The sequence below is a fragment of the Marmota monax genome, unplaced genomic scaffold (genome assembly GCF_021218885.2).
Source record: "Marmota monax isolate L192 unplaced genomic scaffold, Marmota_monax_Labrador192_F-V1.1 WCK01_AAM20220418_F8-fsc00044, whole genome shotgun sequence".
Classification (NCBI taxonomy): Eukaryota; Metazoa; Chordata; class Mammalia; order Rodentia; family Sciuridae; genus Marmota; species Marmota monax.
In genome coordinates, this window is record NW_026695198.1 from 8,404,878 (window position 1) to 8,526,773 (window position 121,896).

Genomic DNA, 121,896 nt, shown 5'->3' on the forward strand with positions numbered 1-121,896 from the left:
GCACCCAGCAAGATCAAACTTTTAAAGAAAGAGAGAAATATGTATACATTTTATAGATATGGAAGCGTAGATTTCTGCCAGTCCACGAATATTCAGATTTCTTCTATCTGTTGAGCCTGTGCTAGCAAATACAGGAAGAGGCATTTCCACCAGCTATCCAATCCATTCTTGCAGGGGAACTTCCCTCACATTAATTTATTGAAATCCAGAACATTGCACAAGGAGTGAATTTTTACAGTTTCCCTGCAATGCAGACCTTTTATTTTTCTTTTTGCAAAGATCTGAAGCAAATCTTCAGTTTGAAATTTAATTTCTTCTGCACATTCATTTCCCCAAAACTTTCGTAAGTAACCGTGTAGTGTATCCATCTGCTGGGTGCACACATTCACACAGCACCCAGGGGGAATGTTCTGAGCTGTGTGCTGCACATATGACCAGCCTTTTCCTTCCCCACCCCCTGACACAGGACACGCAGACAGGAAGAGCAATATAGAAAAATATAAACGCGTTGGAATAGCAGATTGATTTCATATGCTCATCAATTCCTATTTCTTCTACTCTGAACCAGCTACAGAAAGACAAACACTACTTTTTTGTGGAATCTAAAAAAATTGTTCTCATAGAAGTAGAAAATAGAACAGGTTCCCAGAGGAGCAACAATGACCTGCACAAATAAAAGTTCTGATTTGGCCTAAAAATACTTCAAACCTGCAAAGACTAGGAAGGACAGGCCCTGAAGGCCCAGGAAGAATCCAGATGATGTGGTCAAGGGGAGCCACCAAGTTCTGAGTGGAGCATGAGTTCAAAGGACCCCACCATCTATCAACTAGTGATACAAACAAAACCAACCTTGATACTGGTGTATATAGTATTTAATGGAGACCAATTATATTTCATGAATAGGAAAAATATGTGGTTTGAAGTCTGAACCCAACCCTTACCCTACCTGTAGCTGATTGGGTGCCCTCAATTCTGAAGACCTGTTTGATTCCTGCCTCTCACTCTATGCTTACTTACCTTTGGGAGGATTCTTAACCTTGTATATATCATTTCTCTTCCCGGCTTCCCAAGAGGTTGTGGTTTTCTTGTGAAGAATGACGGTGCTTTCTGAATTTCTTTATGGACTACTTGGTCTTTGACAGAGAGGAGGGAAGATTTCTGATGCTGGGGCCCCATTCCTGGGAGCCACTGATGATGCTAGACCCAGACTCAACCATCACAGTACTGGATGGAGAAGGGTCCCTGGTGGTGACAAGCAGTCCACCAACCCCATAGCCCCTTTATTCACAGGTCCATGGTGCAGGGTAGCCCCTCTGTTTGCTACAGGAGCCAGCTTTAACACTTCTCTGAACTTAAGTGAGGAAATTCTGGCAGGAAACCATCTGAATGCCAACTGGTACCCATGAAGTCATCCTTTATGGCCCTCTTCCTACATCATATCAGTGGGAAAATGAGAAAGTGGGAAGGAGTTATAAATCTTGTATTATCTTTTCATTGCTGTGACCAAAACTCCTAACTAGAACAACATAGAGGAGGAAGAGTTTACCTTGGGCTCACTGTTTCAGTAATTCGTTCCAAGATTAGTCAATTCCATAGCTCTGGGACAGAGGGGACACAGAACATGATGGCAGAAGAGCACAGCAAAAGGAAGATGCTTCGTTCATGCAGAGAGCTCTACTCTCTAGGGACAAAACATAAACCCAAAAGGCACGCCCCCCAGTGACCTACCTCCTCCAGTCACACCCTACCTGTCTATAGTTAAGGTCAGTTAATCCAAATCAGTGGATTAATCCACTGATTAGGTCACAGCTCTCATAATCTGATCACATCACCTCTGATCATTCTTGCGTTGTCTCACACATGAGCTTTGCAGGGAATGCCTCAAATCTAAACCACAACAGAAGTGTCTAGTATTGTGTGATGCTGAAGGTCATGGTCTAAGTTCAGGGGTGTTGAGAAGTAAGTTCCAGCTTTCTTTGTTTTTTACTGTCCTGGCTGAGCATGGTGCTTAGCAGGTCATAAATATTAATTCTTTGAAAATTGTCTACATTTAGCAGCAACTTGGTAGGAAAAAAAACAAGATAAGCAGGAACCAGGAGTTTTACTTCTAAATTTCAAAATGTAAATACACCAATGAAAATTGCATAATAACTGAATGATTTAATATGTACTCACTCAGAAGTCTTTCTCTCAGAAGAATAACTTTTATTAAAATGGCATTTTAATGCCATTTAATGGGATTTTATCTAAAAACATGGATACAACATTTATAAGCATATAACTACCAAAGGTTTATGTTTCATTCATCTAATCAGGTGCGAGAGGCCACAGCCCTTGAAAGAAGGGGACAGACCTCCTCCCCATTCCCCCTGCTTGTCTTGCTGGTGTTCAGAGTGGCAAAAGACATTTCGGAACAGAATTCTGGGCAGAGAGAAGAATCATTTTGGAGGAAACCTACCCAAATCATAATTGCCAAGGATATTATGTGTCCTTTTGGCATTGAAAGATGTTAAGAGCCCAAATCCGGTGAGAGGACTTAATGTTTATAGATTACATTTCCACACCTTGAAATGGGCCACTAAGATCCTTCCCAAAAGTTCAGGAATCGATTTTCCTCAGTACAAGTGTACTGTGTAAAAGACTGGCAGTCCAGACAGGTATTCACAATACAGGGCTTCCAGCCTTGGGAGCTCACTGCCACCCTGCCGTACCTGCAGCAGGATTTAGGGAAGACCCTCTCTGGTGTGCCTTTTGTGGGGAGACAAATAGGAAAAGAAGGGCAGGATTCAGGGTATTTTCTCATAGGGTGGATTGCATAATAACTTCAGATACTGACTGTGCAAGAGGACTAAGTATCACAGAGGCCAGTCTTGGGACATTGCAATTGTCATCAGGAGGAACTCTGTACTGCTGGGTCCAAGTCCATGTTAGAGTCCTCTTTCCCAGAGCCTCCTCTGGCAAGCTCACCGTCTCACTTTCTTGTTTACTGGTTTCCCTGACAAGCCGTCCCCATAGAGAAACTGATGAGCAAGTACCTAAGGAAAATCCCCAGGCCACCAGGTTCTGGACCCACATGAACAGATTCACTCTGGAAATCCTTCCAAACAACCCACTCATGATAGGTACAGCCCATGCTGAATAAATTTTAATGCAAATAAGGATTATTCAGTATTGTCATGAAATGAAAACTTCACTTGGTTTACAACATAGCCTTGTCGGGAAAGGACTGCAGAAAACACTTGCATTCTAAGTAGTGGTGGTTTGGGCAACTTGTTCTTACACAGGCAACCAAATAAACTAAGATCCAGGTCTGTAAGCAGAACTCTGACAAGTTCCCCACTCCCTCCCCATCCTCCAAAGTCTCTGGAAAGTCACCCTCTCCATCAACACACAGAGTCCACTTCAAGTGATCCTGGTGTGCATGGTGGGTACTGGCACTTGTGAGATTAACATGCGTGTCCTCACTTTTTTGACGGAGGGAGCCCTGTTAGGTTCAGGCATCTCCCTTCCTCCACCTGCTTTCAGGTAGATGGAGCTGTTTTAAAGTAAGCAAGGTCATCCCATTGAATCCCTCTGTCCTGCCATTGACTGTGCATTGCTTTTGGCCAGAGAGAAGTAAATAATGTCTGTAGGGCTTTCTATAGGGACACAGAAAGAAACATGGGGACAGAGGCTGGTAGCAGTTAGCCCACAGGTGGCAGATGCATGAAGGAGATTGTGCTGAGTCCCAAGAACAGGATGGATGCCCCCTCTTTTTTTATTTTTTTTTCTTTGTACCTAAGATTGAACCCAGAGGCCCTTAACCACTGGGCCACATCCCCAGCTCTTTTTTTATATTTTATTTAGAGGCAGGGTCTTGCTGAGTCGCTCAGGGCCTCCCTAAGTTGCTGAGGCCTCCCTAATTTGCAATCCTCTTGCCTCAGCCTCCCAAGCCTCTGGGATTACAGGTATGCATCCCTAGACTTCTTACAGAGGACAAGGCAAATTGTTTTTAAGCTAGTTTAAGTCAAGTTTTCTACTGCTTAGACAAAAACATCTTAAAAGACACATCTGTGTAAAAGATTAGGCCTCATAACCTCAACACTAAATACTTAACAAGCCAAAGTTATTAAAACAAATCCAAAATTCCATTTCCTCTGGTCTTATAATTAAATGGTACAATAAAAGTGTCATGAATCATAGAACTGGGTTTTAATTGGAATTTGGGGGTTTATTTAATCAATTCCAGGTTCTAAATCTGGCCAAAGTCTGTCTGGTCAAAATTTTCAGTAATCACTTGGATGAAAACACAAAAATTATAGTTAATAAATATGCAAGTGGCTAAAGTTGATGGCCATTGCTAATAACAACTAATAACAGATGGAGGATATAAAAATTTGAACAGAATTTATTTGCATAAGAAACAATTTCCCATAACTAGATATGGTATATTCCAGAACTGTTAATATTTCTTAGCATTAGGAACCCATAGATTAATTTAAGGGTCACCTTAGGAGATCACATCAATAGGTCAAATAAACTTCCATGGGATTATTCCAGTAGATATCACCAGGGCACTGACAAAACTCAATATCTGTCACTGAATGGGATAAACTAGGGTAGAGTAAACTAGGGGCAGGCATATCCCTTGACATGATAAATGTCTCAGGCCAACAGCTCTATCTTGCACATGAATGAAACACTAGGGGCTTTAAAATTGAGACCCACAAAGGAAGTGCTATTAAGTAGCAATATCCTGTGAATTAAGACCAATATAGTAACTGATAAGGAGCATTTCAAGTTATTATTATTTCTTCTTTTTATATATATATATCTTTATTTTACGGTTATGTGGTGCTGAGGATTGAACCCAGTGCCTCATGCATGCCAGGCGAGCACTCTACCACTGAGCCACAACCCCAGCCCCTTATTATTTCTTCTTAACCTTTGCAGCTCTGTGAAGTAGGTGCCATCATTTTCAGTTTTACAAACAATAAACTTGAAGTCTAAGGAAAATTGATAATATCTAATTAATAGTATGAAGCAAAGCTATATTTAACCTAGATCTCTCTGAGGAAAGAATGGGCATACCTATTGAAAAGTAAGAAATAAAATTGTCATTACATGCACAATATGTGATTATATGTCCAGGAAAAATGGGTGGATGAATGGACAAGTGCACAGTCACAGACTAAAAGATGGGTTGGGCGAGGAAATAAACCCACCTTGATAGCCCTGAGGATTGTGCACTCCTTCTACTCTGGCCCTGCAAATCTCCCTCTCCCTCAACAGCAGCCCGACCCTTCCACTTGCAATTGACCAAATGCAACGTCTGCTTTTACCCAGACAAGCTTGTTCCATCTTCCATCGAGCAAACTCAACCACAGCACCTTCCTGTCTGCCTGGTACGGATTACATCCACACACAGACACTCCATGAGTGTCCTTCAATATGTTTCAGGCTCCCTCAGGTGGAATAATCAGCTTCACCCAGTCAGTGGGAACATGTAAGGCCACCTAAAGAACACGGGAAGGGGGAAGACAGCCTCTGAAGAAGCAGCCACCCCTCAGAAGGTGCCACAGAGCCGCGCTGTGGTTCTCAGGACTCGCCACCAGTGTTCCACCAGGCGGATGAGGCAGAGCCTCTCTGCCTCGATCCTCCTCCACCCTCCGGTGGTCCAGCTCACATCCCCACTCTCCTCTTGACCTCATGGGTTTTTGCTTATGGCTTTTATTGCCTTTTTCTCTTGGCGGGTGGCTCGTTTGCATCAATCTCACTGTCTGCTGCTTTCATCTAAGTCTCTTAGGCTGATGCCTCAAAAGAGAGGGTTTCGCCAGGCTGTGACTGTCTTTTGGAGCAGGCCACCTAAGACTGTCAGCCACCTCCTGTCTGCTGCCAATGGACCAGTCTCTGGCCTGGATCCAACCAGAGCATCACAGAGCAACCCAGGTAAAGTCCCTGCACAAAGGCCAGCCAGGGCCACTCCTAGACAATGAGGGGCAGGCCCTCAGAGGGTCGTGTTCGACACATGGAGATGTCTTGTAGACTTGTGACAACTGCTCAAAACCTCACTTGTGCAATGGTTTCTCCAACAATTTCTCATTTGCACAATCAGAGGAGAGTCACAACCACATGGTCTGATTGATATTGTGTGACATAGGTTTGCCTAACCTTTATACGTCAAAATGTTCCCTAAAATTTTTAGCATTGAAGTAGAAACATTTTAAATGACAAAAATATTGTTTTAGAATGAACATTTTAAAAGAAAGTAGAAGATTAAGAAGGAGACTTGTTCAGTGTTATTCCAAAGGTAGAATTTGGTCCCAATGTTGAAAAATACAAAAACAAAAACAACAAAACAAAACAAAACAAAAAAACTGGATACTGGCTCAAAACAAGAAACACTCTAGCACAGTTTCCAATCAAACAGGGTTCCTGACACTGGTATAGATACAAGTCAAGGTAGGATATGCACCTGTTCTTCTCACCACATGAAATACATTTCATATTAACTACACATTACAGTCTAGTTTCAATCCTCATTTTAACTCTCCCAACTCTAGATGCTACACACTGTTAGAATACACAACCTCTATCAATCCTCAGCACCACATAAAAATAAAATAAAGGCATGCTGTCCATCTACATCTACAAAAAAAATTTTTAAAAAACCCCACAACCTCTAAAATCTTTTCCACTCTGAAACCATATGCTCTGGTACATCTGCTCCCCTTTCCTTACTCCAAAATTGAATAAAGGCCTATCCTCACATGACATACACAGACTAACAGGTTGGACAAAGAAATAAACCCACCTGGATAGCCCTGAAGGATTGTGAACTCCTCCTGCCCTGGCCCTGCAAAGTTCTCTCTCTTACAAGTCAACATTGATCAAAAATACCACCTTCAGGATTTCAGTGTAAGCATGATCAATTGAACACACACATTTATTTCTGTTTCTTCTGAAACCCCACTTGAAAGGCTAAAAGGAATTTTTAAAAAAAAAAATAAACAAAAAACAATAATCAGAAGGACAAATGAGATAATACAAATGCTAGCAGGACATTTTTGGAAGCTGGGAGAGTTGAATGAGTAGTGATTGACTTGGGACTCTTGTTTTTTTCCACTCTATTACAGTCTGCAAAGGTATAGGTGACAGAGAGTGACAGAGTGAGGCCACTTGGTATTCCAGACTAGCTCGTCTCCCTGAATCTTGGGAACTGGTAGCAGTGGGCTTCCTGGAGTGGGCCCGCTCACAGAGTCAAATTTCTATATGCGTGAAGCTCCCTGCCTGCTGCTGTAGTTATGGTATTGATGGGCTTAGGTTTATATTTTTGCTATCTATTTCCTATGTGTCCCCTCTCTTATATGTTCCTTCCATGTCTCTTCTTTTGGGTTAAGCAAGTATTTTGAGTACTCCACTCTATGGCCCCTTAGCCTTACCACTTACTTTCAGTTTATTGTGGTGGTGGTTGCTCCAGGAGTTAGGTATGTATCCTGGAATCGTCAGTCTACTTTGTATTATGTTATACTACTTGATGTCTAATGTGATCACCTTACAAGGGAATAGCCCCATTTCCTCCTCCCTGCAACCTTTGTGCCGTTGCTCCACATATTTTAATACTGTATGTTACAAACACTGTTATTTGGTGCCTTATGTACATTGGCTCCTTCAACCTAGTTCCTGATATTTTCTTTGTTCAAGAAGGGAAAAGGGCAAAGCTGGGAAGGTCCAGCATCTTGGACCAGTATGACTTCAAACATAGAAGTGTTCCTTCAGCAATTTTATCCTAATTTTGCAATAGTACTTAACCCTCTCTCTTTTAAGAACTGAAAGAAAACATGAATTTGGTGTCAGGTTTTGCATACACTATTGAGGGACCTTAACATTACTCAAAGCCCTTTCTTCTCTCCAGCTGACTCTCCCATTGGCAACTTGTTAAGAAAGCCACATCTCTTAAAAACAGAACATCTTGTACAGCACAACAAAAAAGAAATCTCTTCTTGAAATCTGAATGATTTCATTACCAGGTGTAGATTTGGAAAGTAACTTTGCCACCTACAAACTTTCAGTGATCTCAAAATTTAGTCTGAAATATTCTCTATTAGCAAAGGTAAAAAAAAAAAAAAAAAAAAAAACGGGAAAAGGGAAACTTTTAAGTAATTTTCAAATAGATCAAAAGCATTAAAGCCTGGCTCTCTCTTTCCAGGATTTGACAGCTAGAGGTGATGAAAGTATTTAAATTTCAATTACCTGAAATCAGCACCAATTACTCTTATATGGCTAGAAGTGAAAGAAGTTTTTTGGACTGGAGACATTCTGTTACCTGATATTTGTAGTTATTCAAGTGTAAAGTGTGGAAATAAACTTCAACTACCAATGGGAAAGCCCATTTCCATGCATCTTTTAAAATATTAGTGTGAACAAGACCCAAAAGGAGTTTTTGAAGAAAGAAAGATATGATTTTATTCCCGTTTTATAGGACTGTGTGCCTCTCAAAATCTTAAGTCAGAAGTTTTTTTCACATAAAGTTAATGTTCATACCTGCTCAGGTTGATTTTATTATAAATGATTAATAAAAAATATTTTAGAAACTGGTTTAGTTGGGTTTCCTATTGAACTTTGTAGAACCTATTAAGCCCTCATCAAGAAATTCAATAAAATACCCAAATTGTAAACTGTTTTTTTCTAATACATTTCAACTTCAAATAGTGAAATTATTTCTGACAAATTGAGAAAGGACCGATGGTTATGGGATTTTAAGAGAGAAAGGGGACAGAAACGAAGGAGGGCATACAACACTTAACTAAGGGGCTGAATATCATGGAGCTGAGTGATGTCCAAGAACCTAGAAAGCCCTTTTCTGCATGGGATTGTAAAACAAGGAAACTTTTTGGGTTTGGGTTGCAAAAGAGGGGAATTTTAAGTGATTGATTAGGATTCAGCTATAGAGCATGGATTTTAAAAACTCAACTGAAAGTCTGATCACAAAAAGCAGCACAGATTGTCAGTGGCTGGATCACCACATGGAGTCCTGGAGCCTCCTGGTTTTCAAGACGTATTACTTAACTTACATATCCACCTACAAAGCATTCCCCACAGCTCTGTGACAGGAACTCGAGAGCTGTAAGCTAGTCAAATGTATAAAGTTGGATACATATGATGGGATATTTTTCAGCCTTGAAAAGGAAGGCAACTCTTCAACATGCTACAAAAAGAATGAACCTTGAAGATTTTATTCTAGCTACAATTAATCCAGTCACAAAAAGACAAATACTGAATGGTTTCACTTACGTAAGATACTTAAAGTAGCCCAAAATTATACAGATAGAAAGTAGAACAGTGTTTTCTATGAACTGGGTAGGTGGGATGTGGGGAGAAGGAATTAATGTTTAATGGATACAGTTTCCATTTTATAAGATGAAAAGTGATGGCGATGGATGGCAATGATGTTTTCACAACATTATGAATGTGTTTAAAAAACTGAATTATACACGTTAAAAAAAAAAAAAAAAAAAAACTAGTCACCTCAGCAAGCCTGGAATGCTAGGATCTGGCCCTCCTGGTTGGGTACTTATAACACTAGGGAAAGTGTAAAGTGTTAGCTCCCAAACAAGAACTTATAGTTAAGCACCTGTCCTTGTGTCTCAGATGATACACATCCCTTCAAGTTCCTCTTTCTTATTTTTTTCCCCCTGGGGCAGGTACCAGGGATTGAATTCAGGGGCACTCAACCACTGAGCCACATCCCCAGCCCTATTCTGTATTTTCTTTAGAGACAAAGTCTGAGTTGCTTAGCACCTGGCCTTTTTTTTGGCTGAGCTGGCTTTGAACTCTGAACTATTCTCCTACCTCAGCCTCCCGAGACACTGGGATTACAGGCATGCACCATTGCACTCCAGCTCGAGTTGATTTTTGTTCATTTCTGATAAGGCCCTCCAGAGAAGAAAACAAAGTCACCCAACCCTAGCTCTAGGTGACCTAAATTTTGCTCATCATCATCCTAATGCCAGATTCTTCAGGGGAGAATTTAGGCATTGGACCCTCTACTATTTTTAAACATAAAAATGTACAAAGCATGATCTAGAACTGTGCATTTGCAGGAATGTGCCCACCTCTACATGCAAGGGTGAGTCTCCCCACTATGAATATGCATTATCTTCCTAACAAAATTCCCTTGTTCCTTTGTTCACAGAGACACTGCTTTGGAAGTCATCCCCATGCTCTTCTTGCTTGCTATAACTTATCAACCTTCCTTCACTTTTCTCTCTTGGTTGTGCTTATTGGCTTTGCACTTACCAATGGGAAAACCCACTGTGTTTGGTTACATAAACATGGGGTAATGAAGAAATAATTCAATCCTATAATATTAATGGTTTTATGTAAATTTTGTTGATACAGATGTAATAACACACTTTGTAACTATTGGGCTTTGTTTACGCTGACTTTTAAATGCTTATTAATAGCATTTGTCCTACCACGTATACACCTGAGTAGGTTTACATGCATTTACTACTTAGATTTGCCTGGTCACATTTATTATTCTGCTGTTATGTATCTGCCATTCAATTGAATATGTAAACTTCGAGGGTTTAGTCACTGAATATTAATCAAAAGCATTAAGAAAAAAATGGGGGCTGGGGATGTGGCTCAAGCGGTAGCGCACTCGCCTGACATGCATGCGGCCCAGGTTCGATCCTCAGTACCACATACAAAGATGTTGTGTCCGCCGATAACTAAAAAATAAAATAAAAAAATATTAAAATTCTCAAAAAAATGAAAGTGAACAGGTTGAACAGAAAAAAGGTGCCTAGAGATAGTTAATTTTAATATATAGGATAATAATTAAAATATGATGACATGGGAGTAGGGCTTCCCATGTACAAAAGCACTTCTTGGAAATTATAGCACTAACAATTCCCACCAGAATGACTGTCACTGATTTCTACTTTAGAAGTACAGGTTTTTGCATAATGAAACCAAAATCAGAACCTATGATCAGAACTTTCCAACGTTGAGTGTTTAAAAAATTTAATAATTCACAGACCATTAACGGGAAAACTGATCTGCTGAATGTAGAACCTGTAATTACCACAGAGAAAAGCTCTATTTAGTATTTTCCAGGTTTCTGAAAGTAAAAATATCTAGGACTGAGCAATTTTAAAAATTTTAAACTTGTTGTCAAAAAAAATATAAATATATATTGGTCTGACCAAATCACTGACATTCTGGCAAATATGTACCTTTTAAGGAAAATCCCTAAGTCACAAGAACCCACTAACAAAAACATCTTTTTAACTTTTCTACAAGATCTCTATGTTGAAAGTGAAACAATCTTTGAATATTAAACAGGAGATGGAACCTATGAGTATCTTTCTATAGGAGAAACAACAAATGGATTATTAGCCTTAGCAAATTAACTTAACAACTCAACATTCAGAAAACTGCTAGGAATAAGAAGGGGGAAAAATGAAAATGAGAGTCAGAGAGACCAGCTGATGTTTTTTGTTGCTGTTGTTGTTGTTGATAGGGGAAAATGCCTGTCACATATATACTACTAAAGGGCTGTAGTTCCCAAAATTTAGGAGAGGGGGAGAAGTAAGATTTCTTTTGGCAATATTTAAACCAAAATTACTAAAACAAAACAAATGAGGATGTCATGTATTAAAAAAAAGAATCATTTTTTAAATGAGGTACTTTAAATCTGAAGTATAAGAAATCAAAGGAATAAACTAACCTATAGATAAATTTTTTCATGGAACTCCATGAACAAATCTTTTAGACCACAGGATGTTAAAAATTTAAGATTTCAAAGTTCTCTAAATATAATCATTCCCCATGTAACAATGTTTTGACTAATGGTGGACTGCATATTCAATGTAGCCCCATAAGATTAAATGAAACTAGAAAATTCCTATCACACAGTGGCATTATAGCCATTGTGACATCTGAGCCTAACATGTTACACATTTGTGTGGTGAGGCTGCTGTAAATATGCACACAGTCATATAAAAGTAGACCAAGTACAGTTACATGCAGCACATAACATTTGATAGTGATAATAAATAACTAACTATGAGTTGGGCACAGTGGCCTATGCCTGTAATCCCAATGGTTTGGGAGGCTGAGGCAGGAGGATTGCAAGTTCAAGGCCAACTTCAGCAACTCAGCAAGACCCTAAGCAGTTTAGCAAGACCCAGTCTCAAAAATAAAACAGGCTGGGGATATATAGCTCAGTGGTTAAAGTACCATTGGGTTTAATCAACGGTCCCCTACCCGCCAAAAAGACTATGTTACTGGTTTATGCACTGATTATGCTATACTTTCTATCACTATTTTAAAGAATATTCTTTTTACTTGTTTATTAAAGCTTATTGTATAACAGCAAAGGTTTACTGTAAAACAGCATGCAGTTACACCAGCAGCAGGCTCATTCACCTGGTGTTTACCCCATCTCTTTGATTGCATTAAGTGTACAAGTGATTGACCTAAACCATCTAGGTATGTATAGGTGCACTCTGTGATGTTTGCACAACCAAAATGCCTAATGTTCTTCAGAACACGCCCATCATTAAGCAACACAGTATGTATTGCTCACTCTAACAGCTACAGTGTTTGTGTCTGTGTAGATACCCACTAATAAGAGATGATTCAAAGACAATTTCAAAACATTTACTTGCCATTCATTACTTTGCAACAATTCTCCCAATCTGGTTTGAAAGAAACAAGTGACTTTTGTTTAAAGTCCAAGTAAGGAATAAGAAAGAAAAATGAGACGTTTGGAGTGAGAATTCTTTAATAGCTATATTAATTTTCATAGAACAATAAATACAGAAATTGCAAGCAGTATGTGTAACAGAAATATTTTCCTTAGATACAGAAAACACTGTTATACAATTGAACAAGCAAACACATTTTTCAGAAATCAGTACTGGGAGAAGCTACACAACAGAAGAAAATCACAAGTAAAATTAAAAACTATATTCTTGACCCTAAATACTGAGGCTCCCACTCCAGGTAGTCTTCACGGGTAAGGGGAAGTGGAAGAGGCCAGTTCAGCTTCGAGCAGCAGCAGTCTGAGGCTGCTCAGATTGAAGCTGCTTACCAAGGTATTCCCTAGAAAATAAAGAGTAAAACAACATGGCATATTAGAACTAATCTTAGATAAAATCACTTCATGATCTAAAAATTGCTAATAAAACAGCCCTGGAAAATTAAACTTCTCCATATTTCAAAAGTATTTATACTAAATTCTACCCTATTCCTGAAAAAACAACTCATGACACGTACAAACTAGTAACTATACATACAAACGAGGTATTATAAGCTGATGTAATCACTCCTAAGGGAAAGTCTACTTCTCTTGTTCACATAAATGTCTATTTATTACTGCCGCCATTTTTGCAATCTATGTTCAAAAATCTACTTAATTATGATTCCAATGAGGATCTTATTTCCAAAGAAGAGTAAGTAGTAATGTCTAATTTATGTGAAGGCCAAAAGGGAAGCCATCTTAAAAAATTTTATCAAACAGGAAAAATAATATTTGGGGGGCACTATTACTGCTGCTACTTTGGGAAGGCCTGCAATTAGGGAATATTTGTGGCTGCATAGGTTTGTTTTATTTTCTTGTGGGAAAGGGGATAATCTTAAAAAATTCCCAGATCTTGTAATATATATATATATATTTCTATACATCCCTAAGAACTTAAGCCTGAAATTAGATATGCTTCATTTTAAGGAGAGCTTCAAATATTCTAATTTGAACATTAGACTATTTTAGTATGGTTCCTTAGAAAACATTGTAAGAGTGAATTCAAAAACATCATATCATCCTTCAATCATAATAAGCTATGGTTGTTTCACAAAAGGACCCATGTCAAGGACCAGATTTTAAATGTAAGTTTCTAAGACAGCAGGCAAAAGCATGTGGCAAACCCCCAAGAACTCAGAATATGAAATGCTAGGTGATTACAAAGGGTCCTTGTGGATTTTACCCACAGAGGCTTCCAATTACTCCATCCGCTCCAGAGACCGAAAGGGTGGCTCATTCCCCTCCAGACTGAACTAATGTCTAGGGGACAACAGGGTCCTTCACGTGAGAGGTTCTGTTGAAGAACAGTCAAAATAGGAGGACACTAAAACACAGCAAAGGTGAGATGTCCTGGCAGAGAATTTAAAGACATGCCCAACCATGGCTTCCTTCCCAACCCTCTTTTGCTCCTGTTTGTATTCCCACTCAAAAGCATGTATTATGGATAATGGCGTCTCCTACACTCCCATTTTTTCATACATACAACACAGCCCAGAGGCATCTACTTCTTTATGGCCTAATGTGTAGTAAAATCAGCACCTCCTTTTCCATCTGCTAACAAGAATCTATGTAATTTCGGATTCATGGATATAAAGCCGGTACAACTGAGAACTTGTACTCCACAGGTCACATACAGAACTTTGTGAGCCTAACTTGAAGTACAATAGGTCACAAAATGCCAAAAGCCCATCAAGGAAAAGCAGACAGGCTTGTGCAAAGAAGAATCATCAAATTCCTTCCTAAGGGTAACTGCTGAGTTTGTTATAGCAGGTGGCTTGTTAAAATAACAGAGGGAGTTGAATCATGCTCCAATGAAAGGATGTTCTTCTACAGAAAAGACCTAATCTGCACAATATATTGGAGAGAATCTGCTCCTTTAGCTCAGCTTAACAAAACATTGTGTCTGCTGCCCTGATCCCAAGAGAGAACATGCAGTCAACTGGAACATTCCCAAGACTCAGGGAGTCAAGCCTGCTCTGAAACCGATGTGCCCCAAGCACAGAGAATTTGGCACCAAGTGGCTGCAGGCTGGGAACACAGGCTGGCTAGTACCATTGCACCCTTTATCACAAAGTCTTCACGGAAACTTCCTTACAGGGGTGGCCACAGGCCATCCTCCACCATCCTTACATGAAACATCCCTGTGAGATGGGGGTTACCTGCCCCATTTTATAAGGGAGGGACCAGAACCTTAGAAAAATGTCAACAATTGAACAAAGTGACCTCAAGGCTGACCAGAACTCTCATCCCATCCTCCCCAGACTGTGGCGCTGCCTAGCATCTAAGAAGAGCTGGGAAGTTGCAGAGTGCAGACACTGTTCCTATATTTATCAACCAGAAAACAATTAGGGGATAATTAATTACTTCCCGTTAAAGTTATTGTCAGATAAAGGAAAAACAAGTATGGATCTTACTTCAGAGAATTATAATTTATCTGTAAAAAGGACTCCAAAGAGAAATGAATGACAGTAGAGGGGGTAGAGAGAGAAAAGGAGAGGGGAGGGGAGGGGAGGGGGGATAGTAGAGGATAGGAAAGGCAGCAGAACACAACAGACACTAGTATGGCAATATGTAAATCAATGGATGTGTAACTGATGTGATTCTGCAATCTGTATATGGGGTAAAAATGGGAGTTCATAACCCACTTGAATCAAAGTGTGAAATATGATATGTCAAGAACTATGTAATGTTTTGAACAACCAACAATAAAAAATTTAAAAAAAAAACTTCCATTATTTTTCTAAAATAAAGCAAAATATAAGATTAGTAGAAAATATGGTGCTCAACATATATTTACATACTACATGTCAAGTAGTACATGTAAATATGCATTTTCAGGTATGTAACCTTGGGATGAAATAATTTGAACACCTTCCAGAAATTGGATTTAGAATACCTTCAAAATGAAGAGTAAGTTTGCAGTCTCACTTCCCCTAAATGTATCATTCTTTTTTACCAGTGAATTAAACACTCTGATCAAACTGAACAGTTGGCTACTCCCAAGATCCATCAACATCTGAATTTAGAATGACATAGGCAGCTCTTAGAAGGATAATTATTCTTTAGGCAAAGATATTAAAGCGGCTATACTGCCTTTCCAGGAACATATTTATAGGCTTTGTTAAAGTTTCCTGTTTATATTAAATTTCAAAACAAATCTCACTTCAGAAATATGAATTTCCCAAATCTTTGTCAAATAAAATATATTCTTTTTGTAAAAAAAAAAGGACTCCAAAGAGATGTTTAAATGAATTAGCCTGTCTTTCTATGTATGAAGATCAATATAACAATAAAATTTCAACTTTTAATTCACTTAAGAAGTGCCCAATTTGTATCAGCAATCAACAGCTTGACATTAAATCTTTAGTTCTCCTACTCAAGAAGCAAATTTGAAAAGTGTAATATTTTTCTTCTCTTTAACTTCATCCATAACTGAAATCTCTTGGGATCCCAACATCTCTAAAGTTGAAATAAGTGGAAGTCTTGAAGACCTGTTCCACTTGGAAAAATCTAAGGACAAAAGAGATCACACTGTATATGCCAAGAGAGCTTACATCTAGCAAAGAAATACTGAAAACCGCTCTCTGCTTCCCATAAGACACCAAGAGACAGCCGAGATTTGGCAGAGGCAGTCTGAAGGTGACATGTTCTACTGAGGTTCTATTCTGCAATGAGCCAGTATATCTGGAAGCCAGCAGCTAGACTACATTAACCCTCAGAATAACCTTCACTGTATTATAATGAAGCACCATACCATCACAATATATTACTTGTTTAAAGAGGGAAACATTTTTATTCTTTTTTTAAATCTAACTGAAGACACTATGATAGTATTCAACATGCTAACTTCTTCTATATAACTGAAACACATGGTAACTTCAGCAATATAATTTTGTGCCAGGAGAAAAGTGAATTTTCTATTGGCAAACATATTAATCAATGGAAACCACTAAGTCATTCTTATTTTCTCTTACCTCAGTAGAATATCTATCACCTTTGAATTATGTAATTATGAAACAAGTCACTTTTAGTCTTATTTTCTTTAATGCTAATTCACTATCATTTAATCATAAATTTAGTGATCCTTACAGCTTTTCTGATTTTGAATATTAAACACAAAGAAAATGTTGTTTTTATAAGCTAAAAAAAACAAAATTTGTGTTCCTCCTATGAAAACAACAGACCCGTATAAAAATCACAGTGCTCTGTCTCATCTGCATCAAATTTGTAGAAACACGTAAATTCTAAAAGTATTATATAGTCAGACTGTTTCCACAACATTTCAAAATCAGCATAGGAAACATCACAACAAAAACCTACTGTTTTAGAATCTGGAACTACTAAAAACTACATTAATTACTTTGACATACATTTTCTTACTCTTCACAATAACATCTGTAAAAAGTAACGATGAACTTTTTATAGAAAATAGACAATTTATAGAAACTAGAAGCTAGCAATGATAAATGACAAGCTATAAGGTTAGGATAACTAATTAATGGTGATAATTGTATTTATAATCGAATCTGTCAGATTTTAAAACTCAGTTTTAATGGACTGTGAAATGAAAAGGAAAATAAGAGAGACAGTAGTTTTCACTGATCAATATGTTTGCCAATAGAAAATTCACCTTTATTCAGGCACTAAATTATATAGCTGAAATCACCATGTGTTTCAATTATATAGGTAAAGTTAGCATCACCATCATAGTGTCTTCAGCCTCAGTTTCAACGAGCAAAGAACTGCCTCATAGCACCTTATTCTATCTCCCACTGCTTGGAGACATGTTATTGGATAAAAGTTAGAATGAAGAACATAAGACCTTCACAGTATGAATCCTCAATTTATTTTCTCAAATATATTTTCATGGGGCTGGGGTTGTGGCTCAGTGGTAGAATGCTCATCTAGCATGCACGAGGCACTGGGTTCGATTCTCAGCACCATATAAATGTAAAATAAAGATATTGTGTCCACTTAAAACTTAAGAATAAATATTTTAAAATATACATATTCATAGTCATTTAGCCACTTCATTTTATAGCAGTATCTAAATCCAAAGATAAACAGATTAGCAAGTCTGTTTGATGATTGTCCAGTGAAAAGCAATTGGAGTGAGCTGGGGATACAGCTCAGTGATGAAGTACTTGCCCTGCATGAAAGAGGGCCTGGGTTGGATGAATGGAAGGAAGGGAAGAGGCAGGAGGGGAGGAAAGGAAAAAAGTAGTTGGAGAATCTAGCGAGGAAGTTAGATCCTGAAAGAAGATGTATATCCTTCTAAAGGAAATGTGCTGAGACACTAATAGACAAAAACATTAATAGTTTATACCTAACAGTTACTCTCTAATCTAAACCAGTACATTACAACAGAATTGTCCAGTGAATTATGAACTACTTTTTTTTAGAGTCTGCTTATAACACAGGACAATTCTACTAAACCTACCATAAAGTCAACATTTTAGAAGGGTAGTTCACTGTTTTAATGATATGTTGTGAAAAATGATTAATGTTTTATAATTAAACCTAAAAGATTTCCTAGCCTACACAATTGGCCTTTAGAGAATCATTTTCCCATGAGATACACAAAAACTAAAATATATCAAAACATGTAGGCCAATTGTTTCTTCAATATGAATTACAATCACCTGCAATGAGTTTCAGAGCTATATAAAGAACAAAGAGGGCAACTTTGATACACTACATAAAAGGCAACAAGAGTTTTAAAAGCTTGTCTGATTTTGCAACATAATGAGAATATCAACTGTAAATTTGAGGAGTGGCTGACTTCCTCCCTCTTGTTTTTCCCCATATCCACTGGCCTCCAGGTCTTGCCCATCCGTCTCCTCAGCACACAGAACCCGCCCTATCCTCTTCACCCAGACCCTGCCTTACTGAGTCATATGCTCCCCATCATGGCTTGGATGCACCTGCAGCCTCCTCACTGGCATTCTTCCTCCTGTGTTACCGTCTCTGATACAGCAGCCCCCACTCTCTCTAAAATGGTCTTGCTAAAATGACACTGTTATTATTTTTATTATCACTTGGTAGTTATCCCCTGCCTTCTGAAAAGAATTCAAACTTCTCCGCAGAGCAAAGATGGCTTGTCATGAGGTCATTAGATACATCTCCAATTTTACTTTTAGCTTCATAACCAGACTCTAGTTATACAAAGCCACTGGTAACTCCCCAAATGGACTGGGTGCTCTCTACTTCGGGGTGTCTGCATACACAGCTCTCTTTCCCAGCACCTGCCTCTTCCTCCTGATTCCACCTCCCCCCTTACTACCTATCTCTTCAGCTGCTAACAGCTGCCACCTACTCTCTGCCCAGAACCTGCCAGGGCCTGGACAAGGCCCACTCTTTATAAGTCTTGTGTCTTCCTACAATATCACAATTAAGCCTATGCTTGTTGCCCCCACCACAGGATGAACAATCTAGCTTTCACCCCAAAAGAGATTCAGAAAAGTTAGATATGTTCAAATTTGAAAACAAACATAAGATTAAATAGTATGTGATTAACAGACCTACCTCTTTCTCTCATCAAGTTTCTATCAAAAAAAGTTTCAAATCGAATTCAAATTAATTTCATTTAAGTAGATTTTATTATTAACTATTTTTTCAGTTAATAAATCATCAATAAAAATGGCACAACTACTTCCAAAGGTTTTAATTTCTTAAACATTTAAAAACAAAAAATTAGCCAGGCGCAGCAGCATGTGCCTGTAATCTCAGCTGCTCAAGAGGCTGAGGCAAAAGGAACGAAAGTTCAAAGCCAGCCTCAGCAACTTAGCGAAGCCCTGACTCAAAAAAAAATAAAATAAAAAGGGAAGGGAAGATGGTGGAATAAAGAGGCTGCTTCCCTGGTGGCTTTGAGGCATGAAACCAAGAAAAGCAGACAGGCAGCTTTTCAGCAAGGTGGGAGAATGAACAAGAATTAGGGAGGACTCTACTGGAAGTTAATACTGGACACTTAAAACAGATTGGGGACTCAGGAGATCGAATATAATAAAACAAGGGAAAAGTCCCCAGCCTCACAGTTGCTGCAGTGGCTGTAGATTCAGCCAGAATGGTCCCTCCATGAATGCAGTAAAGCAATAAGAGAATTAAAGGAACCCCCATTCTCCGGAGGATTGAAGCATGTTGGGGTATGGAGAGTTTAGAGGTCAGAGTCACTGCCTGAATAAATAGTAAGCTGCACTGCTCAATATCCTTATACCGAAAAGAAGCCATCATCTCTCTCCCTGAGGCATGCAGGAGACATCGGAAGGAACCATTGTGCAGCCACAGAGCAGAGGCCAGCAGCCAGGAGAGCTGATTTCTAGCAGACCTGAGGCTGGCTCAAAAAACAAGTTAGGCAAACTCGCATGGAGTGACAGGTAGTGTACCCAAGTGACCAGAAGAAAATCAAGAATGGAGAGAGGTTTACACAGGGGAATACTGGTCACGGAAACCCACTTGGCTTCCTTCTCACCTTCCAATCCAACTGCTTGCAGGACCAGCTGGGAAAGAAGCACCTGACCAGAATTTGAAAGGGAGGGGGTGGGAGAGATGGAGTTTGTAGACTGAATCAGAGACTAGGAATCATGGAGTCTGCAGGAGACGCAGTGGACTAAGAACAGGCTCCTTACACCAAAGAAGGGAACCCAAAGGAGATTCCTGGGTATGGTCTTCCAGTATGGACTAGCAACTGCTGGGCCCTGTAGTGCACTGACTTAAAATCTCCAGACCAAGTAGCATTCAACAGAGAGACTGGAGTATACCTGAGCCTATACCCTGCCTCACAGAGTTCCACCCCCAGGATTATTAATCCTCTCACCCTAGCAACCCCACCCACCCTGAGAAGGGAAGCTGAGAAACTTTTGAAATTCAACAGAAACAACTTATAATTTTTCATCGAGATTTATTTTTTCTTCTTTTTCTCTCATATTTCTACCATTTTTGAATCAAATAGTTGTCATGTATCAGTTTATTGAGGACTGGATATCTGAATAATATCTTTCAGTTTTGGTTTGTATTCGTTAATTTTTACTTTTTTCTATTTTTCAATTTTTTAAATGTTTACTTTATATATATATATATTTTTTTTCTCCCATTTATCTGTTTCCCTGATTCTCTTTCTCTTCTCTCCTGCTACAGCCCACCTCTATTATTCCCTCATTTACTCTTCCTTTATTTTTTTACTTCTATCTTCTCTCCTCCTTCCTCATAAACATCACATCTACAACTTCTGTTCTCTTTGTATCCACCACTGGAAATTGTAAAATATTTTGCAAACTTACTGTTTTTACTGTAGGCAATAACTGAACACATCATTTCTGTTTATTGTGATAAAACAACAGACGTCTTGGTAAGGGCTATTTGGTTTAATGCTGTATTTTGTTTGCATTGGTGGCTGTTATTATTTGTCTCCCCCTTAAAGATGAGGTACTGGGAATGTTCAGGGACACTCTAAGTCTGCAGGATAGAAACTATACTGCCTCAGATCCACAATGTTAGATGGGTAGGCACACAAACAACATGAAAAAGCAAGAGAACAAATCACACCAAACAAACCAAGATGCTCCAATAACAGAATCCATTGATACCACAGTGGAAGAAATGTCAGAGAAGGAGTTTAGAATATACATACTTAAATTGATCCACAAGGTAAAGGATGGTATAAGGAGTGAAATCAGAGATAAAATTCAGGAGGTAAAAGATCACGTCAATAAAGAGAGATTATGAGAAGAAATCAAGCAGAAATCCTCAAAATGAAGGAATCAATAAACCAAATTAAAAATTCAATGGAAAGCATTACCAACAGACTAGAGCACTTGGAAGACAGAGTGTAAGGCAATGAAGACAAAATATATAATCTTAAAAATAAAGTTGACAATGGAGAGAAGATAGTAGAAGACCATGAAGAGAACTTTCAAGAAATATGGGATAACATGAAAAGACCAAATTTAAGATTTATCAGGACAGAGGAAGGCACAGAGATAAAAACCAATGGAATGCAAAATCTTTTCAATGAAGTAATACCAGAAAATTTCCCAAACCTAAAGAATGAAATGGAAAATCAAAAACAAGAGGCTTACAAGACCCCCAAATGTACAACATTACAACAGACCCATATCAAGGCACATTATAATGAAAATGCCTAGCATAAAAAATAAGGATGAATTTTAAAGGCTGCCACAAAAAAATGTGAGATTATGTTTAGGAGAAAAACAATTCAGATCTCAACTGATTTCTCAACTCAGACCCTCAAAGCTAGGACGCTTTGGAATAATATATACCAATCACTGAAAGAAAAGGGATGCCAACCAAGAATTCTAAACCCAGGAAAATTAAGCTTCAGTTTTCAAAATGAAATAAAAAACTTCCAGGATAAAAAAAAAGGTTAAAAGAATTCAAAACTAGAAAGACCACACTACAGAACATTCCTAGGAGAATATTTCATGAAAATAAAATTTAAAAAAAATGAAAACCAGCAAAGAGAAGGACTATACTAAAGGAATAGTCAAACAAAGGAGAAACTCATCCAAATTAAAAACTGGATAAAAACCAAAATGACTGAGAATAAAAATCATATCTCAATAACAACATTGAACATAAATGGCCTTACTAATCAATCAAAAGGCACAGACTAGCAGATTGGATTAAAAAATAAGACCCAACAATATGCTGTCTCCAAGAGACTCACCTTGTAGACAAAGACATCCACAGAATGAAGGTGAAGGGGTGGGGGGAAAAAACCTATCACTCACATGGATCATGCAAACAAGGGGGGGTTTCTATCCTCACATCAGGTAAAATTGACTTCGGCCCAAGTTAATCAGAAGGGCAAAAAGGAGGAATTATACATCAATGAGACATAACAACTGTTAATATTTATGCCCCAAGCAATAGAGCATCAAACAAATGTACATCAAACAAACCTTTCTCAATTTCAAGAATCAAATAGACTCAACAACAATAATACTGGGTAATTTTAAAACATCTTTCTCACCCCTGGATAGATCCTCCAAACAAAAACTAAACAAAGAAGTTATAAAGCTAAGTAATACAATCAATAATACAGAATTAACAAACATATAGACTATTTCATCCATCAACGATTGAATATACTTTCTTCTCAGCAGCACATGGAACCTTCTCTAAAACAGACCATATCTTATGCCACAAAGCAATCACATTAAGATCAGAAAAAGAAGAACAGATCAACACCAAAAGTAGTAGAAGGCAGGGAATAAAATCAGAGCTAAGATCAATGAAATTGAAACAAAAGAAACAATTCAAAAATTGACAAAAAATGGTTGGTTCTTTGAAAACATAAATAAATTGATAACCTTTAGCCAGGCTAATGAACAGAAAGAGAAAACATGAATTATTAAAACTCATGATGAAAAAGAAAATATCACAACAGACACTACTGAAATACAGACGATAATCAGAAACTATTATGAAAATTTATACTCCAATAAAATAGAAAATATTGAAGACACTGACAAATTTCTAAAGACATATGACCTACCCAAACTTAATCAGGAGGACATACACAATTTAAACAGATCAAATTCAAGCAATGAAATAAAAGATGCCATCAAAAGCCTACCAATTAAAAAAAGCCCCAAACCAGACAAATTCTCAGCCAAGTTCTACAAACCTTCAAAGAAGAATACCAGTACTCTTCAAATTATTCCATGAAATAGAAAAGGAGGAACCCTTCCAAACTCATTCCATGAAGCTAATATCATCCTGATACCAAAACCAGAGAAAGACACACCAAGGAAAGAAAACTTCAGACCAATATCCCTGAGGAACATAGATGCAAAAATTCTCAATAAAATTCTGGCAAATTGCATACAAAAACACATGAAAAACATAGTGTACCACACGATTAAGTGGAGTTCATTCCAGGGATGCAAGAATAGTTCAACATACGGAAATCAATAAATGTTAATTTATCACATAGATAGACTTATAGACAAGAATCATATCATCTTAATAGACACAGAAAAAGCATATGACAAAATATAGCACCCCTGCATGTTCAAAAATACTAGAAAGACTAGGGATAGTAGGTACATACCTCAACATTGTAAAAGCTATCTATACTAAAGCCAAAGCCAACATCATTCTAAATGGAAAAAAAATTGAAAGCATTCCCTCTAAAAACTGGAACAAGACAGGGATGCCTTCTTTCACCACTTTTATTCAACATCATCCTTGAAACTCCAGCCAGAGCAATTAGACAAAAGAAAGAAATTAAAGGGAAACACATAGAAAAAGAAGAACTCAAACTATATGTATTTGTCAACAACATGATTCTAGATTTATAAGACCCAAAAAATTCCACCAGAAAACTTTTTGAACTCATTAATGAATTCAGCAAAATAGCAGGATATAAAATCAATACCCATAAATCAAAAGTGTTAAGAGGAATTAGGAAAACTACCCCATTCATAATAGCATTAAAAAAAAACTGGGAATCAATCTAACAAAAGAGGTGAAAGACCTCTACAATGAAAACTACAGAACACTAAAGAAAGAAATTGAAAAAGATCTTAGAAGATGGAAAGATCTCCATGCTCTTGGATTGGCAGAATCAATATTGTCAAGTGGCCATACCACCAAAAGCACTATGGAGATTTAATGCAATTTCTAACAAAATCCCAATGACATTCTTCATAGAACTAGAAAAAGCAGCCATAAAATTCATTTGGAAAAATGAATAGCCAATGCAACCCTTAGCAAGAAAAGTAAGGCAGGAGGCATCAGACCTTAAACTATACTACAGAGCTATAGTAAAAAAAAATTAAAAAATAAAAATAAAAAAAGAAGGCATAGTATTGGCACAAAACAGACAGGTAGACCAATGATACAGAATAGAAGACACAGAGACAAACCCACATAAATACAGTTATCCCATACTAGACAAAGGTGCCAAAACTATACATAGGAGAAAAATAGGAGAAAAGATAGCCTCTTCAACAAATGATGCTGGGAAAACTGGAAATTCACAGGTAGTAAAATGAAACTGAACCCCTATCTCTCACCCTGTACAAAATTCAACTCAAAGTGGATCAAGGACTTAGGCATTACAACAGAGATCCTGCACCTACAAGAAGAAAAAGTAGGCCCAAATTTATATCATGTCGGCTTAGGAACTGAATTCCTTGACAAGACTATTAAAGCGCAAGAAGTAAAATCAACAATCGATAAATGGGATGGAATCAAACTCAAAAACTTCTTCACAGCAAAGAAAACCATCAAGAATGTGAAGAGAGAGCCTACAGAATGTGAGAAAGTCTTTGCCACCTGCACCTCAGATACAGCATTAATCTCCAGGATATATAAAGACCTCAAAAAACTTAACACATACATACACACACACACACACACACACACACACACAGACAAATAATCCAATCAATAAATGGACTAAGGAATTGAACTGACACTTCACAAAAGAAGAAATACAGTCAAACAAATATATGAGAAAATGTTCAACATCTCTAGTAATTAGAGAAATGCAAATTAAAACTACTCGGATATTTTGTCTCACTCCAATCAGAATGGCAATTATCAAGAATACAAGCATAAGCATTGGTGAGGATGCAGAGAAAAAGGTACACTCATAAACTGCTGGTGCAACCACTCTGGAAAGCAGTATAGAGATTCCTTAGAAAACTTGGAATGAAACCACCATCTGACCCACATTCTACTATCACATGTATAACTAATTAGAATGAATATATATATATATATAATAAAAAAGAAAAGGAAATTGAAAAGATGCTATTTCACTAACTAGATTGGCAAAGATTTAAGTAATTTGATAATATCCAATGTTATGTAAGGCATAAGAGAAATGAACCCTCTTATAACATGTTGGCAGAAATGTAAATTGATATAACCTCTGCCAAATTATTTTGGTAAAACTAGACAGATTACTTAAATCCTGTATGGTGGAAATATAATGACATGATTTATTCAGGACAAAGTCATTGCCTTAACCTGTCTAAACATTACCACAAAACATTTTATCATAATTTCATTATCTGGATGTCAACTATATTTATATTGGTATGTATGCACAGAAGAGTTAAACTTAATGATTTATAGAATCATTTCCTTTAAACTGTATTTCTAATCCAATGAGTAAAGAATCTAATAGATTCCAGCATTGGTAATTATTTTTCAGGTTTGGCAGTCATTTAGATGACTCTGGTTTTAAGAATGAATGTTATAGACCCTTTTGATGCCTGTGTCTACTTGTTCTGTTAATTGTTATGCAGCTATACTATTCATTGAAATATTAAAACTCATTCAAGAGGAATTAATTAAAAAATAAAAAGGACTGGGGATGTAGCTCAGGGGTTAGGCACCCTTGGGTTCAATCCCACATAACCAAAACAAACAAACAAACAAAAACACAAAAAGTTCTGGACAATGCCAATGCCATGAGAATTGCCAAATATGAATTTTCAAGGTATTACAAATGATTTTTCTAAAATTCTTATAGGAGGAAGGGGCTTTTAGGGGCATAAACCCACCAATAACTACAGTTTCCTCAATCGTCTAGTGAATGCAAGTTATTTGGCCTAGAAAAACTAAAAATCAAAATGCACATAATTTTAACACATAGGAGTATAAATCAGGTTTAATTTCTAGGACAAGATTGCCAGCTGCTATGCCAATATCCTTTATCTCTCTTTCCTAATGAACAGAACACCTGAATTTTACTAGAGACGTGGCCTATCAGAGCAAAAACTTCATTTTCCAGTTTCTTTGAAGCTATGTGCAGCCACCTGACTCAGTACTAGACCAATAAGGTTTAGCAGAAGTAGCAGGGGTGACTCTTGGGAGCCTTCCTACTGCCTGGAACACCCACCACCACCACCACTCATACCTATGAGGATGAAAGCCACACACTAGAGGCGGCAATATGCAGGGCTGGAAGAATCCTGGACCCTTGAGCACTTTCAGTTCTAGTCTGCCCAAATTCCCACATTTTGATGTAAGAGAAACAAACATCCATCTTGTTTAAGATATGGTTATTTGGGGTTTCTGTTATATCACTAGCTGAAACTATCCTTCCCATTATTTCTTCTCTTGAATAAAAATATTAGTATCTGTACTAGATACACACTGGCAAGTGTATACGACTAGATCAGTCAACTGGGGATCTAAAAGATATTGCATCAACAGCGTACCACACACAAATAAATCCAAACACAAGGCAGTAGAACTCAAGATTTTTTTTTCCAAATACTGAACTTCAGAACCTTTCCTCAGAGTCTTATCTCAATATGCAGCAGTCTTGACCCAACTTTCACCTGACTGCTCACCTATTATTTGTGACCCCCTTCTCCTAATTCTCATCTACATAGATGAGCAGAAAGACAACTGAGATAGCTACAGGGCCAAAACAAACAAAAGTTTAGTAACAAACAATGCTGGAGACCTTGAGTATCCTAGAAAATGGTCAGCAAAGTTAACATAAAACTATGACTATACAATAATGTTCCATAACATACACAAAAAGAGAATGAGAAACAAACAAAACAACTGGAAAAAAATGCCAGAGTGTGATGACTTGTTTTTATATTACCCTTTAGAAAAAACTTTAAGTTTCAAATAAAATATGAAAGATGTTTCTAAACGAATAATATATGAGCAAGCTGCTCTGCAGAGTACTGATCATTGACAAATTATTTAATGAGTGAAAATTTTAATTAGTAAAATTATTTATTTTAAATAAGTAAGACAATTTATACTCAAAACTATCCAAAGAAAACCTGATTAAAAAATTAAGATATCTATTCTTTGAAAATGTTACTTTTTCTAATATTATTCCACAAATGGGAACACTTTCCACAACAGTACAGAGTCTATGTGTACCACAATTCTATACATTTTCTTGTGTTTTTAATAACCCACATGTATGCCCTTATTATGATATTTGCTCTCGTTTAACATAATATGAAGGCAAAATAATTTCTAATAATCATTTTCTCCAAATGTGAAGCTTTTATTTTCCCTCAAGCTTTCAGGAAATTATTGGTCCCTACATGGCACAATATAAAAAGCCCATTCTTATACAGTCTCTAACTTTTGATATTTTAAATTTAAGGTACTTAAAATATTTGATTTCATCAAGGTAAGAAGTCAACAAGACTGAAGTAAATTAGTACTATCAAATTCTGAAGTGATACCAGAAGGAACTTAAAGATATTAAAGAACAAAAGCACAAACTACTAAAATATTTTATCACCAGCAAAAACTTCTATATACATGAAACTCTAAAGTACAAAAAGACAAACTATGAAAGTAGTATTAAAAATCTCCAGCACCACAAAATGAAATGTGACTAAGAGTCACATTACTTCAAAGAGACTGCAAGTGGTAAAAAATGTTTTGTTTTGTTTTGTTTTTTTAATATATCATGGTAAATAATACAGCTAATTCCAAATCCAGTTACTTGGGAGAGGAAAAAAAAACAGGTCAAATTGCCAAATTAAAATCACTACTTATAAAAAAAATCTGAAATGGACATTTAAAGTAAATTTAATATAGGTCTTTAAACATATCTTAAACTTCTAACAATAAAGTTATACAATTAATTTTCTTAATTATTAAATGGGCATAACAAGAAAAGTGATCAGATGAGACAGACATTGCCCCTGTAATTTAAAAAGCCAAGATACCCCCAAAAAGCAGCAAGTCATATTCATTTAATCTGCAAAATCTGAAGACTTACTATAAGACCTATCTTTGCTTGATTAAATTACTCATTATGCATTCTGTCTACTCCTAAAAAGATCTGGAAAAATACTTAGTGGATGGGAGTCTGGTGGAGGTCCAGTTTCCCTAGAAATCGTTTGTTTATCCCCAAGGTGGCCAGTCACCTTTCCTTTCAGTGGCAACAGAAACATCACCCTAAATATAAAAGTTACATTGGGAAATGGACAGAAAGGCATCTCTTTCCATCAACAAAGAGCCAGGAGCAGCAGGCAGTGATTAAAGGAAGTAAAGAGAAGTGAAGGCAAGACAATCAACCTACTGGGGCCTATCCATTAGTTCCTAATTGATCTTCAGGCCTTGGGAAAGCAATGACTGATTGCTGGGTAAGACCTGAACACAGCAGGCCTCTCTGCACAAAAGTCAGGGTATGAGAGGAAGGAAAGAAGGGAAGAGATTAAAAAAAAAAAAAAAAGTCAAATCATTCAGCAAATAGCAGCAACTGAGACAAAAATAGCAAGGACTTAGGGGCAAGAAAGAAAAAGAACAATATGGACAGTAAGCAACAGACATGGACAAGGAAACCAGGAGAGAAGAGACAGAGTGGACAAGCTTCACAACAGTACCACTTCTGTGGCAAAGCAGAGCCATGAAAGGTACTTTGGATGGGGAGGGGATACAAGCAACCACATGCCTGAAAGGCCCCCAAGGATGCATTACTGAAAAGCTCAATAAGTGACACCAAGATTGGAATTGGGGTCACACAGATTGAGGTCTAAATCCAACTCCCATAAGTGGGAGAATATGAGCAATTAACCAGGCTTCGTATCTATGAACACCAGGCTTTGTATCTATGAACATAAGGACAGTAACATCTACCGTGAAGAGACATGAAAATAAACAAAGTATGTCCCAGGCTGGTGCCACCTGGTGCCTCACTAACGTTGATCTCTTTCCTTCCATGGTTTGAATAGGAATCATCACACTGCGTCCCCATCTGTTATCTTTACACACAATAATTGAAAAAGACTGGCAACACTCTGAACATTCTTAACTAGTCATATCATGTGCTTACCTAGCAGAACTAGGCCCTGGGTTCAATCCCCAGCACCACAAAAATAAAATTAAATTTAAAAGTCACAATACTTTCTACCTACTACCTAATCTCATTCCCCATGACCAAATTACAAGTTTAGAACACAAAAAGTTAAAAATTTAGCTATGAGGAAAATAACTTATTTAGCATAAATTGGACACCTTGCCCAATCTACCAATATTTACCAGTTCATTTCAATAAATATTTATTTGCTGAAATTAGTCCAGACAACAGTTGTCTAACCTCACTATTAGAAATATCAGGAAAGGAAGTTTGTCTGCTCATTTACTGCTACAAAATCCCCACCTGATTACTCTTTCCTGAGTAATAATCCCACCCTGCCTCTTCAGGGCCTCTCTCCATCAATTTCCCAGCACTTCGATCTTCATTTCTACCATTTTAACTCCCTGCTGGCAGCATTTAGACATCTTCTACTTAAAAAAAATTATAATAATACAAACCCAATCTCCACCTCAGGCTCCCACTAAATGCTGTCCTCTTTCTCCCTCTCTCACTGAAGTGTCTTGAAGAAGATGCCCACATGGCTTCATTTGTTCTCTATCACAACCCTTGACCTGCTGCAATCTGCCTTCTGTGGCCCCCCAAGGGCCCTGGTCCAGACAACCGCTGGCATTCTTGCTACCACATATGAAGTATGCTTCTCAGCCTTCCCACTGTGTGTCCTCTTGGCTTATTTTACACTGAGGACTACTTATCCAATCCTTTTTTATCTTCCATTTCCCTAATGGCATATATGCCTGGTTTCCCTCTAAGTTCCCATCATTTCTCTTTACAGTATGGAAGTCTTTCTCCTCACCTCTCCCATTATATAAAATCCACTCTTCTTCTCTGGGTGCCTTGAATGTTTTTTGTCACAATGCTTTTTAACCTTTTGTGGGTCACATACCTCCTTGAGAATCTGATGGAAAGCATGGACCCTTCCCCCACTGGAGACTAGTTCAGGGAAACTGTCCAAATGCCTCCTGGGGGAAGAGCCCCTGTTCTACATAAACTTTTGGGGGGTAAGCTTGCCCCCTTCCATGAATTCAGTTCTTACTCCACTCATTAAATCTATTATTTTTGCTCACATCTTGCTTCAGAACACCAACCCTATATTTCTTTGGCTATAACACAAACACATAAAATTCAATTTGTCCAAAAACTGAACTCACTGCCATTTAAATCCCGTTTCTCCATCTAAATTATTGTATTCATAAATGAAACATCCAGTTCTAAGTCAGGAGCCTATCCGCCATGCTGGATCTGACTCATTCACCACTAGCTCCATTCAATAATCAAGTTGACACTTTTTTTGGGGGTGGGGGGGATACTTTGAACATAGAGTTGCTCCAGCTCTGAGCTAAATCCATACCTCTTTTCATTTTTTTAGACAGGATCTCACTAAATTGTCAAGGCTGACCTCAAACTTGCAATTCTCCTGCCCCAGTTTCCCAAGATGCTAGGATTACAGGTATGCACTACTAGATCCAGCTACTTCTATACCTTAGTATCTCAAAAAAATGGTCTTTCATCCCCCACTTTTGCCATCACCATTATCATTTAGAGCACAATTACCTCATCTCTAGATTAACTGAACAGTCCCAACTTGTTTCCTCCCTTCTAAATTTGCCATATGTCAGGAAGGGAGATATTAGGAAGCACAATTCTTTTGATGGTACTCTCTGCTTTAAAATCCTCCAACACTTTCTATATTCCCAGGAAAATGTCTGAACCCCTCAAAATGACAAGAAAGGCTCCCTATATCACCAGCTTCATCTCCCCTTCATGAGTCCATTCTGAGCCTCAATGAGACTGATAGCAACTTGGCCTGTGTGACTAATGCCCTTTAAAATGGATCAAAGCAAGACTGAGTTGCAGCAAGTGAAAGCTCAGACAAGAACTTGAAGAACTGGTGTGAAAAAATACCTTGTTAAAAATCCTCACACTGTGTTATGATTTGGATCTTAAATGTCCCTCAAAGGCTCATATGTTGAAGGCTTGGTCCCCTGTCTATGGTGCCTACTGGGAGGTAGTGGAAGCTTTAAGAGGTGGGGTTTAGGAGGAAGTCTGGTCCTTGAGGGCATGCCCTGAAGGAGATATTGGGACTCTGACCTCTTCCTGTCCCCTTTTGCTTCCTGTTCACTGTGAGGTGAGCACTCTCCTCCACCATGTTTGCCCACCATGATGGTCTGCCTTGCCACAGGCCCCAAAACATCAAAACCAACTGACAAGAGACTGAAACCTGAAACCGTGAGCCAAAATAAACCTTTCCTCCCTTAAGTTGTTTATCTCAGGTATTTTGTCACATTGATGGAAAACAGATATAACACACAAAGATCTCACTGAAATGATAATGTAAATACATTAAGTTAAATAAAATGTATTATTGAAATTAACCTCAATGTTCTTTTTATTTTTTTTTAAATGTGCCTACAAAGTTTTGACTTTCTTGTGTGGTTTGTGTTTGTGGCTCATATTACATTTCCTCCAGGCAGTGCTGCTCTTAATCAGATGACTTTGTGCAGTTCCTTCAGCTTTGTCCTCTCCTGCTCAACAATACTAGTTAGGTGTTATTTTGGGTCAGGCACTGAGTAAGATCTGACATGAAAGAAAGCAAAGCATAAGGACCCACCCTCAGGGAACCCTGGAACACCTTCTATGTGCTTTTTCCCTCTTTATATGAGTAGCTCCTGCTTAAGGCCTCAGAATAACCATTCTTCTTCCAGGAAGACTGTCCTGATTTCACCAAGTAAAATACCTCATTCATCTTTCCCCTAAGGAATACAAAGCACAATCCTATCTTAGCATGTGCTATAATATTCTGTGCTTACAGTTTCCCCACTTAGTCTCTAAATTCCCTGAAATGCTCATTACCAGAGCCCACAACAAAGCCCAGCACAAAATGGCTGCTCAATTAATGATTAATGAACAAACTCATAACTCATATAATTAGTACTTGTGATTTCAGTTCTGATGATGACTGGAGATTTGATAACAGGGACTTAAAAATCTCTGGGCCAGAGCAGCTACTCTCTTCAAATCCCTACCTTGCACAAGCACCAGAAACCAGCATATTTTGTTCAGCCAGGGCAATTTTTTTTTTAAGTTATAGTTTGCATCTTTAAAACAGTACAACCAGAGAATAACGTATTCAGCATTTTAAGAAACCAGAAGTAGAAAGTGTGAAGCAGGTTCAAAGTGGACTGGTCACCAACATGGCTGAGCCTATGACACCAAGCATATGATAAATTATATAAAGCAGGTTTATTACTTACAGATAGACAGGAAGAAATGACAGAAGTCAAGAATTTATGACAAGCAAATCCCCTACGTCTTAGGAAAGTTGCCTGGAGCAGGTGACGTTTCAACTGCAAGTGGCCCACTTGCACCACAATTGAGGGTTCCCAGAAAGCAGTCACCTTGGATTTTATTTTACATGGCATGCTGGGCTAACGCATTAAGAGACATCCTGTTGGTGTTAGAGTGGGGCAACTGAAATAGCCTCGGCTGTTCTAGTCAACTCTGCCAATCTGCAGGATGTTGCTCCCCAACACACTCTACAGTTATTCATAAGAACTATCAGTGAGAAAGGGGAGAGAACTGGGTCAATTCCTGGCCATCTGGAAAACTGTCCCACAGAATGAGGGGCCAGTTCTTCATTGCTCTTGTAAGGGACAAGCCTCAGCCACTCTACTTGTCTACGCCATCCCACCACATGGGTTTAGCTTAACAGGTAAAGGAGAGAAACTGGCCAATGAATAGTCCAGGCTAGAAGTAAGGGAATATCCCACATCTAGAAATTTGGAAAGGTATGCCCAATGAGCCAGCTTGGAAAGGTGAACCAGAGAATCAGAAAGACACTGGGGTTTATTACCCTGCTGCAACCAAGACAGGCAGAAAAGCCAGTCTATAGAAAAGAACAACACAGATGAGCTAGAAATGTGAGAAATCATGTGGCCCAAAGGGGAAGACAGATGGAAGAAGTTACTGCTTTACTTCTTGCCAATTTTCAGTTTCCGTGGATGGTATGACTTCACCTAATGGTTTCTGTAAGCTACCTGATGTCCTTACAATCTATCTTATTATATTTAAGCTAACTAGAGCAGGTTTTTGTTCCTTACAAATAAACCATTCCTTAGAACAAAGGAAAAATGTTTAGATTTTAGTTTACTAATATACTCTTTCACTGGCAGAATCAATTACATTCCTGTTTCACTCTGATAGAACCTCTAGTGGCAAATTCATTTCTTTAACATTTACTTTATTTCTCAGCTGAATGTATAGAATCCTCTGACAAGCTAAAAAAAAATACTGGAAAGACTTTAAGATTATCCATTAAGAATCATTTGTTACCATCCCACATTTTTACCAAAGATGTAAGTTAATAAAATCAGAACTTATATCCTTACTGAAAATAACATGCTCCTTAGAACAAAAATAGCAAAATTGTTATATGTTGTCAAAGACAGTAAACTGCATATATCTGATTTTAAACACACAGAATACATAAAAGATATCTAGAAAATAGGTGCATGTGAATGCCTACACACGTATACACACAAATATAACCACAAAAATTTCTTACATAAGCAGAACAAAATTAGACAAATGAAAAAAGTAGTCTCAAAATTATGCTAAATGTTCTAACATTAACATACTATGAACATACAAACCCTACCAAATACATTTTGTCCATTTACGTCTAAAAAAATAAAGAAAATGAACGCTTGCAGTAATCTATCTTACAATTTGCTTTCTTAAAATTGTATTCATGTGGGAGAACACTCACTCTGGTATCCCAAACAAAATCTCTAGTATGATCCTATTAAAAAGCTTGGTTATTAAAGACAAAGAAAATAAAAGCTTGGTTAGGAGAATTTTTCTTATTAGAAAGAAAAAGCTATTGCTTTATTATGTCCATCATATTTATTATATCTCTAGAAGAGATCAAAGACATGTCATTTTCAGAAAATGATAACTGAGATGGGAAGCTGACGTGGAGTCATACTTTTCTAAGTATAACTACCTGAAGTGAATAAAATAAGAATTTTATCTTATTTCCATTTCTCTTTTCCCTCTAGCATCTTGTAAATGGTACTTGGGTGCCAGAAGGAAAGAAAAAAAAATGGAAATAAGATAAAATTCTCACTGGCTCCCAGGAAGTAGGCTATGGAATGTCAAGAGCCTAGCATGGCCTCTAGCATCTTCCTCATTCTCCCAATGGCCACTAGCATCTTCCTCATTCTCCCAGTGCAATCCAGACAAAGGTTTTACTGAATCATGGCATTATCTCTACTTAAGATTTTATTTCCTATGTGCTAATGAATATAGACTACTGACTTAAAGGCACTACGAATATAAAAAAATAAAATCCCAAAAAGCATTTTGCAATCTTCACAATAGCCTCAAAAAAAAAAAAAAAAAATACTTGGGAATCAACTTAACGAAAGAGGTGAAAGACCTCTATAATGAAAACTAAAGAACACTAAAGAAAGAAATTGAGGGGCTGGGGATGTGGCTCAAGCAGTAGCTCGCCTGGTATGCTTGCGGCCCGGGTTCGATCCTCAGCACCACATACAAACAAAGATGTTGTGTCCGCCGAAAACTAAAAAATAAATATTAAAATAAATATTAAAAATTCTCTCTCTCTCTCTGTCTCTAAAAAAAAAGAAAGAAAGAAAGAAAGAAAGAAATTGAAGAAGACCTTAGAAGATGGAAAGATCTCCCATGCTCTTGGATAGGCAAAATTAATATTGTCAAACCCAAAGCACTATACAGATTCAATGCGATTCCTATTAAAATCCCATCGTCATTTCTTATATAAATACAAACGGCAACCATAAAATTCATCTGGAAAAATAAGAGACCCAGAATAGCCAAAGCAATTCTTAGCAAGAAAAGTGAAGCAGGAGGCATCAAAATACCAGAGCTTAAACTAAACTACAAAGCTACAGCAACAAAAATGGCATGGTATTGGCACCAAAATAGACTTGTAGACCAATGGTACAGAATAGAGGACACAGAGACAAACCCACATAAATACAGTTATCTTATAACTAGACAAAGGTGTCAAAAACATACATTGAAGAAAAGATAGCCTCTTCAACAAATGGTGCTAGAAGAACTGGAAAATCATACGCAGCAAAATGAAAATAAACTCCTATCTCTCATCATGCTGAAAACTCAACTCAAAGTGGATCAAGGACCTAGAAATTAGTCCAGAGATCCTGCGCTTAAAAGAGGAAAAAGTAGGCCCAAATCTTCATCACATCAGATTAGGCCCCGACTTCCTTAACACAACTCTTAAAGTTCAAGAAATAAAATCAAGAATTAATAAATGGGATAGACTCAAACTAGAAAGCTTCTTCTCAGCAAAAGAAAAAAATCAATAAGGTGAACAGAGAGCCAACATTTGGGGAGTTAATTTTTGCCATATGCACTTCAGATGGAGCACTAATCTCCAGGATATATAAAGAACTCAATAAAACTTAACACCAAAAAAACAAATAACCCAATCAATAAATGGGCTAAGGAGACACTTCTCAGAAGAAGGTATACAATCAATCAACAAACATATGAAAAAAAATGTTCAACACCTCTAGTAACTGAGAAATGCAAATCAAAACTACTCTAAGGATTTCATCCAGTCAGAATGGCAGCTATCAAGAATAGAAACAACAATAGGTGTTGGTGAGGATGTAGGGGAAAAGGCACACTCATACATTGCTGGTGATACTGCAAATTAGTGCAACCATTCTGGAAAGCAGTATGGAGATTCCTCAGAAAACTTGCAACCTTTATAGTAATAATTAACTCAGGTAAGAAAACAACAATGGATGCCAAATAACTGAGAGAGAATCTGTTGGGAAACACAAGTATTTACAGTCTTAAAGTACCTCCTCACAGCTTGCTTATTTATTACAAAGGGCAAATAAGTTCATGTTTTATCATGGACAAATCTAACAGATTTATGTAACCAGTGATCAAAATTACCACCACCAAAAATAGGGCAAATGAACATGACAACAAAATCCAAGTTATGATCTTGGACTAGACAAAAAATAGTTGCTATTAGACAACAGTATAAACAATACATAAGAAAATATTAATATGAGGAGATCCATGGTCAAGTATTTAGGGTTAAAGGGTCATACTGTCTACCATTTTTATATAGTCCAGAAAAAGAGAGAGAACACAACACAAATGTACCAAAATGTCAACAACTAGTAAATCTAGGTGGCAGGTATACTAGATAAGTTCACTGCACTAGTCTTATAATTTTTCAGCAATTGAAATCACTTTCAGTTTTTAAAAAATAAAATAGAACACAAGGTCTCGTAAGAAAAAAAAATTTCTTTCCTACTTCCATTTTCCATCATAACCAGAAGGATGAAAGCTACAGCTTATGGCCAGAGAAGCAGGAAGGTTGAAGGATCCTGACCTTTTTGAGTAACTGTACCAACTAAGGATTTGTCAGTGCTATAAAGATAAATTCCTTACTTATATTTTAATTATTCAGAAAGAAATAAAATTGGCATTCAGATTACCGTGATTAAGTTGTCCTGAAATGCTAGGATAACACATGACTTCAAAGTTGACCTACGGCCTTAATCCAGCCACTCTGAGACTGGCAATTTCCTTTGTGGCAGCACTGCTGTGGCTCCTACATACAGCATGCTCATCCAGTGTCTCTGTCTGCCAAGTCCTCCCTATTCTCCAACTACATCTTCACTAACTCATTCTTTGATTCTTTTTTTTTTTTTTTTGGCATATTTTTTAAATTGCATTAATACTTGATCTAAGCACATCCACCTGAGATATGGGTCCCAAGCTCCTGTAACACCTGTGTATACTGTTACTGTGTGCTAGGCCTTTATTTTCTACTTTGTATTTCTCTACCTAGCATACACTGAATCGTTCAACAAACATTCCTGCTCATGTTTCAATCAGAGACTGATTACAGAAATAAATGTAAATACCCCTTTAATTTCCTTAACTGAGAAAAAAATTGAATACAAAGAGGACAGGATAGTGTTCTAACCAAACACTAAATTGTTCTGCTGTTTCTGGGATCATCCAAGAGATCCTTTGTGTTTCAGGCCTCCACAGGGACCTGGCCCTTACTTAAGCCCTTAAGGAAAATAGACAAGCACAGCTTGTAACAGCGACCCAGGGAGGGGTTGTGGAGCTTTTTTGTTTCTGTTTTTGTTTCAAGGCTGGGGAAAGAACCCAGCTCACATTCAGCAAGTGCCCTACCACTGAGCTACACCCCAGCCCTGCTGTGGAGCTTTGATAAGGCCTGGGTGTCAAAAATCTGGCCCCCTTCAAATACTGGGCATTATTTTCCTGAATTCATTCTGTTAAATGTAAGGACAGATGACAAATTCTATTTAACTCACCTAAGGGAGGTTAAGTTTAGGCCATTAAAAAAGTAACTACTGTATAATTTCCTTAAAATGTAAATTTGATAAAAATTTAAAGAATATTTACATTGAAAACTAGCTTTCATAAGATGAGAGTCTTTAACATTGCACCCCACCCCACCCCCGCCGCCATTTTTGGTTAATTCCTCAGGTTTTATATAGTGATTAAAAAAAAAAATCTTGTCAGTTCATTTCTGTTATCTGTGAAGGTTTTTTCCCCATCAAGATGTAACATCTTGGTGGTATACATAAAGGAAACTAAGAAAATAATTCAAAAACCTAATTAAATCTCTTAGTAAATATAAATTTTGCTTGCTTCTTAGTGAATACTAAACTCCTTTTAGCATACTCTATTGTTAGATGATTCATTTAAAACATACACACACACACACACACACACAGCCCATGAAATGAAATAAGCCAAGTGAACACAAATGTTAACTGCTGCACTCAGAGGAAGACAAAAGACAGCACTTAGAAGCCGAGCATGTTAATCATAAGCGAATCCATTTTTCTCTACTCTCACTGGACAAGGTTTTTCCTGGTTTTGGTTTTGGTTTTAGTTTTGGGTGGTCTCTGCTTTTACTGATTTTCACAAACCCAGTTCAAAGATCTATCTGACCAAGATCTGGACCCCAGATCTTTACACCTTGGCTACACATATCTATCTGTGAATCTGTTTTTGATTTTATATTTAATTATAAAATGCACAGATTCTATTATCCTTCAGTTTTATTTTCTTTTATTTTTTTATTTTCAAAAATGATCTTTGCCCATCTCTTCCAAACGTTTATTTTGACTGGTTCTTTGCAACAATCTAAGATTTATATTTTGGTGGCACTTCCAAGTCAATTATGATTCAGTGATACACAGTGTCCAAAAAATTAAAAGTTAGTACAGCCCTAAGTATCAAATACAAAATAGGGCTGGGGATGTGGCTCAGTGGTCCAGTGCCCCTGAATTTAATCCCAAGTACCAAAAAAGGGGGCGCTGGACCCCTGAGTCACATCCTCAGCCCTATTTTATTTCATTTAAAGACAGGGTCTCACTGAGTTGCTAGCGCCTCACCATTGCTTGAGGCTGGGTTGGAATTTTGATCCTCCTGCCTCAGCCTCCGGAGCTGCTGAGATTATAGGCATGTGCCACAGCACCTGGCCTCAAAAAACACTTCTGACAAGCAAAACAGGCAATTTGACACTGGGAGACAGAACTTTTCAACTGACAATGAAACAACTAAACAATTCCTCCACTTTTACTAAGAATTGGTTTTAATTTTACTTTCTTTTCTTTCTTTTTTCTGGGGTGTGTGTGTGTGTGTGTGTTTCTGGGGATCAAACCCAGGGCCTCAAGAATCATAGTTAAGTGTTGTACCACTGAGCTAGACCCTCAGCCCTGATTTTTTTTTTTAAATCTAGTTAATATCTGTGCTTTTCTTTTTTGTTTAAATGCACAAAACATATGACACTAAACACATGTTCAAAGGCTCCTACACTAAAATCATTCTAAGAATGAGGTGGAAAATTCTAGGCATCCCAGAAAGAGACCATAATTTTGTAAATTAATCCTGGAAAAGTATTAAATCTGGAAATGTTATGATACATTTACTAAAAATTATATAGAATCCTTTAGTAACGTTAATGATAAAAAGTTAAAGCACATGAGGGGTTTTGTTTTTCAATTCAGTTCATAAGTAATACTTTTATTTCATAAGTAAAACTTTTAATTACTGTATTTATAAGTAAATACTTACAAAATAACTAAAATATCCTAAGTGGTATAAACATCAAGAGAACAAAGCAGTATTATCCATACTCTTGGCTTGCTAAATTTCTGTTATATTAATTTTCCTATATATAAAAGATCTAGAGAGGGTAACATTCTTATAACTTATTCTGCTGGTTAAAAAAGAATGTAGAAACACAAATAGAAATTTCTGCATGAGATTGATTCTCTACCTACAAAATTCTGTGTTTCTTTCCTGAAGTCCTGAGCTGTCCATATGCACATACTGTTGCTTCTGAATTAGAGGCTGATTACATTTTAAATCATTCTGTAGGAAAAAAATGATGACATTTTATGATGTTGAATTATAAAATATGAACTAGGAGTATGTATATACAGAAGTTCTCTAGAGTAAATGGTCATTATTTGTTTTTGTCAAATCTATGAATATAAAAAATCTAGCCCTACTAAAAAACAATAAGGGATGCACCAGGAAAGCCACAGTGAAAAAAGAGCTGCATTTTATCATCTGGAGGGAGATCAGCGAGGACTGCCTTGCTAAAGGCCTCCTAAATGGAGGGAGACTCACTATGTGCCTACTGTCCCATTTTTCCCACCCAATGGCAACTCTATTCTACCCCCCAGCACTCCAGAGTAGACTCAGGAATATCTGTAATCCATGAGCCCACATCAATAGAGATGTCAAGGAGCAGGGGAGAAACAATGGCCATTCTAAGACCTGCAAAATCATAGAAATGATTTTGAAAACAATCATAAAATTGTGAAAAAGAATTATTTTCATGCTATATAACTCTATATTACATGTTACATAAATTCAGACTTATCTCTATATTAAAACAAAACTGAATATTTAACCCCTTATAATAGAATCAAATCAAGATCCATAGCCAGTCCAGTTCATGATTTTATAAGTATCCAATTTACACTGACAATGTAATTTTTAAATTATACTTAAAAATTTTAATTTCCTCAGAGAAAAATAAATGCTAACATTGCTATATCCACCAAAATTATGATTTAGTCTAATAAACAGAAACTTTAGGAAAAAAACAGTATCGAAAACCTAAAAATCACCTAGGGTAGAAAAGTAAAAGCAGTCAGGTTGAAAGCCTGGTTCAGAGCACAGGGACTCTGGAAAGCACCCAGGAATGTGGGGAAAAGCCGCTGCCGCCTGGCAGACACACTCTGCTTTTCATCTACAACTGTATTTTAATTATTTACAAGTAATTTACTTCACTATGGGGTACTAAAATAAATCATTAAAAAACTAATTTTAACTAAGTTAAAAACAAAATGCTAAGTGAAGATCAACTCTGTTTTCAAGCTCTTAGTGTGAAAGTGAACAATTTCAAGACATCTTTATAAAATTCTCCAATAAACAAACACCAGCAGCATTTTTAAAAAATACAACAACAACAAAAACCCTATTTTAGGTAAGTAGAAAGGTTGTCTTTAACAAAGATTTTAATAAAGACAACTAGGTTTCATAGAGACATGGATCCAAGTTCATTTTACATTGGGGATTTTTACTTTGCAAATTTAGCCTCAATTAATCCAATATAGAAATAAATCACTATTAGTTGAGTAAAAGTCAAAACAAAATGTTGAAGTCATACGTAAATTCTACTTTTCTTTCATATGAAATCTTCCTTTACCTCTTATTAAAGTATAGGAAGATGCTAAAATTAAGCTTTTCCATTAAATGCAAAAGAAATTTATAACTGAAATGCTGAAGTTAAAATAGCTTGGCACATAATTAGGGAAGATAAAGGGTGCTCTCTCTTCAGCTAGTCAATGACAGAAAGCAAATAAACTAGTTTCTGTTTATAAAGACACATAAATAATCATACATGGAAAAAATGTACTATGAGACTAAATTCCTAAACTCAATAAAAAAAATTCAAATTTTAATTCCTCTTCAATGCATTATCATTTGAACAAAAATTCTCAATGAAAAAAAAAATTTCTCTACTGGCCAAGAGAAAAGATCAACATCCTATTTCATACTCATCTTTTCTTTCACATCTGGGCTATACAGTTGTTAGAAGAAAAAGAAAACAATAAACCCAAAATCCAATTCAAGAGAAAGAAATAATAAAGTTAAATTTCTTCATTAATGCAACAAGAATTATGTTTTAGCATTGCCTAGTATCAACAAAAAGAGAAAATAAAACTGACTTGCAAAAGAAACTTCAGAAAAACATCAAACAAATATAAACTCACTTGGTTCCCACAGCCTTAAACTCTATTAAATGTTAACATTTGGAAAAAATAATTCCACAGATGAGATATAAACAAGTCAAAAGATATCAAATTGCTAAATAATTCATTTATGTTGAAAAATCTAGCTCTAGGTAAAGTGAAACAAGGAGAGAAAATCCAGTGATACTTGAAGTTTTGTCCTCATGCTGTTTAGATAAAAAGTCATTTTCAAGTGCCCTCTACTTTGATCCCATTCTTCTTGCACTTAAGTTAATGAAAAAATACAAACATTTTCAGTCCATTAAGTAATTGTGGTACTGGCTCTAGGAGCCACCTGAAGTCCACCTACCTCTTATCTCAACTTTTATTGTCTGGTCTAGGCCTCCAACTACCTCTACCAACGACCACCATAAGAACCAACTATAACAGTCTTCTTAATTTCAGACTTACCCCTATATGATCCATTCTCCAGTCAAAATGATCTTTTTAAAATATAAATCAAATATTGTCATTCTCCTATTTATAACCCTTTTCTATAGCTTTCATTTTACCTTATAAAAGTAAGCATCAAACAACAGCCGACAAGACACTCCATGATCCTATTCCTGCCTACCTCTCAATATACTTTCCCATGTTGGCCTTTATACTGTCCCTTTAAATTAGAGTTTCTCCTCCTCAGTACTGACATAGAACATTCTTTAAAGTGGAGGCTGTCTGTGCACTGTAGGATCTTCACCAGCATCCCTGGTCTCTATCCATTAGGTGCCAAAAGCAGCATCACCCTCAAGTGTCACAACCAAATATGTTTCTATGCATTGCTTTAACAAGCCAAGCTCATTCCTGCTTCCTGGGTCTTTTTCCCTCTCCTTCCTTCTACCTGAAATAGGAATTAGCCCAAATAAATTAGCTATATGGATGGTTCCTCATCATCATCATCTCAGCCCACTCATAAGAGATCTTCTCTAGTCGTTCTCCATAAATTTGCACTGACTTTTATTCTATTATTAGCCAAGCAGAAAGCAAGTGCTCAAAAAGCAGATGTGAGAATGCATAAATGTCAGTATTTATGAGAAAAGTCTTAAGTGGCAGGACCATAACATTCAATATAGGAGGCCACAGCAACACTCCTGGGTATTCTCCTGTACTACATTCACCTGCATCTTTAAATACACCCATTCAAGTGCACCATAACTTTGTCCTTTAGAAGTGCTAGGAACAGTATCATCAGTTATAGGTACTGCATATTTATTACTTGTGCCTTAACAAAAACAGTTCAAAACCAGAGCACCCTTCAGTAAGGTTGAGAATAGAGAGGCATTTGAACTGTTCAGAAGAGTGCTGAACAACCAACCTACAGCTAAAAACAGCCAGGCAAAATAGGATCCTCATTTATTCTATCTTGTACACAAAGGGCTTACCATTATGTCTAAGCAGTTGCTCTCTATTTTAAGTGGATACAAAAGGTCAATAATCTTCATTTTAAAAATAAAAAGAGATGAGAGAAAAGCATGATCTGGCTACTTCCAAAGTAAAAGGATGTAATGAATGAAGTTTAAGAGTTGAATTTGAGTTAATCAATCAGCTTTTAGTGTTTTTATGTGAACTGATAAAATTCATTCAGGTTAACCATATGCTGAATAGTTAAGACCTTACCAAACTGTAGAATCAGTGGCCCAACTAGATTCCATTCAACTCCAAAAAAGACTGATTCACTTACATCACAAGGTTCCTTTCAAAAAACTTGTGAAGTTGTTTTAGATATTAGTACTTTGAGTATATTTTTCTTAAAAGTATTAGTGTAGTTCATTTTCAAATTATCATGTCATTGCTCTAAATAGTAAAATACATTTCTATTTTTTTATCAAAATCACTAACTTTAAGAACAAGCAGTCATCAGAGCATTTACAGAACTTGCAGGTCAATATACAAGTGTGAGTGAAGAGCTGAGGCATACCAGTTGTGCACCATGAGCTTCTGCACAGCCAGCAGAGCATTGTAGCGGACCTGCTGGTCTTCATGATGCATGTGGTTCATTACCAGCTGCTTCCCACCGAGCTGCTCAATAACCCTGCAGAATAGAAGAGAAAACTTGGTGAAGATGCTACAATTACTTTCAAACTCATGCTGTTCATAAGAAGAAAGTTCAAATATGAAAGGATTTTCAAAAATGACAATGGATGGAAGTAAACCCAACACACATGCCTTCTTACATGGTTTGTCTCTGAATTACAGATTTAAAATATTCAAATATATTCTCTTCTGAATTCTTAATGATAAATCCAACTGTTATTTGAGTTTCTAAGTCAGAGAAGAGAAGAGATCATCTACCTGGATACCTCATAGATCACAAAGTACTCTAGTTGATCATTTCTGGATAGTTGAGTATTAACTTCTTTATTACCAGTATTTCTGGCTTGCTTAAAATCAATATTGAGCACCGTCTATTATTTATAACTTACATAAGATCAATATTAAGGCCAGCAGTTAGCATGCCGTGTAACAGATACAAGCTTAGATGCAGATAGTAAGGGACAGAGGGTTAAAGAGCATCCATGTTAATTTCCTGGAAAAGACCCGATTTTAAGATAGCTGCCTGTTTCTCATAACCATGGGATATGCCATGTAACCTCCTGGGCAATGAAGCAGAGGAGAAAATTCATGTCTTCAAAAGAACCAAGATGACTGACAACCAACATTGTTTTCTATCACTGTACCCCCCTAACACACTGAAAATTCACTTACTACAGACAAAAGTAAAGTGAAAATGATTATTTTCTTCATAAATAAAAAGAGATTCTCTGTTCTTAAAGTGTAGTTTTTAAACAGAGCTATGGAGTCTCTTTTAAACTCCAACACAACAATGTGAATTTCTATGTCCATTCTGTATCCACCAGTATGATCTGATGGGTGATATCTATCATTTGTCAGGTACAAGAGACACCTTAATGAAATAAGGCATGTAGTGGTTGTTTCAACTTCACAGATCAGTAAGGCTTCTAATATTAGTAAGAAATGAGTGGATGGGGGTCAGGGGTGAGAGGGAAGCTCTCAACTGCATACTTTTTCATATTTTATTTTAGGAATCTTTTCAAAAATGTGTTGAATTAGTGGGGGAAGAGAACAATATAAGAATAACGAAACATGTGAGTGCTTACTGTGTGCCAGGTACTATGCTTTGAAATGCTATCTGATATACCAGTTCAATTATTAATGTGTTATATTAGACAACTCCTTTGCTGTCTAATAAAGTAAATTCCTCCCTGCAAACAAGGAGAACAAGGGCATCTCTATTATATCATTGCTGTAAAGATTAAAGGACATAAAGCCCATGTCCCTGCAGTGTGGTAAACCCAGGTCTGCTTCTAGGATGACACTAGTTCTGACACCAGGCTAAGATAACACTAGCTCTGACCCCAAGTCTACCTCCCCTCAACACATTCTCCTATTATACTCCAAGAGATCTCTGCAAAATACTGAATATCATTTTCCATACCTAAAATAATTCAGTCACTACCGCTGCTCTTAACAAAAGGACCTAAATCCTTCAAATAGTCAACAAAGCCCTTCACAGGCTCATTTGGAGCCCCTGCCTAGCTTCAGAGAATAGGATCACATACTTCTTGTGCCCAGGGCTTGCTCTGCATATTTAGCTTATGGCCAACAGCACTATTAGCCCTGCCTGAAAGAAACTTAACTGCCACATACATTTTCTCCACAGGCACTTCACAACCTCTTAGGCTTAGAAATCTACTGAGTACTTCAGCAGTACGCTGCTACACTGGGGAACTTTTTTAAACAGCAAAATAAATAGCAAAAAGACCCAGAAATGTAAACAATGTGGTACTAAACAGACTATGTAAAGGATTCTTGTTGATTGTGGGAGAGTAAACACAAGAAGGCGGATCATAGCCTTGTTCTACTTCAGTTGAAAATGTGTCAATTGATGACTCAGCTTTTCATCACTTTATACAGATCCGTGATTGACCATAAGAGTGCCATAAGCATTAACATGGGGATTACAAATTAATTTTAGTAGGTAGTGAAATTTACCAGTCTAGAATCTGCCAACAATGAGAATCAACATACAATCTCAGGAAGCTGCCATATTATGTATAAAATATGACCGAATGAAAAAACAAAGGGATCATATATCATTTAATAAAAATATGAGCACTTTTCTACATGTTGGGCACAGTGCTCAATGCATCATTTTTTTTAATCTCCTGTACCCTCACAACAAATGTATTACCAAGGAAATTACAGAGGATTGACATTTTAAATCCTTGCCCTTTATACTATCTTCTCATACTAGCACCAGCCAAGAAAATTCTGTAGAACTTTGCTTTTAATAATTGATACTGGATATGTGTGTACACAATTTACTGAAAGCATTCATTTTCAATCTACATTTTACTGCTCTCCACCCCACAGAATCTAGCAGGTCCTAGAGTGGGGATAATCTTACCCCACTGGAAATCACTGCTATAAAATAGTCATTTCTTTTCTTCTCAACTAGATATGCAAGTCAAGTATCAATTACTTTCGGATTATAAATATATCAGAGATGCTTGAAAAAAATGAAAAAAGAATTCTCCAGCTGGCAGATTATAATGAGAGATCATTTTTTAAAAAGGATATTTTGATGATTTAATTTAGAATTAAGATTCAAGTACTTCATTTTTTAGCTATTGTCTAATATGGATAACCTTGTTAACTATATTTCAAAATACATTGAGTCAATAGCACATTAAACTTTAAAGACTTCAAATATTATAATACATGATTAGCAAGTTTAACCCTAGTAAGAACATTTAAGGAATGCACCAGCTGGTGAAATAGAGAAATATAATTTTAGAATAAACTTAAGATATTCTAAAAAGTGCAGAACTATTTTTGTTTATTCTAAAGGTCTTTTTCCCTCTTAATATAGTTTAAATAATTCAGATGAGTTTATATTTTCTAATAAGAATTGTGTTGTTTAGAATTGTACAGAGGCTAATGAAATTATATCACTCTATATTATTATCCCATGCACATTATTAAAAACTAGTTATTAAACTTCAGGCATGACATAATTTACATGAAAGTGGATACTTCTATATATATGCATCAATTTGCCCTCTAGAGTTCATAAGCTCAATGAGCACAGAAACCACACCTATCTTATTCCCCTTATAATTAGGAAGGTTATTAGTTCTTTCAACAACAAAAAGGTAATTTAGAAGATCTTTTTGCCAGGGAAAAATACAGAAGCACTTTCTAAGCATAAAAGTATTGGAAAAAACCACAAATGTTTCACTGGAACATAAGCTCCAAGGAGCAATACTCAGAATGGTAACCAGTACATTAATAAAACATCAATGATTTCATGAATGATTTTCACTACATAATAACTGAAATTTCTGTTTGATAAAAAATTACAAACAGAAGTTGTTAATGTAATAATGTAATTTAACATAATAATGCTGCAGCTTAACATAATAATGTGAATAGCAAATTTTAAAAATGTTTATCATAAATGCTAATGTTCCTATTAAATCATATAAGTAGTCAAAGTATCAAAACCACCAATGCCATTTTCTCCTATAAGAGGTTAAACAGAAACAATAGCACTTAGCACTGCAGCAAGAATCATGAAAATAATGTTCTCATATATTGTTAATGAGAGTCTGAATTGGCCTACATTTAATGATATTTTTTAAGTGTTCACATGGGGCTGGGATATAGCTCAGTAGAGTGCTTGCCTCCCATGCACAAGGCCCTGGGTTCAATACACACACACACACACACACACACAAAGGTGCTCACATGTTTCATTCTCATTAAATCTATTTCAGGGAGCCAGCAAAAGGAAAGTAATAAGAATTTAAAGATATTAATTCCATTTTAATAATAATAAAAAATTGTAAACAAACCAAATTTGCTATAGTAAAAACAAGAAGCTGAAATACAGGTAACTAAAAGTAGCATTACATTATATTTTTAAACGTTAGATGGAAAATATTGAAATAAACAACTAAAAGCAAGAGATAAGAGAGAAAATATTACAAGACCACAGTTTTAGAACAAAAAAAAATGTATGCATAGCGGAAGAACAAGATCATTAAAATTATCTCATGGTTTGCAGCATCAGGATGCTATTTTTTCTTTATTATTCTTTTCTATAGTTTTCAAGTTTCCTGTATTGAGCACTTGTTACTTTTCATGATAACTTTAATTTTCAACACAGAAACTGATTGGGTTTGGTTGGCAAACAGTTTGTGCCACTATTAAAAACAATCTATTTGCATGTGCTATGCTAGGTTTTGAACAAAGGAAATAAGAGATACTTACCTGATATAAGTCTGTATTTTAAGAGAACAAGTATGACTTCTTTTGGCAATTCTTTCCGCACTTATTATACCCTACTGTATGGTGAGTACTATGCCTAGTCATATATGTTGCTATTTTTGAGAAGTTCACAATATAGTTGGGGAAAGAAATATAATCAGGTTATCATCGTACTAAACTACTCACAAATGTTACATAATGGAGATATTATACAGGATACTGTGCTTCTATGCTTGAAGATATGCATCTCCCTCAAGTTACTTACATGCTATTTTATAATGTTTAAATATTTATAGACAATAAGGACAAAGAAGTAGTCATGAGTAATTATGGAATGCTAAAATCTTCAAATATAACCACAGCTTCACCAATTTTTTCCTCACATTCTAACAGTTCCTGAGTTTATTAACTTCTGTTGCTTGATAAATGTGTGTGTATGTATATATATATATATATATATATAGAGAGAGAGAGAGAGAGAGAGAGAGAGATCTTCATATATAGCTTTGATGAATATAAAATATTAACATTACTAATAATGAAAGCAGTCAATAATTATTGAGTATTGACTGTACACTGTTCTAAACACTGTATCTGGAAGAACTCCATTGACCTCATTAGAAAGAAATATTATTATCCCAATTTTATGAAATAAGGAACCATTTAGAAAGGGAAATAGCAACAATTAGAACATAGCTATTCACACAAAATAAAACAGCCCTTTTGCCCCATTTAATGTTTTTCCCTTTGATATAATAATGGCACCCTGATTTTCTATTTTTTTCCTAGAAAACCTGTATATCTTTTTGTTGTTAATGCATCTAAGTTAATTGTGTGACCAATATCACCTCCTCTCTAACTTGTCTCCTCAATACTTTGGAATATATAATTCCAATACTATCTTTCTACTATAACTTTTCTTAAAGATGTTGTATTTTCTATTATACTTTGAACCTACTGAGGTCAATCATAACTTATAAGTCATCTCTGTAACTACAAATAGTAATAGAAAAATAACTAGTGCTCACAAAAAGTCTAATGAATTAAATTATACAAACCAGAGAAAATCCTTAACATGAAATTTCTAATGTAATCTCTGATAGCTACTACATAACACTATTATTGCAAGTGTTCTTATATTTTTATACTACTCATTTTTAATTGGGTTTATCATAATTCACACTATTATGGTAATCTTGATTCCATTTACTCAATTAGTTCCTCTATTAAACCACTCTATTTTACTTATATAGGCACATTACTTAGGATTCTATATTGAAGATTTCAAAAAACCCAAATGAAATTATTGGTTTTCTCTTACCGTTTGCCTCGTGGATAATGCCGCACATATTCTCCAACATCATGTGCAGCAACAGCTAAGACTTGTGGATCATCTGATACCTCCAAAAGTTTTGTCAAGATTCTGTAATAAATTTAATCCAGAGAGAGCAAGTTCTATTTTTTCTTATAGATCACAGATATAATCCTAACATTTTCTTCAAAGTAGATGTTTATAAACATAATCATATTCTTTTAAGAATTTCACTATTATATATAAATTAGCAGTTCTTAAGCCTTTGTACATATATAACAGGTTAACTTGAAGATTCACAAAATACACCAAGCTGAGTCCCAAAATATCATAGGCTCCCTCTCCCTCTAAAGAAAGACAGCTAGAATGTGAGTAAGAGTTATTTTAATATGAGACTACCAGTGGATCTTTGTCAATTATATTTGTTAAATAAATCACTTGTAAATCACAGCACCAATTGTTAGTATTGGGACAGAGTCTTCTCAGCACCCTACAATCAAAATGATAGATTAAGCACTAAGCCACTCTCTCTTGCCTTATTTCTAATAAAATACTGGGACTAAGTCCAATCACTAAAGCAACTGAATGTTTTCTAGAAGATGGCAGCCTAAATCCACCATTCTGACTCTCTTGCTTATCTAATAAGCAAGAGAGTCCCTCATGCAACCATACAGAGTGAAACTTCTTTCAGAGCCTCACAGGTATCATGAGACTATGAACTAGGGATTGAAGCAGAGAAAGCTGCTGCTGGTCTACTACATTTTCTACCTCTCTTCACAAAGACCACCAGCGAGAGGATGTGGATCCACCCAGGTGATGTAAAAGTCCCTGGGTGAAGGAGGAGGAAGACAGTGCTGCTCAGAATCCAAGGAGCTGGGGAAAGACTGCCTTCCTCTTATTCAAGAAGCACATAATTTCTGTTATTTAAACTGTTCAAAGGTCCAGAAATGGAGGGGAAACTTCTCAACTCCTTTCATAAACAGAGAATATTATAATAACCAATCAGAATAGCAATGTTTAAATGGCTAGGTAGAAGACTAACATAAAACAATTGTTTTCTAATATGCCAGCAACAGACACCCAGAAATAGAAACATAAAAACATTAACAAAGTATCAAACTGAACTCAGGAGTGAACTCAAAAAGATAATTTATTCAGCTATCAGCTCAAATGTACCCTCTGGCTTAAGAGCCATATCACTAAGGCAGGACTCTCTGTGATACTCTTCTCATACTTCATTTTTCTTCATAGTACTAATTGCCACCCATCATTATGTTCTCTGTCTCCTTGATTGCTTATTTGGTCTTTCTACCCCAAATTACAATGTAAGCTTAACGACAATAAAGACTTATACTTGCCAATATATCTGCAACAACTAGAACCAGAGTGACCATTCAATAGATGCTCCAACAAACACAAGAAAAATATAAATCAATAATTTAAGTGTTAGATTGGTGATGCCAAGTGGGAAAAACAATTTTGACAGCTCCTGATGGAATTTAACATACACAGATCCTTAAACCTAGCAATTCTATTTTTAGAGCACTTCCTTACAGAAATGTTTTCACATTTTCACAAATATATATATATGTACACCATCTTTTAAAATGTCTACAACAGGGCTGGGGGTATACCTCAGTGGCAGAGTACTTGCCTAACATGAGCAAGGTCCTGATTAAATACCCAGTACAAAAAAAAAAAAAAAGACTAAGTCATTCTTAGTGACTTCAAGTTATCATTTGTAAAAAAGATAAGTATCAGATTAAGACTCAGTGGTAGAGTGCTCACCTAGCATGCATGAGACACTGGGTTCGATCCTCAGCACCACATAAAAATATTGTGTCCACCTCATCATTACCCTAAGTACATGTATTAATACACAAATGGTATGAATATACTGTGTGTACAAGCTGTGATATGAAAAATTGTGCTCTATATGTGTAATATGAGTTGTAATACATTCTGCTGTCATATATAACAAATTAGAATAAAAAATTTTTTAAAAATATTATGTCTACCTAAAACTAAAAAATAAAATCGAAAAAGAAGAAAAAAGAAAAAAAACATCCTCAGTATGATGGTGATAGTAGAAAAATTCATCATTATTTTCATCACCATCATTCATTACAATTACCCAGGTGATATATGTCTAGGCCCCAAAAGAACACTGGAGAGTCTACCTTTGGTTCCAGTTCCCCCAGAGAGGAATCTGAGATGGAATAGCAGTGAAGAAGATTCACTTTAGTTCTGTATGCCTTCACGAGTGCTGGAATGACCTGAACCAGGTCTGTTTGATATAACTTGGATTTCATAGATTTAGCAATACACACATTTAAAAAGGTTACCTAATTTTACCAAGATGTCCAAGATGTTATTATGCCTTGCAATTGCTAATTATTTAAGATATTTAATAAAAAAATTGAAACCACTGAGTGGTTCATTTTCATACAAGCCATTCATTTACAAAATATGTCCTATTTCTTAAAATCTTAGTAGGAAATAAAACACAACTATCTTTACTTTTATTATTTACATTACAACAAATATATAAGAGCAATAAAACCCTCTCTTTGTTCAAAATTTTTACCAATCTATGAAATTTGCTTACTTTGATTTCTAGATAACATTTACTTGGCAATGTCTTCTAAGACTGAAGCCTAAGGTCTCTGAGTATCTTTTCCTGTCACCATCTCAGCCTATCAGCTAGCTAAAATCTATTAACAACAGGAAGCACTGATAAAGACCCCTGTTGTCAATTAAGGAATCATTTCATTTCATCATGAAGTAATTGCACACCTTCTACTTTCTGGAGTAACTGGAAAATTTGGATTTCCAAGTTATAGAGAAGAAAGGAATAACCACTTGTTATACATACTATGCATGTTTCAAACTGTGTAAAATATTCTCCATAACAACACATAAATGATAAAATGAGACTTATAGAAGTTAGGTAATATGCCTTTCAACATTTCAAATGTTAAAATGATGTTAAAAATGTTGCAATTGAAATCTTAATTATTATCTGCTAACTGTCCAGCCACACACATAACACAACTGCGCCCTGACAGAAATTCTTTCAACTCCAGCATATGTAATCTAAAAGATGAAACAAGATATATATTCAATTTTCCATATACTTATATTTTGAACACTTCAAATTATGCATGTTTCCTTTATAAAAGGCCAATTTACAAGTTATTCTAAAGTTAAATTCAACTGAATTTAACTTTAATTTTAAAAGATTAAACTGATATTATCTTGACATTTTAATAAGATATAGCTTTAGGAAGTTGTAAGTAAATTGTGTTAAAATTTATTAAACATAATATTTATTCTGATTACCTCAAACTGGACGGAAGTCAGAAAATTAGAGCTCAAGCCAAACCTGGTTGCCAACTGCCTTTGTAAATAAAGTTTTTCAGAAACATAGCCATGTTCATAGTTTACTTCTTGTTCATAGCTGCTTTACCACTACAACAGTAGTGTTAAATAGTTGAGACAGGGAGTAAATGATTCAACAAGTATAAAATACATAACATCTGAGCCTCTATAGAAACAAAGTGTGTCAATCCCTGTCTTAAACCATATTCAGTGGCTTAAACCATTCTCCATGTGGCTGAAATCCTGATACCCAAAATACGATGTACAAACCAACAACAACAGTACCACCTGGACACCTGGAATCACAGGCCCTACTCTAAACCTACTAAGTTAGAATTTGCATTTGAACATGATCCCATAAATATTTGAAAAGCACAGTCAGACTCAAAGAATGCTAGAATCAGAAAGAATCACAGAGACTTTCTATTAAAAATCTACCAAACACAGAAATTATTTTAATGGTTCTCTTTGAGGGACATTTAGTCCACTGATATCTTCCTATTGTCTGTAAGTCTGTTAAAGTAATATTTAAATTATTAATATAAATGTTCAAAATACGTTACAAAAAATACTTTTGTTAAGAAAAAAGAGCTCCCTCCCAAGCCATCTCTGAGTACAGTTAGTAAGTCAACAATAGATTCATCAATCATAATCTAAATTTCTATCACATTAACCACAAGCTGTGATTCTGTCAAATACTCTAATGGTGCCCAAACAGGAACATGCCACACAGCTTTGTAGTTAGAACAAACATGACTTACAACTCTGATGTTTGTTAGAAATGCTGTCTTGAAAAGTGTCTATATAAATTCAAAACAGAATTTAAGCTATTATTCTCATTGATCAATCAACAAATTTGCTCTGATCCTTCTTCACAATGTTTCCCTGCCTGTTTCATAAACTTGTTGCTCTCTTGGCTTTGCTTTTAACTACCATCAATGATTTTTTTACATTTTTTACATTTCTTATTCAAAACACATACTTATTTCAAAACTATAACATAAAAGCTCCAAGATATTTTTGAATACCATTGCACTCAAAGGTAATAGAGGAAAAATCAAACTTATATCACATACTTGCTGAGTCTGAAATTACCCCAAAATATGTCACAGCCTGAAATAAGTGTGGTTCTCCACAGATGAAAAGGTCAGCACTCACAGTGCTTTTAAAATAGCAGAATTAAAGACTGCAACTGCATCTATCTCTTCAAATAGTTTTAAGAACAGCACTAATGTACCCTTCCTGTCTATCATCCTATGCAACTAATTTTCAGGAATAAGATGAACAATGATTTCAAACTTGTCATCATCATGTAAACATAAAAGAAAAACAAAATACCAAATGCCATTTTTTCTGGTTATTTAGAAAAATCACAAAGGATCATACAAAGATAAAAAGGAATAATATGATGGAGTAATAAAACCTAATGCCAGGAAATAGAATATGCACTTCAAATGCTCGTATTATGTGTATCATACATAGAAATAAGATCTAAATAAGAAATATATGCATGCCTAAATATATTTCATCAAATACATGTATCTACTTTTGCTCCTTCTGTCTCAGACTACGCTGTTCAATATGACATCCACTAGTCACATGTGGCTATATAGGCAAGTGCTCTACACTGAGCTACATCCCCAGTCCTACCTGTGGCTATTTAAAGTTAAATTTATTAAAATTAAATTCTAATATTAAGGTTTTTTGGTGATACCATCAACATATCAAGTACTCTTTGGCCATAAACTACCATACTAAGTAACACAAATACAAACTATTTCTACTTGCACAGAAAAGTTTCATGGAAAAGTAGGAAATGAAAAATTATAAAAGGCATCTGTAAAAACATCAAAAAACCAAATGCACTGGTATAAACTTAATGAAATATAATCAATATCATAACATTATTTGAAAGTAATCCAACATAAACTAAGGAATATGCCATGTTCATAGACCGGAGGACTACCTCTCCCAGCAAGTTTTTTAAAATATCAATTCCTTCTAGAATGAACTATTGATTCAATCTGAGTCAAAATCCCAAATAAAACCATTTACATGACAAGCTTATTCTAATATTCATATAGAAACATAAAAGGCAAAATCCAAGACACCTTGGAAAAACAACAAATTTGGAACACTCATATTATCAGAGACCTTGACTCACTATAAAGCATGACAAATTAACACAATGTAGCACTGGAATAAGAATAGAGAGATAATGGAATAAAATAAAAAAATTCAGAAAGACATTTGCATAGTAGTGATTCTAGCCAAAGCAATTAGGCAAGAAACAGAAATACACTCAGATTAGAAAATAAAAAGTAAAACCACCTCTATTTGCAAATATCATAATCTTGTACTAGATAATGCAAAAATTCAATTAAAAAGCTGTTTAAACTAACAAAAAGAGTTCCAAAAGACTGAAGAATATGAGATTGACCTATAAAAATCAAATATATTTCCTTAAGCTTACAGTGAATGATTGAAAATTAAATTAAGAAAAAAAATCCATTTGTACTAGCGTCAAAAGCAAAAATATTTAGAAATAAATTTGACAAAACAAATGTAAAACTTGTACTCTAAAAATTTAAAGCATGGTCAAAAAAATATGATCTAAAAAACAGAAAAAACTTATTTAAAGTCTATATATTAAATAGTTAAAAATTATTTATAGCTTCAACACAATCTCTGTTAGAGTTACAACTGGTTTCTTTTTTAAAAAAATATTTATTTTTTAGTTGTAGTTGGACACAATGTCTTTATTTTATTTAGTTATTTTTATATGGTGCTGAGGATCGAACCCAGGGCCTCACACATGCTGGGTGAGTGCTCTACTGCTGAGCCACAATCTCAGCCCTCCAACTGGCTGCTTTATAGAATTTAATAAAGGGATTCTAAAATTCATAAGAAATGGCAAGGAACCGAGAACAGCCAAAACTATCTAGAAAATTAATAGGCTTCTAGTTTCCCATTCAACATATAAACAACTTGGAAGTTATTACTCCCTTCCCCCCAACAACTAAAAAGCTTGAAAATGAACTCTTCTTAAATTCATCAGACAACTGAGTTCTAAATGTACACTATTACCATGTGAACTAGAGAGACAGGTAAATACAGAGAATCAAAGCTTATTGAGAGCAGAAGCTACTGCTGGCTCCATCAACTTGCAGGAATATTTCAAGTATAACCGAATAACTGCAGAAGATTTAAGCAGTGGCTGGCTTGAGAGAAAAAAAAAAAAGTCCTCCTAGGGGCTAATCTAAAATTGCCTGTATCTATTATACAAATTCAATGGAGACTGAATAACCTTATAAAACAGCAAACAATAGGCCCAGACAGTTTCAGGAGTTAATTCTGGCAAACATTTAAAGAGAAAATGACATCACTTTTCTATAAAATATTACAGAAAATAGAAGGAGAAGGAATACTTTTTAAATCATTCTATGAGACCAACATTACCATAATCCCAAAATCAGATAAAGAATCACAAGAAAGGAAAATTACAGAGTACTATCTATCTCTCATTAGCATAGATGCAAAAACCCTCAACAAATACTAACAAAATCAAATCCAACAGTATAAACAGAATTATGCACCATGACCAAGCAGGACTGATTACAAGAATGCAAATCTGATTCAATATTTGAGAATAAATTAAAGTCATCCATCATATTCAACAGGCTAAAAAAGAAAAATCACATGATATCATCAGTAGGTATAAAAACATCATTTGACAAAATTCAACACCTATTCATGATTAAAAAAAATTATTCTCAGTAAATTAGGAATAAAAAGAAACTTTCTTGATAAAGAAGTACAAAAAATCTACAACTAAATCATACTGAATGGTGAGACACTAGATGTTTCCCCGTAAGATCAGGAGGGATATCCTGTCTTGCCACTCATATTTGCTGTCATAATGGAAGTGCAGCTAGTGTTTAATAAAAAGCCAAAAAGGAAATTATAGCAAAGATACAGAATATAAGGTTAATACATAACAGTTTTCCTATACACCATCAATGAACAATTGGAATTTGAAATTAACAGCACCCAAAAATAAAATACTTAGCTATAAATCCAACAAAATGTGTAAAAGAGCCACATGAGATAGACAAATCAAATAAATTAAAGAAAATCTAAATAAACAAAGAGATTTTATGTACGTAAGTAACAAGACTCAATAATGTGAAAATGTAAATTCTTCTCAACTTGATCTATAGACAGAATGCAATTCCAGTAAAAATTCAGCTGAGTTATTTTGTGGATATCAAGAAATTAAATCTTGTTTCCATATATTTAGTTAGGGAGAGGCAAAAGACTCAGAATGCCAGTGCAATAATGAAGAACAACAAAATCATAGGACTGACACTACTAATTTCAAGACTTACACTAAAGTTATAATAGTCAAGTACAGTATGGTATTTACAAATGAATATACAACTAGATCAATGGAACAGAACAGAAAATTCAGAAGTGGACCCACACAAATATAGTCAACTGAATATTACTCAGCTTTAAAAAAGAATGAAATCATAGCATTTTCAGGTAAATGGATAGAGCTGGAGAATACCATGCTAAGCAAAATAAGCCAAACACAAAAAAACAAAAGTCAAAAGTTTTCTCTGATAAGTAAATGTTAATCCATAGTGGGGTGGAGGGGTTGGGAAGAATGAAGAAACTATGGATTATGCAGAGGGGAGTGAAGGGAGGGAAGGAGTTGTGGGAATGGGAAGGACAGTGGAATAAGACAAACACTTTTACCCTATGTACATGTATGATTATACTATGGGTGTTACTCTGCACCATGTTCAGCCAGAGAAATGAAAAGCTGTGTTCTATTTGTTTACAATGTGTCAAAACATATTCTACTGTCATGTATAACTAATTAGAATAAATTTTTTAAAAAAACTTATAGAAATGTACAATGCAAAAAGTGAACCCCAAGGTAACAAATGTATTTCAGTTAATAACGAACTCTAGATAGGGCAGAGGGGTTGGAGGGGTGGGGAGGAGGCATGGGGTTATTAATGAGTGTGGAATGTGATGATCATTATTATCCAAGTACATGTATAAAGACACGAATTTGTGTGAATATACTGTGTGTACAACCAGAGATATGAAAAATTGTGGCTCTATATGTTAATAGGAATTGTAATGCATTCCACTGTCATATAAATTTAAAAATAAATAAATAAATAAATAATGCATCAAATGCTAGCTTATCAACTATAATAAATGTGCCACACTAATGCAAGATGTTAAAATCAAAAGAAACTCTGTGCTGGTGGGGATTAAGATAGGATGTAAGAATGCTCTGTACTTTCTGCTCAATTTTCATGTACACCTAAAATTTTTCTAAAAATTAAAGTCTACTATCTTAAAAAGTTATAGTAAGGTAATTTGTGCATTGTTTGTAACAGACAAATCTGGCAATAAATCTAAATGCCTATTACTTAGAGATTGATTAAATAAGATGAACTCATTTTTAAAAAAGAATTAAAAAAGATCAAAGTCATGTCTCATTTCAAAACTTACTATAAAGCTGCAGTGACCCAGACAGTGTGGTACTGGCATCAGGAAAACCATATAGACCAGTATAGTGTCCAGAAATAAACCCATGTGTGTATAGTCAGATAAATTTTCCAAAAGGGCCAAGAATTCAATGGGGAAAGAACAGTCTTTTCAACACACTGAAAAATCAGACAGCTACATGCAAAAGAATTGGACCTTCGTCTTACACAAATATAAAAATAACTTAAAAGTGAATCACAGACCGACATGTAAGAGCTAAAACCACAAAAATATTAGAGAAAGCATGGGATAAATCTTTGTAAGCTGAATTTTGTTAATGGATTCTTTGACACAAAACCAAAAACACAAGGAACCAAAACAAACAAACAAACAAACAAATTGGACTTGATCAAAATCCTAAGTAGACTCTTACACTTCAAAGGATACCACCAAGAAAGCTAGGAATCACACAAAAGGGAGAAAATGCCTTGTAAATCATATGTCTGATCAAGGACTTATATTCAGAATATTCAGATGATACCCTGTGGTTCAACTTACAATTTTTTGACTTAATGAAGGTATGAAGAAATATGCACTCAATAGAAACCATACTTTTAGTTTTGATTTGTAATCTTTTCCAGAATATCAATATGCAGCACAATAGTCTCTCATGATACTGAGCAGTGGCAGGGATCCATCATTCCGCCAAATCACAAGGGCAATCAACTGATAAAGTACAATGGACTATGTTGCTATGATGTTTTAAGTTAGGTATATTAAGTGCATTTTAAACTTATACTACATTTACCAAGATGTAGGTATCAGAAATTGAGGGGGCATCTGCATAAAGAACCTTATAACTTAAATAACAACAAGGCAACCCAAAAGAATATGAGTCAAGGACTTGCTGGTAAGTGGATGGAATGGGAGACTATCATTCTAAGTAAAATAAGCCAGACCCAAAAAGTCAAAAGGTCAATTGTTTTCTCTGATATACAGAAACTAATACAAAATAAGGGAGTAAAAAAAGAGAAAGAAAGGGAAAAAAGTGGGGGAATAGAAGATCAATGAACCAGATGTAGGGGCTTGAAGGGGGTATGGAGGAGGGACAGGATAAGGGAAGAACAGTGGAATGAATATAACCTAACTTTCCTATGGGTTAGGACTTCCTACTTTTTTTTTTTTTAGTTGTTGATAGACCTCTTATTTATTTATATGTGGTGCTGAGAATTGAACCCAGTGCCTCACACATGCCAGGCAAGTGCTCTATCACTGAGCCACAGCTCCAGACCCCTAACTCCTATGCACATATATGAATAAGCCACAGTGAATCTCACCATCATGTACATCCACAAGACACTAACTGGAAAAAAAAATAGCAGAAAGACTAGTAGAGCAGAGGGAAGGGATATTATGTATAACTAAAAACAATCAATAAAAATATGTATAGAAAGCAAAATATTTACCTATTTGTGTGTGTGTGTGTGTATGCACGTACATACATACACATCAAGGATTCAATAGCTACTCCTCCAAAGAAGATATAAAGAGGCCAATGAGCATAAGAGAAGACCTTTGAGATCATTAGCCATCAGGAAATACAAATAGAAACCTCAATAAGCTACCACTATATATCCATTAAAATGACTGGAATCAAAAAGTCAAATAATAAACCTTAGTAAAGAGGCAGAAAAATCAGAAACCTCATACATTGTTGGTGGAAATCTATAATTTTATAGCTATTATAATTTTAATAATAAAATTATTTTAATAAATTGTTATTATCTTACATCATAGTTTTAATTACAATTTTAACTTTGGAAAAATAGTCTAGGAGTTCCACAAAGGTTAAATGAAAAATTACCACATGACTAAACAATTACACTCCTAGTTATCTACCCAAGCAAGAGAAATAAAAACTTTACATCCACACACCAACTTCTACAGCAAGTATCACTAGTCTTATTATTCATAATAAACAAAAAGTAGAAACAATCCAAACATCCATAAACTGATGAGTTCAAAATAAAATGTAGTCTTATTCATACAATGGAATATTACTCAACCATAAAAAGGAATGAAGTACTGATAAATGCTGCAACATGAACCTTGAACATATGGTGAGTGAAAGAAGCAAGATACAAAAAGTACAAATATATGACCCCATTTATGTGAGATTATGTGAGAGAGACATGAAGTGGTTGTTTCAAGCTGGGTAAATGGGTGGATAGAGAGGTGATAGCTAAAGGACATGGGAATTATTTCAGAAAATGTTCTAATATTGACTGTGTTGATAATCATGCACAGCTGTGAATGAATCAGACATTTTGAATAGATGAATTGTATAATATGTAAATTGTACAGTAAGATACCTGCACATATGTGGTCACCTTATCATGACAAATAAGCCTGCAAAACACTGAGAAAATGTTATTTTCAATAAAGGGTGCTAGTTCAATTAAATAGCCATATAAGGAAAAGAGTAGATTTTTTACTTCTACTTTATACCTTACCCAAAAATCAATTCCAGATAGACGGACTTCTAAATGTTAAGAGGTAAAATAATAAAGCCTCTATAAATTAATATAAAAAGGAAGCTTCATGAACTTAAGTAGGCAAAACCTTCTTAACCAAGACATAGGACATATGTCTTAGGGAAACATTAATAAATTGAGCCACATTAAAATTTAGAGCTTTTGGGCTGGGGATGTAGCTCAGTGGTAGAGCACTTTGCTAGCACATGTGAGGCACTGAGTTAGATCCTCAGCACCACGTAAAAATAAATAAAGGGACTGTATTCATCTACAACTAAAAAAAAATATTTTAAAAATTTTAGAGTTTCTTTTCATCCAAACACCATTAGAGAGTGACATAGCTGTTGCAGAATGAGACAATATAGTTGTAAGGAATATATGAAAAAATAAGTCATACTCTGAATACAGAATTCCCATTAACATGCAAAAATAAATAAATAAAGACTTGAATGGGTACTTCTCCAAGAAAAGATGATGTCCCAATAAAAAGGCATTCAACTAAACTATTCAGCATGAAAACATAAACTAAAATCATAGAATACGTAAGATTTAAAGAATGACAAAAACAAAAGTTGATGAGGATTTGAAATAACAGGCGTTAAGAGTGTAAAGTGGAATAAAAACTTACTTCAAGAGTTCATAATTCTTCTCATTTAGCCTCACAGCATTCTCTCTCCAAAATTTCTCAGATTTGTGCACAGGACTCCATTCCAACCTTCCAGATTTAAGTTCTGAACTATATTCATCAAATGAGCTATAAAATTTTTAAATGAATATTGTGTATAATAAGAATTTGAGTTATTCCAAAATTAAGCATAATCAAATTTCTTCACTGGTGATTTAAAATTATGAAGACTGACAATATATAGTAACAAACTATCACTAAATAAAGTTTAAATAGATTTAATAATCTTTAATGAATTCTATGAAATTTTATTCAAAATACTAAGATCAAAATTTTATCAAAGTACTCACTCCTGAAAATTTGAATACTGCATGAAATATTTAAATGAGCACTTGTTTTCAAAATCCTTATCCCAATAAGTACATGAATATGTATTAGGAAAAAAAAACTGTTTAATCTATCAGAATTTCTACTGTGACACTTGAAATACTGATGTTTGCCAGACTACTAGGCATAATAATGTGAACATATGTAAAAGCAAAGTACTTTAACATAAAATAGCATACCCTAATACCTTTAGACTATATCATAAACTATGATAATTTATACATCATAAAAATAAAATCACAAATATCTGTACAATATTTTACAATGTGACTACCAATAATGTAGAGGTAATTTATTAATTGAAATAATCCATTATAGATTAATTAAAAACATCTGTATGTATAACAAACTGCAGTGCACTTTAATTCAGAAACCACTCACTCTGTGTACAGTAACTTGGTTATTCAAAACATCATAATCTGATATTTTTCAACATGGTCAGCTAGTAGACAATGTCAGGACATGCTGAGATTTTCTTTCAAGTAAAAAATTAAAAGAGATGTAGCCATTAAATATTGACTGGTAATTCAGTGAAAGCATGATAAGTAAGATGATTGGGGTATCCTGTTCAAATAAAGTAGTTACTTAGTTTTATGTAGGGCCAGTTGGTATAAAAAGTGATAGTATTTTTAACATTCATATCCTACACCTTATAACAACAAAAATAGAGATAAGCCAACTGTACACATCACTCTCATTCACTGTTTATAAATAAAAATGGTAATCTCAACGGAGAAGAGGTAACCCACAGCTCTAACCAACTGTTGCCATGTAAAAATGATATTTCAAGAGAAGACAGCATATCTCAGGGAATGCTCTTGATTTTCATACTTGGCAATCAATTCAGATTCTGAAAAAATTATGCAACTCAGCATATGTACCTGTAGCCCCAACCCCCCAGGAGACTGAGGCAGGAGGGATCTCTGGAGCCCAGGAGTTCACAGCCAGCCTGGGCAACACAGTAAGAACCCCCACTCCCTGCCAAAAACAAAATAAAACAAAAAGCTATGCAAATCAAACAAAGCCCAACAGATCCAGTATATGAGAATTTTTTAAAGTAATAATACGAACACACCTAAGGTCCTGGACACTTTCACCAAGTTTTTCTAAAAGAAATTTGATGTCTTCACTGATATCTTCATCATCATACTTCTGCTGTTCCAGGTTCTCCAACTGTTTCAGAACTTTGCACTGAATCATAGCCAAAGCATATTCCTGACGAGTTTCTCTTTCAGTTGACTTTTCTAAAAAGTTCTGGGTTAGAAAAAGAAATAATAAAAAACTTTATAATTTTGTCACATGATGTTCCCAGATTTCTTCATTTCCTTTTATATCCTCTAACTTTCCTTCTGTTCTCAGATATAACCATCACTTTAAGTCAATGACTTCATCGTGATATCCTCCTTCATGAGTGCCTCTCCCTTATTAGAACTCTACCTTTGATTACTTACATACTGTTATAGTTTGAATCTGAAATGTCTCTCAAACTCCCAGGTGTTAAAAGCTTAGTCCCCAGCCCATCATATTACTGGGAGGTAGTAAGAACTTTACAGATGAAGCCCCTAATGGAGGAAGGAGGAAGTTATGTCACTGGAAGCATACGTTTAAAGGGGATATTGAGACCTTGGCTCCTCCATCTCTCTCCCTTTGCTTTCTGGCCACATATGAGGTGTGTAGCTTCCTTCACCACATGCTCCCCACTATGATGTGCCCTTCTGCTGCAGGCCCAAAGGCAATGGGGCCAAGAAACCACAAAACTGAAACCATGAGCCACAGTAAGCCTTTCCTTCTTATGGGCTGATTATCTGAGGTATTATGTCACTGTGATGAACGTTGACTAACACACATACTTCTGGCTTACTAAACATATTTATTGGCCCAGACAAGCTTCACAACACTAAATACACTGAAAACAAAATCCACCACAATCATTTCTCACAGCCCTGCTTCTGAGTACAATACAGTGAACTTCATTTGTTGCCCAGTTAGAACACTAAGGATGCTAAGAAAAAGAGTGCTCCTGTGATTATCTCTCTAGTTTCCAGTCAGTTACATATTTCCCCCCTTAGAAATCTATGCACAAAGAACAGTAATTTTAAAATTCTCTTGCTTGAACAATTATCAGAAATTTTTTATGGTATTCAAACAGTTCCCTAACTTTCTTCTGCACTTGTCTATTTTTAAGAGAACTTACAAAGGGCTAGAGTTGTGGCTCAGTGGTAGGATCACTTGTCTGGCATGTATGAGGCCTGGGTTCAATTCTCAGCACCATATATAAATAAATAAAGTAAAAAGATCGACTGACAACTAAAAATACATTTTTTAAAAAAAGAGTATTTCTGAAAATAGCAAAGGAATCAACAAATTTATAAAGACAAACCGTTCATTGAATTAATATGTATACGATGGCCATCATCACCTTAGGTACATGTGTGGCTGCTCATACGGTACAACGCTACATTATGTACAACCAGAGAATGAAAAGTTGTGCTGCAATTATGTACAATGAATCAAAACGCATTCTGCTGTCATATGTACCTAATTATATAAATAGATAAATTTATTTTAAAAAGAATTCAATTAACCCAAGAGAAGACAAAAATTGAAAAGAGAAATCAAAAAACAAAGGAGCAAACAGAAAAGAGTAAAATGGCAGATCTAACCCAACCACACCAACAATCACTTTAAATGCTAGTGAAGTAAACACTCAGGTTAGCAGGCAGAGATTATTAGAACATATTCAAGACTCAACTATATATTGTCTAAAAGAGACAAACTTTAAATATGAAATCAAAGATAGGGTAAAACTAAAAAGATGGAAAAAGATATACCATTCAAACTATAAGCATAAGAACTGGCTTATCACATAATTTCAAATAAAGTATATATTGAGAAAAGAGCTTTATCAGTGATAAAAGAGAACATTTCACAATGACACAAGGGGACCATTTATTAGGGAAACACAACGTGCATAATGTAATAATAGAGCTTGAAAATTCATGAAGCACAAACTAACAAAATTGAAGGGAGAATAAACAAATCTAAAATAAAAGCTAGAGATGTGAACAGCTCTCTAAGCAACAGATAGAACAACTAAACAAAAAAATCAGTACACCAGAAGATCTGAATAATAACTATCAACTACCCTGACCTAATTGACATTTACAGAACACTATTCCCACCTGCAAAATACGCATTCTTTTAAAATGAGCATAGTACATTCACCATGATACATTATGAGTCAGAAAACAATTCTCAACTTTCCAAGGGTTAAAAATTTACAGAATAGTTCTTTATCCATAATGGAATTCAATTAAAGACCTGTAAATGTCTACTTTCTATTTGGAAAGATAACAATGTGCTTCTACAAAATCCACAGGTCAAAGAAGAAATTATCAATGACATTAACATTTGAACAAGCCTGTGTCCTTTACTAAACTGTGAAATCCTAGTCCATATCACCCGACTAGATAACATAGATCATGTTTAATTCTTCCCTTAACCCCAGCTCCTACTATGACTACTCCTATGAACTACTCTCTCCCAAGACATCTATTATTTCCTTCCACAAATTCTTTTGAGATCTTAAACTGTATAGAACCCTAAATCTAATAACCTCTTCTTTTAAGAAACTCTTCCTTTCCTTATTTCCTTTTCTGAGATTTTACTTGTTCTTCTATTAAGTTTTCTGTTACCTTTTCCAGTTACTTTTCCTACTACCATCTCTTCTAACTTTAGAAGCATGAAAGTTTTTTGGTTCACATGGTCCCTTATTGATCTCCTACATGTCTGTTTAAACTCTATATGATATTATGGTAATAATATCATTAGTGGTTTCAACTATAACTTTAACACATTCAATATCTCAATAGGACAGTCTGTGTTATGGTATTCTCAATTCTCAAGATAATGGCACCTCAAAGATCAGTCATCTTTTATTCTCCCCTTTTCTTCAATCCTGTCAAATCAATCAGTAAGCCTAATTTTTCCTTGAAAACAAGTTTTAATTTCATCTCTTCATCTGATAAAGAATATAAAGGAGGAAATAATGTGTTATGAAAAGTACTTGAAATAAAATCTTCCAGAAACAACCTATAAAATCTGGGAGCAACATAGTTTTATAAGATCCTAAAACTGAGTAGTACCTTCACCCAACAAAACAAAAAAGTGACCAGGCCTACTGGCACACACTTGTAATCCCAGTGGCTGGTAAACATGAGTCAGGAGGATCATGAGTTCAAAACTAGCCTCAGCAACATAGGCTGTGAGCAACTCAGTGAAATCCTGTATCTAAATAAAATATAAACAAGGGTAAAGCACCCCAGGGTTCAATCTCTGGTACCAAAAACAAAACGAAAAAGTGGCCAATCCAGCCTCATTTAGCCTTTGGAAAATTTGTGGTGCAGCAAGATCTTGACTTCACTAAGTACAAGATGGAATCACATGACAATTCAGATCTTTCCATTACCAAAATTAAACTTCTAGCCATGAAATTACACATTTATCAACTGTAGTGATGACCAGTCTCAAGGTGAATGCTTTCATTAAAAAATTAAGAATGAATTTTAAAATATCTGAAAAATCCAAACTCAAATTCTATATTACAAAAATTAATAGACACGCAATTATTCTATCAAATTCCTATAAGTTTCTAAATGCTCACTCTCACTTTCTGTACCATCCACTGTGGGTTGTAAAGGATGCACTACACTGCTTACACAGGTGATAAAGATCACACTTCATGCTCACTCTCACTTTCTGTACTATCCACTGCGGGTTGTGAATGGTTCATTGCACCGCACTGCAGTGGTAATGCAGGCCACATTTTAAGATTTAAAATGTTTCAGTCTTGCCAGGCATGGTAGCACATGCCTGTAAACCCAGTGGCTCAGGAGGATGAGGCAGGAGGATTGTGAGTCCAAAGCCATAGTGAGGCCTTAAGCAACTCAGCGAGATCCTGTCTCCTATAAAAAAAAAAAAAAAAAAGGGCTGGGGATGTTGCTCAGTAGTTAAGTGCCCCTGGGTTCAATCCCCAGTGCCAAAACAAGTCTCAGTCTTGCTTCATTCACACCTGTATCTAATAAGCAAGATGGAGATTTAATTGGCAAAGTCTATGCAGAATTTCTGAAATAGGGAATAAGGGATAGATTTGAGAATACAATTTTTTCATGGCAATATAATTTCTATGCCAAAGTGAGAAAAATAGTCCCTATACACTCAAGCTAGAGCTAGCCTCTTTGAAAGTATTAACTACTTGCACAGGAAAATGCATACATCTATGAATAAGTACATGTAGATATGAGTTAAAAGTTGTGATAAATACAGTTAATGAAAAGAAGATAGTAATTTGATGGTAATTCTTAAGACTTTCTGATAAAAATCAGAATTTTAAAACAAATATAATGTCCCATATCATTATACATATAATTCAGACTCTTGACTAAACAGAACTAAAAGGGGAAATAAAACTCAGAGCAGATGTAGAACTCTAGACAACAAAGATAATCTCCAATGCCTGTCTCAGTCATAGCTCCAAAACCTTCTAACTTATTTTAGAAACTAAAGATTGACAAATCCATTTAACCAACAGCAATAACATTTGCAAAGACCTGGGGTTCCACACCTACCATGCATAAGTGAGATTGACATTTTCAAAAATAAAATTCATCCCTCAAATGGAAAAATAATAATAATTAGCAGCTGCTAGATTTGCTCAATTCATAAGGGCTCAACAAGCTTCCTAAAGTCTCCAGCATAAAAATTTCCTTCTCAGTTTCAGGATATGGGGGGGAAAAATACATGACTAGACCATATTGAGAGAACCTCATCAGAAAAATCTTTTTTTTTTTTTTTTTTTTTGGTATCAGGGATTGAACTCAGGGGCATTCGACCACTGAGACAGTCCTATTTTGTATTTTATTTAGAGAGAGAGGGTCTCACTGAGTTGCTTAGTGCTTCGGCATTGCTGATGCTGGCTTTGAACTCGAAATCCTCCTGACTCAGCCTCCCAAGCTGCTATGATTACAGGCATGCACCACTGCGCCTGGCTAGAGAAATCACTTTTAAAGGACACAGGGATTTGAAAATGATTTTTCAAAACATTTTCCCCAGTTTTTTTGATGGTCTAAATCATGCCCTTACAAATGGCTTAATTTTAGCTCAGTTGTATATATCAAAGTTGTGGATATCTAAAGACATTCTTTTGAGTTTTGGTCCTCAGCATACTCACATAAATAACTGCATTAACCCAAATTTAGCATTATTCAGCCCAAAAAAAAACAAATATTTCTGCTAATGGACTGATCTATTTAAATAATCCAAAATATTAAAAATTACAGACGATGGAAGCCCAGAAATTGTCATAAAAAATTTCATGCATTATGGGTAAAAATTGAAACTACAAATATAGTTTACATAGAATTTTAAATCTTGCTTAGTATTTGTAAAATATCAATTCTGCCTCTTATAAATCAAACAAAAATAAAGCACTACATCTTCATCTGGGCTTAACATTAATAAGAATTCACCTTACATATAAGATTTAAAGAGGCAAACTTCTGGTGTTCTATGATTTTATAAAGAGAAGAGATAGAGGAAAGAGTATGTATCATGTACTCACTATTGCCAGGCATCTCACTATTACTTCACTGAATCCTTATCTTACCCAGACATGAAGTGGGTTAAGTATTACTACCCACCCTTCACCAATGAGGAAACCATTTCAGAATTCAAGCCATTCTCCCAACACTAAACAAGCAAGTGCGGAATTCAAATCTAGGTCTATCCACTCCAGGCAGACTCCAGTCTCACACTGTACTGTCACTTAGAAAGAAAATTAAGAAGGAGCTATACTACTCCTCATATTTCAATACAAAAGAGACAATTAATCCAAAGAGTTTCCATATCAGGTCAAAAAAAAAACTAAGAATCTCAGTCTGGCTCTACACTTCTTGTGGCTTTTTGAGCTTTGCATACCATAAACATGGTGAATTCATCAAGTCACCCCATCAAGACAAAGATTTAAACAAAATACAAAGGCATTTTCAAACAAAAATATGACTAACATACAGAAAAGGATAAGTAAATACAAACTGAAAAATAATACAGTTTACTTCCATATTAATAATTACTAAGGAAACTGTTGATTTTTCTATCAAAAGAAGTGAAAAGTCATACAAAAAATAAGAACAATAATTCAAGATTATCTTTCTAGAATAATCTAATTGGAAGAACATTGAGTCAAAGGTAAGTATTTTTCCTAATGGTTTAACAATTACAAAATATATCTTATTTTTTGAAAAGAGCTTTTCAATAACAAGTTTATGAACAACTTTCAAATTAGAGAAAAACATTTATGGACTAACAGAAAAAAAGGGATTTTCTTCCTCTAGTCTTGCTTTCTGTGATATGTTTTTATGTGGATTATTGTAGTGAATGTATTCTTTTTTCCTTCTTTATTTAATTTATTGTGTGTGTGTGTGTGTGGTGGTGGTGGTGTATGTGTATATGTTACTAAGGATTGAACCCAGGACCTCACATGTACTAGGCAAGGGCTTTGCCACTGATCTACATTCTCAGCCCTACACATATAAACTTAACATATAAACTGAAAAATAATACAATTCACTTCTAGAATAATCCAACTGCACTGAAAACTAGCTGCCAGAGGCTCTGAGGTACACTGATTTTCAATACAGCAGCAGCTTCAAGCAACAGACAGTATGTTATAGAATTTTATCATCATAGTTTTAAATATGAGAACAAAACAACCAAATGTTTTTTAAAAAGAAACTGAAATCAGTCAATAAAGAAATCAACATAAACATTAATAAATTCAATGCCATTACCCTATTCCTATAGAAAGTTTTTCTTTCAGCACTTTTGTTCAATCTCTTGTATAATCACACACATTTTTGGGGGGGTCTATTATATGCCCAAGATTGATTTAGTACACATTTATTTTTTGAAGGACATTACCCTATTGGCATCATCAGTAAGGTCTAGTGACAAATTTAGGAGAGAGAATAGTACTCACACCAGAAACATGAAAAAAAGGTGAAGTATGGAGATGGAAAGCAAATGCCAAAGGCTCAGAGGACAACCCAGGAGCCCAACAACCTCACCTCCACTGACCATGGCAGATGCGCTCACTACCAACTTGAGTGCACACACCATCTGTAGTCGCTAATGTAAACCATGATCCACCTAAATTATGACGGGGGCCGAGAATTCAAAGACTCCCCCTAGTCCTTCCTTCTGTTTTTCAGTGCCTACTACAATTCATCTTGAATTGATGCCTTGTGTATTTAGGGAATAGAAATTATAAATAGCACATAAAATGTCAACAAGGCTCCACTGGAAAATTGAGGATAATTTATACTTTTTTCTTAATATTTCTCTATCGTACAATTTTTGTAAACAAATGAAAGATCTAAACTAGCTCCATTTTTTTCCAAATGGTAGATGCTTCATTTAAACTAGAGGATTTTAGTAAAATATGGGCTCCTATGAATTTACTAGATTAATAAGGAGGAAAGACAAGAGAGAAACTCACAACATAAACTAACAGAATTGGAAGGAGCTTTAAATCTTCAGAGAATAAATATGTCGAGTTGAAAAGATGCAATACATGAATAAATTTATTTCAAATGAATAAATTCTAAAAAATCAGTCTTGTTTCATGTAGAAAAGTATGCAATAAAATAGTAAAAGCAGAGCTGACAAAGAAGCTTATTTGGAGAGACTGGGCTTTGGTGAGTTCTTCCTCGTAAGAACTAGGCAGCACATTTTCCCCCTCTCAAGAGGAAACTTCATGTTTACTTTTTTAAATTCTGAGACAGGCTCTTTTTAATTGTCCAGGTGACCTCAAACATGCAATCCTCCTGCCTCAATCTTCCCAGGTATATAACACCTTTAATTCACAAAATTTTCTGAGTCACTTTTATGTGTCATACACATAAACACAGATAATAGAGACAACCAAGGTCTTATGTTTGATGAAGACGACTGAGTAAATTAAATAATGTCTGTACAAAGCAGTGATTAAAAAACATACAAGAAAAAAAAATATATATATATGTGTGTGTGTATGTGTGTGTGTATATATATATATATATATATATATATATATATATATATATGTATGTAAAATCATTTGAAAAGTTGCAGAGTGAAATAAGGGGTTTTAGGAAATACTCTAGGCAAGGGCTCTGCCCTGATCTACATTCCCAGCCCTAGTAACCTTAACATATAAACTGAAAAATAATACAATTCACTTCTAGTATATCTAATTGCACTGTTACCTCACTGAAAACTAGCTGCCAGAGACTCTGAGGTTACACTGATTCAAATTCTCCTCTCACATTACCTATGGTTTTCCTTTTCATAATCTCCCTCCACCCTTTTAATGGCACTCTTAAGGTTCCTGAGAAAATGTACCAAAAGTAGATGAAAAAAAAATGAGTGCAGGGGAGATGGCAGAGTGGTTAAGAAAAAGATTTTGAAGCTGATAAATTACACTGAAGTTTCAATCTTATACTAACTGAGGAATCAACTTCTTAAGTCTTGGTTTCCTCATCTATAAAATAAAAATAATAATAGAACCTATTGGTTAATCATGAAGATTACATAAAGCAATGCATGAAAATGACTCATTAAATGTAACAATTATGATTCTCAGCATCAAACACAAGGTTAGCATGATGGTTAACAGCATGAGTCACACTGCCTGAGTTTGAATCCCTGCTCTTAATTTCTTAGCTATTTTGGCAAATTATTTAACCTCTCATTGCCTAATGAGAGGCCATGCATGGAGTTCTTGGAATAATTAAATGCGTAATACATTTAAATAATTATGACAGTGCCTGACACAGATAAGCTCTCAATAAACATTAGTTGTTGTTAATAACTACAGACATCCAGAAAAGAGTTCCTATACATCAAATTTTAAAATTTACAAGGTGACAACAAGCTATTAATATGCAATTTATAGAAAGAAAATAAATAGTCAATAAAATACTTAAAGATGTTTAGCTTCATTCAGTATTAACAGAATGCAATTTCAAAACAATGATTTCATTTTTGGTAAAAATCAAAAGAAAGACTATTAAATGCTAGTAAGAGAGTAGAAAATTCCCAATACATACTTGATATAAATATAAATTGGCACAGTTTTGAAAGACAGGTGATTTGGCATTATCTATAGTAAGTATAAAACAGTATGTATCTTTGACTCCCCTTCTAGAACTTCATTCAGAAGAATTATTCATCAAAGTAAGCATGCATACACGAAAGAAACTGAAAATACCCACAAGCCCATCAATAGAATACTTAACACTTATATACCAACACAATGGAATATAGCCATTAAAAGGAAGAGTGAAGATCTATGTTTAGAGAAATAAAAACATATTCTTTAAGAATTGGTAAGAATAAAGCTAAAAAAATAGGAAAGACAGTGGAATGAATCTGACATAACTTTCCTATGCTCATACATGAATACATGACCAGTGTAACTCCACATCATGTACAACCACAAGAAAGGGAAGTTATACTCCATGTATGTATGTATGTCAAAATACTCTCTACTGTCATGTATATCTAAAAAAAACAAATTTAAAAAAAGATAAAGAACAATATTTATTATATGGTATCATTTTATTTTTAAATATGAAGGAAAACCACACACTTATTTATATATTTATCTCTGCATGCTCAGAAACATCTAAAAGGTGACTGCATTTGACAAATATGATATCTATACTATTTATATTTTTGTAACACGTGTATATTACTTTTTATTTTTGACTTGTTCTTTACATATGAATAAATAATGATCAAAAGTACAGTTTCTGAAGCAAACAAATAACAATACCAATAATAACACATACCAATAATAAAAATAATAATTTTTATGTTCTAGGGCTCTAATAAACATTAAATGAGTTAACAAGGGAAAGCCCTGGGAACAATGCATGACACAGTAAGCGCTACCTGAGCTATGTCCACTATTATCACTCTCAGGTAGCATTCTTTTTTTTTAATATTTATTTTTTAATTTTAGTTTGACACAATATCTTTATTTTATTTACTTTTATTTGGTGCTGAGGATCAAATCCAAGGCCTTGTACATGCTAGGCAAGTGCTCTACCACTGAGCCACAACCCCAGCCCTCTCAGGTAGCATTCTTAAGAGACCAAACAAGCCATCTGCCAAAATCCCATCTGAATCCTAAGGCAATCAACAAAATTATCAAGAGACAGTTGTTACAGTGAAGACACTGGCTCTGGGGACCCAATTAACAATACTTTATTTCTGTTTTACAAATGACTAGCTACCTAGAATAAAGATTCAAACTCAGCTCCTCTCTTGTTCTCAACTTCCTCATCTTTAAGGGAGGAAGTTGACTTACGTAACTCAAAAATTCTTACATATTAATAAATACCTACAGTTTAAAATAATTATACACCTTTTATTCTAATTTGTTATGTATGACAGCAAAATGCATTACAATTCATATTACATATATAGAGCACAATTTTTCATATCTCTGGTTGTACACAAAGTAGAGTCACACCATCGTGTTGTCATACATGACTTAAGAGTAATGATGCCCATCTCATTACACCTTCTTTCCTACCCCCATACTCTCTCGCTTTCCCTCCCTCCCCTTTGCTTTATATCTAGAGTTCGTCTAATCCACCCATGCTCCACACCCCCCACAACCCCTTTATGAATCAGCCTCCTTATATCAGAAAAAGCATTCGGCTTTGGTTTTGGGGGATTGGCTAACTTCACTTAGCATTATATTCTCCAACTCCATCCATTTACCTGCAAATGCCATGATTTTATTCTCTTTCATACTGAATAGTATTCCATTGTGCATAAATACCACATTTTTGTTATCCATTCATCTACTGAAGGGCATCTAGGTTAGTTCCACAGTTTAGCTATTGTGAATTGTACTGCTATAAACATTGATGTGGCTGTGTCCTTGTTGTATGCTGTTTTTAAGTCCTTTGGGTAAAGACCGAGGAGTAGGATAGCTGGGTCAAATGGTAGTTCCATTCCCAGTTTTCCAAGGAATCTCTATAATGCTTTCCATATTGGCTGTACCAATTTGCAGTCCCACTAGCAATGTATGAATGTGCCTTTTTTCTCACATCCTTGCAAACACTTACTGTTTTTTTGTATTCCTCATAGCTGCCATTCTGACTGGAGTGAGATGAAATCTTAGAGTAGTTTTGATTTGCATTTCTCTAATTGCTAGAGATGTTGAACATTTTTTCATATATTTGTTGATTGACTGTATATCATCTACTGGGAAGTGCCTCTTCAGTTCCTTGGTCCTTGTATTGATTGGATTATTTGTTTTTTGGTGTTAAGATTTTTGAGTTCTTTATATATCCTGGAGATTAGTGCTCTATCTGATGTGCATGTGGTAAAAATTTGCTCCCATTCTGTAAGCTCTCTATTCTCTTCACTTAATTGTTTCTTTTGTGAGAAGCAGCTTTTGAGTTTTACATCCATCCCATTTTTTGATTCTTGATTTTAATTCCTGCTCTATAGGAGTCTTATTAAAGGAAGTCAGATCCTAATCCGACGTGATGGAGATTAGGGCCTACTTTTTCTTCTATTTCACGCAGGGTCTCTGATTTAATTCCTAGGTCCTTGATGTGTCCATCTTTATCTCTTTTGATTAACTTTAGCTTGAAGTCTACTTTATTTGATATGAGGATAGAAACCCCTGCTTGCTTCCGCAGTCCATGTGAGTGGTATGATTTTTCCCATCCTTTCACGGTCAGTCTGTGGATGTCTTTTCCTATGAGATGAGTCTCTTGGAGGAAGCATATTGTTGGGTCTTTTTTTTTTTTAATCCAATCTGCTAATCTATGTCTTTTGATTGGTGAGTTTAGGCCATTAACATTCAGAGTTACTATTGAGACATGATTTGTATTCCCAGCCATTTTTGTTTATTTTTGGTATTTAATTTGACTTGGTTTCTCCTCTGATTAGATTTTCCTTTAGTGTAATACCTCCCTCTGCTGATTTTCATCATTGTTTTTCACTTCCTCTTCTTGGAATATTTTGCCAAAGATGTTCTATAGTGCAGGCTTTCGAGATGTAAATTCTTTTAACTTTTGTTTATCATGGAAGATTTTCATTTCATCATCAAATCTAAAGCTTAATTTTGCTGGATATGATTCTTGGTTTTCATCCATTTTCTTTTTTTTTTTTTTTTTTTTTTTTATTGTTGGTTGTTCAAAACATTACATAGTTCTTGATATATCATCTTTCACACTTTGCTTCAAGTGAGTTATGAACTCCCATTTTTAGCCCATATACAGATTGCAGAATCACATCAATTACACATCCATTGATTTACATATTGCCATACTAGTGTCTGTTGTGTTCTGCTGCCTTTCCTATCCTCTACTATCCCCCCTCCTCCCTCCCCTCCCCTCCCCACCCTTCTTCTCTCTCTACCCCCCCTATTGACCTTCATTTCTCCCCCTTGTATTATTTTTCCCTTTCCCCTCATTCCCTCTTGTATGTTCTTTTGTATAACCCTGAGGGTCTCCTTCCATTTCCATGCAATTTCCCTTTTCTCTCCCTTTCCCTCCCACCTCTCATCTCTGTTTAATGTTAATCTTCTTCTCATGCTCTTCGTCCCTACTCTGTTCTTAGTTACTCTCCTTATATCAAAGGAGACATTTGGCATTTGCTTTTTAGGGATTGGCTAGCTTCACTTAGCATAATCTGCTCTAGTGCCATCCATTTCCCTGCAAATTCTATGATTTTGTCATTTTTTAATGCAGAGTAATACTCCATTGTGTATAAATGCCACAATTTTTTAATCCATTCGTCTATTGAAGGGCATCTGGGTTGGTTCCAAAGTCTTGCTATTGTGAATTGAGCTGCTATGAACATCGATGTAGCAGTGTCCCTGTAGCATGCTCTTTTTAGGTCTTTAGGGAATAGACCAAGAAGGGGAATAGCTGGGTCAAATGGTGGCTCCATTCCCAGCTTTCCAAGAAATCTCCATACTGCTTTCCAAATTGGCTGCACCAATTTGCAGTCCCACCAGCAATGTACAAGTGTACCCTTTTCCCCACATCCTCGCCAGCACTTGTTGTTGTTTGACTTCATGATGGCTGCCAATCTTACTGGAGTGAGATGGTATCTTAGGGTGGTTTTGATTTGCATTTCTCTGACTGCTAGAGATGGTGAGCATTTTTTCATGTACTTGTTGATTGATTGTATGTCCTCCTCTGAGAAGTGTCTGTTCAGGTCCTTGGCCCATTTGTTGATTGGGTTGTTTGTTCTCTTATTGTCTAATTTTTGGAGTTCTTTGTATACTCTGGATATTAGGGCTCTGTCTGAAGTGTGAGGAGTAAAGATTTGTTCCCAGGATGTAGGCTCTCTATTTACCTCTCTTATTGTTTCTTTAGCTGAGAAAAAACTTTTTAGTTTGAGTAAGTCCCATTTGTTGATTCTAGTTATTAACTTTTGTGCTATGGGTGTCCTATTGAGGAATTTGGAGCCAGACCCCACAGTATGTAGATCGTAGCCAACTTTTTCTTCTATCAGACGGCGTGTCTCTGATTTGATATCAAGCTCCTTGATCCATTTTGAATTCACTTTTGTGCATGGCGAGAGAAAGGGATTCAGTTTCATTTTGTTGCATATGGATTTCCAGTTTTCCCAGCACCATTTGTTGAAGATGCTATCCTTCCTCCATTGCATGCTTTTAGCCCCTTTATCAAATATAAGATAGTTGTAGTTTTGTGGATTGGTTTCTGTGTCCTCTATTCTGTACCATTGGTCCACCCGCCTGTTTTGGTACCAGTACCATGCTGTTTTTGTTACTATTGCTCTGTAGTATAGTTTGAAGTCTGGTATCGCTATACCGCCTGATTCACACTTCCTGCTTAGCATTGTTTTTGCTATTCTAGGTCTTTTATTTTTCCATATGAATTTCATGATTGCTTTCTCTATTTCTACAAGAAATGCCTTTGGGATTTTGATTGGCATTGCATTAAACCTATAGAGAACTTTTGGTAATATCGCCATTTTGATGATGTTAGTTCTGCCTATCCATGAACAGGGTATATTTTTCCATCTTCTAAGATCTTCTTCTATTTCTCTCTTTAGGGTTCTGTAGTTTTCATTGTATAAGTCTTTCACCTCTTTTGTTAGGTTGATTCCCAAGTATTTTATTTTTTTTGAAGATATTTTGAATGGAGTGGTTGTCCTCACTTCCATTTCAGAGGATTTGTCGCTGATATACAGGAATGCCTTTGATTTATGCGTGTTGATTTTATATCCTGCCACTTTGCTGAATTCATTTATTAGCTCTAATAGTTTCTTTGTAGAGCCTTTTGGGTCTGCTAGGTATAGAATCATATCATCTGCAAATAGTGATAATTTAAGTTCTTCTTTTCCTATTTTTATGCCTTTAATTTCTTTCGTCTGTCTAATTGCTGTGGCCAGTGTTTCGAGAACTATGTTGAACAGAAGTGGTGAGAGAGGGCATCCCTGTCTTGTTCCAGATTTTAGAGGGAATGCCTTCAATTTTTCTCCATTCAGAGTGATGCTAGCCTGAGGCTTAGCATAGATTGCTTTTACAATATTGAGGTATGTTCCTGTTATCCCTAGTTTTTCTAGAGTTTTGAACATAAAGGGATGCTGTACTTTGTCGAATGCTTTTTCCGCATCTATCGAGATGATCATATGGTTCTTATTTTTAAGTCTATTGATGTGGTGAATAACATTTATTGATTTCCGTATATTGAACCAGCCTTGCATCCCAGGGATGAATCCTACTTGATCATGGTGCACAATTTTTTTGATATGTTTTTGTATCCGATTCGCCAGAATTTTATTGAGGATTTTTGCATCTAGGTTCATTAGAGATATTGGTCTGAAGTTTTCTTTCTTTGAAGTGTCTTTGTCTGGTTTAGGTATCAGGGTGATGTTGGCCTCGTAGAATGAATTTGGAAGTTCTCCCTCTTTTTCTATTTCCTGAAGTAGCTTGAAAAGTATTGGTATTAGTTCCTCTTTAAAGGTTTTGTAAAATTCTGCTGTATACCCATCCGGTCCTGGGCTTTTCTTAGTTGGTAGTCTTTTGATGGTTTCTTCTATTTCCTTGATTGATATTGGTCTGTTTAGGTTGTCTATATCCTCCTGACTCAATCTGGGCAGATCATATGACTTCAGAAATTTATCGATGCCTTCACTATCTTCTAATTTATTGGAGTATAAGGATTCAAAATAATTTTTGATTATCTTCTGTATTTCTGAAGTGTCTGTTGTGATATTGCCTTTTTCATCCCGTATGCTAGTAATTTGAGTTCTCTCTCTTCTTCTCTTCGCTAGCATCGCTAAGGGTCTGTCGATTTTGTTTATTTTTTCAAAGAACCAACTTTTAGTTTTGTCAATTTTTTCAATTGTTTCTTTTGTTTCGATTTCATTAATTTCAGCTCTGATTTTAATTATTTCTTGCCTTCTACTTCTTTTGCTGTTGTTTTGCTCTTCTTTTTCTAGGATTTTGAGATGAAGCATGAGATCATTTATTTGTTGGTTTTTTCTTTTTTTAAGGAATGAACTCCAAGCAATGAATTTTCCTCTTAGAACTGCTTTCAATGTGTCCCACAGATTCCGATATGTTGTGTCTGTGTTTTCATTAATCTCTAAGAATTTTTTAATTTCCTCCTTGATGTCTTCTATAACCCATTGATCATTCAGTAACCTATTGTTCATTCTCCAAGTGATGTATGCTTTTTCCTTCCTTCTTTTATCGTTGATTTTCAGTTTCATTCCATTATGGTCAGATAGGATGCATGGTATTATCTCTACTCCTTTATATTGTCTAAGCGTTGCCCTGTGACATAATATATGATCTATTTTTGAGAAGGATCCATGTGCTGCTGAGAAAAAAGTGTAACTGCTTGATGTTGGGTGGTATATTCTATATATGTCAATTAAGTCTAGGTTATTAATTGTGTTATTGAGTTCTATAGTTTCCTTATTCAACTTTTGTTTGGAAGATCTGTCCAGTGGCGAGAGAGGTGTGTTGAAGTCTCCCATGATTATTGTATGGTGGTCTATTAGACTCTTGAACTTGAGAAGAGTTTGTTTGATGAACATAGCTGCGCCATTGTTTGGGGCATATATATTTATGATTGTTATGTCTTGTTGGTGTATGGTTCCCTTAAGCAGTATGTAGTGTCCCTCTTTATCCCTTTTGATTAACTTTGGCTTGAAATCTATTTTATTTGATATGAGTATGGACACTCCTGCTTTTTTCCGAAGTCCATATGAGTGATATGATTTTTCCCAACCTTTCACCTTCAGCCTATGTATGTCTTTTCCTATCAAATGCGTCTCCTGTAGGCAGCATATTGTTGGGTCTTGTTTTGAGATCCATTCTACTAGCCTGTGTCTCTTAATTGGTGAGTTTAAGCCATTAACATTTAGGGTTATTATTGAGATATGGGTTGTTGTTCCAGCCATATTTGTTTATTTATGTTACTAAACATGGTTTGTTTTCCTCTTTGATTATTCCCCCCCTTTACTGTCCTACCTCCCACTGTTGGTTTTCATTGTTATTTTCCATTTCCTCTTCCTGTAATGTTTTGCTGAGGATGTTTTGAAGAGATGGTTTTCTAGCTGCATATTCTTTTAACTTTTGTTTGTCGTGGAAGGTTTTAATTTCATCTTCCATCCTGAAGCTTAATTTCGCTGGATACACAATTCTTGGTTGGAACCCATTTTCTTTCAGTGTTTGAAATATGTTATTCCAGGATCTTCTAGCTTTCAGAGTCTGTGTTGAAAGATCAGCTGTTATCCTGATTGGCTTGCCCCTAAATGTAATCTGCTTCCTTTCTCTTGTAGCTTTTAAAATTCTCTCCTTATTCTGTATGTTGGGCATCTTCATTATAATGTGTCTAGGTGTGGATCTCTTATAATTTTGCACATTCGGCGTCCTGTAGGCTTCTAGAATTTGGGATTCTGTCTCATTCTTCAAGTCTGGGAAGTTTTCTCGTATTATTTCATTAAATAAATTGCTCATTCCTTTGGTATGGAGTTCTATACCTTCCTGTATCCCAATGACTCTTAAGTTTGGTCTCTTAATGTTATCCCATATTTCTTGGATGTTCTGCTCATGGTTTCTTAACAGTCTTGCTGAGCTGTCTATGTTCTTTTCAAGTTGAAATACTTTGTCTTCATTGTCTGATGTTCTATCTTCTAAGTGTTCTACTCTGCTGGTAGTACTCTCAATTGAGTTTTTAAGTTGGTTTATTGCTTCCTGCATTTCTAGGATTTCTGTTTGTTTGTTTTTTATAACCTCTATCTCCCTGTATAGTTGATCCTTTGCTTCCTGGATTTGTTTGTGTAATTCCTTGTCGAAGTGATCTTTCATTGTCTGATTTTGCTGTCTAATTTCTTCCTTGATACTCCAGATCATCTGAAGCATATATATCCTGAATTCTTTATCTGACATTCCATCTGCTGCAGCTGTTACCTCTTCTAAAGTTGAGCTGACCTGCATTGCTTGTAATCCTTTCTTTCCTTGTCTTTTCATACTGCTTGCGTTTCTTTCTTCTTGGTGAAACTGTTGTGTTTTTGAAATTTTTCCCCCCCCTATATATTTATGTTGCTCTTGTATAGTTGAAAATTCTCCCTTGCAGGTGCGGGCAGGGGCTCTGCTCTGCCCCTCCTCCAATTGGTGTGAGGTGTCTACCACGCCCGCGGACCCCTGGGCCTGATCCGCTGTTCTGTCGCAGGTCTGCCTACCTTGCAGGTGGGGGCGAAGGCTCTGCCCTGCCCCTCCTACCACGCCCGGGGACCGCTAGGCCTGATCTGCAGGTTGGTCGCAGGTCTGCCCACCTTGTGGGCAAGGGTGTCAGTTCCGCTCCGCCCCCACTCCAATTGGGGTCACTTGACCACCACACAGGCGAGCCGCTGGGCCTGATCTGGGCGCGGGCTAAGGCTCTGCTCTGCCCCTACTCCAGTTGGGGTGGAGTGTGTACCACGCTGGCAGGCCGCTGGGCCTGATCCACAGGTCTGTCGCAGGTCTGCTTACCTTGCCAGCGCGGGCGGTGGCTCTGCCCTGCCCCTCTTACCACGCCTGCAGACCGCTGGGCCTGATCTGCAGGTTGGTCGCAGGTCTTCCTACCTTGCGGGAGTGGGCGGCGGCCCCTCTCCTCGCCTCTGGCTCAACGACAAAGCGAGAGAGACTCGGGTATCTGTGACTCACCCTCCCTACCAGGGGACCAACTGTTTCCGTCGCCGCTGGCACCGATGAAGTTTTCTCCTCGGCCGCTCTCCGATGACATCAGATCTCTGCCATGCTGGCATCCCCTGCTCTATGGCTGAATCCCATTTTCTTCTCTTCCAATAGGCGGAGCTGTGCCCTCTGAGCTGAGCTTCTGCCCTCTATGTGCTGACAGAAATCCCTGTACGGTGGCTCCTGGGAGTCTCTCAATCCTGTTAGTCCAGAGCCCTTTCACTTATCCGGCCCCTCCCCCTGTTCCTCCTCCCAGCCAGCCAGCCAGGTCCTGTTCACCAGAGGCGGTTCCCCAAGGATCTGATTACACTTGCAGCCCCACCGCGTGTCCTATATCCCGAACGATGAACACCCTCTCTGTCATTCAATTAAGCCCCAGTGCTGTGGTGGGGTGATCTGGGAACCAACAGTTAAATTTTTCAGGACCCCTTTGGTGGGCACGCCCCCAGAAACTGGCGGCTAAGATCTTGGGTGTCGCCGCTGGTGTTAAGGGGAGGTGGGGATCTGGAGTCCCCTCTGCTTCCCTACAGACACGCCCCCGGTGGTTTCCTGGCTGCTTGTATCTGGAGGGGGTGATCCATTTTCTTTCAGAGCTTGGTATATGTTGTTCCATGATGTCCCGGCTTTGAGGGTCTGGGTTGAAAAATCTGCTGAGATACGAATTGCTCTCCCCCTATATGTGAACTGATTCTTCTTCTCTTATGGCCTTTAAGATTCTCTCCTTATTCTCTATACTAGGCATTTTCATTGTAATGTGCGTTGGTGTAGATCTGTTGTAATTGTGTACAATTGGTGTCCTATAAGCCTCCTGTATTTGATTTTCCAATTCATTCTTCATGCTTGGGAAATTTTCTGATATATCTCATTGAAGAGATTATGCATTCCTTTGGTTTGTAACTATGAGCCTTCCTTTATCCCAATAACTCTTAGATTTGGTCTTTTGATGCTGTCCCATAATTCATGGATGGCTTGTTCATGGTTTCTTACTATCTTTACTGTGTGGTCAACTTTATTTTCCAGATTGTATACTTTGTCTTCATTATCTGACACTGTATCTTCCAAGTGATCTATCTAGTCTGTTGGTGATGCTTTCTATTGAGTTTTTTATTTGGTTTATTGTTTCCTTCATTTCAAGGATTTCTGATTTTTTTTTCAGAGTCTCTATCTCTTTCTTGAAGAAATCTTTTGTTACCTATATTTGCTCTCTCATCTCTTTGTTAGAATGATCAATTTTGCCTGTATTTGCTCATTTCGGTCATCCTTTAATTCACAGATCATTTTAATTATGAACTTCCTGAACTCCTCCTCTGACATTTCATCAACTTTGCTGTCCGTGGATTCTATTATTGCAGTATCCTGGTTTGTTTGGGGCACTTTCCTCCCTTGTTTTTTCATGTTGTCATGTGTTTCTATGTGTCTTCCATTCTTGCAGTGTGGATCTGAGATATTACAGTTTCTACCATATAATCTTTTAGTATCTGTGCAGATCATCTGTACCTCACCTTAATGTTGGGCTTCCAGACTCTTGATGTATGCTGCTGCAACTAAAGGTGGTGGCAGCAATAGCGGAGGTAACTCCAAGATAGCAGTGGCGGTGCCCAAAATGGATGCAACATATTTCAGAGATGGGGCTGAAAGGGTGAGCCTTACACTGTCTTTGGGATGCCTGCTCCGAGATGCAGCTGCTTCTAGGCCCTGTCTGTTGTTGAAAGGTAGAGGCTACTGCATGGAGAAGGCTATGGAGATGTCTGCAGTGTCCCAAGATGGAAGTGGGTTAGGCCTGGGCTCCCAGCTGGGAGGTGAAGGTAGCGGTGGACTCGAACCTACCCTGGGCCTGGGTCCTGTGCAGGTTGGTGTAGGTGGTCCTGTGCCAGAGCCTGAATTGTGTCCTCAGGTGTCTGCCGGTGGCAGGATGGACCTGGGCCTATCCTGGGCCTGTGTCCCGTGCAGGTGAGCAGAGGCAGATCTAGGTGGAGCCTGAGCTCTGGTGGGTGTCTGCCAGTGGCAGGACGGACCCAGGCCTACCCTGGGCCTGGGTCCCGCATAGGTCAGTGTAGGTGGATCTCTAATTATACATCTTTATAGTTGCCTTAGAAATATACTGCTAGTCAGTAGATCCAGAATCTAAAAAAAAAAAGAAAAAAAAAAAAACCTCCATACTAAAATACGGGCCCCATGAGAGAAAACTCCTAATAGCAGTCTCATGGCAAGCAATAAAGAAAAGGGAGACTTTCTTCAACTGAATATAACCAAATTACCTTTCCTTACAAGTATTCTATGACTCACACATTTCATTGATTTAGATGGTTTCCTCCGACCTGCTCCACAGCCCCATGCCATAAAGACAAACCAATGATATCTTATTGTATGTTTATAAAACTACATGTAAAACATAGAGGGCAAGTAATTTTCCCATCTGCTAAAATTCACATATACTGCACAATAGAAAGTGCCTCTGTCTCTCTCACACACACACCACTACCACCAACAACAACAATAACAACAAGCACCAAAACTTACACGGAATGCTGCAAGAATGATCCTTGTGACTTTCTCCTTGACAGATTCTTGGAGGATGTCGGAGAGGACAGGAATGATATTGTAGCGCCGCAGGTGTTCACACATTTGAGGACTGAATGCCAGGAGCCATATTGAAAAAATCATTTGATATTGGAGTTGAAAGCCACACTTGTTACTCAAAACTCCCATTATGCTGAAAGGGAACAGGCATTTAGAAAACATTTAATATGATGAAACATCAAAAAAGAAATGAGTGATTATTCTTTTTGAACACTAATGGAAAAAGCCTCTCTGAATTGTGTCCTCAGTTTCTTTTCCACCAGCAACAGCACACAGCCAGATTGCTACTCAAAGTGGGCCATTTCCAGCGCAGTTCCACTTAACCCTCTCTCCAAAAGTCATAGGACCTCAGGCAGCAGGAGCATTTGCTGCATAGAAGCAACAAGAAAGGGAACCAAGACTTGTAATAGGGCAAAGAGAATGGTAAGAAGAATAAGACAAGCAACAGAGAGCTAACATCAACAGAAAGTCATGACAAAACAAATGTACATCTTCAAGTCAAATTTCATATGAAGATTTTGCATCTGTGCAACCAAGAGAATAGATTTAATATACACAGAAAACTCAGAGAAAGGAGGGAATGACTCTGGAGGAAACCTGTGAGGAGTCTGAATTTTACACAGGCTATCACAGAATTTGGGGGTCAGAGAAAATCCTAGATGGATTATAGATAAATCTTCTACTTCACTGGAAAACTCAATGGAAATGAAAGAGATTTCCCCAAGGGAAAAAGTATACAACAGAAGATAAATAAGCAAATTTCCCTGCGAAATGCCTACATTCAGACAATGGAAGACAGAAATTATCAAATAAGACCATTAAAACTGACCACCAGGTTAAGGGGAGCTCAGACACACAGAATGTCCAGCAGAGTGACTCCTAATATAAACTGTGGACCTCAGTTAACAGTAGCGTATCAATATTGATGCCTCAATAAGAACAAATATATCGTGCTAATTTAAGACATCAATAAAAGGAAACTTCAGTGTTGAAATGAAGGGAGCACACATATGGAAACTTTCTACACGTGAATTTTTTTTTCTGTAAACCTAAAATTGCTCTATAAGTAAAAGCTGAACAATTTTCAAAATCTAATTTTACAATCTAAACCAATTAAATTATTAGAAGCTTATATTTGTGCCAATTCTCCATTTTTGTGATTTACATACAGTTCTAAACTTACCAAATTATTAATTTTCTCATATATGATTTACTGATGTCAGTATCTCAACTCCTGAGAAACCATGTAACTTTATACTACAACACCTTAGAGACTTGTTCTCCTTGTTCTCTGTTCCATTACTCAACTAAGCCTTCTACACTTGGCTTTGTGCTGCTGCAGGGTGAGAACCTGGGAACCACATTTCTGCCATACCAGCTGGCTCCCTCTTAGGCTTGACCAAAATGGAGTACTTGAGGCTGACTGCAAGGATGGAAGAAGGAGGAACTTTGCTGTGTTGGTTTTGTTTCTCTGGCAGCAGCTGAACTCAGTTTGCAGTTCTTCCAGTTCAGTAGAAAACACTTCATCAGACCAAACCAGACAGTGCAGGGTCCTCTCCCCAGAGGCCTGAGTCTGTGAATGAGGCACTTTGTCAGAATTTAGATATGTCAGTATCAGAGGGGTGGCACCTCCTCCTCAAAGGTCCAAATTTTGGATGCATTTGCCCCTCCTTCAAGCATGTAAATTTTAGTGATCCTAACCTGTGACCATTGCTTCCCTCAGCTTTAGGGAAGTACTTGCTACCTCTCTAACACTTGAGTCATTTCTTCATTTAGTTTTTAGAACAAAGTAGATAGTAAATGTAGACTTACTTAATAATTCTTCATATCAAATTTTCTGACAGAATCAGTTTTGTTTTGGTTTTTTAGTAATAAGAGGGGTTGACCCAGGGAGCTCACAAACAGTACACTATTACAGAAACCAAAGTAAAGCAGAAAGATTTCAAAAGAGGTAGTCGTCAACAATGATAATCTCGGAGAAACATTTAGAGGAGTTCAAAATTTACACACAATACATATGATTATGTAAAAAAGAAGTCTTCTACATCTAAATATTAGACACAAGAAATATCCTAATAAAGCAAAATAAAACTCCTGTTTCCCAGAATAAAGAAGGAACTGACTTCAGGATAACAACCCTGAATATAGTGAAGTAGCAAGAAGAACATGCCAAGAAACACCAAGAATATTAAGACCCAGGATATAACCAAATATACTGATTTAACAAGTATTTGCTAAGGAGCTATGTGGAGGTATAGAGCAAGGCACAAGGGATATAACAGGAAGCAAAAATGATTCTGTCTATGCTCTCAAATAGCTTACAGGTTACCATGGGTGAAAGGAGGATTCACTGAGGAAGGAACCAGAGAAGTGAATGTGGCATCCAACCCTGTGCCATCCCTCTAATTAAGAAGGCAAGTTAAATGTGACTGCTGAGTTTTAAAAAATGTGAATCTGCAAGGTTGATGTGACTTTTAAAATCACTGAGAAAGTCACTAAATGAAGTTGTAGAATACTAAAGGCTGCCTTTGATGGGTTCTAATATTTTCTGACTAGATTATAAACTTCATAAAGAGAAGAGCCATATATCTTTGTAGTCCCCATTATATGTAGCACAATATATAGAAAGCTCAGGAAGTATAACTAGCAAATCCAAGATTAGAAGACGACTAAGGTCTGTGAGGCCAAAATCACTATTAGTATTGTTTTACTTTTTAATAAGTTATTTTAAATCAAATGAATAAAAGGAATAGTGAGACAAAATAGATGGGTACTGGCTAAGACACACTTTGAACGAGACGCTGCCCTCCAAATCCATAAGCACCTCATACCTCATCACACAACGTCACCCAAGAGTGTAAGATTTCAACTATTTTTTCTTAAAACTCACCTTTAAATTTTGCATTACTTTATACTTTCGAAACACTTCAAATTTGAGGATATAATAGTTCATAAATGCTAGTTGAATTGTAAAGACAATTAACTCCAGGAAATGCCCACTTTTAGCTGCAATACTTAAAAAGTCAATGCCAGTCTTCAGACTGTGAAGTCAACAATTTCAACACAATGAAAAGTATTTTATCTTACATAAGTACATAAATATTCAAAAATAGTGTTGTGTCATGTATACAATGGCTTTTTCGCCAAAAAAAAAAAGCAGACTATGTTGATTAAACTGTACTTTTTTTAAATCAGTTATCTTCCTCTCATTAAACAGCCTATTCTTGCATTTTTTTTCTCTTCACATTATTCCTGCTTGTGATTTTAGAAGCAACAGAAACTAAAACTTCAATGCTAAGCAAGACAAATGGGAAAGTAGAAAGTGTGTTTTACCTCTGAAAAAATAAAAGGATTAAATGACTTTTCTAAATTGCTACACTATTAGCAAGTTTAGATATACCTTATTAATGTCTGTTCACAACCTAAAGATTTATTTGATTACTGCTCATTTCATTAGTGATGATTAGCATACCAAAATACAAAGGCTAAGTCAGTACTGTTGACTGTTCTCCAAAATACGAAATATAGTAATTGAGACAGCAGCATTTAGTTGAAAGTCCCTATACCAAGAGAATCCACTGGACAAAATTTTCATGGGATCTTGGTGATCTTAGACTATTTCATAATCCTAAATATTATTTCATCATTATTAACCATAATTAATTATGCTATTAAATAAAAAACTAAAATAAAAAATTGAGACCTATATAATGATGATATAATGAAATATACTGAAATAATCATTATCTCTTCTTATTGCTCTGCCCAAAATATGGCATCATCTTTTAGGAAAGTAAAAAGACTTGAAACATCATTTTTGTAGTCCACATTTAGGTTTCTATGCAGAGGAGCTGACATCACAATCTTAAGATTGCTAGTCTTAAAAAGACCTGCTTGTAAGGTTGGCCATTGGCTAGCTTTTAGGAACTTGGCTAGTAACGAGTTCCCTACATCAACACAAAATTTTCCCTAAATCCTAAGGGTAGCTCATTGTACCTACACAGTTTGTACAAATAATATGGTGTATGCTATGAACATCCATTGCTATGGTTTAAGTATCTGTGTCCCTCCAAAATTCATGTTAAAATCCTAACTTCCAAGGTAATAGTGTGATGAAGTGAGGTCTTTGGGATTAGGCCATACAGGCAAAGCCCTCATGAATGTAATTAGTGCCCTTAAAAGGGCCTAAGAGACCCTTTGACCCTTCAGTCATAAGAGGTTAGAGTGAAAAGACAGCCAACCTGAACCAGGAAGCAGGCCCTCACCAGACACCAAAACCACTAATACCTTGATCTTGGACTTCCCAGCCTCCAGAACTATCATAAGCCACTCAAATCTATAGTATTTTGATTTAGATAACCACTTTCTTTTTGGAGTCTGAAATTTTGATGTATTACAGTCAGTGGGTATCTACACTACTAGCCTCCAGTAAAATGCTTGGAAGATGAGACAATAATTCGTTTCTTGGACAGAAATCTCACACAAATGTTGCTGCAGTTTTGTTGATGGAGGAGGGTACACTCAGTGGGACCTCATGAAAGGGAGGGAGCACGAGGAAGCCTGCAGGTAAATTCTTCCAGATTCAGCCTTTGTCTTTTTCACTTACAGACTAGCTGTGTGCATCCTGACCACATCTCTGCAATAAAGTTTAGCTATGAGTCCCAGCTGCTGACTCCATGAGTCTTCCTAATGAATCTCCCAACAGCAGAAACACACAGCTGAGAATTCAGAACTTTTTACTTTCCACCCATAACAATGATTAATAGAAGAATACATTTCACAATCATTAATCAGAAGACAAAAGCAAAGTGAGAAATAGCATTCTATTCTAACAATGATGGTGAAATTATGTGTGTTTAGATGATTATACCATAAAAAAATTTTCTCAGATGCAATAATTAATGAGTAAGCAATATATGTCTTCTATGGACAAAAAGGAAGTACAATTTTCTCACTTGTTGGTATTGAACACAAAAGTCTTCAAGACAATATTCCACAACAAAAACCTGGTCAATTTTGCTCAAGAATATGTGATGATTTTTTTCATTGTTTTATGGTATTTATGCATCAAAATTTACTTACTACAAAAAGAGCTGCTACATTTAAATTCCTATTAAAATTTCTAATAGTCGGTTTTTACTTTCTCTCTATTTTTGATTAATTAATTTTTCATAAGAAAACTAAAACTATATTTTTTTAGAAGAACTACTGGACCAGATGGCAAACTGAAATAACTACTTTTCCTGGTAGATTCAGGGGTAAGTAGTCATAAATATATTGAACATACATACTAACTCACTGAGTCAGTGGAGATTGAGTGGTACATGATGATTTAAATTCAATTCATAAGAAAAGCTTTTTGCAGAAGTCCAAGAAAGTTTAAAAAACTGCACATATTTGTAGAGGGAATCCAGAATATTCAGATCCCTTTCACAGTATTCATCTACACTGAAGATGTAACATAAAATTCTGAAAGAGTTTGATGCCACACACATATTGTCAATCAACTATTGCTCTAAATCCTTGCTCACCAAAGAATCTACTGATAGCCTGATAACCTAATTCCGTATGTTTATTTTCCAACAAAGAAACAATGCCCTCACTAACTAAAAAGAGTACAGTATAAATTGGGTTTCCAGTGATAAAACAGAAATTCCAGTATTTTGGGGGAGATTTTTCTTAGGTTGTTTATTAACAGCTTCTTAACGTTTTCGTACCTGCAAATTAGGACCCCACAAGAAAGGACTAAATTATATGGCTTATAAAAACAGTTGACACTCACTTTTTTCTGATGGGACATTTCCTAACTGATTTTTATCTTATTCATCACATAATACTTTTATAATTATTTTGTTTTCTGAGTTGTTCCATCCAGGCTTCAACCTCTTTTAAATGCACAAACCAGTAAGGGAAGGGAAATGTTCAGTTTGATAGTTATTGACTTATAAGAAAGTTAGCATAATCCATTGTTAAACAGACATGAAAATATAAAATACTTCTGTTGGATGATTAAATGTATTAATTTCTTTGAAAATGTCAGGGAGAAATGCTTTTAAATGTTATTCTACATCAAAAGTAAAGGACACTCACCAGTTTACCCCATCTGCTTCCACCCAGGCAAAACGGTACTCGTTGACCCGGAGCATCAGCTGCAGACACCCAGCAACACACTGCACATACTGAGAACTCTACACCAAAAAAAAAAAGTACATAGTTTTAAAATGTGAAAGCATTTAAAGTCATAAAATCATGCACACCCATTTCTACAGGAAAAGTTTAGTTTTTTACTGAAATTGGTTAGCATCATTTCATCAGAAATTCCCTGATATCTTTTCAAAAGTTGATCCTCATGTTTGCCTTTATCTCTGCTTCTTACAAATGAAGATGATTTTGTCTCCCAAATTACACCTACACAATGCAAGACAATTTAACATACATAATTAGGGAAATAAAGACATAAAGTAAAAGTATATTTGATACAGTTTGATAAATAAGCATAATGAGTTGTAACATTTCAAATACTCCCAAATAGAGGCACTATAGAGAAAAATAGTAATTATTCATGATTATACAAATATCAAAGAACAATAATAAAAATGAAAAAAAGAGTGGATGCATCAAGACAAGCCTATAATTAAATGACTTTAGACAAGTTATTGAATCAGTAATACAGTATTTAGTTTCTTGGCCCTTAAACTGAAGGGGTACTGTTTGTTTAAGGAAAATAATTCACTGAGCACACAACTAGACACAGCTTCAAAAAAGATCTGTATGGCACATCTAAAAAGTCAAATAAACACCTGTAAAAGGCAGTTCATGATTCTTAAAACAGTCAGTTAAATAGTAACTACCTTATAAAAATTGAGTTTAAATCTGAAATTTCCAATAAATATGAATCATTCTCCTCAAAGTTACAAACCCCTCCTTTTTACCAAAGCTAGTAGAAATACCTGGTCTGGGCTCTTCTTTAAATAGTTACAATGAGTCTTATATTTTTTAAGAAGTGGAAAGACTTAAAAGAAATTTCAGACTCTAGCCTTCATAAAGAGCATACTATTAAAAACAAATTTTTCAAAGGAAAGAACCATGGATGTTATAAAAATTCACAAAACCTAATATATATGACACTACTAAAATCTATAGTATCATTTAAACAACATTTGTAAAAGCCTAACACTTCAAAGAAAGTCTGGGCACTCAAATACAAAACTGCAATGATATTATGTACATTTGGTAGAAATAGACACATGTTATCAAGGAAAAGGTTATATGTTATGCTCCACCTAGAAAGTAGTAACACTGTTCATACAACATATCCAGGAATATACTTGCCTGAAAACTCAAAACATTAGCATAATGACAAAAAATAGTGCATTTTCAGCTCCTAAAACAATCTCGATAATAGAACAAAATATGTATTTTTCCAATTAAGCCAGAAGGTACAAACCCTTACTAAAGAAGAGGAATTCCACCTTTCACGTTTAGAGAGATATCTTGTGGAAGATTCTAGACATAAAATGGGGGAAAAAAATGGCAAAAAAGGGGCACTCTCTCCTCTCCATTTATCATTTTCCTCTCAACACAAAAATTCTTGATTTATTTTAAGTCTTTTCTATGTTCCTTCACCATGGCTATTGAAATCTGTAATATAGTACAAGTATGGATTCTTCACTACTGGTGGCAGCTTCATTATAAATGAACTGGTCCTACAGCTGACTTGTACACTGTCAAAGGACCCTGTGCTTCTCCTTAATAGGCAGTGGCATACATTTATTGTAATAATCAGCTGTGTAATTATTAACTTAATGCTGTGCTCCCAGACACAATGTGGCCCTCCGAAGGCAGGACTCATACCCATCTTGTTCAGCACTTCACTCTCAGCATCATGCTGTACCTATAAGGCACTCAACAAATATTTCTCGAATTAACAAACAATGGAATGTGCAAATAAACCCATCTTATACTAATTCCAGATGAGTAGTGCCCAAGTAGACATGATTTGATGGTTTAAAAGTCTAAGACTGTGATCAAAATTGCTATACTGATAATAATCAAAACTGTAGAGATAGACACAATTTATCATTATTACCCTATCTCTTCTGGAAGCCAAGATAATTTGATTGATTATTCAAAGTATTTCCTAGAGAAATTATGGACCTAATATAACTGCCTATTTTTTAAATTTAAATCATCTCAATTTGAGAACTCATGTAAATTTCTAATTTTCAGTTATGTCATCCTACTTTACTAGGAAATTTAGAGTATTAATAGCTCAGTTAGCTCAATAGTTTCCATGTAAGTTGCTAAAGTAATTCATTTCTCCACTGAAGAAGTATTATTGTATTTGGACTGACTTCTCCAATAGTCAAACAAGAAAGGCGTTGTAGATACTCACTGTATTATTTCCTGAATACTCTTTCTTATTATTTTTTAATATCATTCACATTTAGTTCTTTATTTTAAAGTCTTCCATGTAAAATAAATTTTTTAACCCTTGTAACTATCAAAATATGTCAAAAATGAGCCAGGCACAGTGTGTGCTCCTGTTAATTCCAGTGACTTGAAAGTCAGAGGAGGATCACAATTTTGAGGCCAGCCTGGGCAACTTAAGAGAGACCCCCATCTTGAAAAAAAATAAATCTTAAAGGCTAGGGATGTAGCTCAATGGTAAAATGCCCCTGGGTTCAATCCCCAGTACCGAAAGAAAAACAAAAACAAAAACAAAACAACTTTTTACAAAGACAATTTATGAACGTGTATATTTTTCAACATACTTTCAAAACAAAATAAAAGGAGAAATTGAAATTTCCCATTTTAATAACATGAACAATTCATCATTATGACAACCACTTCTTCAAATGGGGAATATAAGGCTTACACATTTGATATAATTGTTGAAATTAAAGTAATGAGTTCAAGCTGGATGCAGTGGTGCATGTCTATAATCCTAGAGAGCTAAAAGGCTGAAGCAAGAAAATCACAAATTGGCAGACAGCTGGTTGACCACCACTAATCATCTGTCATTTGTCCATTTGCCCACCATTTGCCAGCAGACCACCCACGGATCGCAAGCTGCCCACTGCCGCCTGGAAGTCCATATCAAGAGTACCCAGAGGTTTGGTTACATGAGGCCACTGCCGTCTTGGGACACTGGCCAGGCCTGGACTCAGGGCCTACAGGTTTGCCACAACCACTGCCACCATCTTGGGGAATGGCTGCCTCAGTCTAGGGATACCAGCCAGGGCCTAGAGATATATTGTCAGGGTACCTGCAGGTCTGGTTGTGCCTGAGGTCTTCCTGCTGGATAAGCCAGTGGCTGCCCTCTGGCCGCCTCTTTGCAGGGTTGCTCCTTTGTGTGAGCGCATCCCTGGTGGTCTCTCTGCAAGCTGAAATGGCATTGAGATCTTGGGACTCCAGCAAGGCAGCACCTGGGAAATCTGAAGCCCAGGTCCATCAGATTGCAGCCGAGTCTGTGTGGGGCCAGTGTGGGCCTGGCAAGCCTGTGGAAAGCTGGAAACTGAGGGCAGCTCCCCAGGTAAAGCACAGGTTGGAGAAACTGGGCTCTCTCCCGCTCAGTGAGTCCCGAAGTGCACAAGGGCAGAAGGGGCCAGCACAACGGGTAGGAAGACTAGAAGAGGGTGTGAGGGCATCTTGCTATAGGCTCACCCAGCCAACGGGTCTGGCACCCACAGGACTGGAGCTACCATCAAAATTCAGATAACCCCACCTACCAGCAGAGAAGGGGAGCTGAGAAAATTTTTAAAAGCCAACGGAAGCAATCGTTCAATTTTCCATTGAGACTTTCCTTTTTTTTTTCTTCTCCTTCTCTCTCACATCTCTACCATCTTTGGATCCAAATATTTCCCATGTATCAATTTATTGAGGAATGGGATATCTGAATAGTATATTATAGTTTTATTGTATATTCTTATCTTTATATTTTTATTTTTTGATCCCCCTATATATTTTTTCTCCTTTATCTGTCTCCCTGGTTTCTCTTTCTTGCCTCTCTCATGCTAACAGTCAACTGCTACTAATTCCGCCCCCTCACTCTTCCTATAAATTTTTACCTCTATCTTCTCTTCTTTTCCCTCATGAACATCACATCTCATATCACTTCTGTTCTCTCACTATCCATCGTTTAAAAAGGTAAACCCTTTTAGCAAACTTACTGTTTATATTTTAGACAATAATTGAATGCATCATTCTATGTATAGTGACAAAACTGTAGACATCTTAATAGGAGATATTTGTTTGAAGGTTGTATATTGTTTGCATTGGGTGCTGTTAATATTGGTCTCCCTCTTAAAGGTGAGGTACTGGAAGCCTTCAGGGATACTGTAAGTCTACAGGATAGAAACTGTACTGCCTCAGATCCACACTGCTAGATGGGAAGACACACAAACAACATGAAAAAACAAGAAAACAAAGCACCTCAAACAAACCAAAACGTTCTAACAATAGAATCCATAGATAACAGAGTAGAAGAAATGTCAGAGAATGGGTTTAAAAGGTTAATAGTTAGACTGATCTTCAAACTAAAGGATGGTATCAGAAAGAAAATGCAGGCATTGAAAGACCACTTCTATAAAGAGGCAGAGATTATAAAAAGGAAGCAAGCAGAAATCCTCGAAATGAAGGAAACAATAAATCAAATTAAAAATTCAGTGGAAAGTATCACCAACAGACTAGACCACCTAGAAGACAGACCCTCAGGTAATGAAGACAAAATATATACTTCTGAAAATAAAGTCAACCATACAGAGAACATGGTAAGAAATCATGAACAGAACTTCCAAGAAATATGAAATAACATGAAAAGATCAAATTTAAGATTTATTATATACAAAGACGTGGAGATATAAGCCAAAGGAATACACAATGTTTTCAATTACGTAATATCAGAAAACTTCCCAAACCTAAAGAATGAAATGGAAAATCAAATACAAAATTTTTATTGGACCCCAAATGTACAAAATTACAGCAGAACCACACCAAAGCACATTATAATGAGAATGACTAATGTACGAAATAAGAATTTTAAAGGCTATTAGAGAAAAAAATCAAATTACATATATGGGGAAACCAAATTGTATCTGAGGGCTGAGAATATGACTAGTGACAGAGCAACCCTGGGAATGACGAGAAGGATAAAAGCATCACCTGAAGGATCCAATAAAGCAAAGTTCTCTAGTAGGAATCATTTTCCTTGCTCTGAATCAGAAAATTAAACAAACAAAAGAGTAATCAAGAAGTGAAACACCTCAGGCTTAGAGGAAAAACTAAAGCAAATACTTTGATAATGTCAAGATTCTTGAGTACAGTATATGTTGACATCAGGGACTGTAAAAAAACAAAATAATGAAATGTTGCCATTTCCACTGTTAGTTATTATTACAAAAGATAGATTCTGATGGAAGGAAAGAAATGGTGGAGAAGGGGTAAAAGAAAAACTGAGCACCTACTATGTGGAAATTCTTCATATAAGGAAACAACATATTTTTGTTTCATCTAAGTCTTCCAGCAACACTTTTAAGTATGTATATTATTCAGCTTGCTTTGTAATTGAAGAATCAGAATTTTAATGAGATGATACAACTTTTCTAAGTCCATACAACTAAATGGTAAAGAATGTCTAACCCAAGATGGCCTAACATAATTCCTTCCATCAAACTGTGTTTCTTCCCAAAGGGCAAGAAATTCTCATTGTTGAACAATTTTCATTTCTTCTGGAAATGTGCTGCATACAGCATCATTTTACTATGAAGTCAAGTGTTGCTTATGGCAAAATTTTTCACATTTCCTACATGTATAAAAAATGAATAAACAAATGAGGAATATAATGATAATAGTGATTTTTTTATGAAACTATTTCTATCCCTGTTTTTTATTTTTTTTTTCCTGGTACTGAGAGTTGTACTTTACCACTAAGCTACATCGCCAGTCTTTTTTTTTTTTTCAAATCAGGGTCTTGATAAGTTGCTGAAGATCTCACTAAGTTATTGAGGCTGGTCTCAAACTTGCAATTCTCCTGCTTCTGCCTTCCAAGTTGCTAGTAGTTGAGATATTCTTGCCTTTTCATTTTTGAAACACTGGTTTAAAAAAAAAGCAGCAGTACGGATCATGTATGTTTATTGTTTTAAAGTAAAATTGAAAAGTTAGCAATTAAAATATTCATTATTCTTAACTTTTAAAAAAGTGAGACAGACTTGGATTGGCACAAGAAGTGAACTCTCTACATACCCAAGCTAGTGTTCTTCTCACTGTGCTATGTATTCTACCTGAGAACCTACCACAACCTGCACTCTATGCAACAAACCTCAGTGATAAAGAAAACACCATCTTTACTTCTCAACACATTTAAGAGAATATTATTTAGATAAACTCCCTGATGTTGCTGAAAATACAAATTCATACCATATTACAGTACAATAATCACATCGAATGGAAGAAAACTAATAACTGACAGAATTCACCGTCCTAGAGAATATGGTCTCAGAGATTCACAGTCTACAGAATTACAAAGTAATTCAAGAATTAAGAAATTATAATATAAATGCACAATAAAAGAAATACAAAAGCATCAGTGATATTGTACCAAAGTAAAACCTAATATTTTAAAATTGTCTATGGACAATTTTCATTACTCATTTTGATGATAATATGACTAAAGTACAAACTAAAATAAAGAAATAACACATTATTCACCTATATTTTGGAATTGTGAGCTCTTGAAAAAAAAAGTCAGCATTGAAGCACAGAGCAGTTGTTTCATAGATACTGAGTGAAAATATTCAGGATACTGGTATCAGTGACAGATGAACTTTGGAAATATAACTGACTAAAATAAACTGCAGCAACCACTCTTACATGAAATGGAAGGATCCTGATTTAATTTAATATGTTTCATGACTATTGAATGACTTTCCTTTCTTAAAACAAAAAGTAAATGTACATATGTGTACATAGATGAGGTTTCTTTGCTTCTATCAGAAAGACATTGACTTAAATTGCACAGGACAGTATCAGGTATCAGTAGGGAACTGGAACAAATGGCACTCTCATACTTTGTTGAGAGGTACATAAATTGGTTTAGAAAACTGGGAATATGTACTAAAATTAAATTCATATAACTCATTACTAAGCAAGTCCATTCTAGAATTAGGTACTCCAGATGCAAAAAGAATGTTCACAGCAAGATTATTCACAATAGCCAAAAACTAGAAGCAATCACTCAATATATAGCACTAACAGAAAAATAATGCTAAATGCTATGAGTAAATTTCACAGACACAATGTTGAACAAGCAAATCCAAGTAATTACAGATTTCATAATGTATGAATATGACTTCATTTGTATGCAGTTCAGGATCAGACTACATTAATTTATGGTAACAGATAATATAGTACCAATAATTTTATCAGAATTGAGGTGAAGGGAGATCTCAAACAGGTAGAATTACAATGTATAAACTCATCCCACCAACTAGCATCTGACCTGTGCATTTCACTTTACGTAAGTTAAGACATTTAAAAAACAAAAAAGAAGAAGGCTGGGAATGTAGCTCAGTGACAGACCACTTGCTTAGGCCTTGAGCTCAATCCCCAGCAATGCCAAAAAATAATGGTAGGGTGGGGGTGAAAGAATGGAAGAGAGGAAAAGAAGCAAAGAAGGGAGTGAATACCACAACAAGAATCAGAAGTTTTGCCACAGTATCTCGGGTACATCACTTAACCTCTTCAAAATTGTTTCACTATCAATAAAAGAAAATATCAACCCTAACAAACAAAAAAATCTCTGCTATGAAATGGAAATCAATTTCTATAAACACTAGATAATTGTAAGGTATACTATTATTACCTAATATTCAGGAATTAAAATGTATATAGCCAAGAATTCTCTTGAAGATGACTTATGAAAAGAGATCATTCAGTCAATATTCATAAAATACCTAGATTAAATTGAGATATATTCTTGAAAACTTCACTGATAATTTACAAATTTATAAATGTCCAAGTAACATTTTCAATATAATTTCCTTAATTAATATACTGTAGTTACATAACTATTGAGAATCTTATGAGGAAAAAGTGTTGTTAATATAACTAAGAAAACATGATTTACTTTATAAATTGCTAATTTATATACAACTTTCAAGAATACATCTAAGACATAGTATTAGGTTATCTTATTATAATCAGTGCTATGCTTTCAAAATGACATATAAAAGGTAGTCTTGTATTCAAATACTTCATCATTTAATTTTCTTTTATACTGTGTGTATATATAATCCCTAGGAACTCCTTCCAAAAATTCGATCAGAAAAATAAAAGATTTTGAAAGAAATTGAAGACTTTAGAAGATGGAAAGTTCTCTCATGTTCTTGGATAGGCAGAATTCATACTGTCAAACAACCATACTACCAAAAGTGTTATACAGATTTAATGCAATTCCTATCAAGATCCCAATGACATTCTTCATAGCACCAGAAAAAGCAGTCATGAAATTCATCTGGAAAAATAAGAGACCCAGAATAGCCAAAGCAATCCTTAGCAAGAAAAGTTAAACAGGAAGCATCACAATAGCAGATCTTAAACTATACTAACGAGCTATAGTAACAAAAACAGCATGGTCTTGGCACCAAAATAGACATGTACACCAATGGTACAGAACAGAAGACACAGAGACAAACTCACATAAATACAGTTATCTTATACTAGACAAAGGTACCAAAAACATACAACAAATGGTGCTTCAACAAATGGTGCTGGGAAAACTGGAAATCCATATGTAGCAAAATGAAATTAAACCCCTATCTCTCATCCTGCACAAAAATTAACTCAAAGTGGAACAAGGACCCAAGAATTAAACCAGAGACCCTACACGTAACAGAAGAAAAAGTAGGCCCCAAATCTTCATCATGTCGGCTTAGGACCTGACTTCCTTAAGACGACTCCTAAAACGCAAGAAATAAAATCAAGAATCAATAAATTAGATGGATTCAAACTAAAAAGCTTCTTCTCAGCAAAGAAAACAATCAATAATGTGAAGACAGAGCCTACAGAATGGGAGAAAATCTTTACCACATGCACATCAGATACAGCACTAAACTCCAGGATACAGAAAGAATTCAAAAAACTTAACACCAAAAAAACAAATAACCCAATCAATAAATGAGCTAAGGAACTGCACAGACACTTCATGGAAGAAGAAATACAATCGATCAACAAACATGAAAAAGTGTTTAACATCTCTAGTAATTAGAGAAATGCAAATCAAAACTACTGTAAGATTTCATTTTACTCCAGTCAGAACGGCAATTATCAAGAAGACAAGCACATCTCAATGTTTGTAGCAGCTCAATTCACAATAGTTGAACTGTGGAAACAGCCTAGATGCCCTTCAACAGATGAATGGATAAAGAAACTGTGGAATATATATATACAATGTAATATTACTCAGCCTTAAAGAATGAAATCATGGCATTTACAGGTGAATGCACAGAGTTGGACAATATACATGCTAAGCGAAGTAAGCCACTTCCCAAAAAACCAAAGCCCGAATATTTTCTCTGATAAGTGGATGCTCATCCATATGTTTCTTCCTTTTCTTAATATTCATTTTGTATATATATTTTAAAGATCACCAATATTTTGGAGGAACTTTGGATTGAACAGAGAGGAGGGAAATAAGGGGGAATAGGCAGGGGGAGGAGATGGTAGAATGAGATGGACATTATTACCCCTATGTATGGGTATGATTGCATGAATGGTGTGACTCTACATCAATGTACAACCAGAGAAATGAAAAGTTGTGCTACATTTGTGTAAAAAATTTTTTTTAATTATTTTTTTAAAAAAGAATATAAGCAACAATAATTGTTAGCGAGGATGTGAGAGGAAAGGTACACTCAAACATTGCTGGTGGGACAGCAAATTGGTACAACTACTCTGGAAAGCAGTGTAGAGATTCCTCAGAAAACTTGGATTGGAGATACCATTTGACCCAGCTATCCTACCCCTGTGTTTATACCCAAAGGACTTAAAAATAGGCATACTACAGTGATGTAGCCACTTCAATGTTTATAGCAGCTCAACTCACAAGAGCTAAACTATGGAACCAATCTAAGTGTCCTTCAACAGATGAATGGATAAAGAAAATGTGGTATATATACACAATGGAATATTATTCAGCCTTAAAGAAGAACAAAATTATGGCATTTGCAGGTAAATGGATGGAGTTGGAGAATGTCATGGTAAGTGAAATAAGCTAATTCCAAAAATCCAAAGACTCAATGTTTTCTCTGATATGCGGATGCTGATTCATAATGTGGGGGAGGGGCACTAGGGAAGAATGCATGAACTCTGGATTGGGCAGAGGGGAGTGAGGGGAAGGGAGGGGCTCTAGGGGTAGGAAGAATGATGGAATGAGACGGACATTATTACCCTATGTACATGTATGATTGCAAGAATGATTGTGCATTATGTATGGTCATAGAAATGAGAAGTTGTGCTTCATTTGTGTACAATGAGTTGAAATGCATCCTGCTGTCATGTATAACTAATTAGAACAAATTTTGAAAAAAAAATTTTAATTAAAATTAAAAATTCTTATGTTTCTTCCTTTTCTTGATATTCATTTTGTATATATATTTTAAAGATCATCAATATTTAAAAGTATTAACTTCGTGATAAAAGACAAACCACCAAGAACTGCTTTGAGTAAATAATATGTTCTTGAAATTTACACTTAAGACAAGTACAGCAATCTCCCTTATCTACCAGTAATATGTTCCAAGAACCCTGGTAGATACCTGAAACTGCAAATAGTCCTAAACCCTATATATGTTTTCTCCTACATATACATATTTATGATGAAGTTTAATTTATAAATTAGACACAGTAAGAGATTAACAACCATAATAATATAGAACAACTGTAACAACAGACTATGACAAAAGTTATTTAAAACTTACAAGCCTTTTATTTCTGGAATTTTCCACTTAATATTCTCAGACCACCACTGACTACTGATGACTAGAAAGCAAAACAACAAAAGAGTGGGGAACTGCTATAATCAACTGCATGTTAGTATCACACCCCACAGACTCCACAACTCCCCAGCTAGAGCAGATTATAATTTAAGAATAGGCCTGATTGTGTGCATTACTGACACAGCCCACATATATCTACTGCTTGGACAGCACTTTTGATGGATTGGAAACAAAGAGTTAAATCACAGATATCCTTTACCTCTTCTGAAAGACTGAAAAAAAAAATCACATCATCACAGCACTAAATTAAAAATGAGCCAAAGCAGTAAAACCAACCTTCATTAACAAGGATAGAACTGCCACAGAATTTAAGGAATGTAACAAAAACCCAAAGAAACTAAGTTGTTCTCCCACCATTCTGAAATGCTATCATGGCATGCTAAAACATGGATGAATCTTGAAACATTATGCTAATTTAAAGAAGCCAGTCACAGAAAACCAAGTACACATTTTCACTTCTGTGAAATGTTTAAAAGAGGAGTAGATTTGTGGTTGCCAGGAGCTGAAAGGGGAGAGCAGAAATGAGAAAGACTGTGGGTGTGTACAGGTGCTTTCCATTTTTCTGAGGTGCTGAAAATGTTCAAAGTTAGACTGTGGTAATGATTGCACAACTGCATAAGTATACTAAAAACCACTGAACTGCAAGTGGATGAATTTTATAGTACATGAAATAAATTTCAATAAAGCTTTCTTTTAAAATCTTAAATAAAATTGAAAACTTACTTCCTCACTCAAACCAGCCACACACCCCAGTGCTACCTGGCTAGTGGCTGCCATAATGGATGGTACAGATAGACAAAGTTTCCTTCAGCACAAAAAAATTCTATTGTGTGGAACTGTTCCCGAACACTGAGATGTAACATGTAACCAGCAAGGAGAATTTGGAAATTCCAGTCTTTCACTAGCAGTGAAACAATGTCCTCTAGAAATAACTGATACAAGACTAGATCTGCAATGGAAGTAGACAGAAAACAGGAAACGGTCAAATGTGGAAGCTAGGAGACATTCTGCTCTCCTACCCACAGGTATTAAGTGTTAAGTAGTCAGAAGAAAAAGGAAAACAAAGAAACAAAAACTCCAGATCCTAAGTCTTCCAAAGAATGTAAGAGATCACAGTATTCTCTTGTCAGGCCATCAGCCCAACAATCCACTTTCCAGGTTGTGATGCTTCCTCAGAAAGAGATTTTTTTTTATCTATATATGACAGTGGAATGGATTACAATTCTTATCAAACATATAGAGCACAATTTTTCATAACTCTGGTTGTATACATTCACACCAATTCCTGTCTTCATTTATGTACTTTGGATAATAATAATCATCACATTCCACCATCATTTATAACCCCATGCATCAACCCCTCTGCCCTATCTAAAGTTTGTCTATTCCAGAAAAAGAGATTTATAATGTACATTCAAAAACCAGTAAAGAATTAAGTAGATGAAGTAAGTAGATATAATTTGATGTTGTATATTATTTTCACAACTAGGTAAAGAGAATATAACACATTATGAGGAAATTCCACCTTTGCAATATTACATATTAAATTAAAATATTTGTAATGATCCACTCATGATGATGCTTCTGTGGACAATTTTTAAAAACTGTTCAAAATGTTTCTTATAGTGCAGTGTACAAATTTTTTTTGTTTTGTACTGCCATCAAGTGGCAATATTATGAAATGCAGAATACCAAACTGCTTTTCTCCATTCTCTGAAAACCTAAAAGGGGCTTTCAAGACACATTGACCTATTTAAAAGTCTGAGTAGGTAATGTGATTTGAGAAATGCCTAAAAATTCAAACCTGTCCAGTTGCCTCAAGAATAATTCTCTCACTAAGCAATTCATTTCACTGGAGTTTCTGCTACTCGTTGGCTGTATGACCTGGGCAAACTGGTGTTTTTCTGCTTGGCCTCCCTGCTTATCATAAAACATGGCTAATATTACAACCTTCATCAAAAAAAGAGTTTGATTACTCAGGCAATGTAAATGTAAAGTGAGTAAAACAGTGGCAGGCAGAGAGTAAGTGCTCAGTAAATAGATTTCCTCTCCCCACCCTCGTCCCAAAAAGGCTCAGCTAGTTCTACACTGTGTTCTGATTCCACTTTAGATTCCCTTTTCTGGTCTAACATACTATTTGTCAAATCCTTCAACCCATGCCAACCAGGAAAGCCAGGCTCCTAACTTTGACAATGGATTCTGCTGTCTAGTCTTAGAACATACATAATGGTATGTTCCATTTAGATCATGGAAGCTCTAATAATCAAAATGTATATTAACTGGCCTATAAAGAGCTTAATTTAGTTCTACTATCTACAGCTTGTAGACACTACTCTCTAATGATGCTTTCAAGTATATCTACTCTCTAAAGGTGCTTTCAAGAAACATTTCCAGCAAATGAAGCTAATTAAAAGCTCACCTTCATTTCTCTTCCCCCCACCAATCTTTCTCTCAGCTCATTCCAGTCATACCCATCCTTACTGTGTAAACTTATTTCCAATCCCTGACCTATCAGAGTACAGCAAAGTTAAACCATTCCCAAATGGTTTATCCAAGAAAGGAACTTGGGGAACCATGATTAGTTTTAACCATTAACTTTTTGGCTCTACAAAAAGGTAGGGAGAGATTGATTGAAAGGGAGGGTGAGGGGGTCCAGGTTTGACCACCATGTAGTCCACAAAAAGTCCTAAGCAGCACAGTGCAACAGCACATTTTAGGGCCATCAGTGAACTGAATCCCTGTTAACTGTTCAATACACTATTCACCCACTGGTTAGACAGATATTAGTTAGCTTTGTCAGACAACTGTGAAGAGAGTAACTTTATGATTATTTACTCCAGTTTTACACCTGAATTGAGATGCTTGTTGAATTCAGGTCTAAATGGACTGAAAAAAGAGAACAGAAAGGACAAGTTTCTTGGGGCAGGGATGGTGGCTCAGGGGTAGAGTGTTTGCCTCACATATGTGAGGTACTGGGTTCAATTCTCAGCACCACATATAAATAAATGAATAAAATAAAGGTCTGTGAACACTAAAAAATATTTTAAAAAAAAAAAAAAAGAAAGACAAGTTTCTTGACCATAGAAAAATTGATCACCACAGATCACATGTAATATATTGTTTCTGTTATGGTTTGGATCTGAAATGTCCCCTGAAAGTCTCATGTTTTAAAGCTTGGTCCCCATTTGATGGATTAATAATTTAAATGGACTACTAGAAGGTGGTGAAAACTATAGGTAGGTGGGGCATGATTAGAGGAAATAGGTCACTGGGGATTATATTCTCATCCTTCCTCCCTCTCTCCCTATCCCCTTCCCTTCTTCCCTCCATCTCCCTCTTCTCCTCTACTTCTTTTACTGCCATGAGCTGAGAAGCCTTCCTCCACAACACCATTGCGCCATAATGTTCTGCCTCATCTCAGGCCCAAAGCTGTGGAACCAGCTGACCATGGACTGAAACTCTGAACTCATGAGCCAAAATAAATCTTTCCTCCTTTAAGTTGTTCATATTAGATATTTTGGTTACAGCAAGAAAAAGCTAAATAACACCACTCTGCAATACAACCGAACTAAGTGGGGGTGGACAACACATCAAATTCATAGATTTACATTTGGGCAACTAGTTAAACCCCTTGAAACTTTAAATATCTGTGACTCAAAATAATTTCTTTTCAGAGTATGAGGAGGCCAGTGAATTAAGGAGGAATGTACTTACATCACTTGAAGAGACTGTTCCTGTTTCAACAGCAACACCGCTACCACGAAGTTTCTATTACGAAATAAATTACTTATTACTTAGTTTTGTTTTAATTTTTAACCTGATAATAGCTTATAAAAGGGACCTCAGTGAATTTAATAATTATTTTTCCCTAATCCTACTTTATAAAAAAACATGAGGATGATGTAAAATATTCTAAGTATCATTATACTCTTCCAGAAAATATCTTAATTGATAGATTACTAAAAATGGAAGAATAATCTGATGCTAATCTGATGCTAAATTTTATATGTGAAAATTTATAATATAATATATAATATAATAAAATGAAAATTTCCATTTCAAGATTTATTTACTGAATTTTTTTCCAATATGAAGACTGCTTCTCACTAAACTATCTACATTATATTCTGTGGCAAAGCTTTTCAAAATAGGTGCCTGACAACAGAAGATACTACATGAGACTGAAGATTAGGTCATCTATAGGAATGCTAATAAATTATGACAATCAACACCTCAAATATTATATAGACATGACCAAAGAAAATGTAAGGTAGAGAGTCAAAGGCTGAAATGCAAGAAGAAAAGTAACAATGAATTTCTCAAAGGAAATGTTTATTTTTATTCAATAACTACCAAGTAGTTGAACTACCAACTACCCAAAAAAAAAAAAAAAAAAAAAAAAATGCCAGTATAAAGTCAAAGAACAAAATATCCAAACCTGTAACTAACTTGAGCTTTTGAAAGTTTATTTCCTCTAAAATCAAGAAAATTATAGTCCTTTTTATGGGGGGAGGAAAAAACACTTGAGGGAAAGAGAGACTTTTCATATATAGCACTGTTCTATGACATTTGAGCAAGGTAAAGGTAGTAAATAAAATCATAAATAATCCTACATTACTTCCTTTGAATAAGAAGTCTACAATTTAATACCGATAAAAGGCTATTGAAGAACTTTATGCTCACAGCAAGAGAGAGTGAGCCTAGAGCAAGCTGAAGCAGTGCGCAGACTATGAGACACAAAGCCAGACTAAGCAGGTACCCTGAAGAGGCACCGTGTCGCAGGATGACTTGCAAAGCCGAAATGCTAAACCACACCGAAAGCCAAAGACTGGGATAAAAAGACAGCAATGGATAGATACAGAAAAGATCTTGAAGACCATTTATCAAATATCAAGAAGCTCAATTCTAATGAAAACCATTCTAGGCACTGAAATATTTACTTCCACAAATGATGAGAGAAAAACTTTCCCGCAATTGTTGGGACATGGTTACAATCAAGTAACGGTTAATTCTGATGTTGGTTAATTGAGGAAAGATAATTGTCTGTGAGGCAGTTTAAGTGATATTTCTATGAGAAAAAGTCTAAGGTGAAACTGCCCAAAGAGTGAGTGCAAGATTATAGAAGCAAACTCTCTGCCCTGCCAATATGCATTTTATGAATTCAGCAACAATACAGCCTTAAAAGAAAGCTAATGTTTAAGCAGAAATGAGGTTTATTTAAAAGGAGAGATAATTTCATAATAGAAAAAGGGATCAGTTTTTTCCCATTTAACTAATAAGCATTCTGATTACAAACGATATATATTTAGAAATTTAAAATTTCATTTTCACAAACATATTTTTTTTATGTTTTAAATACTGTTTGTTAAATACCTCACCAACTCAGTAAAATCTTCAAATTGGTAGTTCTTATAAAAATATTTTACAATGGTCTGGGATTGTGGCTCAGTGGTCGAGTGTATGCCTGGCACACATGAGGCACTGAGTTCAAACCTCAGCACCACATAAAAATAAAGATACTGTGTCCACCTAAAACTAAAAAATAAATTTTAAAAAATATTTTACACAATAAGCCCACAAAGACTTAAAATTATTTTGGTGATTAAAAAGATTCAGTTTCATCTCAGACATTCTATCCAAACATTAAAGGCAACTAGGCGAAAAGAGGCAAGCAATAAGGCAAAAAGTAAAGCTCAGCAAAGTGTCATGGTGTCTTCCTTTCTGAAGCCTCAAATTAAAATCTGTGGAAATAATAAGGTCACTTGAGACCTACATTACAACTTTCCAAAAATTTATTTCAAATAGATCCTTTTTGGTAACCTAAGGATGACAACATAACAATTACCAATATTACTTCTCCTAGTCTCATTCTTCCATGTCACCTACCCACTACATTTTCTTCCCCAGAACACTCCCCCTGACACCCAACGTTATTTCTCTCCTTTTCTAAGCATCATTCCCACCAAACCTCCCCCTTATCACCTAACACTTAGTCACTAGAAACCTAAAAAAAAATTACTCAGAAAAATCATCATAAATGTTCTATTTTACCCATTTCTAAGGAACCATTTATTTGGATAAATACAGAAAATTTGCCAATTTCCTCAGAAAATCTGTCATTTTTCCAGCTGTTTCACTAGCAAACCATCTTCCTTCATGAAGAAGTAGCTCTAGAAATGCCTGGAAGCAACCTAGATACCCAACAAGCAGCTTCATGTCTCACTTTGAGCCTTACTATTCAATCCCACAATCATACTGTGGTATCATGAAAACAAGGTGAGACACAGCCATCTCACAGCTGGACTGGGAAGCTCCAGGCTTACCCAGGACATCTGGAAGCCCAGTACAGACTTTTGGCCAAGACAAGGATAAGCGGGCTAACTAACATTCTATAAATGTTGTCTGCGGTTCATAACACCCGTGGTGGCACACAAACCAGTTTGTTTAATGGTACAACCGGTTAGACGGCTTGACCTGGTTGTGACCAAAAGGATCTGAAAGACCTCAGTAGAAACTTTTGGAGAGCTCTCCCAAAAAACAAGAATTCTTGCACAAATCTTGATGGCTTAAATTCCTGAGGCAGATGTGAAAGCAGCCTGGAAGTCCCCGGGACATGGAGCTCGCCTGCATATTCCCTCCAGCTGCACTACTTCTCCTTTACCAGAGGCCTTACGTGAGCATGCTCTTTGGAGTTGTGCAGGTCCTCTCAGTTCTCCAAGCTGTATAATCTTGGCAGCCACCTAGAAGGAAGACACTCCCTGACCACTGAAAAGCAAGAGCGGGAAAATGCAAGTGGCAGAACAGACAGAAAGGTTTGAATTGAAGCCAAAGAAAGAAAAATTAAACATGCTACCATACCCAAGAGTAATTTGGCTTACTTATTAAGTTTTACTTTATAAAGTTCAAAATGGCATTACTTTCAATAAAATTTTTTTGTAATTCAACATATTTACTATAAATAGTTTAAGAGAACATGGATATTATGTTCCTTTTAAAGATACTAAAAGAAATTTCTGTTACCTGTGAACTCAGCTGAGTTTTTATCCAATTGAAATAGTAATTTAAGTCACTGCCTTCCATCAGTTCTTTTCCCCAAGCTGCTAACTTGGCAATAATTCTTGCTGCCTGAAAACAAAAAAGGAATACATTTGAATACCATCCTGATTGAAAACATCACATCATTTGCCTTGAAACTCAACTTCTAATCACTTTGATATATGATTTTTATAGCACTTGATTCCTGAAAAATAGTTTATAATTCACATTTTTAAATTTATTTTGAAATACAAACATTCAAAATGTATTTTTAGATATATCCACTAAAGTGAACCAAAATGAGATGTTTTAAGAATCTCATTTCCAGCTGCTCAGGAGGCTGAGACAAGAGGATCACAAGTTTGAAGCCAGCCTGAGCAACTTAGAGAGACCATGTCAAAGTAAAAAGGTTAGAATGTAGCTCAGTGGTAGAGCACTTTCCTAGAATAACTGAGGGTTCTTGGTTCAATGCCCAGTATCAACAGCATATGCACTACTTGTGCATATAAGTAAAAGACAAAGAAACAAGAGATCTGACATTTCTACTCCTAGCATAATCTCCACCAACACATGGCAAATCAACAACAATCTGACCCTAGAAAGTTAAAAGGTTGGCCACAAGTAGTATAACTTATCATGGCTGTACATTTGCTCTTTAATATATTTGTGAATTTTATTATAACACTAAAAAGATATTTCAGTCAGGCAAATAGACAGTGAAAATAGGACTCCAAAATTTAGAAGAAGGAAGCATGTTATTGTTTTTTAAAAAGTTATTCTTTAAAATGCAGTTTATACCATTAGTCTTCCTTTTTAAGTTCCCATTTTATAAATGTTTTATTATACATACAATATATAAATGCACTAACACATAAATAAATACAGAAACACATGGAGGAAGAGGGAGAGAGAGAGGCAACATACATGCACAAAAATGTTTCAGACAATAGCCTCTGATTTGAATAATTTAAAGCTACCTACTGAAACAAGGAAGAGCCTCCAAGATCCTCTTCCTTCTTCCCCACCCCACTCCACTCCTGCCCCAGGCCCTCCACTGGACATAGATAAAGCTTGTTTATGCAAGCATTTATTCTCTCCCTCCTCTCATCCCTTCTCCACTCTCTAAGAAAGATTCTTCAATGTTAGATCTTCTAAAAACAGCCCTTCAAGCTAAGACTAAAATAAGAGTGCTTAAGATATTAAAAAGCAGGCAATTACTTAATTAAAATAAAATTAAACACAGCAGCTGCTTCAAAGAAAAATTCAAGTTCTACATGGTACACTGTAGTTAATCCTACTATAGAAAATTTGAGCTGTTTGCACATGTAAAGTCACCACAGACTGATACTAGTGAACTCATTATTACCCAGTAATCTACAAAACTTTGTGTCAGAGCAACTCTATCTCCTTCCAACTCACTAATGTCCGCTTTTTACTAAGCACACTATTAAGAAAAGCTAATGTCACAGTAGTTACTCTTCTGAGAACTGGCAAGTTACCAGGTCATAAATGTTTCTTATCTAAATCAGAATGTGACCATGATTTTATGTCAATACTTTTAAAAAAGTGAAAATATGTTTCTTAAAAATAAATTCCTTTGTTATATCACATATATACTATTATTTTAAAAACAATATGATCAATTCAGAATTTACCATATGAACAGTAAAGGGATCCTGACGATTCAACATTGGCAGAAAGTACGGCCAGGCAGTACTCTTGCTACGTTTCGCATACTCAAAGAAAATGCTGACGCGCTGGTGATTTTCCTAAAACAAAAAAAAATTGTACCACTAATCCAAATGAATTTCACTGATGAATGCAAAAATTGTGACTAGTTCTCAACCTTTTATTTTATATCCCTTTAGGTATATGTTCTTTCCCCCCTCTAGGTATATGAGTATCTCTCTCATTATTATTATGGGGCAGTGGGTAGAGATGGTGGTAGGGACAGATACTTTACAAATAAAATCACCTTTAATGATTATGATTATTTTAAATCACAAGGTGGAACTATACATTACATTTCTTCTCAGCCTATACCCTCTAACCTGCTGCTTCCAACATGTCTTGACACATCTTTGGACACCAAAGTGTCAACATCATGGCCACCATACAAAGGAAATTAGGAGGGGTCATAAAAGCCTAGATGAAGGATAAGCAGGAAATTCATCAACTATTAACAAACAGGTAAGAGAAACAGAACTACATAAATCTCAAATGTTCAAAGTTACTTCTAGCACATCTTGATAGAAAACTCAGGATAATAAACACAGTAAAACCAGCATATCACTCAGGCAGGCAGATATAGGAGTTGGTTCAAATTATGCAAATATCTCCTAAACTTTTCTGCATATCACTGGCTAAAATCCACTTTTGGTTCATTAAGTGAATACAGTTGATAAGCAGCAATATTTTCTAAAATAACCACATAAATAATAACATCATTTTTTAATTATTTTTAAATACACTGGTTTAATATCCATCTGTGCTAACAGCAACCTACTTGAGGAAAAGACTACTATATTCTTAAGCAATTACTCATTAGTTTAAAATAGTTATGATAATGACTTTGACAAAGGATTCAAAATTCAGGTAAGCCATTATACTTCATTGGTAGAGGAACCAGGCTACAAACCTTAAAGAAAATAAGGATAAAGTCCTTCTAGTCTGGTGCACTGGGCAATTGCTGTTGCTATGCAGACATAGAAAATTAAACAATTGACTTAAGAACTCAAATATAATATTGATATACAGAGACTATAATACTGATTTACAAAGCTATTGCTTTGTCTGCATAAACAAATCAGTTCAATAATAGAACAGAATAGAACTGATGTTTATAACAGCAATAAGGGAGACAAAATACTTAGGCTTAAGGTAAGAAATGTACAAAATCCTCTATGTGAAAAACGCTACAACACTCCTAAACAAACATGTATTTAAATAAATTGAATGACACCCCTTGTTCTTGCATACAAAATTTCCATAAAGATATCATTACTCCCTTATTTGAAAATTTAAAGCAACTCAGTAAAAATGGCAACAAACTTAAATAAAAATTATACGCCCTTTATCAGAAAAAAAAAGGAAAGCCATGTCAGTTTTAGTACACAAAGTATCCACAAAGCCTCATATGATTCACCAAATTTTGTTGGTATTCAATGCAAAACTCTGAGGTAGCTCAACAAAAGCTATATATGGGTTACTTGATATTCTGAAAAACAAAAAATAGCTTACGTGTGAATACTTCCATCTTTAGCACTACCAATGAGTTAAGTGAAACCTTACAGAAATGTTATTTCTGTAAACAAAAAGATGAAGTCACCAAAGGTATTAAGAAATGAATATACCTACCTGCAACATATCATCAACCATAGTTAGTATGTACTGCACTGTCTGTTCTTTGGAGATATGAGTCATCAGATTTATGAAAGTTTTAGCACACTACGGAAAAATGAAATTAATGTTAATTATTGTTTTCACTTGCAAATACCATTTTACAATTAAAATGTTTACTTCAGTGAAACATTTCTCTTTCAAAAATAGAATACAAATACTATTAGCTAACAGAATTATAGAAAATGTATACCTTTTATAAATATTATTGAAATATGGGAGAACCTTACTATGACTTGCATCAGTTATGTGTTGTTGTTTTGTTTTTGTGGTACTAGGAACTGAACCCTAGACCTCACACATGCTATACAAATACTCTTCCACTGAGCTACATCCCCAGTCCTTTTTATTTTATTTTGAGAGAGTCTAAGATGCCCAGGCTGTCCTCAAACTTGTAATCCTCTTGCCTCTGCCTCCCAAGTAGCTAGGATTACAGGTATGCACCACTGTACCTAGCAGATTTCTTTATCATTTCTACTGGCAAACCTCAAAATGTTTACTATTATTAAGTAGACATACCTACAGCCACAGTCAATTCTTGATTCAAGAAAGCACAGTTATATAGACAATTAAAAATGGTACATAGATTTGAGTATTTCATTCTTTTCAATCTTTACTTTTTGTGCTGAGAAGTAGAAAACTAGAACAAGAGTACTTCATATTGTAATCAGAAGCCCTTGATCCGTCTCCATTCTACAACATATTAACTACATAACAATCTCTCCAGAATTCAATAAAAATTGAAGCCAACAACAGATCATCTACCAATTTTCCCAAGATCACTGTGAGAATCACATCAACTAGTGCACAGACTCCTTCAACCACCCAGGGTCCTATATCAGAAAATCTGATCAGCAGTAAGACTGTATCTTATTTGGGGTCTAGGATCCAAACTCAATGTATAAATCAAATAGGGCACCAAGTTATTTCATAAAGTCCTTTAAATCATCCCCAGACTTTGTGAATGCAACACATTCAGAAATAGGTTTGTCTTTATACTTCAAAACTTTCTGTACCCCAAAAGACGTACAAATTGAAATGTTTCACTCTGTATTCATGCATTCAATAAATCCCCAGTGAAACAAATAGCATGCAATAAATCCTATGCTGTAAACTTATCAAAATTATATTCATTCCAGAATTTATCCTGTATCTAAGAGTCATATCTTCCTTGGAAAGAGTCCTTTTGCCATACTGAACAAGGGAATTGTAAAGATTACAAGATGTGCCTATAGTTATCTTTAAATCCTTTAGAAAGTTAATATTACATTCAAAACAACCGGCAATTTTTAGTCAATACATTAAAATGGAAACACTTTCACCTCTTTAAATAAAAAAAATAGAAATTGCCTGTGACACTTCTGTCATTACTTTTGTTTTTCAATATATTGCCTTTTTTTTTTTTTTTTAATAAAATCAGACGTTTATTTTCTGGTAACAATCCAGAAAAAGGATCACACCAGAGACACCAATTAAGAAAGAACCAATTTACTTAACTAAAAAGTCTTATCTTATTAACACCATTTTACCAGTCTTAGTGCATGATAGGGACTTAACATGAGTGTTAAATAAACACTGAATGAATGTTCCTTTCAATACATATGTGCTTGGAGTGAGGAAGCTTTGCATAGGATGACAACAGAAGACATCACAAAGGAAAGGAGGGAATAGATTTGCTTGCATAATTGAAGCCTCAATATGGCAAAGGGACCCATCAACCAAGTTTAAAATTCAAGAAATGAGCTTTGAAAATATGGCATACAGCTGGTATGTTTAATGCATGAAGGAATTGACAAATCAGTAAGATAGGTATAAACATTCCTAAAGAAAAGTAAATAAAGAATATAGAGAAGCAGTTATTATTTTTTAAAAATATTTTTTAGTTGTAGTCGGACACAATAGCTTTATTTTATTTATTTTTATGTGGTGCTGAGAATTGAACCCAGGGCCTTACATGTGCTAGGTGAGCACTCTACCTCTGAGTCACAACCCCAGCCCTAGAAGCAGTTATTATGAAGAAATAAAAGACCAAAAAATTTATAAATGCGTGACATTATTATAATAAGATACTATTTTCAGACAAAAATCAAAATGCCTAAAATATAAGAATGAATGGTTAGACCCAGAACAGGTGCTGAAACGCCTTGAGCATGTTTATACACTGCTGGCAGGCATTTCAAATTAGTATAACCTATCAAGAGGACATCTTTATAATGTATATAAAACTCACATAAATGTCCAAATTGTTTGATCAGCAATCACATTTCTAGAATTCATTATGAGGAAGTAAGAATGTTTACCTCAAGACTTCTTATAAAGAGAAAAAATGGAAGTAACTAAATTATGTGGGGTACTGGTTTAGAATATGGTTCATTCATTAAATGGAAAACTACACAAATATTTTTAAAAGACACAGGATAACTGCTACAGGTATAGGGGAGGAGATATACAGTTAAATGAAAAGAACAAAACCATGCACATGTATCACACCATTTTCTTAAACCTCAGATTTGTATCAGTAAGTTATATATGCATAAAAAATGGTTAGAGATATTCTGAAGTGTTAACACAGGTCCACCTTGAACAGGAATATCAAGTAGAATAATAATGCTTATTTTATTCTTACTGTATTATTATAGTTCATTATTTTTCTACAGCAAACATGTATAACAAAAGAAGGTAAAACTGCTGGACATGGTAGCACAAGTCTGTAATCCCAGTGGCTCAGGAGGCTGAGGCAGGAGAATCGCAAGTTCAAAGCCAGGCTCAGGAACTTAGCAATGCACTAAGCAACTCAGTGAGACCCTGTCTCTAAATAAAATATAAAAAGGGGCTGGGGCTGGGGCTCAGTGGTTAAGTGCCCCTGAGTTCAATCCCCAGTATCAAAAAAAAAAAAGAAAGTAAAACTGTGGTGTGGTAGCATGTAACTATAATCCCTGCTACTGAGGCAGATCACAAGATCAAGGCCAGCCTAGGCAATTTAGCAAGATATGCCTTTTTATAAAAGGTGTAAGGATATAGAGTGCTTTCCCAGTATGTGCAAAGCCCTGAATTCCAACCCCAACACCATATTTTTAAAAAAAGGCAAAATGTCAAACTATATACATTTTAAATTATTATATATGAAAAACCCCAGGGCTGGGGATGTGGCTCAAGCGGTAGCGCGCTCGCCTGGCGTGCGTGCGGCCCGGGCTCGATCCTCAGCACCACATACAAACAAAGGTGTTGTGTCCGCCGAAAACTAAGAAATAAATAAATACTAAAATTAAAAATAAAAAAAAGAAAAACCCCAAAGATAAACAATAGGTTAAAAAACACTTGTTATAAATGGCAAATGTTAATATATCTTCTATGTTAAAAGACTGTATAAGGAGCTAGTCATGCTTGCATTTGCGGGCCCTGAGTTCAATCCCCAACACCCCAAAAAGGTATAAAATAAAAAAGAACCAAAATCTTACAGATTACAATAAAAAGAACCCCCAAAAGTTCAAAATAAAAACTTAACAAAGAGAAAAAAAATGTAATCCCATGTAGTTGAAGTAATATCACTTTTAACCCACAAATTAGATTGTTTTTAATTATGTTATTATGTTTTAATTATGTTTTTAATTATATTATTCAAACTTCACTAGTGAGAATGTAAAGCAGAAAAAAACTTTAAAATGTTAAGCTTATTTTAAAACTTTATATACTTTGAAATAGTAGCTTCTCCTCTAGAAATATATTCTATGAAGGTACACAAGAACAGAAAAGGATGAAGGCATAAACAAGCTCAATATAACTTTTCTATAATTAACAAGAAAACTAGAAATATCTTAAATGTTTTCCAATAAAAGAATTTTTAATTAAATTATGGTACAGGGCTAGGGGTGTAACTCAGTGGTAGAATACATACTTGGTAAGCACAAAACTCTGACTTAGATCCCCAGCACCACCAAAAAAAATTATGGCACATAAAACTACAATGCAATATCACAGTCATTCAGATTGATTTTTTTACAGGATTTTTTTTTTGGAGGGGTGGGTACTAAGGATTGAATCCAGGGCCTGCATGCATTCTACCACTGAACTATAACTCCACCTCTTTCTAAAATTTTTTAATGGCATGGAAAAGTCATAGCAAAAATGTATATATAGATCACCTGGCTGCCTTCCATTTGAAGCATTTCTTGCTTCTCTTCAGGACTTCTTTTCATTTCAAATCTTTGAATAAATTCACAATCTTCAGCAGAAATCATCTGCCCCCTAGAAAATAAGAATAAATTGTTTTGTTCAATAAGAGTTGAACAGCCACTGTAAGCAAATGATTGAGGAATTCCAGCTTTTCTCCTCTCTCCTTTATATTGTTCAATAACATTATAGCAGGACATTGTTTTGGTATAGGCTCCTGCACCAAGCCCCAACAAAATGACTAAAAATCAAAATAGAGTCACTCATACTAAAGACCCACATCACCAAACTGAAACTAAGCTGTTACTTGACCTTAAGAAATCAGGAAAAATAACCACCAAATTCCCTAAATGGGCCAGTTTTACTAGGTATGATAATGAAGTTCACCCTGTTTAATCCTTACCAAAAAAGTTACCTGATTATTAACCAATTAGATATTTTTCTATTGTTCTGGTTCTCTGTTCCCACCTTACAAAGAATGTAACCTTAATATGACGATTTCATATTTTGTCATATATTTCTTCTTTCTTCAGCCTTTGTCTAACAAAACCAACCTCTTCTGTTCAGACCATCAGAACACTTATTCTGTTTTATGAAGTGAAGTGTTACCTGACTCTACAATCACAAGAAACACCAATTAAGATCTTTAAATTTGTTTTAATTTTGTCTTTTGACAGTACTAAAACACAAGAATTGACATAGAGGCCCTGACATCAAATAGATATCAAAATTTAGCTCTATCACTTATTTAGTAATGACATGACATCTGTGGAAAGTGATTTAATTTATCTACAAAATGGGGGAAACAGCCACATTTCTTTCAAGGGGCTATACTGAGGATTAAATTAAGTAATTCACATAAGATGGTTAATACAGCAACTGGCCCACAGTATGCACTCACTAACCAGTCACCTTTTAGCATCAGCCAAAGTCTCGTCCACATGCCAAACAATTTACTTGACTATCTAATTTATCACAACCAAAGCCACTTCACATTGAATGTCTCCTATCATTTCTTTCAGCACATTTTTCCCTCTATATTCAGAATAGGTCATCCTTCTCCTCTCTGAAAAATCCCCTTTCCATTCTGATCTCATCTACATGGTTCTTCCCTGCTCTTGAGGCATCCCTTCATCCCTGGCTTTTTATTTTTCAAGATTTATCCCTATGGCTCAATCAAACTATGTCCTTCAAGGAGATTCAAATCAATAGAGCCCCATCTTCCTTCTCAATTTTCATGGATTCAGCATCACCACCACTCAATCTATCTTTCTGTTGCAAACCTGGCTTGACCTCTCAACTTCTCCACTCATCAAGGACTCAAACATGTCACAGCCCACAACACCCCGATCCTAGTCGTGTGTGTGTGTGTGTGTGTGTGTGTGTGTGTGTGTGTAAGAGAGATACACTTGGGATTGCACATAGCGGTGCTTAACCCCTGAACCACGTCCCCAGCCCTTTTTATTTTTTATTTTAAGACAGGTCTCACTATGTTACTGAGGCTGGTTTTAACTTTCAATCCTCCTGCCTCAGCCTCCAAGCCACTGGGATTACAGGCGTGCACCACCAAGCCCAGCTCCCCATCCTAATCTTTACATCCAGACCCTTCTTTTAAAATACATATCAGCAGCTTTGCTAGTCTCTGTAAGACTCTGGTCTGAAGGAGTCTGGAGGGAGTCACAACAAACTACCCAAAGCTCTGTAAGCACTGCAAAATCTTCCAAGCCTCAGCTCCCTGCCTGGAGCTTCCTTCACTGCAACCCCCAGCTCCTCAGCTTGATCAGCTCCTATGAGTACCTTCATGTGTTCTATAAAAACTTCCTCAAGTCTCCTAGTCCTTCCTTGTTTTGTATATACACACACATGCAATAAATTTCTCCACACTTACCACAATTCATTATTTAATTTGTTTAAAGATGTGTTTCCTCATTGGACTTTAAACTAAAGAGGGAGGGTGCTATGTTATGATTTTTGTAGCCTCCGTTTTATTGGACCAGCTTGAGTAGAACATGCCATGCCCACTCATTTCTATACTATTTAGTTAAGAAAAAGCTTAATCAAATATAAACACATTTCTGAATACTGTATTTTCATAACATGTTAATTTTTGAGAGACAAAAGCATATTGGCCTTTGACATAAAAAACTCTTCTACAGGTTTTGTTATGTCAAGCATATGTGATACAAAATTCATTAGTTATAGAGGTGACATTCAGCCCCCAACAATCTGTAAGGTCTTTAGAAAAAGAAAGTATAGTCCACACCCTCTAGTATCCTAACATCAACAGGCTCAGCAGCAGGCACAGTTAACATTTGGTGAACATTTACATACAGACATACAGAAAAGTTTTATAAAAGAAATTTGTGAAATGGACAACAGAATAAAGGCCACAACTAGGAAACAGAAAAAGCAATGTATGTAGTACAGAGGCCATGGAACAGGAAAAACAAAAGAGAAAACAAGTTAAAATCTCTATGTCACTAAAAACATTCCAAATACCAATACTAGAGAGAGTGCTATCAGCCTGCTAGTACTTTATGTTCAACAATATTATTCTATTTAGGTTATAAACAGATTCAGCCTTTATAAACATGAAAATTCTTTTCCCTCTAGTCTAAATGAACTGTGGACAAAAGTATTATAAAACAGCTCAGAATCCTAATTTCACAAGTAATTTTGAAAACTACAATTATCAGTGACCAAAGAACATCTTTAAATCCCTCTTCCTCCTCCTGTCCTTCAGTCAGTAGTCCCACAATAATTTACCTCCTTAAAGTGAGAATTTAGAAGTCGTCCTAGACCACTTTCACCCCACACATCAAATCAATCACCAAGATTTTCTCAAATCTATACAATTCCACCCGTCCTAACAACCTTAACTACTGCTATTGCCTCTCCCAGCCTTAGGTTTGTAACCCACAAATCCACCTTTACACCATTGGTAAAGCCATCCAACCAAGGGACAAATCTCATCATTTTACTCCTAGCTAAGAACTTCAATAGCTATAGCAATGATTTTTAAAACTGTGCTCCTTAGAATCCTAATGAGGATAGTGAATGGTCTTAAAGAAGAAGGCTCTGAGGAATATGCTCCCAACTCCACTTAGCTACAATTTTCATCACCTGTTTTACAAGCTGAGATTCCTTATTAGACCCCAAAGCCAACCATGGGATCCACAGCTTAAAATCACCCTGAAAAGCACTGACAGGATTAAGTCCAAACCTCTTCCAAAGTTACTTACCCATGTACTCAGGTCCTTCAAAACAGGACCTGGCTGCCTCTCAGCCTCAGCTCTCCCCACTGCCTGCTTCCAAAACATGAATGACTGTCACACAATGTGCCATTTTTTGCTTCCTTGCCTTTGCTCATGATGTGTGGTCTACTTAAAAGGTTGCCCTTTTTGCCACATGGCTAAATACCATTCATTCTTAAAAACTCAATTCAGAAACCATGCCCTTCAGGAAAAAATTCCTGAGGATATGATTAGCTGCCCTTTTTCTGTGTACCAAATAGGTCCTGGGCATTTTTCTATTATCATAGTCAACACACTAAATTAAAATGACTTGCATATGTAGTGTAAGTTCCTTTAGAGACAGTATTCTATGTCCTTTTTGCAGCTACAAAGCCTACAAAATGTATCAAAATGTGATCAATATATGTTTGATGAGTGAATAAATTAACAGACATAAAATAATCACTTTTGGACACTATATACTACCACAAAACAAATTGCTAATTATAAAGCTACAGATGCTTCAATTAATTTTTAAAATGCATAAGCAAATTGGAAATGAATTTCCTTAATTATTCACTCCGTTATAAATATGGCAACAAACCTGAGGGATACTGATTCCATTTCACATTTACTATACCAAACCCAAGAGTAGTTAAGTGATTTGCCAGACACCAAACCAACAGAGAACCAAAATTCACCCCCAGCTCTTGAAACTCAGAATATTCATGCTTCTTCTTAGTAAGAACTATCTGGCAACCATCTGCCCCGACTCTGATCACCAAGTTATACTAGGCTCACATGGCATGTTTAAGTCCTCATCCCCTTCCTCCATCCACATTCCTCCCATGTTTCTCACTCATTCAAATTCTTCTCAGACATAGAAAATCAAAAGCACTAGTAACATTTCTATTTCTCACTAGAGTCTCAAGCTGTTTCCACCATACTATGCTGTCTCCCTGAAACAACTAGTTATTCTGAGGGAATGTTTCTTCCACATTTACTAGTATTTTTCCAGCATTTCTCTCATAGAAGCATGACCATGAAAAAGTCTGATGCAAAAGCACATGATTACCCATGATTCACAGTACTTACTGAAGATAGGACTGCCAGTTTACTTTATTCGCTCGAACTTCTGCAGCCTTGGCTGCAATAATGTTGGTTGGGACAGCAGCATCCACAGCACCTCGAATATCCATTTTGGTCATCTAAATTTTACGATCTTGAATGCTTTTTAAGAGACCTTCAATTTAGATGCAAGGTAAAAAACAATACCAGATATTAATTTTTCATTTATAACCACTACTATCATCATGACCATCACTTTAATGTCCCCAGGCATTCAACTCAAATATTAAATATTCTCAGTTTGAAAACACTAATGTTATATTTCAAATCTTGTCCACTGTCCCATAAAAGGGTTCTCTACAGGTTTTTTCCTTTTCCAGGAAAGGTTATTTATTTATTAGTCCTAATATCACAGTGAAATGTTTAAAGTGACCATTTAAAATACTGACATCAGAAATCATGACTAAAAAGAACAGGCATACAAATTAGGGAAGAAAAAAATACCTATATATATATTTGGTGCTGAGGATTGAATCCAGGGCCTTGTGTATGCTGAGGAAACTATTTTAAATTTATACAGTTGAGTTCAACTTTCGTCTTTTGATAGAGAAAAAATATAAACCACATATTAATGTTTAGTAAGCATCATTTTAAAGTAACACGTTAAAAATTATAAGACCTTCCTAAAATTCATTCAAACTAAAATATACAAAGTGGGAAAGTAATTTCTCAGAAGACAGTGCTTTCCTTTAGCAACCAAAATTCATAATATTTCCAAAATCAATTTGGGGAGAAATTTTTGAATCAAAAACCTATTGTGATTTATACACAACCAACAATGAGAGCCTGAGCCTGTTTTATAACAAGAACCTACAATGATAAACATTTACGTACTTCTCATCCCTAAAACTTAACAGATAACAGCTTATGCCTGACTTTATCACGAAACAAAACGTAGGTTCCCATTAGCAAAACATAAGTTCTTGGTCATGGCCACAAAGATGCTAAAGTCAAACCCAAAATTTTATTCCGAGTTTCCAACGACCTTAGTCAGTTTGAAATTTAACCTCTGTATTGAGGATTTGCTGCCTAAACAAGCCAGTGCAGTTGGGTCTGCCGCGGACCCAGTAAAAACAGGCTCAGCCCAGGCTAGGCTGGAGCTCTGGAACCATCCAGGCTCGGCCCCAGAGGCCTTTCCTGGGGTGGCTCGGGTGCTTCCAGACTGTTATCTCGGTCCGTGAACCACTGGCACCTCCGGCAGGCTGGGGGCATGGCCCAATCCTGGAGAAAAGATCCTTTTTATCCATTCCCCTTCACTCCCCTGGCCCACTCTTCCTCCCTTCCCACTTAGGGGAAGGCTCTGCGGTTTCGCAAACCTGATCGAGGCCTGGAAGGAAAGCAATCTGGCCACCCCTGGCGGGAGGACAGGTGGGGCCGAGCGGTAAGGGGCCAGCGTGCACCAGGGAAGCTGGGGAAACCGCAGCGGTAGTCTCACCGGGGCAGGTGCCTTACCTCTTGAATCCTGGGGACCCCACAACGCACCCAAAGGAGACGGGGAGGGTGCGGCGGCCGGGGCGTTGAGGCCGCAGCCAGTCTGGGGCGCCGAGTCAGAGCCAAGTTGGCGTCTCCTGCCGGTCCCAGGGGGCTTGAACGGCGGCTGCGACTCGGCAGCAGGAAAGTGAAGCGGTTCCGGCACCAAGGAGGCGTTGAGGACCCACAGGCAGAAGGAAGCCCAAGCTGCGGCAGAATGACAGGAGCGCTGGTCACGTGAACAGACGCACGTGACCGCCGCGGAAGGCGGAAGCCGGGAGAGCCCAAAACAACCGGAGGAGGGGCGTTGCGCTAAAGAGGGTCTCACACCTTGGGACCACGGCGTCTGCTCCGGAGCCACACAGACCGAGCGAACCTGATCCGAACTCGCGACCCCAAACCAGCGGCCCGCCAGGGACACCTCAGGACCCCTGTCAGGAAATAGCGAGCAAGGCCAAAATTTAACTCTTTTT

The 121,896-nt window shown here is 35.9% G+C and overlaps 1 protein-coding gene across 2 annotated transcripts; it reads right to left on the reverse strand.

Annotated features, from left to right (window-relative positions):
* Nucleotides 1–12,757: 12,757 nt before the first annotated feature.
* Atp6v1h (ATPase H+ transporting V1 subunit H) lies at nucleotides 12,758–121,666 on the reverse strand. 2 transcript variants are annotated; one of them, XM_046428590.2, is made up of 14 exons: nucleotides 121,406–121,666; nucleotides 119,921–120,068; nucleotides 115,565–115,667; nucleotides 111,381–111,470; nucleotides 109,679–109,792; nucleotides 108,009–108,113; nucleotides 104,703–104,756; nucleotides 90,025–90,122; nucleotides 83,875–84,067; nucleotides 63,139–63,317; nucleotides 61,680–61,805; nucleotides 49,635–49,736; nucleotides 43,938–44,051; nucleotides 12,758–13,095 (listed from the first exon to the last, which is right to left on the reverse strand). In XM_046428590.2, the coding sequence occupies exons 2-14, from the start codon at nucleotides 120,031–120,033 to the stop codon at nucleotides 13,035–13,037; spliced, it is 1,452 nt and encodes a 483-aa protein (XP_046284546.1). In that variant the 5' UTR covers nucleotides 120,034–120,068; nucleotides 121,406–121,666; the 3' UTR covers nucleotides 12,758–13,034. The 2 variants fall into 2 exon arrangements, with proteins under 2 accessions (XP_046284546.1, XP_046284547.1); XM_046428591.2 differs by lacking the exon at nucleotides 104,703–104,756 and having other exon boundaries at nucleotides 121,406–121,665.
* Nucleotides 121,667–121,896: the final 230 nt, after the last annotated feature.

Coding starts and splice junctions, on each gene's coding strand:
- Atp6v1h (XM_046428590.2), bottom strand. CDS start 120,033: ATGACCAAAATGGATATTCGAGGTGCTGTGGATGCTGCTGTCCCAACC. Junction 115,668..119,920: donor AACTGGCAGTCCTATCTTCA/GTAAGTACTGTG, acceptor CTTATTTTCTAG/GGGGCAGATGATTTCTGCTG. Junction 49,737..61,679: donor AAGAATTATGAACTCTTGAA/GTAAGTTTTTAT, acceptor AATTTATTACAG/AATCTTGACAAAACTTTTGG.